We start from the raw sequence: 144,179 nt of genomic DNA, 5'->3' as shown, positions 1-144,179 counted from the left end.
GTACTTCTTTGTTTCTCAATCTCTTGACTGCTCTGTCCACTATTTGTGTAGGTCTGCTCTCATAACTAAGATCCTCTTGGATCTGCACTGACTGAGGCTGAATCACTTGGCTAGGGTCGTGGAGACACTTCTTTAGCATGGAGATATGAAATACATTATGTATTGCTGACATGTCCTGTGGTAAATCCAGCTTGTAAGCTACTTTCCCAATCCTTTCTGTGATCAGGTAAGGTCCAACATAACGAGGACTTAATTTGCCCTTCTTGCCAAATCTCATCACTCCCTTCATAGGAGCAACCTTGAGAAAAACTGAATCCCCTACTTGGAATTCAAGTGGCCTACGGCGTGTGTCAGCATAACTCTTCTGTCTACTCTGGGCAGTCTCAATTCTCTGTCTGATCTTCTGAATAGCCTGAGTAGTCTCATTTATCAGCTCTGTCTGAATGCCCAGTTCCACTTCCACCTCTCTTCTTTCACCTGCTTCTTGCCAGTAAATGGGTGATCTGCACTTCCTGCCATACAACACCTCATAAGGTGCCATCTTGATAGTGGCTTGATAGCTATTGTTGTGGGCAAATTCAACTAAGCACAGATACTTGCACCAACTTCCCTTGAAATCTAGTGCACAAGCCCTGAGTATATCTTCTAAGATCTGGTTTACTCGATCTGTCTATCCATCAGTCTGAGGATGGAAGGTTGTGCTGAACTTGAGTTTGGTGCCTAGTGCAGTCTGAACACATTCCCAGAAGTGAGAGGTGAAGCGCCCATCTCTATCAGAAACAATAGATTTAGGAACTCCGTGAAGTCTGATCACCTCTTTAACATACAACTGTGCCAACTGCTCTATGGAGTGGGACACCTTGATGGCTAGAAAATGAGCAGACTTGGTCAATCTGTCCACTATTACCCATATTGCATCATATCCATTTGTGGTTCTTGGAAGACCTGTTATAAAGTCCATGGATATGTCTTCCCACTTCTATTCTAGTATTGGAAGAGGTTGCAGGACTCTTCCTGATCTCTGGTGCTCTGCTTTGACTCTCTAACATGTCAGGCAGGTACTGACATATTTAGCAACATCTCTTTTGAGTTTAAACCACCAGAATCTCTGTTTCACGTCTCGATATATCTTGGTAGAACCAGGATGCATGAAATAAGGTGTACTATGAGCTTCTTCTAAAATTTTCTTTCTCAGTTCTTTATCATTGGGGACATAAAGGTGGCTCCCCTAATAAAGAATTCCACTATCTGATACTCGAAACTCCGAATTTTCTTCTTTCTGTATCCCTTGCTTGATCTTCTGGATATCTGGATCTTCACTTTGTTTTCTCTGTATATCCTCAAACAAGGTAGACTCTAAGGTCAATGCAGAGAGTTGCCCATAAATAATTTCAAGTCCAAAATCTGACAACTCCTTCTGCAGTGGCAGGGCTAATGATGACAAAGACATCAAGGATGCACTGGATTTTCTGCTTAGTGCATCTGCCACTTTATTAGCTTTGCCTAGGTGGTAGAGGATTTCCCAGTCATAGTCATTGACCAACTCTAGCCACCTGCGCTGTCTCATGTTTAAGTCCTTCTAAGTGAAGAAGTACTTAAGACTCGGATGGTCTGTGAAGATTCTGCATTGGACTCCATACAAATAGTGTCGCCAGAGTTTTAGTTCAAAGACCACAGCCGCCAGCTCAAGATCATGAGTGGGGTAGTTCTTCTCATAATCTTTGAGTTGTCTGAAAGCATAAATTATAACTTTTCCTTCTTGTATGAATACAGCTCCTAGGCCCATCTTGGAAGCATCACTGTAGATGTCAAAACTCTTGTCACTTTCTGGAACAGTCAGAATGGGAGCACTGGTCAGTCCCTTTTTCAGCTCTTGGAAACTCTGCTCACATTTCTCTGACCATTCAAACTTCTTGTTCTTTCTAGTCAGGGCTATAAGTGGAGAGGCTATCCTGGAAAAGTCCTCCACGAATTTTCTGTAATACCCGGCTAGACCAAGGGAGCTTCTGATCTCCCTGACGTTCTTGAGTCTATGCCGATCGTTGACTGCTTCTATCTTGGCAGGATCCACTTGGATACCCTCCTTAGAAATGATGTGGCCTAAAAAACGCCTCCTGACTTAACCAGAACTCGTACTTTGAGAATTTAGCATAAAGCTGTTTCTGCTGTAAGGTCTGCAGGACTATTCTCAAGTGCGTGTCATGCTCCTCTAGGGTTTTGGAATAGACTAGAATGTCGTCGATGAATACGATGACAAATTCGTCAAGATATTCTCTAAACACTCTGTTCATTAAGTCCATGAAAACCGCACGTGCATTAGTCACTCCAAAAGGCATGACCAAAACTCGTAGTGTCCATATCTGATCCTGAACGCCGTTCTGGGTATATCTCTTTCTTTCACCTTCAGCTGATGGTACCCAGAGCGCAGGTCTATCTTTGAGAACACTGTTGCCCCTCTCAGCTGATCAAATAAGTCATCGATACTGGGAAGGGGGTACTTGTTCTTGATGGTTACTTGATTCAGAGCTCTGTAATCTATGCACATTCGCATAGATCCATCTTTCTTCTTGACAAACAACACAGGAGCTCCCCAAGGTGAGTGACTAGGGCGAATGAAGCCTTTGTCAAGTAACTCTTGTAGTTGTACTTGTAACTCTTTCAGCTCTGCTAGAGACATGCGATACGGAGCTTTTGAAATTGGACCGGTACCAGAGACCAATTCAATCTCAAACTCCACTTCTTTGTTGGGAGGTAGTCCAGGTAGCCCTTCTGAAAATACCTCTGGATATTCACAGACTACCCGAACGTTTTCCTACTTGGGTCTTTCTTGTTATCTTTATCCTTCCAGTTCTGATTACTTGACTGGGGTCTCTGTTTCCCCACTGTCTTGTCTTCTATCTTGACTGGCTCGTGTTGCGTTTGTTGTGCCTTGTTGCTGTTCAGATAGTGCTCACTAATGCCCTGCTGGCTAGCTCTTCACCAATCTATGGTCGGTGAGTTTCACTACTCACATTAGGTGTTATTTCTGGTCTCAGCATTAGGAGCATCAGTCTGACTCGTTCTTTCACTGTACTTACTAACTCTAGGCAAAGGTGAGCTAGCCTGTTAAATCTTTTAACCGCTTCTTCTACTGGTAGGTCACCTGGTCTAAATTCTCTAAACTCCTCATAATGTTTATTGGTGATCCGTTGGCGGAAGAACTCTTAGTAAAACTCTATCTCAAAGTCAACCCAGCTCATCTAGTTGACTGCTCTCTTATTCTTAACTCGCTCCCCCTACATACAAGCATCTCCAGATAGGTAGAAAGAGGCACATTTAATGGTATCAACCTTCTCGACTTCTGGTCAGTCAAGAAGCTCCATTGTGCTCTCAAATGTCTTGAACCAAGCCTGGGCATCCCAGGGCTCAGTCGTGCCTGAGAATCTTTCTGGTTTCAGCTTCAGCCACTGGATGAGGTATGCTTCTTGTCTTCTAGGTATTGTGGCGACTTCTAGGACAACCGATAGGACTTCAGTCACCACTGGGGTCTCCACATTAATGGTTGGGGGAGTGGGAGGAGCTGGCTTCTGATTGGCCATTAGATTGGCGATCACTTGCTGCTGCTCGCTACTTGTCTCTGAAGTTGAGCCACAACTTCAGAGAGAATAGGCCCAGGGGTTCTGGGCTCTTCGTTCTCCTGAACTCGGTCCTCAGTACGAACGGTACGGGGACGTCCTCTTCTTGACATCTAATTATGCATCACACATCCATCCGCACCTCCTTGTCGCCTTCCTTTGCTATAACTTTTCCTTTCCTTTATCTGCAGTAAGAGGAAATGCAACTATAAGCAAAATTGTTTAGTAAGAGTTATCTAACTCACAAAACTCGAATATGCATGTAAACATACCGAAATCCAAGAACTGAAAACTCTAAAGAAAATACTACACATGCTCATCTAATAGCAAAAGAATAATGCATACTGGAATGCTAAACATGTAAAGCTAATCAGAATAACATGCTAGCATAAGGAAAACTAAAACTTGCTGAATTATAAACACTTTCTGAATCTTATTTCACTTGCTTAAAAACTTATTCTTTTATTTCACTTGTTTAAAATCTTATACTTATAATACTTCAAAATAGTAATCAACTTCTCTTGGGCCCAGGCTTAGTACCATCTTATGCGCGTTCCCTAATAGGTTGGGGTAGCGAGCCACCAATCCTAAAAGAGCAGACCTTGGTCTACCATGGCCAAGACCTTGGAATTGGACATCTAAATTTGTTTAACGACAACCTTGGAAGTCGGGTACTAGCCTCTTCAAAGTAAAATATCTTATTATCTTAATTACTTCTTCTTTAAATGCCTTGGCATTTTAATAAGCACCTTGTGTGTCAAAATCCCTAAAGTCTTAACTTTGGGATCTACTTAAGGCCTTGGCCTTTTTCTTTCTTTTCTTTATCTTTCTTATACTTGTTAATACTTCTAAAAGAATGCTTCTTTAAAAAGAAACTGAAATGTTTAAGCAAATTCTAACTTTGAAATGCTTAAACAAAAATCTGCATACTATGCTAATCAAAATTCTGCACACTATACTAATCAAGATTCTGCATTCTATGCTACACTATTTCTGTATACTATGCAAACATAAATTCTGCACTATAATACTTAACCAAACTTCACTATAATCTTTTTCTTTAAAAACTGCACTACAAGTTCCACAAAAAATCTGCACTACAAGTTCCACCAAAAATCTGCACTATAAATTCTACCAAAAATCTACACTATAAGTTCCACCAAAAATCTGCACTATAAACTTTAAAGAAATCTGCACCATAAGCTCTTTAAGAAATCTGCACTACAAGCTCTAAAGAAATCTGCTCTAAAGAAATATGCATTTTAAGCTCTAAGAAATCTGCACTACAAGCTTAATTAAAATCTGCACTATAAGCTTACATAAAAATCTGCACTATAAGCTTAATTAAAATATGCACTATAGGCTTAATTAAAATCTACACTATAAGCTTAATTAAAATCTGCACTATAGGCTTAATTAAAATCTGCACTATAAGCTTAATTAAAATCTGCACTATAAGATTAATTAAAATCTGCACTATAAGCTTACATAAAAATTCTGCATTATAAGCTTAATTAAAATCTGCACTATAAGCCTACATAAAAATCTGCACTATAAGATTAATTAAAATTTGCACTATAGGCTTAATTAAAAATCTGCACTACAAGCTTAATTAAAATCTGCACTATAAGCTTAATTAAAATCTGCACTATAGGCTTAATTAAAAATCTACACTACAAGCTTAATTAAAATCTGCACTATAAGCTTACATAAAAATCTACACTATAAGTTTAATTAAAATATGTACTATAGGCTTAATTAAAAATCTGCACTATAAGCGCTTCTCATGCTTCGAATTCAAGAAGAACAAAGGTCCGAAACTACTTCTACTGCAGGTGAGAAGCACTTACCTTTGCGTTCTTGGGCATACAACCAGAAAGAAAACTTCTAGGGTTTGCGGGAATTGCAAGCTTCGACCCCTCCTTCGGCTCACGGTTTCCCCTTGACGAGAGGATCACAACCATGTGAAGATCTCCTGGAAATCTCTCTTGGCCGGCCGCCGGAGAGGAACCCTAGATCCCCCCCTTTTTTTTTCCTTCGCCCAAACAGGAGACGCTGTTCTGTCGAGAGAGAAAAGGAGAGGAGAGGTTTAGGTTTTTGGAAAATAATCCCTAAGTTCTCCCTTTTTATAACTTAATATTTCTGTTAACTATCTTAAATAAATTCGCTACCTTTTCTAAACAGACAAATCCAACATCAACTTATCCCTTTTATAATCCAATATTCTGTTAACTATCTTAAATAAATTCGCTACCTTTTCTAAACAGACAAATCCAACATCAACTTATCCCTTTTATAATCCAATATTCTGTTAACTATCTTAAATAAATTCGCTACCTTTTCTAAACAGACAAATCCAACATCAACTTATCCCTTTTATAATCCAATATTCTGTTAACTATCTTAAATAAATTCGCTACCTTTTCTAAACAGACAAATCCAACATCAACTTATCCCTTTTATAATCCAATATTCTGTTAACTATCTTAAATAAATTCGCTACCTTTTTTAAACAGACAAATCCAACATCAACTTATCCCTTTTATAATCCAATATTCTGTTAACTCCTTAAATAAATTTTTCTAACTTTTCGAAACAGATTTGTCCGTTTGCACACCTGGTCAGTCGGGTTTTGACCGAGTCAAAGGTCGTGGGTTCAATTCTCGGCTTGGACATTTTTTTGTCGAAACTTCTTTCGTTTAGTAAAAATACCAAACGACCTCCAAAAATTACATAAAAATACTCTAAAAATTTCTAGAATATTTCTAAAGTATTTCTAAATATTTTTAACCACTATTAGGACTCGTAATGAGGAATTTTGGGTCATTATAATTCCCCATATCTTATAAAAAGTTCGTCCTCGAACTTAGAATAATTCTGGATATTTCTGTCTCATACTGTCCTCACGCTCCCAAGTAACTTCCTCGTGCTTCTGGTTCTGACAGATGACCTTCACTAGTGGTACTTCTTTGCTCCTTAGTCTCTTAACTTTCCTATCCACTATCACCCATAACTTCTCTATCCTTTTTGTTCTCCTGTACTTGGTCCTCAGTACAAGCGGTACGAGGATGTCCTCTTCTTGACATCTAGTTATGTAGAAAGAAACTAAACAGAATTCTTAACTTTATAAGCACTTCTAAACATCTCCCTATTCTGTACATATAATCTAATACTTCTAAGGATTTCTCTTTACTATAAAGAATAAAGAAAGCATACTAAAAAAAATTAAATACTTTCTTACTTGAAGACGACAAGGTTGGTGCTGATGTGTGATGCTGGAGAATAGGAACTGCTCTGATACCAACTTGTAACACCCCACCCTCCTCGCTACTGGACTGTGAGGGCGGAGCGCTACTGGACTACTAACTTTACTAAACTATCCTTGTTCACATGTTGATAGTAATTCCTAAAACTCTCGGAGAACTCAAAACTTACAATTAACTAGCAGCGGAAGACTAAATGACTCATCTAATACATTCTTAATAAATGACAATTTTAATAAATTCTTATGCTAGGTCCCAAGGCTTCTATAGTCTAGGCATCACACATCCATCCGCACCTCCTTGTCGCCTTCCTTTGCTATAACTTTTCCTTTCCTTTATCTGCAGTAAGAGGAAATGCAACTATAAGCAAACTTGCTTAGTAAGCGCTATCTAACTCACAAAACTCGAATATGTATGTAACTGGAAGAAATCTAAAACTGAATGCTCAGAAAGAAATATTACTCATGCTCATCAACAAGCAAAAGAAACATATTGAAATGCTAAACGTGTAAAGCAAATCTAAATAAACACGCTAGCATAAAAGAAAACTAAACTTGCAGGATTTTAAACTTATATGAAGCTTGTTTTACTTGTTTAAAAACTTATACTTTAATACTTCAAAATAATAATCAACTTCTCTTGGGCCCAGGCTTAGTACCATCTTATGCGCGTTCCCTAATAGGTTGGGGTAGCAAGCCACCAATCCTAAAAGAGCAGACCTTGGTCTACCAGGGCCAAGACCTTGGAATTGGACACCTGGATTTGTTTAACGACAACCTTGGAATTCGAGTACTAGCCTCTTCAAAGTGAAATATCTTATTATCTTAATTACTTCTTCTTTAAATGCCTTAGCATTTCAATAACCACCTTGTGTGCCAAAATCCCTAAAGTCTTGACTTTGGGATCTACTCAAGGCCTTGGCCTTTTTCTTTCTTTTCTTTATCTTTCTTATACTTGTTAATACTTCTAAAAGAATGCTTCTTTAAAAAGAAACTGAAATGTTTAAGCAAATTCTAACTTTGAAATGCTTAAACAAAAATCTACATACTATTCTAATCAAAATTCTGCATACTATACTAATCAAGATTCTGCATTCTATGCTACACTATTTCTGCATACTATGCAAACATAAATTCTGCACTATAATACTTAACCAAACTGCACTATAATCTTTTTCTTTAAAAACTGCACTATAAGTTCCACCAAAAATCTGCACTACAAGTTCCACCAAATATTTACACTATAAATTTCACCAAAAATCTGCACTATAAGTTCCACCAAAAAATCTGCACTATAAATTTTAAAGAAATATGCACCATAAGCTCTTTAAGAAATCTGCACTACAAGCTCTAAAGAAATCTGCTCTAAAAAAATCTGCATTTTAAGCTCTAAGAAATCTGTACTACAAGCTTAATTAAAATCTGCACTATAAGCTTACATAAAAATCTGCACTATAAGCTTAATTAAAATCTGCACTATAGGCTTCATTAAAATCTGCACTATAAGTTTAAATAAAAATCTGCACTATAAGCTTAATTAAAAATCTGCACTATAGGCTTAATTAAAATCTTCACTATAAGCTTAATTAAAATCTGCACTATAAGCTTACATAAAAATCTGCATTATAAGCTTAATTAAAATCTGCACTATAAGTCTACATAAAAATTTGCACTATAAGCTTAATTAAAATCTGCACTATAGGCTTAATTAAAAATCTGCACTACAAGCTTAATTAAAATCTGTACTATAAGCCTACATAAAAATCTGTACTATAAGCTTAATTAAAATCTGCACTATAAGATTAATTAAAATCTGCACTATAAGCTTACATAAAAAATTTGCATTATAAGCTTAATTAAAATCTGCACTATAAGCCTACATAAAAATCTGCACTATAAGCTTAATTAAAATCTGCACTATAGGCTTAATTAAAAATCTGCACTACAAGCTTAATTAAAATCTGCACTATAAGCCTACATAAAAATCTGCACTATAAGCTTAATTAAAATATACTCTATAGGCTTAATTAAAAATATGCACTACAAGCTTAATTAAAATCTGCACTATAAGCCTACATAAAAATCTGCACTATAAGCTTAATTAAAATCTTCACTATAGGCTTAATTAAAAATCTGCACTATAAGCGCTTCTCATACTTTGAATTCAAGAAGAACAAAGGTCCGAAACTACTCCTACTGCAGGTGAGAAGCACTTACCTTTGCGTTCTTGGGCTTACAACCGGAAAGAAAACTTCTAGGGTTTGCGGAAATTGCAAGCTTCGACCCCTCCTTCGTGCTCATGGTTTCCCCTTGACGAGAGGATCACAACCATGTGAAGATCTCCCGGAAATCTCCCTTGGCCGGCCGCTGGAGAGGAACCCTAGATCCCCACCTTTTTCCTTCGCCCAAAGAGGAGACACCGCGCCGTCGGGAGAGAAAAGGAGAGGAGAGGTTTAGGTTTTGGAAAATAATCCCTAAGTTCTCCCTTTTTATAACTTAATATTTCTATTAACTATCTTAAATAAATTCGCTATCTTTTCTAAACAGACAAATCCAACATCAATTTATCCCTTTTATAATCTAATATTCTATTAACTATCTTAAATAAATTCGCTACCTTTTCTAAACAGACAAATCCAACATCAATTTATCCCTTTTATAATCCAATATTCTATTAACTATCTTAAATAAATTCGCTACCTTTTCTAAACAGACAAATCCAACATCAACTTATCCCTTTTATAATCCAATATTCTGTTAACTATCTTAAATAAATTTGCTACCTTTTCTAAACAGATCTTTCCGTTTGAACACTTGGTTAGCCGGATTTGCTTAAGGTTTGGGTCGGGTTGGAGGTTGCGGGTTCGAATCTCGACTTATTTTCTTTATTTTTTGCAACTTGTTCCTTTTGGTAAAAATACCAAATGAACTCTAAAAATTGCATAAAAATACTTTAAAAATTTCTAAAAATCTTTAGAATTTTTCTAAAGCATTTCTAAATATTTTTACGTACTATTAGGACTCGTAACAAGGAATTTTGGGTGGTTACATGGGATCGGCAGACAAAATACTCTAAGCGACTCCATAATTATCTACCTGCTACCTGAGGAAATGACAATACATAAATGCAGTGGTGTGTGCGAGTCACTCAGTGGATAATAAATAAGATAGTGCATGGTCTAAATAAAATATAGAGATTAAAGTATATAGTATCAGTAGGATATAAGAACATGATCAAACTGACATAATCAATATATCTAAACACAACTGCATAATGAATACACATACTCAATCTATATCTAACACATAAGATCATGATCACCCATGACATAATAAACATACAATCCCAATCTGGATCTAACACATAAGGTCAAGATCGGAAATGACATAATAAATGCACATACCCAATCTGGAATCGATACATACGGTATAATGATTAGTAAACTCATCGGAGATTAGCAACAGATTTGCTCGTAATACTTGAGTAATATAACCAATAGTATATACATGTATAATAAATGACATGTATGAAGCATGACAACTATATGCAACAATCATAGCTCAAACAAGTGTAACATATCACAATCACATATAGTTAGTATCTACTAGACATGTATGCAAATATATCTCCACAGATGCACCGCGCATCATATGCAATTGCGCATGCATGCCGCATTGTCACCCCCACCACCCCTCAAGACACACGACCCCTGTATGGCCGAGAGTCTTGGGTCCTTGACAACTGTTCTGCCCTCCAGATACCACAATAGAGTGGTCGAGGTGGTCAGTTCGCTAAGTAGCTATCTAGCTACATAGCATTAGGGTTCCTGACTACTCACATCTCTAGCCTCCTAGCTGATGTACTCTCCAAACCCACTACTCTTGAGTGGCCGAGGCAGACAGAGTATAACACTAAGCAACCAAGTGAGCACGACAGGACTAGCTCCACTCCTAACTACCACTCTCCCACAGTGGCCAAATGGGCAGCTAACATGAATGACAACTAGCTCATACCGAAAAGGAGCAATGGTCGATGAAATAGCCCATACCACATGGGAGCAATGGTCGTCAGCATGCATATGTATATATGACTATCAACTAGCTCATACTACAAGGGAGCAATGGTAGTCAGCGTGCAGTGTAATGATGAACATGATGTAGTAATCATGATACCCTCATGATCATCATCAAAGTAACCTCTCAATCATCATAAATACCCCCAGTACACTGATCCATCTAACACCTATATCTATAAGTATGGGTAGATCCAATTGGTGTCTACTAAACAACAAACATAATAAGTAGCACCACCAAACACATACACACCATACATATATGCACCCTACAATGTAGGTATAATCAACATGATACCTCCAATATTACACCAAACACATATGATCATAAACATAGGTATTATCGACATGATATCTCCAATAGTCATACCTAACACGTATACACACAACCACATATGTATAATCAACAAGAAACCTCCAATAATCACACCAGACATATGTACATACAACGTAGGTACAATTTACATAGTTCCTCTAATAACACACATCAGACACGTGTACACACAAGGCATAGGTACACACCAATAGTAAGCACTGGACATGTATGCACACACATCTACAGATGGATAGTCAACCTGATAAACTCCTATAACATATACCAATCATGTGTACACTCAACATCATATACATAATCAACATATTAATTCATTCAACAAGACGTCCACCATGGTACACACTCTAAATGTGTATACATGACAGAGTAAAGATATTCAAAAGTAAAGACTATATATGAAATAAATAGATCATATCAAAGGTCAAGTACAAGTATCAAGCATGATAATAATACAAATGGATTTAAGGTAAAACAACCTAATTCACCAAATAATAACCATGCACTAAGTTCAAGGAATTATATAGAGGTCAAGGAAGAAATACCCACCTTTATCTATCGATCGTGCTAAACAATCCCACGTCAAGACGCTCATCTCGAATCAACGTCGTGCAAATCACATGATGTACATTTTAGCTAATTACACATGCAACAACTAGCTAAACCTAAACCCAACTAATTAGGGAAAACCTTAATTGAATGATCATTAATTATCTCAATTAATGATTAACTTTAATTACTCCCATCTATGAATACTTTAATCATTCCAATCATAATCCATAGTCCATTAATCAATCCAATAATCAATTATCCATCATTCAACCCCTAGTATCAATAACTAATCATCATGCATCAACCCTACATAATTCATTCACCCTAATTAACCAAATCCACAATTAATCACCACTAATCATCACACTAATCCAATCCAATGTAGAAATTAAATCAACTTAAAAAAAACTCACCCAAATCTGAAGCCTCAACCGATGATTCATAACCAGAGAAAACCACTGCCAGTATTGATGGTCGTAGAAGGTGAAACGGCTGCCCCTTCAATTCAAACAACCCAATTCACCATCACTTCATTCACTTCTGAGAATTAAACCCTAACATTTAATCCACAACCTTTAAACCAACAACTTACCCCAAATTAGAGATACCTTTGTTGACTCTCAATTGAAGAAGGTGTTGCTGGAGGTTACAACTGAAGTTAAACGAAGCTACTGGCCTCTTTGTCAAGTACCCTAAATCAACACTTGCTGGACGAAATTCAACAGGATTTTAGTTCTACAGATTGGATCGTAACCTCCTGTGGATGGAGAAAAGAGCCTAGTGGTTGCGATTCAAATCCAGTTAAGGAAAAATGGTGCGGTAGTGGACAGATTACTAGGGTTCAATCGAAGGGATGGGATCAGGTGTTCGACTCCGCTCTCGGGGAGTACTGGGTGTTCGCGGCCAAGAATAGGCAGCCGACGACCAGCATCGACAATTGGAAGGCGCAGTGGGGGCGGATCAGAAGAGGGACGACAGTCAGCATCGACGAATTGGGTGGCGACAGAGGACAAGAAACTCCATGGTTCTCGGGATGGCCACCAGCGATTGCATCACCGGCTGATCTCCAGGAGTGCTTAGACCATCGGCACTAGAGCAGTCAATGTTGGCTATCAGGTTGTGGCAGTGAGGCGAGATCGCAAGGAAGGGGGACGGAGGAGATTAGATCGAGAGAGATGGAGAGGAATTGGAGGTGAGGAGAGAATGAGAAGGAAATCAAGAATTTAGGGATTTAAATACTTAGGTTAGCTTAATTAAACTCTAAGTTAACTCCTTAATCAACTCTCACTCAATTGGTTTTTCCAAACAGGTTTTCTTCAAGTCTACTGACTCTATCCTCTTAAACGGGTCATACAGACTCTGTTTAAATTCTAAAAAAATTCTAAAAATTCCTAAAAAAATATAGTAAGATTATTTCTCCAATAACACTTATTATTAAATTTGTCATATCTTACAGGAATCATGGTATCATACATTGGAGATTCTACACGAGTAAGCTCAACAAAATCTTGAGATGGTAATAGAGGACCCATATTAGTGTCTTCACCTATAGCCATCTAAATAACAGATTCAGATATCAAACTTGGTACATAATTTAGTTCAACAAATTCATTAGAAGATACAAAATGAAACATTGATCTTGTAAATTTATTAAGAAGTGCAACGATGCTCATGCATTCGGTTGGTAATAATGCTTCCTACTGGATCGAACTTTCAGGATTTCTTCCATCTCAATATAGATGTCAGCTCAAAAATCTATAACTATCTAGGTCAAATGGAATATAATTCATAATGAGTTATCATTCATAATAAGGGTGGATTCAGATTTCCCATTTCGTTCATAATCCAAGATGATATTTAGCTTAAAATATTTTCTATCCAAAAAAATCGGAGGTTTGAAGGGATTTGAGTCCCTAGAATTGGAGGAATCCGATTGGAATATGGTGAATATATATCTATCGGATAAAGAAGTCAAGAAGCATGACCCTAGTGAATCAGGGGATCTGACCAGTATATGGTAGGAATTGCATGATTGGCAAAGCATGTTGGTTTGGAACATCCGTTAAGCTTAGGCTAATTTGATCAATTGATGGTCTCTCAACCTTGGTAGAATGGGGCACTGAGTCAAGGAAGCAATCCCTTGAGATTGAGATAATCTAGAATCTGATCGGGTATCCACAATCATAGTTGGTTCTGTCCGAAAATCGAGGAAATGAAAAGTTGGGGATGTGGCTACTGCATTGACTGGATGTAGACCATACTCCGCTCTATAAGCATGAGAATGAAGAAGAAGAAGATAGAACAATATTAGCACAAACATAAAACGTGAATAATGCGTACCTGCGCCGATACACGTGTTGGTGCATTTTGCACTAATAATCTAACTCAGATTTTGATAAATGACAAGTGAGTTAAATTAGGTGTAGTTGTTGTCTAACCATTTCACCCAGTGTGTAGGAGTAAATAGTCTAACGAAGTCCAGATATGTCAATGGGCCGATCGGATATCTGGCAAGAAGTCCAGATAGGTCGACGAGTTAACCGGATATCTGGTGAGAAGTCCAGATAGGTCGATAGGCCAACCAGATATCTGGCGAGAAGTCCAGATAGGTCGACGGGCTGACCGGATATCTAGCAGGAAGTCCAGTTGGGTCTGTGGATCAGACAACTGGCAAACTGGTAAGTAAAGGTAAGTCACTAGAGGAGAGTGATGTGATTAAGTGAGAACGTGTCACGATTGAGGGGACAGTAGGCGTTAGTCTAGTTTAGGACCATTTTGGATCCCTAAAATTGAGACCTTGACTAGTTATTGGTCCTGGGAAGACAGGAACTAATTACTATCACTTATTATAATTGTGCTAACTTTGTTTTATAGGTAAATGTTTTATTTATTAGACTAACACATTTTGCAGGGCAAAAGGAGAAAAAACCTTTGGATGAATAATGTTCGAAGGTGCCTTAAAGTAGTGGAAAACGCCTTCATACTATCCATCGAAGGCGCCTTCCAGCAACGGAAGGTGTCTTTCGCAGGATGAACTTTAGATGAAGTCGTGGATAGAAGCTGGGTTGTTTAGGATCAACTTTCTCAAGTTGGAGGCACCTTCAATGGTTATGGAAGGCGCCTTCCATGCCCTATATAAGGCAATCTCGAGAAGTCTTCAATATAGAACACATATACGAGCTACTATGCATCCATATGAGGTTCCGATTGCTCCGAGCTCCTGCTATGACTATGCTGAGAAGCCGCTGTGCCCAATGACTATTCCGAGGACTTCTAATTGTAGCTGGCAGACTGACATCGACGCACAAACAAGCTACTTCAATCCCTAAGTGTCGGTAACATTTTATTATTGTACTTAAATTCTGCAAATGAGAAGTGTAGTCTGTTACACTTCTCCGATCTTCCATGTATTCGATTTTCTCTTCCGGAGGTACCGGAAGAGACTTTTAGTGGATTACACATGGATAGGTTTGATGGTTGCTACTCGGAAAGCCTAGAGGTTCTACTGTACAAAAATTTTGTACAAAGGTCTGAACCTTTTCCTAGCTATCATGTGTTCTTTTAAATTAAATTTTGGATCGCCTGCGGAACTTAACACGTTTGATCCAAAACTTAATCTATTTGTTCTTTTAGGTTTTGACTTGGATCTCTTGCGCGGAACTTAACACGTTCGACTCAAATCACCTTAAGTTATTAATTCCATTAAATATTAATTTCCATAATTGGTTCCCAGTACTGACGTGGCGAGGCACATGGCCTTCTTGGATATGGGAGCAACCACCACCGACTAGACAAAACCTTTTATAGAAATCTAATATTTAATTTCCTAAAATAACTTTAGGTTAACCGAAAAGAGCAATCAAATCACAAGGAAAAATAAAACAAAAAAACACAACTTCGAAAAACATATTCGAAATACTAGAACGTAAGCCTCTTGTATTTGATATTATTTCCATAAATAACTAGTATGATGCGGAAAAGGAAAAACTACTAGTTATACCTTCTAGAAAGACCTCTTGATCTTCTACTGTATTCCTCTTCTAACCTCGGACGTTGTGTGGGCAACGATCTTCCGAGATAAGAAACCACCAACTACCTTCTTCTCCTCCTAGCTAGGTTCGGCCACAATAAGGAAGCTTCACCAAGGAAAAAGATCAAAACACCAACCAAGCTCCAAGAGATGCTAGCTTTCTCTCCTTCTTCTTCTTCTTCTCCAAATAGTATCCGGCCTCCACAAAAACTCCAAGCAATAGGGATGTTTCGGCCACCACAAGAGGAAGAGAGGGAGAGGATGATGACAGCCGGCCACAACAAGGAATAAAAGAGGGAGAGAAATAATAGAGGTTGTCTCTCATGAAGGCACCCCCACCCCTTCTTTTATATTCCTTGGCCTAGGCAAATTAGGAAATTTAATTACAATAAAATTTCCTTAATTTCCTTGACATGATTTAATTGAGAAAAATAAAATAAAATTTCCAATTAAAACAATATTGGCCGGCCACATCAAGAGAAATAAATTAGACAAGTTTTAATCAACAAATTAAAACTTCCTAATTTGTTTCCAGAAATTTTAAAAAATAAAATTTCTCTTCAAAAATCTCTTCATGGTTGATAAAAAGAAATTTCTATAATTTTAATTTAACAACATGTGAATAATTTTTAAAGAGAAAATAAAATATCTCACCAATCTACAAATAAGGAAAGAGATCTAATCTCTTTCTTTAATCTTTTGTAGATCTTTTACAAGAGAGATATTTTAATTTTAATTCTCTTTAATAAATTATATCTTCCACATAATAAAAATTAAAATTAAAATCCTTTTTAATTTAATATGCCCGACCCCTCTAGCTTGGTTCCCAAGCTAGCTTGGCCGGCCCCTATTAGGTGGGTATAGAAAGTGGGTATAGGTGGGTATAGTACTCTATAAATAAGAGGCTACGATAGGGACCGAGAGGAGGAATTGGTTTTGGTCTCCCGATAAAATTAAGCATCCCGTGTTCGCCCCGAACACACAACTTAATTTTATCAATAATAATTCATTCCACTAGGGAACTATTATTGAACTACCGCACCAATCCCAAATTACAATTTTGGGCTCCTTCTTATTATGAGTGTGTTAGTCTCCCTGTGTTTAAGATATCGAATGTCCACTAATTAAGTGAGTTACTGACAACTCATTTAATTAATATCTTAGTCCAAGAGTAGTATCACTCAACCTTATCATCATGTCGGACCACCTACAGGGTTTAACATGACAATCCTTATGAGCTCCTCTTGAGGACATTATCAACCTAGTATCTCTAGGACACGGTTTCCTTCTATAATCAACAACACACACTATAAGTGATACCATTTCCCAACTTATCGGGCTTATTGATTCATCGAACTAAATCTCACCCATTGATAAATTAAAGAAATAAATATCAAATATATGTGCTTGTTATTATATTAGGATTAAGAGCACACACTTCCATAATAACCAAGGTCTTTGTTTCTTTATAAAGTCAGTATAAAAGAAACGACCTCAAATGATCCTACTCATTACACTCTAAGTGTACTAGTGTAATTATACAGTCAAGATAAACTGATACCTAATTACACTACAACCTTCTAATGGTTTGTTCCTTTCCATTTTGGTCGTGAGCTACTGTTTATAATTTATAAGGTACTGATAACATTATCTTCTGCATGTGGCACCACATACTATGTTATCTACAGTATAAATTAATTGAACAACTACAACTAAATGTAGACAATTTGACCAAATGTGATTCTTTATTCATAATGAATGTTTACAAAGCTTAGGCTTTCAGTATACACTCCAACAATCTTCCACTAATACTAATGACTAAGCTGTCATATCTTCTACCATACATCTGATTCTCATTCCCTCCACATGCCGATCGAAAACTTTCGCCGGAAGGGCCTTAGTGAAAGGATCTGCCAGGTTATCCGCTGATGCAATCTTGGCGAAGACAACTTCTCCTCGCTTCACGATATCTCGTATCAGGTGGTATTTGCGCTCTATATATTTACTTGCCTTATGAGCTCGTGGTTCCTTCGAGTTTGCAACTGCACCGCTATTATCACAATAAATTTTGATGATTTTGGGCAAACCAGGAATCACATCTAAGTCCATTAGAAAGTTCCTGAGCCATACTGCTTCTTTAGCTGCCTCAGAGGCTGCTACATACTCTGCTTCCATGGTTGAGTCCGAAACGCATTTCTACTTAACACTCCTCCATGAAATGGCTCCACCTCCTAAAGTAAACACATAGCCTGATGTAGACTTACTGTTGTCCCTATCTGATTGGAAATCTGAATCCGTATAACCCACAGGGAGCAAATCATCTGCTTGGTAAACTAGCATATAATCTCTAGTCCTTCTTACGTACTTTAATATATGCTTTACCACAGTCCAATGTCCTTGTCCAGGGTTACTCTGATATCTGCTGACCATGCCCACGGCAAAACAAATATCAGGTCTCGTACATAGCATTGCATACATAAGGCTTCCTACAGCCGAGGCATAAGGAATTGCTTTCATGTCTTCTATCTCCTTTGATGTCTTAGGAGACATCTCTTTAGATAGAGCTATTCCATGCCTAAAGGGTAAGAAACCTTTCTTGGAATCCTGCATGCTAAAACGAGCAAGGATTGTATCTATATATGAAGCTTGGGACAGACACAACATTCTTTTCTTACGATCCCTTATTACTTTGATCCCAAGAATGTGTGCACACTCTCCTAAGTCCTTCATATCAAATTGTTTGGACAACCATACCCTTACGTCTGATAATACCTTGACATTGTTGCCAATTAACAAAATATCATCTACGTATAGTACAAGAAATACCACCACGTTTCCGTTACACTTCTTATATACACAAGACTCATTCGGACTTTGAATAAATCCATATGACTGGATTACTTCATTAAACAGGATGTTCCAAGATCTTGAAGCTTGCTTCAGTCCATAAATGGACTGATTGAGCTTGTACACTAGATGCTCTTTGCCTTTTTCAATGAACCCTTCTGGTTGCTTCATATGGATGTTCTCTTCAAGACTTCCATTAAGGAAAGTTGTCTTGACATCCATTTGCCAAATCTCATAATCCATATGAGCAGCAATGGATAAGAGTATCCGGATAGACTTAAGCATGACTACCGGTGAAAAGGTTTCCTCATAATCGATTCCCTCTTTCTGAGTGTACCCTTTCACAACAAGCCTAGCTTTGAAGGTTTCTACCTTCCCGTCTGTCCCTCTTTTCCTTTTGTAGATCCACTTACATCCAACGGCTTTTACACCATCAGGTGGTTCTACAAGCTCCCAGACCTTATTAGAGTACATAGACTCTATTTCAGAATTCATTGCCTTTTGCCAAGATGCTGCATCTATATCTTGGAGTGCTTCGTCATATGTCCGGGGATCAGGTTCATGTTTACCCGGGATCAAGTCCGAAGACTCTCCCAAAAACATGAATCTCTCAGGCTGCCTCACAACCCTCCCACTACGACGAGGCACTGTCTGTGGTTGTGTATCATGTGTGACACGTGTTGCAGTCTCTTGTGGTACTTCATCTTGTACTGTTGGTACTAAAGTAGACGTGTCCTCTCTTAGTTCTTCTAAAACAACTTTACTACTGGGCTTGTGATCCATTATATAGTCTTCTTCTAAAAACTGGGCATTGGTGCTAACAATGACCTTCTGGTCTTTAGGACTATAAAATAAACCACCTTTCGTTCCTTTGGGATATCCTACAAACACACGAACTTCTGTACGGGATTCTAACTTATCAGCATCTGGTTTCAGCACATGTGCTGGACTACCCCAAATCCGAATATGTCTTAGACTGGGTTTTCGCCCATTCCACAATTCTATGGGAGTAGAAGAAACTGATTTAGAAGGTACTAAGTTCAGAACATACACTGCTGTTTCCAGAGCATATCCCCAAAATGAATTTGGTAATTCTGAATAACTCATCATCGATCTAACCATCTCCATAAGAGTCATATTCCTTCGTTCTGCTACACCATTCTGTTGGGGTGTTCCAGGTGCAGACAATTGGGATTGAATCCCGGCCTCTGATAAGTAATTCCTAAACTCTCCTAAGAGGTATTCGCCACCACGATCAGATCGTAGTGTCTTGATACTTTTACCTAATCGTTTCTCTACATCAGCCTTGTATTCTTTGAACTTATCAAAGCACTCAGACTTGCGGCGCATTAGGTAAATATATCCGTATCTTGAATAATCATCTATAAAAGAGACAAAATATTCAAAACCACCTCTTGCCTGGACAGACATAGGACCACACAAATCAGAATGAACCAATTCCAACACTTCTTTGGCTCTATACCCCTTGGCGTTGAACGACCTCTTGGTCATTTTTCCTTCCAAGCAAGATTCACAAGTTGGAAAATTTTCCAACTCTACCGAACTCAAAAGTCCATCAGCTATAAGCCTCTGAATCCTACTTAAGTTAATATAACCAAGCCTTAGATGCCAAAGATATGCTTGGTTTATTTCCGAAGGTTCTTTTCTCTTATTAGAGTTAGAAGATGAGTTATAAATTTCCATGTTTTGCTTTGTGGAAGAAATTAGATTTAAAGTATACAAATTGCCAACTAATGCACCAGAACAGATAATCACTTTATTTCTTTTAATAACTACATCATTACTGAAAGAAACTGAATATCCATCTAAAAATAGTTTAGAAACTGAAATTAAATTCTTTCTAAAACTGGGTACATAAAGACAATTTCTTAAAACCAAATTTCTATTTCTACTAAAAGATAAGTAGACGTCTCCCACTGCAACAGCTGCCACCTTAGTAGCATTGCCCATGTAGACGGTAATTTCTCCTTCAGATAGTCGTCGGGTTTCCTGGAACCCCTGCAAGGAATTGCAGACATGATCAGTGGCTCCCGTATCTACACACCAGGTGCTGGTAGATAACACCGCTAAACATGTTTCAACAACTAGAGCATGAGATATACCTTTGTTTTGGTTCCTACGAGGACAGTCCGCCTTCCAATGTCCTGCCTGCTTGCAGATGAAGCACTTGCCCTTCGGCTTCTTCACTCCAGCTTTAAATCCCGTACTCTGAGACTTATTCACTTTCTTTGCTGAACCGACTTGTTTCTTCTTCTTCTTTCCTCTCGGTTTAGAAGTAGAACCATTTTCAGCATAGTGAATTTAAGCATTGTGACGAAATAATCCTTCTGCTGCTTGAAGTTCTGTTAGTAGTTTCGCTAATAAATAAATCCTCTTATTCATATTATAGTTCAGGCGAAACTACTCAAAACTTCTCGGTAGCGTTTGGAGGATCATATCGATCTGGGTTTCCCCATCAATTTCTCCTCCAAGGATCTGTATTTCATTCAGATAAGCCATCATCTTTAGGATATGATCCCTTACAGGAGTACCCTCTTGCATGGTGGCTGTCATTATCTTTCTCATGGCTTCTTGCCTAGAAGCCCTATCCTGATGACCAAAGAGTTCCTTGAGATTGTTCATAATATCATAAGTTGTTGGTAAATCTTGATGCTGATGTTGTAATACATTTGACATTGAAGCCAAAATGTAACACCACGCCATCTCATCAGCTTTTACCCATTTCCTATGATATTCAATCTCCTCTTGGGTAGATTCACCAGTAGGTGCTTCAGGGCAAGCCTCAGTCAGTACAAATTTATAGCCTTCAGCAGTAAGAACAATGTCCAGATTTCTTTTCCAATCTAAGTAATTTGGTCCAGTAAGTCTATTCTGTTGAAGTATGATGGACAGTGGGTTGAAAGTCATCCTAAAAATCACAAATAACTTTTGGTCAGAACTCTAAATTTAGAATAATATTGATTCCTCAAACAATACTATTTTAAATTAACTAACACCTCAAAACACCGTGAATTTTGTATGCCACGTTAGTGTGGACGTATACAAATTCAACATTTGTAAAAGGAGGGTTTTAACCCATTAATTTTATTATCTTGTCAACCTAACTTTTTGATAAATAAAATTAATAGTTGGTGTCTTTTGGTCACACAAATAATAGCAGTGACTCCGATGGGGAGGATACTATTAGATGTGTCTAAGTGTATACCATTACTTGACACTAAGTCCATTAATAAGATTATGTCCCTTCCGTTGGGGAAGATCATACACTCTTAATTAACTTCCTATAGTCATCCAAAAATGAAAGTCTGTTCTAGTGATCCACAAACAAGCTCATCCGTTATGGAGGAAGGCACTCAGAGCCAACACGTAAGCTTGTTTGCATCACTTACAAACCAGTAATGGAGATCATGAGATTTATTTAAAAATCCCTCTCCCACTTAGTTATTTATAAATGAGGAATTTTAACTATGCTAGCCTACTAGTCGTGTATAATAACATGCACACACAACACAATATAAAAGCAATAAATAGAAAATCTAATTTTCAACTATTATGGCTTTTATCTATAGTTGTCCTCCGTGTGTTGTCATCCCAAGCTGCTGCCATATTTGGCCACCACCACCGGGTCTAGCTGTCGCATCCATCTTGCTCCTAGTTCCACTGCGCCTCTGGTCCTTAGAAGGTTCCACGCTTTGCAAGATTTGATCCGCGACATAAATAGAATTTTACATTTTTGATCCTATATTCCATAAAAGGAATGCACATGTATCTAGATCAAAAATAAAATCCTAATTAAAACTAAATACAGCTCCTACTGTATTTTTAATACAATCATGCACACACATATAAATGCCCTTGACATGTCCAAGGGTCCAATCACACACATAAAACTATAAGCCATAATAGTTGGATCCTGCATCCACAAAGTTAGCACATCCTACTATTATCCTGCCTAAATTATGTATGACATGTGCATAATTAAATTAAAACCAAATACACAGAGGCAAAACCCTAGCTCTGATACCAATTGATGGTTGCTACTCGGAAAGCCTAGAGGTTCCACTGTACAAAAATTTTGTACAAAGGTCTGAACCTTTTCCTAGCTACCATGTGTTCTTTTAAATTAAATTTTGGATTGCCTGCGGAACTTAACACATTTGATCCAAAACTTAATCTATTTGTTCTTTTAGGTTTTGACTTGGATCTCTTGCGGAACTTAACACGTTCGACCCAAATCACCTTAAGTTATTAATTCCATTAAATATTAATTTCCATAATTGGTTCCCAGTACTGACGTGGCGAGGCACATGGCCTTCTTGGATATGGGAGCAACCACCACCGACTAGACAAAACCTTTTATAGAAATCTAATATTTAATTTCCTAAAATAACTTTAGGTTAACCGAAAAGAGCAATCAAATCACAAGGAAAAATAAAACAAAAAAAACACAACTTCGAAAAACATATTCGAAATACTAGAACGTAAGCCTCTTGCATTTGGTATTATTTCCATAAATAACTAGTATGATGCGGAAAAGGAAAAACTACTAGTTATACCTTCTAGAAAGACCTCTTGATCTTCTACCGTATTCCTCTTCTAACCTCGGACGTTGTGTGGGCAACGATCTTTCGAGATGAGAAACCACCAACCACCTTCTTCTCCTCCTAGCTAGGTTCGGCCACAACAAGGAAGCTTCACCAAGGAAAAAGATCAAAACACCAACCAAGCTCCAAGAGATGCTAGCTTTCTCTCCTTCTTCTTCTTCTTCTCCAAATAGTATCCAGCCTCCACAAAAACTCCAAGCAATAGGGATGTTTCGGCCACCACAAGAGGAAGAGAGGGAGAGGATGATGACGGCCGGCCACAACAAGGAACAAAAGAGGGAGAGAAATAATAGAGGTTGTCTCTCATGAAGGCACCCCCACCCCTTCTTTTATATTCCTTGGCCTAGGCAAATTAGGAAATTTAATTACAATAAAATTTCCTTAATTTCCTTGACATGATTTAATTGAGAAAAATAAAATAAAATTTCCAATTAAAACAATATTGGCCGGCCACATCAAGAGAAATAAATTAGACAAGTTTTAATCAACAAATTAAAACTTCCTAATTTGTTTCCGAAAATTTTAAAAAATAAAATTTCTCTTCAAAAATCTCTTCATGGTTGATAAAAAGAAATTTCTATAATTTTAATTTAACAACATGTGAATAATTTTTAAAGAGAAAATAAAATATCTCACCAATCTACAAATAAGGAAAGAGATCTAATCTCTTTCTTTAATCTTTTGTAGATCTTTTACAAGAGAGATATTTTAATTCTCTTTAATAAATTATATCTTCCACATAATAAAAATTAAAATTAAAATCCTTTTTAATTTAATATGGCCGGCCCCTCTAGCTTGGGTTCAAGCTAGGGCTGGCCACCCCAATTTATGCTTAGGCCGCCCCTAGCTTGGTTCCCAAGCTAGCTTGGCCGGCCCCTATTAGGTGGGTATAGAAAGTGGGTATAGGTGGGTATAGTACTCTATAAATAAGAGGCTACGATAGAGACCGAGAGGAGGAATTGGTTTTGGTCTCCCGATAAAATTAAGCATCCCGTGTTCGCCCCGAACACACAACTTAATTTTATCAATAATAATTCATTCCACTAGGGAACTATTATTGAACTACCGCACCAATCCCAAATTACAATTTTGGGCTCCTTCTTATTATGAGTGTGTTAGTCTCCCTGTGTTTAAGATATCGAATGTCCACTAATTAAGTGAGTTACTGACAACTCATTTAATTAATATCTTAGTCCAAGAGTAGTATCACTCAACCTTATCATCATGTCGGACTAAGTCCACCTGCAGGGTTTAACATGACAATCCTTATGAGCTCCTCTTGAGGACATTATCAACCTAGTATCTCTAGGACACGGTTTCCTTCTATAATCAACAACACACACTATAAGTGATATCATTTCCCAACTTATCGGGCTTATTGATTCATCGAACTAAATCTCACCCATTGATAAATTAAAGAAATAAATATCAAATATATGTGCTTGTTATTATATTAGGATTAAGAGCACACACTTCCATAATAACCAAGGTCTTTGTTTCTTTATAAAGTCAGTATAAAAGAAACGACCTCAAATGATCCTACTCATTACACTCTAAGTGTACTAGTGTAATTATACAGCCAAGATAAACTGATACCTAATTACACTACAACCTTCTAATGGTTTGTTCCTTTCCATTTTGGTCGTGAGCTACTGTTTATAATTTAGAAGGTACTGATAACATTATCTTCTGCATGTGGTACCACATACTATGTTATCTACAGTATAAATTAATTGAACAACTACAACTAAATGTAGACAATTTGACCAAATGTGATTCTTTATTCATAATGAATGTTTACAAAGCTTAGACTTTCAGTATACACTCCAACAAGGTTCGCGGGACCTGTGTCTTAGAGTAGGAGTCATCGAAGGCTTTGAACTAAGTAAACCGCCTGCGTTCTCATTATGATTTTCCCCTCGTCTCACGTACATGTTGATCCAACAAGTGGTATCAGAGCAGGTTTTGCTCTGAATTGGTGCAACCACCAATCAAGCCAAGGGGATTTGCTTTATTTTTTTCTTCGAATTTCAGTTTTTCGTATTCAATTTGAATTGGTAGAACTTACTGTTAGAGTGTATACTAAAAGCCTAGCTTTTGGTATAAACATTTATCTAGAAATAAGAATCACATTGGTCAAATGTCTACATTTATGATAAATGTAGTTGCTCAATTAATTTATATTATAGATAACATGGTGTGTGGTGTCATACACAGAAGATCATGTTATCAGTTCCTTATAAATTATAAACAGTAGCTCACGACCAAGATGGAAAGGAACAAACCATTGGAAGGTCGTAGTGTAATTAGGTATTACTTTATCTTAACTATATAATTACACTAGTACACTTAGAGTGTATTGAGTAGGACCATTTGAGGTCGTTCCTTTTATACTGACTTTATGAAGGAACAAAGACCTCAGTTATTATGGAAGTGTGTGCTCTTAATCCTAATATAATAACAAGCACATATATTTGATATTTATTTCTTTAATTTATCAATGGGTGAGATTTAGTTCGATAAATCAATAAGCCCGATAAGTTGGGAAATGATATCACTTATAGTGTGTGTTGTTGATTATAGAAGGAAACTGTGTCCTAGTGATCTAGGTTGAGAATGTCCCCAATAGGAGCTCATAAGGATTGTCATGTTAAACCCTGCAGGTGGACTTAGTCCGACATGACGATGAAGTTGAGTGGTACTACTCTTTGAGCTAGATATTAATTAAGTGAGTTGTCAGTAACTTACTTAATTAGTGGACATTTGTTATCTTAAACACAGGGAGACTAACACACTCATAATAAGAAGGAGCCCAAAATGTAATTTGGGATTGGTGCGGTAGTTCAATAATAGTTCTTTAGTGGAATGAATTATTATTGATGAAATTAAGTTGTGTGTTCGGGGCGAACACGGGATGCTTAATTTCATCGGGAGACCAAAACCAATTCCTCCTCTCGGTCCCTATCGTAGCCTCTAGTATATAGAGATTTATACCCACCGCATACCCACCTTCTTACCCATCCAATGGGGCCGGCCAAGCTAGCTTGGAACCCAAGCTAGGGCCGGCCAAGACCAAGTGGATGAGTCATGTAGGTGGCCGGCCAAAGCTTGGGTCCCAAGCTTAGGTGGCTGACCACTAGAATATTAAAAAGGATTTTTATTAAAATTATTTCTTATGTGGATATCATGATTTTAAAAGAGAGTTTAAAAATTAAAAATTTCCTTTTATAACTTTCTATAAAAGATTAAGAGAAGAGATTAATCTCTTTCCTTATTTGTAGTTTAAAAGGATGGTTTTAATTTTTGGTAAAAACTTTCCTTATTTGTAAATCATCTACATGTTTAAAAGAGAGTTTAAAATTTGAAATCTTTCCTTATTTGTTGATTAAAGGAGAATTTTAAATTTTAAGAAAACTTTCCTTTTTAACTATGTTCATGATTTAAAAGAGAGTTTAAAATTAAATATTCTCTTTTATAAGTTTCTACAAAAGATTAAGAAAAGATTTGATATCTTTCCTTATTTGTAGATTAAAAGAGATTTTTAATTTTTAGAGATAACTTTCTTTTTATCCACATGTTTAAAAGAAAGATTTTAATTTATTAAATTTCCTTTTTATAAACCAATCATGAAGGGATAAAAATTATTGGAGAAATTTTATAAATTTCCGGAAGCAAATAAGGAAGTTTTAATTTGTGTTTAAAATTTTATTTGCTTGGAAATTTTATGGTGTGGCCGGCCAAATAAATTGGAGAAGAAAATTTATTTTTAATTAAATAAAATTTTCCTTTTCATGACAAAAGAATTAAGGAAGTTTTTATTAAATTTTCCTTATTTGCCAAGACCAAGGATTATAAAAGAGGGGGTTGAGGAGGCTTCAAGGCGAAGGACTCTATTCTATTTTTCTCTCTCTTTTCCTTGGTGGTGTGGCCGGCCCTTTCTTCTTCTCTTCTCTTTGTGGCCGAACCTCTTCATGCTCATGGAGTTTTAATTGGTGGCCGGATCTAGCTTGAGGAAGAAGGAGAGAAAGCTTACATCCCTTGGAGCTTGGTTGGTGGAAAAGATCTTCATCTTTTGGAAGCTTTGTGCTTGGCCGAAATTTGAAAAAGGAAAAGAAGGTGCTTTGGTGGTTTCTCATCTCGGAAGATCGTTGCCCACACAACGTCCGAGGTTAGAAGAGGAATACGGTAGAAGATCAAGAGGTCTTTCTAAAAGGTATAACTAGTAATTTTTCTTTCCGCATCATACTAGTTATTTTTGGAAATAATACCAAATACAAGAGCCATGCGATTCTAGTATTTCGAATATGTTTTTCGATGTTGTGTTCTTTTGTTTTTTTTCCCCTTGTGATTTGATTGTTCTTTTCGGTTAACCTAAAGTTATTTTAGGAAATTAAATATTAGCTTTCCATAAAAGGTTTTGTCTAGTCGGTGGTGGTTGCTCCCATATCCAAGAAGGCCATGTGTCTCGCCACGTCAATACTGGGAACCAATTATGGAAATTAATATTTAATGGAATTAATAACTTAAGGTGATTTGGGTCGAACGTGTTAAGTTCCGTAGGAGACCCAAGTCAAAACCTAAAAGAACGAATAGATTAAGTTTTGGATCAAACGTGTTAAGTTCCGCAGGCGATCCAAAATTTAATTTAAAAGAATACATGGTAGCTAGGAAAAGGTTCAGACCTTTGTACAAAATTTTTGTACAGTGGAACCTCTAGGTTTTCCGAGTAGCAACCAACACTTACCCTTTTGAATAACGATTTCTCATTCGGTTTTAACTCGAAGGTGGTGCAACACCATTCAAGCTCTTTGATATTTTATTATTTCTCAAACTCTTCTAATCCAAGACCAAGTCTTGGTACTCTCTTTAGTCTTGTCTTTACAATACTTAAATGACCCAACTTGAAGGATACAACAACGCTTGTCCTCCCCTATTCAAAGGAGACAACTTCCCCTACTAGAAGAGGCGAATGGAGGTGTATCTAAAGACCGACTTCGACCAATAGTTCAGCATCACCAGAGGATACAAGGCGTCCATCGACAACGCTGGAATTCCAATGGACCCGAAAAATTAGAATCTGGAAATGAAGAAGAAGGTCCATATTGATTTCAAGGCCCTCAACACAGTCCAGTACGAATTAACCAAGGAGAACCGCGTCGGCTCACACAAAAACGCTAAAGAACTATGAGACAAACTCATAGAACTACACGAGGGAACCAATGACACAAAGGTAACAAAAAGAGATTTGTATTTAAATAGATTATTTAATATAAAAATACAGGAAGATGAGACTGTCAGTCAGCTGCACGTGAGGATAAAGGATATCCTCAACGGACTTCACACAATCAACCACCAGATGGAGAACCAAGATCTTATAAGGTACGCTCTAAACACATTTCCTCAAAATGCACTATGGGCATCCATCGTGGATGCCTATAAGATTTCAAGGAACTTGTCTACATTAAAATTAGATAAACTTTTTTGTGAATTAGAGCTACACGAATAGACTAACACCAAAATTGAGAAAGGTATTGCTCTTGTTGCAAAAATGTTGAAAGGGAAATCCAGAACTAAGTCGGAACCTGAAGTCGAGTCTGACCCAAACTCAGATGATAAAGAATACCTGGTGAACTTGGTAAGAAAAATGTTCAGTAGGAGAAAGAAGAACTTCACCAACAAGGACCTATAGAAGATCAACTCCACCTCCAACTCTAACAACAAGAATGTGACATGCTTTGGATGCAACAAGAAGGGACACTATAAGAACGACTGATCGAGTCTGAAGAAGAAGAAAGCCCTTAAGGTGACTTGGGATGAATCATCGACGGAGGAATCGGACGGCGAAGAGCCAAAGCACACCAACTTCCTTGCACTGATGGCGTATGGACCAGAATCGAAGAACGAATTGGAAGATGGGTCTAAACCCGAGTCGAGTCATGAGTCCGCACTCGTTTCTGAAGGTTCCAATGAGATATATTTTGGTTTAAGCAAAAAGTTTTATAAAATTATTACATGTTTAAATAAGAAACTAATTAACTATGAAAATAAAATAAATGAACTAATAAAAGAAAATAAAACACTTAATGAATAATTAAAATCAAATCTAACAGTTAAGCCAATTCAACCTGAAATCCCAACTCAAGTTGCAGAACTTGAGGAGGACAATTTCAGATTGAAAAGCGAAGTAGTCAAACTAAAAAAATTATTGGAGAAATTTACAACTAGATCCAAGTACCTTGACATGATACTTGGATCACAAAGAGTTGTGTACAACAAGTTCGGACTCGGATACAACTCCAACACAACCAATAAAACCTTTATATCTTTAGTTAACCAAAATAAAAATTAAATTAAAGCTTGGGTTCAGAAAGCATGCTTAACCATGAAAGTAGGAGTCAATCAATACTATATACCAAAAGATAAAATTCGTTACATAAGTCAAACCAAATCAAATGATTCTCCCTTAATTTCTAAAATTAAACCTTTAAAAATAAATACAAATAAAAAAAACTTAAATTAAATAAACCTAACTTAAATAAATACAATATAAACACAAGCTATAATCAAGTCCACTACAATTATAAAACAAAACGACACAAACCTAAAACTTAAAATCTGAGCTCAATAATTCAGGAGGAGACTTCAAATTAGTTGGCACCTCCAAAATAATAACTTACTAGATTGGGTAATTAAGACTAGGTTAAAAAATGACAATAATTTAACTTGACCAATGGTACTGGTGAAGTTTTGGATGATAGTAAGTTAGGAAAACTCTGTCTATGCATGTCTAGAAATATATGACTTCGACCTAGTGCATTTGACTTAGTGAAACTAACTGAAGCTACCCTTTACGAATCCTAACCAGTTAGACCAAAGTTTTGTACTAAGTTTAGTGGATAGGACTATTTGTAAAACCTTGAAGGCATGGTTATTCTAATGATGTCCAGGTGACTCACCATAGCTCAAAAGTTTATCCGAAGAATGCCTATTTGTTGAACCCAAAGTTAAACTTGAATTTAACACAAAGTTAAACTAAATACTAAAAATTGAACTTAATTCATTTGACAAAATTATAAGAACCCCTGATTGAAAACATAGATCCGGTGAGATTACTAAGGAAATTAAATTTAAATTAAATCAAATCAAGCTTAATTAAATTTAAATTAAATTAAATTAAATTAAAATGTAACCCTCACCTTAATTTAAAATTCAACTCAAAATTCAAATTAACTTTCTCAATTAGTTTTGTTAATAACTCCTACCTATTGTAGGAAACTAAGTGGATTTTGGATAGTAGTTGTTCCAGATACATGATTGGGGATCACACCAAGTTTACTCAATTAACATACAAACGCTTAGGAACCGTTGCCTTTAGAAACAACGAAAACACAAGGTAATTGGGATAGGTAATATCGAACTCAAAACTGACTTTATTGTTAAAAAGGTGTTACTTGTTGATAATTTCAAATACAATTTACTTAGCATTAGTTAGTTGTGTGATTCTGAGGTTAGATTCCTATATTTTGAATGCTTAATTAAGCACATAGATAACTCTAACATAAATCTAAAATGGTTTATAAAGGACAATATCTATGCAATTAACCTAACTATTTCCTCACTTAAGTTTCACTTGACACAAAACAAGAAATCTGGTTATGGCATAGAAAAATATCTCACACAAACTTTAGAAAGCTAACCAAATTAAATGGGTTAGTTAGAGGCTTACCAAAATTACCTAACTTAGACTCAACAATTTGTAATGTCTGTCAACAAGGAAAACAAATGCAATCAGCTCATAAATCAACTAATCAAATTTAAACAAATTCCATACTAGATCTGTTGCACTTGGATCTATTTGACTCCCATAGAATCAAATCGATAAATGGGAGTCTTTATTGCCTAGTAATAATAGATGATTACGCTAGATTTACATGGATAAAATTCTTAAAAAATAAAGATGAAATATTTGAAGTCTTTAGTAATTTTTACAAACAAACTGAAAATAAAAAAGGCCAAAAAAATTAAATGAATAAAAAGTGATAACGGAGGTGAATTTAAAAATAATAAATTTAATCTATTTTGCCTTGAAAATGGTTATCATCACGAATTTTCATGCCCTAAAACACCCCAATAGAATGGAATAATGGAAAAAAAATATAACTCTACCTAAAGCCTCCAGGACATTGCTAAATGAACACCACCAACTTCCAAAACATTTTTAGGCAGAAGCTGTTAGTACAGCCTGCTATGTATAAAATTGAACCACTATAAATAAAAATCATAATAAAACTTTATTTGAACTTTATTATAATAAAATACCCAATATCAAGTACTTCAAAGTATTCGGGTGCCCAGTGTATATATTAAACACAAGAGAACACTTAGGAAAATTTACCTCAAAAATAGAAAAGAGAATTTTTTATGTGTTATTCATTAAATAGTAGAAGTTACAGAGTATATAATAAAAATGCTCTAAGAATCGAGGAAACCACAAATGTAAAATTTGGAAAATCCAACCAAGACTTAGAATAAACCCCTATTTAAACAATTGATTTTGTTCAAGGTAACACTAGTCAAGGGGGAGCAAGTGAAATTCTAAGTCATGAATACAAAGAAGAACATTAACTTCAGGAGAATGAGCCTACTAGAACCATAAGAGCTAACCTAAACCATCCAATTGATCAAATAATTGATGACTCAGACCTAAGAGTCCAGACTAGATTAGCTTTTAGAAATCTAAGTCAAATTGCTTTAATCTCTAAAATTGAACCCAAAATGATAGAAGAATCTCTATTTGACCTAGACTGGATCATAGCCATACAAGAAGAACTGGCCCAATTTGAGAGAAATGAAGTTTGGGACTTAGTATCACTACCTCATAACAAAAAGGTAATAGAAATAAAATGGATATTCAGAAATAAACTAAGTGAAAGTGGGGAAATTGTTAGAAATAAGGCTAGACTAGTGGCTAAAGGGTTTAGTCAAGTAGAAGGACTTGACTATGATGAAACATATGCCCCAGTAGCCAGACTTAAGTCCATTAGAATGCTACTTAGCTATGCAGCCCATAAAGGATTTAAACTTTATCAAATGGATGTTAAGTTTGCCTTCTTAAATGGGTTAATAAAAGAAGAGATTTATGTAGGTCAACCACCCGGGTTTGAGAGCCTAGAGCATCCTGACCATGTTTTTAAACTTAAGAAAGTCTTGTATGGTCTTAAACAATCACCTAGGGCCTAGTATGAGAAGTTGACCTCCTACCTAATTTTCAAAGGATTCAACCAAGGACAAATTGATCCAACACTATTTTTAAAATCAATCAAACAAGATATCTTTATAGCACAAGTATATGTAGATGATATAATCTTTTGTTCAACCAATTCAAAATTTTTAAAAGAATTTATAACCTTAATGAAACAAGAATTTGAAATGAGCATAGTAGGTAAACTAACTTACTTTTTAGGGTTATAGATTAAACAAATTAGTGAGGAAATTATGTTTATCAACAAAAATATATCAAAGAATTACTTAAAAAATTTGGAATAAAAAATGCCAAAGAAATAAAAATACCAATGACAACTAACATAACCTTAGATAATGATCCAAATGAAAACTCCATAGACCTAAAATTCTATAGGAGTGCCATAGGCAGCCTCATATACTTAACTTCAAGTCGACTTGATATTTTATTTGCAGTTGGTATGTGTGCTATATACCAAACATGTGTTAAGGAATCCCACTTAGCTAATGTAAAAAAGAATTTTTAGATATCTAAAAGGAACACCCAATGTAGAAATTTGGTATTCGAGAACAACTAATTTTAAACTAATAGGTTACTCTGACTCAGACTATGTTGGTTGTAAACTAGATAGAAAAAGTACAAGTGGTGGATGTTAATTACTTAGACCATCACTTGTCAGCTGATTTAGTAGAAAGTGACACTGTGTTGCTTTATCTACTATTGAGGCAGAATATATAACAATAGGAGAATATGTTGCCCAGTTGTTATGGATGATTCACACCCTAAAAGATTTTAATTTAAACTTCAAAAATACAAAAGTACTCATTGACAATATTAGCTCAATTAACTTAACAAAAAATCCAGTGCATCATTCAAAAATCAACACATCAAAATTAGACACTACTTTATCAGGGATCATGTAGCTAAAGGTGACATTAAACTCAATTGCATTGAGTCCAAGTCCAACTTAGCTGACATATTTACCAAACCTCTCCCTGAAAGTGAATTTAGCAATTTACGTTAATAACTAGGAATGTGTTCTATAGAATAGGAGTGCTATATTTTTTTTCTTTAAAATGTTTTAAAAATTTTAAGGAAAAATATTTACTTTTATTTTCTTAAAATTCCTAATTTGTTAAATTTTCAAAATTGATTTTAGCCTTAGTTTAGATCAGATCCATAGAAAATATGTGTTGGTGCGGTTAGCACTAACGGTTTAACTCAGATTTTGATGAATGACAAATTAGGTTAAGTTAGGTTTGCTGTTATCTAACACTCTGACCGAGTGTGTAGGCGAAGTCCAGACAGGTCGAAGGGCTGACCGAATGTCTGGCACGAAGTCCAAATGGGTTGACAGGCTAACCGAACATTTAGCACGAAGTCCAACGGGTCGACGGGCTAACCGGACGCTTGGCACGAACTCCAGCTAGGTCGAAGGGCTGACCGGATAGCTGGCGAGAAGTCTAGACGGGTCGAAGGGCTGACCGGACGTCTAGCGGGTAAGTAAAGGTAAGTCACTGGAAGGGAGTGACTATGAGGACGCGTTCCCGGGAAGGGAACATTAGACGTCGATCTGGCTTAGATCCATTTTGGATATCTAAGTCGAGATCGTGACTAGATTCCGGTCTCGGAAAGACGGAATCTAAGTCATACTCTTTATATTGAATTTATAAACTATGCTAACACTTTATTTTGCAGGATACATATTATATATTTGCCTCGGACTAACCTTGTCTTGCAGGAGAAGAAATTTCTGGAGAAAGGAGGTCCGGGTGCCCGGAAGGGATTCGGGCGCCCGGAGGTCTGAGCGCCCGAAAGGGATCCGGGCGCCCGGAGGCAAATATTATCCATTTCATGGCATAGACACGTGGAGCTCGCTGGTTGGGCATGCCACGTCACACCAGGGCACCCGGAAGGGATCCGGGGTGCCCCGAGCCTCATATAAAAGAAGGATCAGGGGTGGAGCTTCAATAACAACTCAGAATTGAAGAATTGCTCTCTTGTGCTCCTACAATGCCACGAGGCCACTTCGACAAAGCGCTCTCTTCCATTTAATTCTTTTCATTTTGTCGGCATTTTCTTTTCTATCAATTCTTGTACTAAATTTGTAATTCTATTTTTTGAATTGATAGTGATTGCCCAACGAAAGCACTCAACGAGTACGGGCCTTGGAGTAGGAGTCGACACAGGCTTTGAACCAAGTAAAAAGGTTCTGTGCTAACATTGTTTTATTTTTCCGCTACGCTTACTCTTTTCAAAAGTTTTATAATCGATATTCACCCCCCCCCCCCTCTATCGAACGATCACGATCCAACAAGTGGTATCAGAGCAAGTACCGCTCTGATTTGGTGCAACCACCAATTAGGCAAAGGGGTGTTTTTTTTAAAGAAAAATTAGATATTGTTTGTCTTTCATTTTTTTCCCTCCAAAACTACTTTTGAAAAATACATCGTCATCTTTTCACTATTATTTAGTATTGACAAAATATTACATTTTCAAAAATTTGAGATAATATTTTTTTTAATATTATTTTATTATTTTTTTAAAAAAAATAGTGAAAAATTATATTTTTTCCCAACACTGCTAATCCAAGACCAAGTCTTGAGACTTTTTCTCTGTTTCCATGTGTGGAAGACCAATGCCTCTTCAAGAAGGATGGAACCCCAACGAACCACCACCGTACGATCAAGATTTCAACTACTGGAGGTGAAGAATGAAATGTTTCTTAGGAAGTCTAAACTTTGATTATTGGCTGATATTGAGAAAACCTTCTCAGAACTCAGAACTAAACACAAATATAAGTAAAATTATTTGTAATGTTTTACCTAACAATGTTTTATGCAGACTAGAAAAGTACAAAGATGCACATGAGCTTTGGACCCAGTTGATCAAACTTTATGAGGAACCGATGGAGCTCGAGGATCAAGTAAAAATCGAATTCGTACTCGGGTCAGATCCAATCGAAAAGCATACTGAATTAGGGGATGCGGTTAAGGTGAGTAATATTTACCAAAATACCCCTGCTAATAATAGTTTAAAGAATGTACATGTTAATTTGAATATTTCTGAAAATATCTGTGAAAATAGTGTAGCTGGCAATACTTGCAAAAATACCCCTAGGATATTTTCTGATAAAATAAATCTAATTAATTAAGAAAATTCAGAAAATCTGAAAATAATTAAAAACCCTAAAAATTCAAATTTAAACCTAAACAAATTTGAAAGTTCAAATAATAATGATGATAAGGTCAATATTAATCTAGACACAATTAATAAATTGTTTAATAATCTAGACAATATCAATTTGGAAAATCCTATCCAAACTCAAGATAATTTAATTAACAAAACATTAAATTTTAAAGATAAGACTTACTTAATAAATTCCACTAATTATATCAACTTAAAAGGTAAATAAAATATAAAGATAAAATCAAAAATAAATTTAACAAACTTTAAATTAAATGTTAAAGATAACATATTAAACAAATATAATCTAGAAAATTCAAAATTAATAGTTAATAAAAGGTTAAAAGATAAACCTTTAAAGAAATATAATTTAAACAATTTGATTAATTCAAACTCAAAAATTAATAAAAACTCAATTATTAACGATAATCTATTAAATAAAGATAATTCAATTAACTTAATAAAATTAAAATTGAAAGAAAATTCAAATATTAAATACACTCTCTTAAAGAAGGATAATTTAACCAATTTAATTAATTCAAAATTAAAAACTTAAATCTAAATTATAAATTAAACATTAAGACTAAATTGAATAAAAAATCATAAAAGAAAAATCAATAATTTAGGGGGAGACTCCAGAATATCTGGCACCTCCAAAAATAATGTACCCGATAGGGTAACCAAAACCAATCTACCTGGCAGGGTAATTAGGACTAGAGTAAAAGGACAAGATTTAACTTGACCTATGGTACTGGTGAAGTTTTGGATGATAGTACGTTAGGGAAACTTAGTCTATGCATGTCTAGGAAGATATGGATTCGACCTGGTGCATTTGGCTAAGTGAAACTAGCCGAAGCTACACCTTACGGATCCTAACTAGTTAGACCAAGGTTTTGTATTAAGTTCTGTGGATAAGACTATTCGGAAAACCTCGAAGGCTTGGTTACTCTAATGATGTCCAGGTAACTCACCATAGCCCAGAAGTTTATCCGAAGAATGTCTATTCGTTGAGCTCAAAGCTAAACCTGAATCTAACACAAAGTTAAACCAAATCCTATAATTGAATCTAACTCATCTCTCAAAATTATAGGATTCCCTGATTGATAATTTAGATCGGGTGAGATGAATAAGAAAATAAAATAATTTTTTAAAATTAAATTTCCAATTAATTAAATTAAATTCAAATTTGAATTGAATTAAATTGTTGTTTAAATTAAACTAAATTTTGAATTAAATTGAATAAATTTTTAATTAATTTAGAACTAAATTAAATTAAATAAAAATGAAAAAAAAATTAACTTAAAATTATTTTAAAAATATTTCTAACTTAAAATTATTTTAGAAATACTTCTAACATAAAATTCTCTTAAAAATCATTTTAACTTAAAATCATTTCGAATTTTTTTAACATAAAATAATCTTAAAAATCTTGTTAACCTAAAATTATTTAAAAATTATTTTAAAAATTCTTTTAAAACTATTTAAAAATTCTTTAAAAAATTACACTAAAAAATTATTTTAAAAATCCTTTAAAAATTATTTTAAAAATTCTTTAAAAAATTATTTTATAAATTTTTAAAAAAAATTATTTTAAAAATTACTTCAAAAAATTATTTTAAAAATTTTTCAAAAATTATTTAAAAAAAAATTATTTTAAAATATTACTTTAAAAAATTATTTTAAAAAATTAATTTAAAAAATTATTTTAAAAATTACTTTAAAAAATTATTTTAAACATTAATTTTAAAAATTATTTTTAAAAAATTATTTTAAAAATTATTTTAAAAATTCTTTAAAAATTATTTTTAAAACTTTTAAAAATAATTTTAAAAATTCTTTTAAAAATTATTTTAATAACTTTTAAAAATCATTTTAAAAATTATTTTAAAAATTATTTTCAAAATTCTTTTAAAAATCATTTTAAAAGTTATTTTAAAAATTATTTCAAAAACTCTTTTAAAAATCATTTTAATATTTCTTTTAAAAATTATTTTAAAAATTCTTTTAAAATTCATTTTAAAAATCCATTTAAAAATTATTTTAAAAATTCTTTGAAAAAGCATTTTAAAATTCCTTTCAAAAATTATTTTAAAAACTCTTTTAAAAATTATTTAAAAAATTCTTTTAAAAATTATTTTAAAAATTCCTTTAAAATTCATTTTAAAAATCCTTATAAAAATTATTTTAAAAATTCTTTTAAAATTCATTTTAAAAATTCTTTTAAAAATTCTTTTAAAATTCATTTTAAAAATTATTTCAAAAATTATTTTAAAAATTGTTTTTAAAATTATTTTAAAAATCATTTTAAAAATTCTTTTAAAAATTCTTTTAAAAAACTCTTTTAAAAATCACTTTAAAAATTATTTTACAAAATTATTTTAAAAACCTTTAAACTCATTTTAAAAATTATTTCAAAACTCTTTTAAAAATTGTTTTAAAAATTACTTAAAAACTCTTTTAAAAATCATTTTAAACATTCTTTCAATATTATTTTAAAAATTCTTTCAAAATTCTTTTAAAAATTATTTTAAAATCCTTTTAAAAATTATTTTAAAAATAATTTTTAAAATTCCTTTAAAAATCCTTTTAAAAAAACTATTTTAAAAATCATCTTAAAAACTATTTTAAAAAATTATGTAAAAAAAACATTAAATCATTTTGAAAAATTCTTTTAAATAACACTTTTCACTTTAATAAAATTTTGTTAACTTAAAAAATAATAATAATAAATTAGTTTTATAGATTATTTTCACTTTAAAAATTATTATTTAGACTTTAAACTTATTTTTAATCTCAGACATTATTTTAACCTTAAAATTACTTTTAAACTTAAATTAAAACTTAATATTGAAATTACAATTAAAATTAAAAATTTTTAACTTAAACTTAAAATTAAACTTAAACTTAAATTGACCACTAATATTAATTTAAATTTAAAATCAAAATTGAATCAAACGTATGTTAATTATCGTGAAACATATTATAAAAATCATTTTAAATTCCTTTTAAACACTGCTTTAGAAATCCTTTTAAAAATAAATAAATAAATAAAAATAATAATAATAATAATAATAATAATAAAAATAAAATCTTTTAAATTCATTTAAAACTTAGACACTTATCTTAAAAATTTAAATTCCATTAACTTAATCTTTAAACCTAATGATGTATAACTTAATTGTTTAAGTCTCACTTTAGTTGAGAACTAAAATCGACTTGAATTAAACCTTACTTAACTGTGTTTAATAACTTTAACTTCATGCTAACTTCAAACTAAATTAATCCTACTTAAAAGGAAGTAAAAAATAATAATAATAATAATTATAACTAACACTTTCATTGACCAACTCAATCAATTAATTCTAAATTTAAATTATTTCACTAAGTATTAAATTATTAAATCAAGTAAAAACTAATCAATAAATTATTGATAATGGTTAACTGTTATTGAATTAATAAAATCTTATCTTATTTAACCTTAAACTAAAGTTAAGCACCTGTATCTAAAATTAATTATTGATTAATCAAACTCAAATAAAAATTATACCAAGGATACCTAGATAATTATGTGTTACTAAATCCCCTAGAACACTTGGTAGAAAAATGTGTTAGGGCTTTAAAATTTAACACACTTAAACCTTAGCATTATATTAAGGGGGATAATTAAACAAGGAAGATTAATTAAGGGAGAGTAATAAATTAAAGGAGTATCAAATTCAGGGGGAGGTTTATTTTTTAATCTCCTTAAGTGATATTTTTTTCTTTAAAATATCTTTAGAAAATTCTACCTCAATTTATTTAAAAAAAATTACTTTGAAAATCTTATATTAAATATTCTTAGCAAGTATTTTCAAAAGCCTTATTTTAACGTCAGGTTCAGGGAGAGAAATTAATTTACTTATTTTTCAATTATTAAATTTTTTTTGTATTTGAAAAATGCTTTCTTAAACCTATTTTTGAAAACTAACTCATATAAAATTTTCTTTACTTTTTATTGAAAATTGATTTTGAAAATTAACTTTAACTTAGGTTTTAAAATTAAAATTGAAAATCTAGTTTTGAAATTTTGATTTTACTTAAGTTTGATTTGAATGTTAAATTTTACAAAAATTAGAACTTAAGTTCACAATCTAAGTTTTTCAAAATCATTGTCCTTAATTTTAAAAATTGAATCTAGCTTAAAAGTTGACCTCACTTGTGATGTTAAGACTTTACTTAATTCTGAAATTATGATTTTTCAAACTTAATGATGAAAATTAAGTTAAGCAAATACAAACTTAGTTTTGAAAATCAAATTTTACTAAGCTTTGAAAATTGGATTCGCAAAATGGATTTTACAAACCCAGTTTTTGAAAATCAAAATCTAATTAACATTGAAAATTTTGTTTTGAAAAGGGAATTTTACTTTGAAAATTACTACTACTTCGTTTTGAAAATTATTTTGGAAATTGAATGTTTCAAAATTGGACTTTACTTAAGTGAGTCTTTCAAACTTAAGTCTGGCAATTACAATTTACAAACCAAGTTTTTGAAAATTGTTCTACTCAACTTTGAAAACTGAGTTAGCCAACTCTAAATTTTACAAAGTTACTAAATTACTCTTTCTAACTTATCTTTCTAGAACTTATGTTTGAAAAATAGTTCAAGTTCAAGTTTATTTTGAAAAATTAAGTTTTGGGACTTATGGTTTAAAAAGTTTGATTTTTTTTGGTTGACTTTAAACTTATACTTGAAAATTTAGCTTTTTATGATTGCAAAAATTATCTTTTGAAAATTAACTCGCAAACTTACTACTAAGTTAGCCATCTTTCAAAACTTAGTGATCTTACAAAAGTTAAGAAATAATAGCACAATTGTCTATGTTTTAAATTTAAAAACTCCCCCAAGTTACATTGACATCATTTCTTACAACTTTTTCTGAATTCTGTATTGGTTACTTAACTTATGACCTTATTTGATGAATGTCAAAAGGGGAGGGATAGGTGGTTAAGTTAGAACAACAAAATGTCAAATTTAAGAACTAACTTAAATCTTAAAAAACCATGCTTGTTTTTCTTTTTGCATATATTTTCACCAACTTAACCAGGTTGTCATTCCATCAAAAAGGGGGAGATTATTGGTGCGGTTAGCACTAACGGTCTAACTCAGGTTTTGATGAATGACAAATTAGGTTAAGTTAGGTTTGTCGTTATCTAACACTCTGACCGAGTGTGCAGGTGAAGTCCAGACAGGTCGAAGGGCTGATTGGATGTCTGGCACGAAGTCCAAATGGGTTGACGGGCTGACCGAACATTTGGTATGAATTTCAAGCGGGTAGACGGGCTGACCGGATGCTTGGCACAAAGTCCAGCTAGGTCGACGAGCTGACCGGATAGCTGGCGAGAAGTCCAGACGGGTCGAAGGGCTGACCAGATGTCTGGCGGGTAAGTAAAGGTAAGTCACTGGAAGGGAGTGACTGTGAGGACGCGTTCCCGGGAAGGATGTAACAACCCAAATTTCCTCATTTCGAGTCTCAAAAGTAATTTAAAAATATTTAAAAATGTCATGGAAATATTCTAGAGATTTTTAAAAAAATTTAGAGTATTTTTATGTAATTTTTGGAGGTCGTTTGGTATTTTTACTAGACGAAAGAAGTTTCGACAAAAAAATATCCAAGCCGAGATTCGAACCCGTGACCTCCGGCCGAACCAATGCCTTAAACGAATCCGGCTGACCAAGTGTTCCAACGAGCATTGCTGATTAAAAGAGGAATGAAATTTATTTGAGTAATAGTTAAATAAGCAGGAAATTAATTGAAATAAAAAGGGGGTGGATGAGGGATCGAACCCACGATCAAGGGTTTCAACGAAAACGCAGCTAACCAAGTGTTCCGCAGGTATTTCGTGAAAGAGTAAGGCAGCGAATAATATTTAAGCAGTAGTTAGGAAATCAGAAATAAATTGAAATAAAAAAAGGGCGGCTGAGGAATCGAACCCGCGACCCTTGACTCGGTCAAAACCCGGCTGACCAAGTGTGCAGGTGGGCTATGCTAATTAAGAAAGGAGCGAAATATATTTATATGGTAATAGTTAATAGAATACCTAGTTATAAAAAGGAGAACTTAGGTATTATCCTGAAATCAAAATCCCTCGCCTCTCCTCTTCTCTTCCCGTGCGACGGCGCCGATTCTGCCCGAGCGAAGAAAAACGAAGCCTAGCTTCATCTCCGACGGCCGGCCAGGGTTTTCCGAGGGGTTTTCTTCACCTCCTTAAGGTCGTCTCGTCGAGGGGAGCACGCGGACACAGAAGAATCACCGAGAGCTCAAGTTTTCTCGAAGCCCTAGCTGCTTCTCTTTGGTTGTAAGTCCAAGAACATCTCGGTAAGTTGCTACTCACCTGCAGTAGGATAGCTCCGAGGTTTATTCCTTGTTCTTCTCCTTGTTCCCAAAGCTTTGCATAAAATTTAAAAGCAGCAATCATATCATTGTTTTCTTACATCATTAGGGTAGCTTGAAGTTTAAAGAGCAGCAAGTGTTTCATGGTTTTCTTGTTTCGAATTTCTTTTCTGTGAAGATTGATGTTTTAGGGCTTGTTGTCGTGGGTTTCCTTTGCATTTCGGTTGTAACATGCCTAAAGGTTTATGTGATTCTGTGAAGGTATAGTTGTAACGACCACCCTTCTTACTACTACTACTACTCTCTAAGAGTGACCGTTACTTATCTACTACTCTACTTAACCGGTTTATTAAAAATCTCTAGGAAAACCCTACCGAAAAATTTCGACAGAGTCTCCCCTGTACCGGTGACCATTTCCCATAATACAAGCATAATATACTCAGCCACAGGCGGCTGGAACATATATCTTCACAACCACGCAGTATAATATCACAAATAAAAGAAAGAAACTACCCTATCAATAGCAAACATCAATATCACTCCATCAATAGAACCCAACTACAAACGCGGAATAAACTTAAATACAATATTGACTCATAATAGCATTAAAAGAAAACTAAAGAACTCTAAACAGAAAAGTCTTAACAATTCCTTAACAAACTCTTGATCTCCCCATAGTCCAGCCATCACACACCTTCATCACCACCACCTTGTCGTCTTCCTTTCATACTTCAGCTTTTCCTTTATCTGCAGTAGGAGGAAGTGCAGTCTATAAGCATAAAGCTTAGTGAGCGCTATCTACTCACAAAAACTCGATATGCATGTATATAAATAAAAACATGCTAAAACTGAATGCCAACATATAAAATTACTCATGCTCGTAAATAGCAAAGGAAATCATGCTAACTGAAATGCTAATCATTGTATAGCTAATTATGCTCATAAACCAATAAGGGAAGCATACTAAACATGTAAAGCTACTAAACATGTAAAACTACTAAACATGTAAAGCTAAACATGCTCATAAGAATAAAACTATAACAGCATGCTGAAAAGCAAATAAAGCTAATCATGCTAAATAATCTAATAGCAAGAAATCAACTAAATGATAAGACATATAGTCATGCTAAAATAAACTCATAAGGAAGCAAATGAAAACTGATACTGCATGCTTCAAATAACAAGAAGCTAAACTTTATAATTCTAAACATATTTGATGTTTGTTTCATTTGTTTCCAAAAAACTTTTACTTTTATACTTCAAAATAATAATCAACTTCTCTTGGGCCCGGCATTGTACCACTTTGCGCGCATTCTTAATAAGAATCGAGGTAGCTAATCCCGAAACTACTAAGATACTTCTAGACCTTGTGCCTAGGGGCAACTTGGAGCCCATCCCTTGGACCTTGTGTCCGGTACATGCCCTTTAAAAGTAAAATACTTTTTATCTTTAAATACTTCTTATAATAAAATGCCTTGGCATTTATTTAAGCACCTTGTGTGTCAAAATCCCTAAAATCTCGACTTTAGGATCTACTTAAGGCCTTGGCCTTTTCTTTCTTTTCTTTAGCTTTCTTATACTTGTTAATACTTCTAAAAGAATACTTCTTTTAAAAGAAACTGAAATGTTTAAGCAAATTCTATCTTTGAAATGCTTAAACCAAAAAAACTGCCTACTATGCTAATAAAATTCTGCATATTAAGCTTAATAAAAATCTGTCCTAAAATTGAAGTTCTGCATGCAATACTTATCAAAATCTGCAAGCAATGCTTATGAAAATCTGCTTGTTAAAAATCTGCATACTATACTTATAAAAATCTGCATGCTATACTTATAAAAATCTGCTTATTAAAAGTCTGCATACTATACTCAACAAATCTGCTCATGCACATCTATTAGCAAAGGAAAAGAAATCTGCTCATGCTCGAATATTAGCAAAATGGTAAACTGATCATGCTTAGTTATTAGCAAATGGATAATTGCTCATGCTTTACTATCAGCAAGTGAAAACTAACTACATGCTCCAAAATTTAATCAAGCTATCTTATGTTCATGGCTTATAAAAATAGCAAATGAACCTAAGGATAAATCTACTCATGCTTCAACCAAAACTTGTTCAAAAACCCAACAGCAGTAACGTTAGCAAGAAAGAAGGAAATCCAATTGAAATTATTCTTAAGCCTGATCAATTGTATAACAACAGTAACCCACAAAATGGCAAACATACCTCATGCTCACTGTAAGCAACAGTGAGCAACAACCCGAACTGAAACCAAGCAATGACAATGAACCAAACTACATGCTTAAAAGAAATTTATCTAACCCATTCTATGTTCATTGCTTAGCACAAAAATCCGAACTTGCAGGGCACTGTATAAACCGAACATGCCAAACAAGGTGACAAACAGGAATTTTAGTCAAGAAAAACTGAATTACTACTTTCTTCCCTTGTTATTCATGGTAGCTAATTCAAAACACAAAATCCTTGCACTGTTTGAAACTAAAGAGATCTAAACCACATACTTAACCCATTCTATATTTTTTTTTCTTCCCTTCTTTGAAGTACACGGCAACAAGTAAAATCCCTAAACATGCTTCACAGTAAAACCCGAACAAACAAGGGAACACCAAACAAATCGCAAATCAAAACTCGCGGAACAACTCCTACTGCAGGTGAGAAGCAACTCACCGTGATTTGCTTGGACTTACAACCAATCGGGACAAACTCTAGGGCTTCGGAAAGATGAAGTTCTCGGCTTCCTCTTGTGATCACGCGTGCTCCTCTCTGTCGGGATGACCACCACGGATGAGGTTGGCCGGAAAACAGCTTCGCCGGCGCCGGAGGAAACCCTAGGAGACGCCGCGGTTTCGCCCGTGGATTTGTCGCCGTCACGCAGCCGAGAAGAGAAGAGATGTTTTTGAGAAAATGTTGATTTTCCGAAAAGAAACCTAAATCCCTTTTCTTATACTAGGTTTAAACAAAACTATACCTTAAGTCTATTGATTCCCATATCTGATTAACAAATCGAGCGCAGCTCGGTTGGTTGGCTGGGTTTTAACCGAGTCCAGGGTCTCGGCTTCAATCCCTCAGCCGCGCACTTTTTCCCAATTTATTCCCTAATCATTAACTATGCTATAAACTTAGTTCTCACCATATAAGGTTAACAAAACCGTTTAGCTCAGCTGGTTGGGGCCGGTTTTGCTTGGGTCAGTCCAACCCGAGATCGTGGGTTCGAATCTCACCTTCAACATTTTTTTTTTTAAAATTCTTTCTTTTTGTAACCCTACTAAACGACCTCCAAAAATTACGTAAAAATACTCTAAAAATTCCTAAAAATCTCTAGAATATTTTAAAAGTATTTCCAAATATTTTTATGGACTTTTAGAACTTGAAATAGGGAAAATTGGGTCGCTACAATTCCCCATACCTTATAAAAAGTTCGTCCTCGAACTTAGAATATCTCTGGATACTTCTGTCTCATACTGTCCTCCCGCTCCCAAGTGACTTCCTCGTGCTTCTGGTTCTGCCAGATAACCTTCACTAGTGGCACTTCTTTATTTCTTAGTCTCTTGACTGCTCTGTCCACTATCTGTGTAGGTCTACTCTCATAACTAAGATCCTCTTGGATCTGCACTGACTGAGGCTCAATCACTTGGCTAGGGTCGAGGAGGCACTTCTTTAACATGGAGACATGAAACACATTGTGTATTGCTGACATGTCTTGTGGTAAATCCAGCTTGTAAGCTACTTTCCAAATCCTTTCTGTGATCAGGTAAGGTCCTATATAACGAGGACTTAATTTGCCCTTCTTGCCAAATCTCATCACTCCCTTCATAGGAGCGACCTTAAGAAAGATTGAATCCCCTACTTGGTATTCAAGTGGCCTACGGCGTGTGTCAGCATAACTCTTTTGTCTACTCTGGGCAGTCTCAATTCTCTGTCTGATCTTCTGAATAGTCTCATCTATCAGCTCTGTCTGAATGCTCAGTTCTACTTCCATTTCTTTTCTCTCACCTGCTTCTTGCCAGCAAATGGGTGATCTGCACTTCCTGCCATACAACGCTTCATATGGTGCCATTTTGATGGTGGCCTGATAGCTATTGTTGTAGGCAAATTCAGCTAAGCACAGGTACTTGCACCAACTTCCCTTGAAATCTAGTGCACTAGATCTGAGCATATCTTCTAGAATCTGATTTACTCGCTCTGTCTGTCCATCAGTCTGTGGATGGAAAGCTGTGCTGAACTTGAGTTTGGTGCCTAGTGCATTCTGAACACACTCCCAAAAGTGAGAGGTGAAGCGCCCATCTCTATCAGAAACAATAGATTTAGGAACTCCGTGAAGTCTGATCACCTCTTTAACATACAGCTGTGCCAACTGCTCTATAGAGTGAGACACCCTGATGGCTAGAAAATGAGCAGACTTGGTCAATCTGTCCACTATCACCCATATCGCATCATATCCATTTGTGGTTCTTGGGAGACCTACTATAAAGTCCATGGATATGTCTTCCCACTTCCACTCTGGTATTGGAAGAGGTTGTAGAACTCCTCCTGGTCTCTGGTGTTCTGCTTTGACCCTCTGACATGTCAGGCAGGTACTGACATATTTAGCTACATCTCTTTTGAGTCCAGACCACCAGAACTTCTGCTTCACGTCTTGGTACATCTTGGTAGAACCAGAATGCATGGAGTATGGTGTACTATGGGCTTCTTCTAAAATTTTCTTTCTCAGCTCTTCATCATTGGGAACACAAAGGGACTCCCCTGATAAAGAATTCCACTGTCTGATACTCGAAACTCCGAATTTCCTTCTTCCTGTATCCCTTGCTTGATCTTTTGGATATCAGGATCTTCACTTTGCTTTCTTTGTATATCCTCAAGCAGGGTTGACTCTAAGGTCAATGCAGAGAGTTGCCCATATATAATTTCAAGTCTGAAACCTGACAACTCCTTCTGCAGTGGCAGGGCTAATGATGACAAGGACATCAAGGATGCACTGGACTTTCTGCTTAGTGCATCTGCCACTTTATTAGCTTTGCTTGGAAGCATAAGCTATAATTTTTCCTTCTTGCATGAGTACAGCTCTTAGACCCATCTTGGAAGCATCACTGTAGATGTCAAAACTCTTGTCACTTTCTGGGACTGTCAGAATGGGAGCACTGGTCAAACTCTGCTCACATTTATCTGACCATTCAAACTTCTTGTTCTTTCTGGTGAGGGCTGTAAGTGGAGAGGCTATTCTGGAAAAGTCTTCCATGAATTTCCTGTAGTACCCAGCTAAACCAAGGAAGCTTCTGATCTCCCTGGCATTCTTGGGTCTACTCCAGTTGTTGACTGCTTCTATTTTGGCTGGATCCACTTGGATACTTTCTTTAGAAATTATGTGGCCTAGAAATGCCACCTGATCTAACCAGAATCCACACTTTGAGAATTTAGCATAGAGCTGCTTTTGTTGAAGGGTCTGCAGAACTATTCTCAAGTGCGTGTCATGCTCCTCTAGGGTTTTGGAATAGACTAGAATGTCATCGATGAACACAATGACGAATTTGTCAAGGTATTCTCTGAACACTCTGTTCATCAGGTCCATGAAAATTGCAGGTGCATTAGTCACACCAAAAGGTATGACTACGAACTCGTAGTGTCCGTATCTGGTCCTGAAAGTCGTTCTGGGTATGTCTCTTTCTTTCACCTTCAGCTGATGATACCCAGAGCATAGGTCTATCTTTGAGAACACTGTTGCTCCTCTTTACTGATCAAATAAGTCATCGATCCTGGAAAGGGGTACTTGTCCTTAACTGCTACTTTGGTCAGTGTTCTGAAATCTATGCACATTAGCACAGATCCATCTTTCTTCTTAACGAACAACTCTTTTAGCTCTGCTAGAGAAATTTAGTACAGAGCTTTTGAAATTGGGCTGGCGTCAGGAACCAATTCAATTTCAAATTCCGCTTCTCTGTTGTGAGGTAGTCCAGGTAGCCCTTCTGGAAATACTTCTGGATACTCACAGACTACCCGAACATCTTCCTGCTTGGGTCTTTCTTGTTATCTTTGTCCTTCCAATTCTGATTACTTGTTTGGGTTCTCTGTTCCCCCCTGTCTTGTCTTCTATCTTGACTGGCTTGTGTTGCGTTTGTTGTGCCTTGTTGTTGTTCAGATAGTGCTCACTAATACCCTACTGACCAGCTCTTCACCAATCTATGGTTGGTGAGTTTCACTACTCACATTAGGTGTTATTTCTAGTCTCAGCGTTAGGAGCATCAGTCTGACTCGTTCTTTCACTATACTTACTAACTATAGGCAAAGGTGAGCTAGCCTGTTAAATCTTTTAACCGCTTCTTCTATTGGTAGGTCACCTTGTCTCGAAGTCAACCCAGCTCATCTGGTTGACTGCTCACTTACTCTTAACTCGCTCCCACTACATACAAGCATCTCCCGATAGGCAGAAAGAGGCACACTTAATGGTATCAACCTTCTCGACTTCTGGTCAGTCAAGAAGCTCCATTGTGCTCTCAAATGTCTTAAACCAAGCCTGGGCATCCCAGGGCTCAGTCGTTCCTGAGAAGCTTTCTGGTTTCAGCTTCAGCCACTGGATCAGATATGCTTCTTGTCTTCTAGGTGTTGTGGCGACTTCCAGGGCAACTGATAGGACTTTAGTCACCACTGGAGTCTCCACATTAATGGTTGGGGGAGTGGGAGGAGCTGGCTTCTGATTGGCCATTAGATTGACAATCACTTGCTGCTGCTCGCTACTTGTCTCTGAAGTTGAGTAACAACTTCAGGGAGAATAGGCCCAGGGATTCTGGGCTCTTCGTTCTCCTGAACTTGGTCCTCAGTATGAACGGTACGGGGACGTCCTCTTCTTGACATCTAATTATGCAGAGGAAAAGTCTTGATAGATTCTCTAACCCTTCTAATCATACTTATATATATGAATAGAGAAAAGGGAAACAAAATCTTCTATCTTACTTAAGCATTCAAAAATAAATACTCTATACTGCAATTACTAATAAGGAAAGCAGAATAAAGAAAGAATTTAAATACTTTCTTACTTGGAGACGGCAAGGATGATGCTGATGTGTGTGTGATGCTGGAGAATGGGAACTGCTCTGATACCAACTGTAACGACCACCCTTCTTACTACTACTACTACTCTCTAAGAGTGACCGTTACTTATCTACTACTCTACTTAACCGGTTTATTAAAAATCTCTAGGAAAACCCTACCGAAAAATTTCGACAGAGTCTCCCCTGTACCGGTGACCATTTCCCATAATACAAGCATAATATACTCAGCCACAGGCGGCTGGAACATATATCTTCACAACCACGCAGTATAATATCACAAATAAAAGAAAGAAACTACCCTATCAATAGCAAACATCAATATCACTCCATCAATAGAACCCAACTACAAATGCGGAATAAACTTAAATACAATATTGACTCATAATAGCATTAAAAGAAAACTAAAGAACTCTAAACAGAAAAGTCTTAACAATTCCTTAGCAAACTCTTGATCTCCCCATAGTCCAGCCATCACACACCTTCATCACCACCACCTTGTCGTCTTCCTTTCATACTTCAGCTTTTCCTTTATCTGCAGTAGGAGGAAGTGCAGTCTATAAGCATAAAGCTTAGTGAGCGCTATCTACTCACAAAAACTCGATATGCATGTATATAAATAAAAACATGCTAAAACTGAATGCCAACATATAAAATTACTCATGCTCGTAAATAGCAAAGGAAATCATGCTAACTGAAATGCTAATCATTGTATAGCTAATTATGCTCATAAACCAATAAGGGAAGCATACTAAACATGTAAAGCTACTAAACATGTAAAGCTACTAAACATGTAAAACTACTAAACATGTAAAGCTAAACATGCTCATAAGAATAAAACTATAACAGCATACTGAAAAGCAAATAAAGCTAATCATGCTAAATAATCTAATAGCAAGAAATCAACTAAATGATAAGACATATAGTCATGCTAAAATAAACTCATAAGGAAGCAAATGAAAACTGATACTGCATGCTTCAAATAACAAGAAGCTAAACTTTCTAATTCTAAACATATTTGATGTTTGTTTCATTTGTTTCCAAAAAACTTTTACTTTTATACTTCAAAATAATAATCAACTTCTCTTGGGCCCGGCATTGTACCACTTTGCGTGCATTCTTAATAAGAATCGAGGTAGCTAATCCCGAAACTACTAAGATACTTCTAGGCCTTGTGCCTAGGAGCAACTTGGAGCCCATCCCTTGGACCTTGTGTCCGGTACATGCCCTTTAAAAGTAAAATACTTTTTATCTTTAAATACTTCTTATAATAAAATGCCTTGGCATTTATTTAAGCACCTTGTGTGTCAAAATCCTTAAAATCTCGACTTTAGGATCTACTTAAGGCCTTGGCCTTTTCTTTCTTTTCTTTAGCTTTCTTATACTTGTTAATACTTCTAAAAGAATACTTCTTTTAAAAGAAACTGAAATGTTTAAGCAAATTCTATCTTTGAAATACTTAAACCAAAAAAAACTGCCTACTATGCTAATAAAATTCTGCATATTAAGCTTAATAAAAATCTGTCCTAAAATTGAAGTTCTGCATGCAATACTTATCAAAATCTGCAAGCAATGCTTATGAAAATCTGCTTGTTAAAAATCTGTATACTATACTTATAAAAATATGCATGCTATACTTATAAAAATCTGCTTATTAAAAGTCTGCATACTATACTCAACAAATCTGCTCATGCACATCTATTAGCAAAGGAAAAGAAATCTGCTCATGCTCGAATATTAGCAAAATGGTAAACTGATCATGCTTAGTTATTAGCAAATGGATAATTGCTCATGCTTTACTATCAGCAAGTGAAAACTAACTACATGCTCCAAAATTTAATCAAGCTATCTTATGTTCATGGCTTATAAAAGTAGCAAATGAACCTAAGGATAAATCTACTCATGCTTCAACCAAAACCTGTTCAAAAACCCAACAGCAGTAACGTTAGCAAGAAAGAAGGAAATCCAATTGAAATTATTCTTAAGCCTGATCAATTGTATAACAACAGTAACCCACAAAATGGCAAACATACCTCATGCTCACTGTAAGCAACAGTGAGCAACAACCCGAACTGAAACCAAGCAATGACAATGAACCAAACTACATGCTTAAAAGAAATTTATCTAACCCATTCTATGTTCATTGCTTAGCACAAAAATCCGAACTTGCAGGGCACTGTATAAACCGAACATGCCAAACAAGGTGACAAACAGGAATTTTAGTCAAGAAAAACTGAATTACTACTTTCTTCCCTTGTTATTCATGGTAGCTAATTCAAAACACAAAATCCTTGCTCTATTTGAAACTAAAGAGATCTAAACCACATACTTAACCCATTCTATATTTTTTTTTCTTCCCTTCTTTGAAGTACACGGCAGCAAGTAAAATCCCTAAACATGCTTCACAGTAAAACCCAAACAAACAAGGGAACACCAAACAAATCGCAAATCAAAACTCGCGGAACAACTCCTACTGCAAGTGAGAAGCAACTCACCGTGATTTGCTTGGACTTACAACCAATCGGGACAAACTCTAGGGCTTCGGAAAGATGAAGTTCTCGGCTTCCTCTTGTGATCACGCGTGCTCCTCTCTGTCGGGATGACCACCACGGATGAGGTTGGCCGGAAAACAGCTTCGCCGGCGCCGGAGGAAACCCTAGGAGACGCCGCGGTTTCGCCCGTGGATTTGTCGCCGTCACGCAGCCGAGAAGAGAAGAGATGTTTTTGAGAAAATGTTGATTTTCCGAAAAGAAACCTAAATCCCTTTTCTTATACTAGGTTTAAACAAAACTATACCTTAAGTCTATTGATTCCCATATCTGATTAACAAATCGAGCGCAGCTCGGTTGGTTGGCTGGGTTTTAACCGAGTCCAGGGTCTCGGCTTCAATCCCTCAGCCGCGCACTTTTTCCCAATTTATTCCCTAATCATTAACTATGCTATAAACTTAGTTCTCACCATATAAGGTTAACAAAACCGTTTAGCTCAGCTGGTTGGGGCCGGTTTTGCTTGGGTCAGTCCAACCCGAGATCGTGGGTTCGAATCTCACCTTCAACATTTTTTTTTTAAAATTCTTTCTTTTTGTAACCCTACTAAACGACCTCCAAAAATTACGTAAAAATACTCTAAAAATTCCTAAAAATCTCTAGAATATTTTAAAAGTATTTCCAAATATTTTTATGGACTTTTAGAACTTGAAATAGGGAAAATTGGGTCGCTACAATAGTTTTGAATAAGTTACATGGGTTTGTTTTGTAAAATTTCAGCAAGTAGAATTGTGCTAGGAGAGGGGCACGATCAGCCTTACTACTTGGTTCCAATGTGTGTATCCATGGGATATGAACAGCCTTGGAAGTATACTGTGTATTCAGATTTGTGCTAAAAGAAAATAATAAATAAAAGGGGCAAGAACAGCCCACAAATTCATAACAGCCTTGGACTTTTACGGATTTAGTAAGCCTGTGCCGTTTCCTTTTCTTTCCTGTTAATATGCAGTTTTAAACCCTTTTGTTGCCAGTAAACAACAATGAACAGATTTAGTTAGGGGAGTTTCATGTTGGATCCTTAGTAGCAATTATCCTTACTAGTGCCCTTTTGTTCCTTATTGTTTCCTTGTCGTGGAACAGAACAGGGGGAAAGATTTTGGTTTCGGGTTGTTTCTTTTAAGCAATAAAATTGTCACAGACTAAGGTTTGTAGCGATTATGACATATTCTTCAGCAACCCAAACTGAGATGCTTTAGATTTAGATTAAGATTTGGACAGTAGCAAATCTGAACTTCCGAAGTTGATGAAACTATAATTTCCATTTCAGATTACTTGTATTAACAATTGATCCGAAGTTTGTTAATTGTAATATTTTCTTTAAGCACTATTAGATGATATCTGTTGTCTTTGAGTTTAAGATAGCGCTACTCACCTGCATATTGTGACATGCCGTATTGTGTTGCAAGTTGTTGATTATGAGGAATAAACGACAATTAAGAAAGAGATGAATTGTTTAGTTAGGCATATGGTTTGGATTTCTTCAGGCTTTGTAGTAGAAATTCGGAATCTTTTTGAAGTAGATCTTCTTGTTTGGGATCTTAATGGGCATGATCAGTTCATATGGAGTTTTACAGGTTCCTTTGGACAGAACTGAAGAAAATGGAGGAATGCATGTGATGAGTAGTTGTGGTCCATTGTTTCCTTAGGATAATTTCAATGTTGATGCATAGTTGAAGTTCTAAAAAGGATACATTGCTTACTTATGATAAATTGACAATTTAGATGAGATGTGTGATATGGTTAAATTTACAGTTATGGACAACCTTAGTTTGTATTTAGTTAGATCTTCCAGCAGTTTATTTAGACTTGCATATTTTTGGTTTATTTTGCAATTAACCGGACATGAATAGTTTAGTCTTAGGAGAATTCGGCCGAAAGTTGTTTAGCTTGAATGTAGCATCTAGATTTTTATTAAGAAGAGCAGTGCAGATTTTTATTAAGAAGAGTAGTGCAGATTTTTATTAAGTAGAGAAGATTTTATTAAGCATTTCAAGTGCAGATTTTAGTTAACATTCAAGTGCAGTTCGTTAAGCTTATAATGCAGTTTTGTTAGCACAGTATGCAGATTTCTGTTAGCTAAATATGTAAAATTTTGATTAGCATAGTATGCAGTTTTATTGAGCATTTCAGTACAGTTTTATTAAGTATTTTCATGCAATTCTGTTAAGCATTTTAGTGCAATGTTAATAAGCATTTTAGTGCAGTTTTGTATGAGACATCCTTTTAATAGACGTATTAACAAGTATAAGAAAGATAAAGTATAAGAAAAAAAAAAGGTCAAAGCCTTAAGTAGATCCCAAAGTCAAGACTTTAGGGATTTTGGCACACAAGGTGCTTATTAAAATGTCAAGACATTTAAAGAAGAAGTAATTAAGATATTTTACTTTGAAGAGACTAGTACCCGACTTCCGAGGTTGTCGTTAAACAAATCCAGGTGTCCAATTCCGAGGTCTGCTCTTTTAGGATTGGTGGCTCGCTACCCCAACCTATTAGGGAACGCGCATAAGATGGTACTACGCCTGGTGCCAAGAAGAAAGTTGATTATTATTTTGAAGTATTATAAGTATAAGCTTTTGAACAAGTAAAATAGGTTTCACATAAGTATAAAAGTATTAAAGTATAAGTTTTAAACAAGTGAAATAAAAGAATAAGTTTTTTTAAGCAAGTGAAATAAGATTCAGAAAGTGTTTAAAACTCAGCAAGTTTTAGTTTTCCTTATGCTAGCATGTTATTCTGATTAGCTTTACATGTTTAGCATTTCAGTTTGTTATGATTCTTTTACAATTAGAAGAGCATGAGTAGCTTTACATGTTTAGCATTTTCAGTTTGTTATGATTCTTTTACTAATAGAAGAGCATGAGTAGCTTTACATGTTTAACATTTCAACCTATTTGATTCCTTTACTATTAGATGAGCATGAGTAGTTTTCAGTAAGCATTCAGTTAGTTTATGTTATAGATATATGTACATGCATATCGAGATTTTGTGAGTTAGATAGCACTTACTAAGCAATTTTACTTATAGATTGCATTTCCTCTTACTGCAGATAAAGGAAAGGAAAAGATATAGCAAAGGAAGGCGACAAGGAGGTGTTCGATGATGTGTGATGCCAGGACTATGGGAGAGATCTGGGGATTTGCCAAGAATTTATTAAGACTGTTTTCGTCAAATTGTTAAAAGAATTTAGAACTTGTACATGCTATTCTATGGATCGTTTTATCGTGCTTTGCGAGAGTTGATTATTTTGGTTATATATGAACTGCGTGGTTGTTTGATATATGTTCTAGCCGCCTGTAGCTGAAGTATACTATGTATGTATCTCATTTTATGGTCACCGGTACAGGGGAGATGCTGCCGAAATTTTTCGGTAGAGACTCCTCATGGTTTCTATCATACCGGTTAAGTAGAGTTAGTAGTTAAGTAACGGTCACCCTTAGAGAGTAATAGTAGTAAGAAGGGTGGTCTTTACAAAGGGAACATTAGGCGTCGATCCGGCTTAGATCCATTTTGGATATCTAAGTTGAGATCATGACTAGATTCCGGTCTCGGAAAGATGGAATCTAAGTCATACTCTTTATATTGAATTTATAAACTATGCTAACACTTTGTTTTTCAGGATACATATTATATATTTGCCTCGGACTAACCTTGTCTTGCAGGAGAAGAAATTTCTAGAGAAAGGAGGTCCGGGCGCCCGAAAGGGATTCAGGCGCCCGGAGGTCTGGGCGCCCGGAGGCAAATATTATCCATTTCGCGGCGTAGACACGTGGAGCTCACTGGTTGGGCCTGTCACGTCACACCAGGGCGCCCGGAAGGGATCCGGGGCGCCCCGAGCCTCATATAAAAGAAGGGTCAGGGGTGGAGCTTCAATAACAACTCAGAACTAAAGAACTGCGCTCTTGTGCTCCTGCAACGCCGCGAGGCCACTCCGACAAAGCGCTCTCTTCCATTTAATTCTTTTCATTTTGTCAGTATTTTCTTTTCTATCAATTCTTGTACTAAATTTGTAATTCCATTTTTCAAATTGATAGTGATTGCCCAACGAAAGTACTCAATGAGTACGGGCCTTGGAATAGGAGTCGACACAGGCTCCGAACCAAGTAAAAAGATTCTGTGTTAGCATTGTTTTATTTTTCCGCTGCGCTTACTCTTTTTGAAATTTTTATAATCGATATTCACCCCCCCCTCTATCGAACGATCACGATCCAACAATATGTTCCTATAGATCTAGGACTTGAGCATCTCAAAAACACACTAAGACTCCCTTGATTGTGTATTCCAAAACTTAGAATGGCGTGAGATGCGCCCTTTACCTGGACTTAAGATGCTTATATTAGTGCATCAACACAAGTCTGAGCGTAAAATACCAAACAGAACAGTGATCAGGTTAAGTCAAACACTAACTGGATAAACTTTCTTAATTTGACTAACCAAGTGAACACCACTATCTTCTGATAGTTAGTTAATAACTACCGGTTAGACACTTAAGGAAAATTTCTAGATGATTAAATTATTTTTAAATAATGTCAGGTTTAGGGGGAGGACATTTTTCAAAATATTTTTAACACTAACTTTTAAAATTATTCTTAACACTTTTTAAAAAATCACATGTGTTGAAAAATTTTGATACTTTCTCAAATCATATGTTTTGAAAACTGTCCCAACTTTTGAAAACTGCTTTAAATCAACCTTGAAAGATGTTTTTTTAGGTTTTGAAAAAGTTTCATTCTTACAAAACCTAGTATTTTCAAAGTTTCATTCTTGGAAAAGTTTAGAAAAGTATTTTCTATGTTCAAAATTCTTGTATAACGTATTTTAAAAAGTAAGTAGAGCTTGAAATTTGTTTTGAAAGTATCGTAACAACTATCTAAACTTTACTGTTAGCTTTGAAAAAATTAGCCTTCAAAACCTAGTATAAATCTTCTAAAACTTTCCATTGCAAAAAATCTGATATAAGATACAAGTGTTTTGAAAACTATTTTAAGTATCCATTGAAAGTGGTTTTTGAATGCACTGTGGAAAGTTTTTGAAAAGGTTTATTAAATTCTTTGTCTCCTGTCCCCATTAATCCAAAAAGTTTTTTTTATATTGCCAAAATATTATTATTTTCAATGATTGCTTTACTTAGCACATTTTTTTTTTATCTATTGACTCATTTATCTACTCATATTTTTTTGATGAATGCCAAAGAGGAAGGGTTAGTGGTAAGTTAGAAAACAAAAGAAACTTAACCCTGAAAATAATCAAGAGAACAAAACTAATTGTCTCAAACATTTTTTTATGCTTATTTTGCATTCTTTTTTTCCTAATTTAACCCAAGTTGTCATTGCATCAAAAAAGGAGAGATTGTTGGTCCATTGTGCACTAACGGTCTAACTCAGGTTTTGATGAATGATAAGTGAGTTAAGTTAGGTGTTGTTATTGTCTAACCATTTCACCTAGTGTGCAGGAGTTAACAACCTGACAAAGTCTAGATAGGTTAACGGGCCGATCAGATATCTGGCGAGAAGTCCAGATAGATTGACGGGTCGACCAAATATTTGACGAGAAGTCTAGATAGGTCGACGGGCTGACTGGATATCTGGCAGGAAATCCAGTTGGGTATGTAGACCAGACAACTAGCAAATTGGTAAATAAGGTAAGTCACTAGAGGAGAGTAACTAAGTGAGGACGCGTCCTGATTGATGGGACAGTAGGCATCGGTCTAGTTTAGGACAATTTTAGATCCCTAAAACTGAGACTTTGACTAGTTCTTAGTCCTGGAAGGACAAGAACTAATTACTACCACTTATTATAATTGTGCTAACTTTATTTTGTAGGGTAAATATTTTAGTTATTAGACTAACATATTTTGTAGGGAAAAAGGAGCAAAAACCTTCGGATGAATAGTGTCCGAAGGCGCCTTCAAGCAGTGGAAGGCACCTTCGTACTGTTTATCGAAGGCGCCTTCCATGGCAATGGAAGGCGCCTTCCACAGGATGAACTTTGGACAAAGTCACGGATAGAAGCCGGATTGTTCGGGATCAACTTTCTCAAGTTGGAGGCACCTTCAATGGCTATAGAAGTGCCTTCCATGCCCTATATAAGGCAATCTCGAGAAGGCTTCAATATAAAACACATATACGAGCTACTATGCATCCATTTGAGATTTCGATTGTTCTGAGCTCCTGTTATGACTCTGCTGAGAAGCCACTGTGCCCAACGACTATTCTGAGGACTTTCGATTGTAGTCGGCAGATCGACATCGACACACGAACATGCTACTGTCGGTAACATTTTATTATTGTACTTAAATTCTGCAAACGGGAAGTGTAGTCTGTTACGCTTCTTCGATCTTCCTTGTATTCGATTTTCTCTTCTGGAGGTCTGGAAGAAACTTTTAGTGGATTACCCATCGATAGGTCCACAGGACCTAGGTCTTGAAGTAGGAGTCATCGAAGGTTCCGAACCAAGTAAACCATCTGTGCTCTCATTCTGATTTTCTATTTTTTTATCTCTTTTTTCCATTGCGTAAACTTTGTTTTCAAAACAGAAAACTAGTTTTTAAAAGATGCGTGATTCACACCCCCCCCCCCTCTCACATGCATCTCGATCCAATAGTACGGACCCCCTTTATATAATGTCCTGGTGGATGACATATGTGCTTTTCGAGGCATGGGCATGTTCTCCCATTGATTATGGACACTTTCACCAATTGGCCCTGGACACATGGTCATGGACACATTCTCCAATTAGTCGTGGGCACGTCCTACAATTTATCCATCATACAATTCTCCTGTTGACCATGCCTCATGTCAACGACACCATCTCCCACAAGTATATCCAAAGACACGTCAGCATTCTCGCTAATCGGCCAAGCAAGGTAGCCGCTCGGCTAAGTACTCCTCTGATCAGCCAAGTACTCCTCCGCTCAGAAGGAGTCGGCTACTCTTCCATACGGTGAGGAGTTTCGATAGTACATTCTTACTCGACTGGAATAACATTTCGATCATCTCCAGGCTCCTTTGCTCCGCGATGAACTTCTTGTGACCTTGGTTGCATGAGCACTTCTCTTGGCCCACCTCTTTGCCGGTCGAGCAACATATGTCGGTCGACCTCTAATGTAGGGCTCCATTCAACCACCCTTTGGTGGGTCCGTCGATCCTCTAGCGTTGACCTCCTTGACTTTAACCTCCACGTGGATTCCTATCTTCCTCCTTTAACCCACACTTAGTGGGCCTCCTTTATCACCGCATCACAAGCCTTCCACTCAAGTCTAGTTGAAGGAGGCTGCAAATTTGACTGATTGGACAAGTAGTGCCTCGGGTGACCTCCGCTGATCAGACACTCTCTGTTCTCTGGATGCTGGTCGGCTGATATCTACTAATCATCGTTTGGGCATAATGAGCGGCAAAAGTTTGGTCGTTGATTTGGAGAGCTAACTCTCCGACCGACATTTCACTTCTTTGTTTTTGAGTTCTAGATCGGCTCATATAAACTTTGACGTTCTGCTTCATTTGTTGACCTAGGTGTGTGACTAATTCTTAGATTATACTGATAAGACTGGTGGTGGATCGGTCGTTCAGCGGTGTGATATTCAGATATCTGTGTCACTTGGGAAGGTCGATGACAACACTTAGCGAATTTTCTCCTTTCCCTGCTCTCTTTCGGGTGAGTGCCTTGTGATTGTGGTTGACGTTCTTCAAATTTCTAAAAGACCGTGCAAATCTTTGATCATTATGCCCGAGCACACCACTCATGCCATTTAATTAAGCCTCATTAATGCTCCGCTATAACCTACTAACACGTGTTAGACTTTCAACCGCCGCATGCTCGACGTGACATGCAAATATCCACTGGTGATGTGACAGATGCCTTTTCAAATTCTATGGTCAGATTTTCTCCTAGTTTTTCTCAACCCTTGATCGGACGGCTGTGGGCAATCAACCACGAAGTTTATAAACCTCTCTTTGCTCGCCGTTGTCTTCACCATGTCTTGCATCTTCTTCTTTGAGTAACCTTTGTGACGTTTCTTCTCCCCTTCTTCTCTGACAACCTTTCTCAGTAAGGCTTTTCTCTTTTCCTTTGTTGAATCCGCGTGTTGTTTATTCTTGATTCCTTCATTTTCGATGGCCAGTTCTTCGCAACCCCCTGTCCCCGTCCCTGGGCTCTGGTATACTTCCACTGAGTCCAGGTTTGATGGGGACAATATAGAAAAGATGAAATCCACCTACCACTTTCCATTCGATTATCAAGTCGATATTCCCTCCGCTTACGACCGGCTATACGAACCACCAGCTAATTTTCTGTCTTTCATTAAGACCCAGTTTAGTGCAAGTCTCCAATTTCCCGTTCATCCCTTCTTTTTTGCCATCTGTAAATATTTCTATATCTTCCTTCATCAATTAGTGTCGAACTCCTTTTGGTTATTGTACGAGGTAGTAGTCCTCTTCCACCTACACGACCTTCTCTTAACACCTCGATTTTTTCATTATTTTTATTATCCTAAATTATCCAAGACGAAGATCTTCTTGTTCTAAGCCGAAGTGGGCTCGATCTTCTTTGATAAAATGTTATCCTCCAATAAGCATTGTGTAGGATTGTAAGGAATTTAGATATCTCCACAATTGCACGATATTGTCTACTTTGGGCCTAAGTGTTGGTGCAGCGGGGCCGATAAGAGGGGAGAGATGAATTGCTTGCAAAATAAGAACTACCGTCCTCTGCTTTCAACTCTAAAATAGCAACAATAAAATAAAGACAAAATAAAAGAAAGGAAAGAAAGATAACTCAGGGATTTGACTTGGTTACAACCTAGGTGGTTGTTAATCCAAGGCGGTTGAACAGCTCTACTAGAAACACCTCCTTCACTATAAGCGGAGAAGCCTTTTTACACACTAAGAAAGCTCAGATATTGCTAGAAATTGAATACAGAGTTGAATGAATAATTCCTAGCTCCAGAGGCCTTTATATAGCTCCTAGAAATTCTATCTCGAGTCTTGAAGACATCTCCAATGAGGTTAAGGGTGCCTCCAAGAGGATATGTGGATAAACTTTATCCGATTACAAATGGCCAAATTGACCAAGTGATGTGCGTAGATTGCATACACTTGTTTAGAATATTTTAACGCACATTCACATATTTTGTGTATGCTGTATCTATGCATTTTTGTACTTCCAACTTTGCTTTTAGCATATTTACTCTTTTTGTTCGGAGATCTACTTTTGTGCATTTTCTGTACGCAGGAGTCGTATTTGGAGAAGAATTTATGATCGAGGCCAAATCTGTAAGCTAATGAAAGGAGGAAAACACCATCTTGGAGTGCCACATGGCCATGTCTAGGAGAGTGACCTAGGCCGTGTGGTGATGCTCACCCATGTAGCATTGGCAAAGCAGGGCAATGTCAAGGCCGTGTGGTGATGATCACCCATGTAGTTTCTGCAGAAAAGGAGAAGGTCACGACCGTGTGTGCATCACACGGTCGTGCCAATTTTGAAGCCAAGAGATCCATGGCCGTGTATATCTACACAGCTATGCAAGCCTTCCAGAGCCAAAGTAGTACATGACCGTGTAGATCTACACGGCCGTGTAATTTTCCCATAAGCCAAACAAGCCATGGCTGTGTCCCAGACACGGCCGTGCATGAGTTCCAGAACTGGAGGCGGCATAGGCCGTGTAGATCTACATGACCGTGCAAGGATGGCAGTGGCAGAACATGTCACGACCATGTGCATCACACGGCCGTGTGAGATGGGCAGTGAAGAGAATGACCTAGGTCGTGTCTCACACACGACCGGGTCTTGGGGCCATGCGGCGCCCAAAATCTCTGCTCTATATAAGGGTTTCTTTCATCATTTGAAAAGGGGGTACTCCCTTTTGGAGGAAAAAATAAGATTTGGGTGATTTCCCCACCTTCTTGGAGGGATTTTCTGACGATCTAAGGGCAGATGTTCAACGAATCGACTCCGAGAACGAGGATTGGATCCGAAGACTATTCTTCATCGTAGATATGCTTTTCTTCCCTTTCTCTTCTTGGATTTTGGGATCAAAATGCTTGTGATCTTCTTGTCTTTGGGTTTCTTTTCTTGTTCTATGGATTAGATCTCCTTGTTCTAGGATGGAGGGAGTATTTGTAATATGATTTGATGTAAACTCTTGTGGATTTGTCAATTTCCTATTTATATGATTTTGTCTTGTTTGTATCTATTTGATCTTGTGTGGATTGTTGCAATTGGACTTAATTAACATACTTGATTAAATGTTTGAGTATCTTGTGGATCTTGTAGAGGTAATTCCTCATTCGATTATCCGAGGGACGTACGTGGCAAACAAGCCCGTGTAAGGACGATTGAGGGATAATCTTGAAGGTGAAATAAGGTCATTCAAGGGGATAGGATAGATTGTATGCATTAATCTTTTATATCTTGATATGGTTGAGAAGTAATGAATTTCTATGTTGATTATCCGAGGGGTGCACGTGATAGACAAGCCCGTGTAAGGACATCATAGGAATCATTCCTAATTGATCACATTTAGATATAGATTTTAGTCCTAGGTCGGTTGTCTATTACAAGAGAGAATCGGTAACCTTCTACAAATGATGAACAATTGAGAATAAGATTTGATAGATCATTTACATTAAATAATATTACAAAGAAACCAAAATTCCTAGAACATGCTTTTATCATAGCCCTTATTCTTGTTTCTACGCTTTTATTTCTATGCTTACTTTTCATAGTTGCACTTAGATTTTATAAATCAATTGATTTGTTGTTTAGCTAATTCATGTTGAGATATCTTTAGTGGTTATAACCAGCCTCTGTGGATACGATATCTTTCTTTATTACTGATGACGAATCCGTACACTTCCGGACCGTTAACACCAAGTTGAAGGCACCTCCAAAGGCATTGAGGGCACCTCCAGGGTTATTGAGGGCACCCTCAATGTTATTGAGGGCGCCTTTATTAGCTTGATGTTGGAGGCGCCTCCAACGACTGTTGAGGGCGCCTCCAACTATTTTTCCAGCTTCTTTCTTCTTCTTTTCAGCTTCCAAAGTTTCAATTACTTGGATGATTGCGGCTAACCGAAATAGGGCTCATCAAAATCCAATTTCCGGCCTTCTCCTCGAGCAAGCTTTCATCCCGACTTCTCATCCCTCGAACATCGCGCATGTTCTTCTCATCTACCGGAGTACTCTTCTGCAGCTCTTTCGTTCTTCGGACGCACCGAGCCTGTCGGCTTCCTTCTCGTGTCGTCCTTCTCGCTAGCTGCGTCTTCCGCTCGACTTCCTGTGCTCCTAAGCTCCTGCACACTTAGACACAGAGATCAAAACCAAACAGGACCTAACCTAACTTGGTTGATCACATCAAAATAACCACGGGGTCCAACAATCTCTCCCTTTTTGATGTGCATCAACCCAAGTTCAAGTTAGGAGAAAAAACAGACAAGTAGTAATTTAAAGAAATTACTAAACTAACATTTTAAGTATAAAGGTTGCAATAATAGAATTTGCAAAATAAATTTAAATATTAACTCCCCCTAAACTTGTGTTCCCTATCTCTCCCCCTTTGATCACAGCAAAAACGGGGTAGGAATGTTAAAAAAAAAAATTCTAAGTTAACAAAGAACTCTAATATTTAAACGAAGTAGGAATTTTGAAAATATTTTTGAGAAATTTCCAAAAATGTTTTAAAAAAACTTGTTTAAAGCATTATTTAATTTCTATTTTCATGCTTTATTAGTAAGTTAATTAAACATTTTATTTCAGTATTTTGGCTTCCAGGCAGTGGCGAAGTACTAGGCCTTCTTGGTTATTGGATCAACAACCACTTTCTTAGACAAAGCCTTATAAAGAAATTATCTGTTTAATTTTTTTTTTGCTGAAAGCGCTAACTCAAAAATTTAATCTAGAAAAGATTTTGGAGCCCAATAGAGGTTTCTTCCTACTGGGTTAGTTAAAAATTTAGTGGGTATATATCCTTTAGGTATTTTTCTAAGTTGACCTTGGTGATATTTGATATATCATTTTAATTTACCATAGATTCTAAGTTTTGATTTTTGAAATTTATTCAAGCATGCATGATCATTTTTCAATTTTTCAATTTCAATTCTCAATTTTTCATTATCTAATTTTAGATTATCGTACATTTCTAGAGGATATGCCTTTGCTAAGTTTAATTTTAACTCATTATTTTTCTTTTCTAATTTAACTAAATCTTTAGTGAGCACTTTAATAAACTGAAAGGACTGCTTGGGAGTTAGAGTACGTACTTTACTTACCTCATTTTCTTATGCTCCCCCTTCATCGCAGCTTTCTTCTTCTGATGATCCTCCCCCTTCATCTATGCTCATTTCTGAGCTGGTCTCATCTTCTTCGACTTGATGGTTGGCCATCAGTGCTAATCCTAAGAAGACTTCGACTTCAGATTCGGAGGATGATGATTCACCCCATGTAGCTTTCAGACTCTTGCGTTTAGAGGATGTCGGTCTTTGGGACTTCTCCTTGTCCCTTTTTTTCAATTTTGGACAGTCATCCTTGATGTGCCCTTCCTCGTTGCAGTTGTAGCATCGGACCATCATTCTATTGCATTGATATTTTCTCGACTGTGATCTAAATTTATTAGTCTTAATAAACTTATTTAATTTCCTTACCAATAGCGTCGCTTCATTTTCATCGATCGGTGCTTCAGAGTCGGGATCGCCCATCTCGGCTTGTAAGGCAATATTGAGATTTGACTTCTCTATTTGTTTAGGCTCTGCAATTCGAGACTCGTGAAGTTCAAAAGTTGAAAACAAATTTTCTGGCATACTTACCTCAAAGTCCTTAGAGATGTAGTAGGCATCTACTAAGGACACTCATTCTGGGGTTCTTCGGAAGACGTTGAGCACATACCGTATCGAGTCTCACTTTGTTACCGTTTCTCCGAGATTGCTTAGTTGAGTTATCAGCTCCTTAGTTCTCGCTTGTAATTGCGCTACCTTTTCGCCGTTGTTCATCCGGAGATTTGTCAGCTGAGTCCGGAGGATGTCATGCTTTGCTAACTTCACTTCTGAGGTGCCTTCGTGGAGCTCCATGAATTTTTCCTAGAGGTCTTTGGCGGAGTCGTAGCTTCCGATCTGACTTACCTCCTGGGGTGGCAGAACGCTAAGCAGATGGAACTCTGTCTTTCCGTTGGCCACGAAATCAGCTTGCTCCTTTTTTGTCCAATTGTATTCTTCCTTGTCTTTAGGGGCTGCAAAACCGTATTTCATAATTAAAAGAATATCAAACTCTGTTTTGAAGAATACCTGCATTCGGCGTTTCCATGTTGAGAAGTCTCCGTCGAATTTCGGGGGATGAATACTTGCATCGGCCATCGTCTTGATCTTGATGCTTCAGTTGGCGGTCAGTCCTTCTGAGGTGGTCTGGCTCTGATACCACTTGTTGGTGTAGCGGGGTCGGCAAGAGGGGAGGGGTGAATTACTTGTAAAATAAGAAGTACCCTCCTCTCCTTTCAACTCAAAAATAGCAACAATAAAATAAAAACAAAATAAAAGAAAGGAAAGAAAGATGACTCTGGGATTTGACTTGGTTACAACCTAGGTGGTTATTAATCCAAGGCGGTTGAACAACTTCACTAGAAATGTCTCCTTCACTGTAGGCGGAGAAGCCTTTTTACACACTAAGAAAGCTCAAATATTGCTAGAAATTGAATACATAGTTGAATGAATAATTCCTAGCTGCAGGGGCCTTTATATAGTTCCTGGAAATTCTATCTCCAGTCTTGAAGGTGCCTCCAATGAGGTTGAGGGCGCCTCCAAGAGGATATGTGGATAAAACTTTATCCGATTACAAATGACCAAATTGACCAAGTTGAAGGCGTCTCCAAAGGCATTGAGGGCGCCTCCAGGGTTGTTGAGGGCGCCCTCAATGCTATTGAGGGTGCCTTCATCAGCTTGATGTTGGAGGTGCCTCCAACGACTGTTGAGGGCGCCTCTAGCTATTTTTCCAGCTTCTTTCTTCTTCTTTTCAGCTTCTGAAGTTTCGATTACTTGGGTGATTGAGACCAATCGAAATAGAGCTCATCCGAACCTAATTTTCGACCTTCTCCTCAAGCAGGCTTCTGTCTTGGCTTCTCATCCCTCGAACGTCGTGCACGTTCTTCTCATCCACCGGAGTACTATTCCGCAGCTCTTTCGTCCTTCGGACGCACCGAGTCTGTCGGCTCCCTTCCCGTGTCGTCCTTCTCGTTGACTACGTCTTCCGCTCGACTTCCTATGCTCCTAAGCTCCTGCACACTTAGACACAGGGATCAAAATCAAATAGGACCTAACCTAACTTAGTTGATCACATCCAAATAACCACGGGGTCCAACACTAAGCCCTCATGATTTTGCTATTGGGCTCTTCCCAAAAAGCCTCATGTCAATGGAGATATCTTTCTCTTATAAACTCATAATCTTTCCCATGTGTTTTCAATGTGAAACTATATTTACAACCTTACAACCCCAACAATCCCTCCCCCCCCCCCAAACAAAGGACCACAGGCTTCCCACGTCCAATCCTCGACCCACCCGGTCTTCCTACCCCTCGATCCATGGTGTTAGCCTTTTTCATATGTCACTAGCTGCTCCAAATTAATCAAGATTGGGAACTCAACTAAACTAAAGAAAAGTGATGTAGCAATGAGTCCCGAGTCATATTTTTCCAAGGATAATTAGTAAATGTGTGAGTATTCTAGAATTGATTCAAATGGAATTCTTACATGATCAAGCTCAATTAATACTCTTCCATTGATTCACAATGCAAATTAAATTCATCCTCAATCAAAAATAAGATCAAAGAAGATTTATTCTCACCTAAACATGATTAAACTCCACCTCATCAAGTTAACAACAATTTAGTACAATTGGTTCAAATTCTTAAGCTTACTAATTAACCAATCTTATACATGATTAACAAATTTCACTGAGGCAACCAATCAATAGCTCAAATTAAACATCCGACATTTAAAGTTCATCACTATTACGACAAATCTAATGAATAGAACTAAAAGTTCTTCTAATCTCGGAATTGAACCTAAGCACAAAAGTTCAAACAAAGTGATATTAAACAGAGGATGCATTCAAAAGCTCGAGATAGCATTCAACATTGAAACTTCATTTCAGTTACCACAAATCTAATGCAAAGAACAAACCAAATCATTTAATTTCCATATCTTCAATTACCAATCACAGCAACAAGGAAACTCATAAGTTCTAGCAACTTGTAGGTACACGAGTAACATCCAATTCACAATGTCAATCTAATCCAAAAAATTAAACTCAAAAGCACATTCACGATTATATTGAACAGAAATTAACAATCAAATTCACAAGTTAAGCATTCAACAATTCCATTCAATCTTAGCAACAATAGATGCAATGCAGTGAACAAGATTAGCTAACTAAATAACCAACACTAAACAACTTGTATTAATCAGAACTTCTAAACTAAAACAGAATAAATTGCTAACACCTTAAGTAGCTGAACATGGGTTTGAAATTGCAGAAATTCAAAAGAAATCAAATAGCAAGCTAAGTAACCAAAACGGAATTGCAATCTAAAAATCAGATCATAAGATCTAAGAAAATTTAAGTAATGTAAAGAAAAGAAAACAAATCAAATGCATTCCACAACCAAATCCCTAAACAAAACCTCTCTTCCCTGCCATGTCACTGATCTACTTCTGGGAACGCCCTCGAGCGAATAACAACGACATAATGAACCTCCAGCTCATTCAAGAGATGCCCAAAGCTACTAGGAATGCCCTAATTAGCTCGTAACCGCTTGAATTCGCCAACCACCGAAGAACAGAGGATTCCTTTTCAGATTCGCCTGCTTCCAGAAACGCAAGGTGAAATTGATGATGGTATGGAATCGGAAGTGCTGGGGAACGCCCTCGGGCACCTCTGTCAGATGATGGCCAAACCAGATCGAGGAACGCCTCGAATCTTGGCTCGAATGGAATCACTGGAATCATAACCACGATCAGGGAACGCCCTTAATTCGTGCTCTACTCTTGGCTTGCTGGTCGTCGGATCGATGTAAGCTCACTTGAGATGAAAAGATCTCGTTCTCAGATCTGGAGGTGGAATAGGAGCTTCGAGACGAAGATGAACAGTGTCGTGTTGTGAGGAAACCGAGCTCAGGGAACACTGTAGCTTCTCACGCGATTTAAATCAACCTCACATCTGATCGGACGGTCCAGATTGCGGTCCAGATTGCTTCGAGTCTTGATCAATGATGAGAGCTTCTCAGATCTAGATCAAAAGCATCTGGGTCTTCATCAACGGTTGTGATGTGCTTCCTCTTGGCTTGGATGAACTAGATTTGTGACAGATGGCTCAGATCTCCTCGATCTTCAATGGATGGTCCAAATCACTCTAAGGCTTGATCATCTTGTTTAGCCTTGGATTTGAGCCCAAATGTGGTCCGATCTGATCGGGTCCATGACCCTTTTGATGCCTACAAAATAATAATCAAAATATTAGCTTCAAATACCATGAAAATAAACTAATTTACAATTAAGTCCAAGATTAAATATAATTATGAAATGTGATGTAGATATGAGTTAAATCTATGAGAAAATCATTAAAAACTTGTATTATGAATCAAGATAATATAGACAAAATCATGGTTATCAGTCCACCCGATCTACTAGGACTTCCTTGCCTAGTCGCAACTAGGACTCCCTACCTGGTGTCTGATTCTCTTGATCCGAACATAGGAGCCCTCACTTTCTTTTTTCGAGGTCAATATTGTACCCACATGGCTCAATCAGACCATAGCTCTTGTGCACAGTCGGCGGTTAAACCTTCTGGCAGTCCGAGCTCTGATACCAATTGTAGGATCGTAAGGAATTTAAATATCTCCAAAATTACATGATATTATCCACTTTGGGCCTAAGCCCTCATGGTTTTGCTCTTGGGCTCTACCCAAAAGGCCTCATGCCAATGGAGATATCTTTCTCTTATAAACCCATGATCTTTCCCATGTGTTTTCAATGTTGGGCTATGTTTGCAACCTTTCAACCCCAACACATTGGATGGAACACTATTTCTTCATTCATTTTCCCAAGTGGCTCGACTTTCCGACCGGCTGGCAGATTGAGGTGATGAAGCAACCGTTGCTTGGGAGATACCGAAGTCGATTGGATTATCTCTAAGAAGCCTCAAGCTTGGTCGGTCAGAAGTATCACATTCTCCGACTTCTATTAGAAGGCATCCTTTATGTGTTTGGCTTGAGCCCGATCTGAACGCAGCTTCCGTCCAGCCTAGGTATGCTCTTTCTTCTCTTCATCTTTGAATCTAACTGATTTTGCTTTATTTTTTGCAGCCCACATCATGTTGAGGGCACGTCTTGCCTGCAAGAGTAGACTCGTGGATGCCGAGATCAATGCCACAGGGGTGGTCGAACCGGAGAGTCGCGGCCTGCGGCCGGTCGGCGACAGCGGGGCGACCGAGACTCCTACGTCGGTCAGTGAGGGTGGAGTGAGTTAGATGGCGGCTAGTGGGGCAACGACCGCTACAGCTAACATTCCTTTAGAACAACCATCGATGCTGCCAATCACAGTGACTTCGGAATCGACCACTTCCGATGAACCCCTGCAATATCGCAAGAGGCGTCGTGGGGAAGCTTCCTCTTGCTTCGCCACATCTACCCTGCAAACACCTGCCCGAGCCAGCTCACGCCCTGCTTCCGAGTGGGGTGAGACATTAGCGCCTGCAAGGAGTCGTAGTGCTCCATACTTCCCTATCCTCCAACCAAATGCCATCGCTGTCCAGCCTACCATCGAGAATGATCTATGTGTCATTGATCTCCTTCATGCCACTACCATCCTCGCCGACCGCACAAGTATCCATCATCCGATCATCCCCTGTGTCCAAGTCCATGGGGAGAGAGACCTCTGACCCATCCTGTCCAAACGACCAAAGCCAAATAATGGTAATCATCCATTTGCCAACTGAAGAATGGTGTAGCCTGGATGATGTCGCATCCCGCACCCCTGAGCATCAGATTCAGATCCAAGGGCCGCTAGCACAAATATGGGTTGATGTCAGGGCCCGTGCAACGATTATCTCTCTAGGGGAACTAGCAAACAGTTATACCTAGATGGCCACTGGGTATGTTTATTGCCTTTATATTTACTTGTTTTCTCCCGCTCGGCCCTTACGATCTCCTTTTCACTGCAGTATCAGGTCAAGAGATTGGCCATGTGCCAGAGGCTAGCATTTCTGGAGCATGAAGTCCAATAGATGCGCGCCTCGAGCGGTCAGTCGGAGGCTTCTCAGGCATGCTTGGAGCAGCTGACTGCCGAGGGGGCCCAACTGAGAGCCGATCTACACCAGAGCTCCGAGTTGCTGGAGGCAGAGAGGAGTAAGAGCGTCGAGTAGGCTTTGGAGCTGGCGAGGCTCAATAAGCAGACTAGTTCCTTTGAGGCAAAGATCAATTCCGCCAACACCCGAAAGCTCCAAGCCATCGAGGACCTAGATATCAAGAATAAGGAGGCTCGGGTTTTGGCTCAGAGTCTTAAGGAGGCTGAGGCCACACTGAGTGCCGAGTGGGAGAGTCGATCAACAGAGCAAGCTGCGATGAAGGTCCAGTCATCGCCAAGAATGCTAAATTGGAATCGTTGAAGGCTGAATTGGAGGCATCCCGATCGGCCCTCTAAATTTATCAAGAGGTTGAGCCTGGTCGGTTTGAAGTTTTGAAGCGAGATTACCTCCGCTCGGACCCGTTCAATGACTGACTCACCGACCGGGCGCTATGCCTCTTCAGCCTCGCCATTAATGGGGTGCTCGACTGGTTGAAGGATGGCGGCTATATCCCAACCGCATTGACCAATAAGGTCATCAGTCATGACAAGTTGACCGAGTAACTGCCTGATGATGTGCTGGATTATCTTGAGTGACCTCCGCCCACTGGGAAGCTCACCTCCTTTTGTACTGCCTCTAGCTATTTTGTAAAAATTTTCCAAGTGTTAATGGATGATCATCTATTCGGTGAATCTTTGTTTAGTTGGTTCTCACAGCATTCCATCAAGCATTGTAGTTCGGCGATTCTTCCGTTTGTTTGGTTTTGCCCTTGTTAATGAATGCATTACCGCTCGGTTTGAGTAGGACTATGAACCACTTATCACTTTACAAAAATTCTCTAAGTATGGTTCCCTGTACTCCCAATCGTCAATGTAACTAGTCTTAGAGATATCCGAATGCTAATTCCAACATAAGCTGAACAACCATATAATAGCGATGCGTCTCTGCTTTGGTTGCTAGTCGGCCTTTTAACTTAATTTAGGGCTTTATGTAAGCCACTCGGCCTCATTCATCATCGACTTGGTTTTAGAGCTGTCGCTCGGCTAGTATTCATTGTAGACTCAAGTTTATAGCTGTCGCTCGGCTGTTAAAGGCATCAACGAGGGTTTATAGTTGCCGCTCGACTGTTGGTGATGACTAGGGTTTATAGTCGTCACTCGACTGTTGGTGAAGACTAAGGTTTATACTCGTCTCTCGACTGTTGACGTAGACTAGGGTTCAAAGTCGTCGCTCGATTGTTGGTGGAGACTAAGGTTTATAGTCGCTGCTCAACTGTTGGAGAAGACTAGGATTTATAATCGCCGCTCGACTGTTGACGTAGACTAGGGTTTAAAGTCGTCACTCAATTGTTGATGTAGACTAGGGTTTAAAGTCACCACTCGACTGTTGGTGAAGACTAGGGTTTATAGTCGTTGCTTGACTGTTGGTGAAGACTAGAATTTATAGTTCCCGCTTAATTGTTGGCGCGGACTAGGGTTTAAAGTCGCCACTCGACTTTTAACTTGGCCAAACAGCACAAAAGTCTAGAACACTTATGATTTTTATTCATTGTCTCCTTGCATCCATAAGACCTACACTTACGTAAGTACATTCAGATTTAACCACACACCTCTCACCCGACCCTATATAGTTGGAGATGGTTCGCACTCCAAGGCCACTCGAGCTTTCGCCCATCCTCATCCTGTAAGTAGTAGGCTCCCGAGCGGAGCTTCTGAATGACTTTAAAAGGTCCTCCTCATGGAGCCTCCAATTTGGTGACGTCGCTGACCGGCTTCACTCTTTTCCAAACCAGGTCGTCGGCCTGAAATGACCTTGGGATCACCTCTGATTTTAGTTCTGCTTCATGAGTTTTCTGTATGCCATCAGTCGGACAGCGGCCTTATCTCGCGCTTCGTCCACAAGGTCGAGCTCCATGAGTCTCTGCACAGCGTTTCCATCATCGTAGAGCTACATCCAATCAGTACTCTGACTTCCATTGGAACCACCGCCTCACCACCGTACACTAGGTGAAATGATGTGGCGTCGACCGCCTCTCTAGGTGTGGTATGATGAGCCCACAAGACGTTGGGGAGCTCATCAACCCAGCTTCCTCCAGCATGGTCGAGCCGAGCCTATAACCCTCTAAGGATCTTCCGGTTGGTGACTTCTGCCTGGTTGTTGCTCTAAGGGTAGACCACTGAGGTGAAAGCTTGCACAATGTCATAGCCCTCACACCACTCCTTAAGTCGTCGTCCGACGAACTGCCTCCCATTATCTGAGACGAGTCAGTGAGGGATGCCGGACCAACATAGGATATTCTGCCATATGAATTTGATGACCATGTGTTCGGTTATCTTGGCTATTGGCTTAATCTCCACCCACTTTGAAAAGTAGTCTATTGCGATGAGTAGAAATCTTCGTTGAATGATCACCATTGGAAATGGTCCAATGATATCCATGCCCTATTAGTCAAACGGACAAGACACAGTGGATGCCTTCGTCTCCTCAGTTAGTCAGTGTTGGATATTGTGATATTTTTGACATGACAGGTAGGTGGCCATTATCCGAGCGGCATCCTCTTCCAATGTGGGCTAAAAATATCCCGCCAACAGGATCTTTCGGGCTAGCGATCTACCTCCCAAGTGACTTCCGCAAGAGCCCTGATGCACTTCTTGAATGATGTACTCAACGCCCTCCGATCCGACATACTTGAGCAACGATCTTGAGAAACCACTTTTATATAGTTGGTCTCTGATCAGAGTGAACCGTCCTACCCTCTTTTTCAACAGACAAGCTTCTTCCTGATCGGCTGAAATGCTACCCGATCGAAAGAACTCTATCAACGAGCTTCTCTAGTCGCTCGAGAAGTTTATTCCATCCATCATGTCGTTGTGTGCCATCAGTGAGACTTGCTCGATCAGTTGCTCTATCACGATCGGTGACAATGAACTGGCTAACTTAGCCAACTCATCTACGATCTGATTGTCCGAGCGGACGATCTTCTGTATAACAACTTCTTGGAAATTTGCCTTTAACTTCTCAAAAGCTTCTGCATATAGTCTAAGTCGAGAGCTGCTTATTTCGAACGTCCCTAATGTTGGTGCAACCTTAGGTCAAGGTTGACCTGGTTGACCCGACTCGAGTTGACCTGACTCGAGTTGTATTTTGATGTTTGACGAGAACAGAAGAGCTGTATTTTGATGGGAGATTGTTGGTGCAACCTTAGGTCAAGATTGACCTGGTTGATCTGACTCGAGTTGACCTGACTCAAGTTGTATCTTGATGTTTGACAAGAATAGAAACTTGGGAGGTTGTGAGTGCAACCCTTGGTCAAAGTTGACCTAGTTGACCCGAGGTGAGTTGACTTGGCACGGAAAAGTCCAAGCAGGGAGCTTGGCACGGGAAAAGTCCAAGCAGGGAGCTTAGCACGGGAGAAAGTCCAAGTATGGAGACTTGGCACGGAGAAGTCCAAGTATGGGAACTTGGCATGTGGAAGTCGGAGAGGGCTCGGTAGCTCGTTCTCCGGACTATGGTCAGAGAGGGCTCGGTAGCTCGTTCTCTGGACCGGATGTGGAAGTCGGAGAGGGCTCGGTAGCTCGTTCTCCGGACTAGGTCAGAGAGGGTTTGGTAGCTCGTTCTCTGGACCGGACGAAGTCGGAGAGGGCTCGGTAGCTCGTTCTCCGGACTAGGTCAGAGAGGGCTCGGTAGCTCGTTCTCTAGACCAGGAAGGCAGATAGAAAGTCCTGGTGAGTGAAGCCAGGCAGACAGAAAAGTCCTGGTGAGTGAAGCCAGACAGATTGGAAATCCTGGTGAGTGAAGCCAGGTGAAAACCCTAGTGAGTGAAGCTAGGTGAAAGTGAAAGTCCTGGTGAGTGAAGCCAGGCAATTGGGAAAAGTCCTGGTGAGTGAAGCCAGGCAGTTGGGAAGTCCTGGTGAGTAAAGTCGGGCAAGGAAAAATCCAGATGGATCAAGGCTGATTGGACATCTGGTGTTGTGAAGGTCAAGTAGGTCAAGGGAGTAACCGGATACTTGGCACGAAGAGAAAAGTCTAAGTGGGTCAAAGGGATTGACCGGACACTTGGTAGGGAGTCTTAGCAGGTCAAGGGAGTGACCAGATGCTAAGAATGAGATACCAATAGGTCAAGGTTGACCGGATATTGGTTTGGAAGGCGTAGGACTTGGTTTGGGCAAAAACCAATAGCTGGATCGATCAGTGGATCGATCCAGTGATACACTGAGTTATCTGATCGGTCTGGTGACCGATCAATAACCAAACAGTATGCTACTGTATGTTATCTGATCGGTCTGCAGACCGATCAGAAAGCGAACAGAAGGCAAAGAGAAAAGGAGGGGATCGGTCTGTGGACCGATCCACATGCACCCTGATCGGTCCACAGACCGATCAGGAGACGATCAGAGAGTTGGGCGAGTTCTCTGTGAAGAGTGCTGATCGGTCTGGGGACCGATCAGCATAGGTCCTGATCGGTCCTCAAGACCGATCAGGGAGGTCTCGGACCGATCAGGGTGGAGCCTGATCGGTCCAGGTATATCCGTTGAGATTCAACGGGTATCTCCGTCTTCTTCGCTGTCTGCTTTGCTGCAGTTGCAGGTTCAGGCTATATAAAGGAGATCGAGGGCTGCTACAATATACTTTTCTTCTGGTTCGAAGCTTCTGCTTCTTCTTCTTCGCTGCTGTGATTTGAGCTTTGCTGAGCTCGCTTCTGCTTGAAGCTTCGTTTGAGCTTCGTCGGCTGGTTCCTGCTGTTGTAGGCATCTTGTGAAGCTGCTGCTTCATCCAGTCGAAGAGAAGAAGGCAAGCTAGTGTTGTTATATTTATGTTCTTAGCTTCTTGCTGTACTTGTACTTCTGCTTGTTGTTGCAAAGTTTGTGGCGAGGTTTCTCCACCCAGAAGGAGTGTTCATTAGCCAGTTCTCCGGGGTCTCATCCATCGACGGATTGGTAGGCTTCGTCCACCTTACGGACACGCCGAGGAGTAGGAGTTTATCTCCGAACCTCGTTACATCGCTGCGTGTTGAGGTTTGATCTTCTTGTCTTTGTTTCTTTGTTTTATTTTCCGCTGCGCTAACGTCAACTTGTAGAAAGAAACGAAAATTTGGGGTCGGCTATTCACACCCCCCTCTCTAGCCGCGACCATCGATCCTAACAAGTGGTATCAGAGCAAGGTTGCTCTTCGTCGGATTAACACCCAAGGGAGCACAAGCTAGAGAATGGATGGACTTGGAGAAGACGTCACGATTCCACCTTTCTACGATCGCGACGACTTCGCGTTTTGGAAGGTAAGAATGAAGTACTTTATTATGACTAACTTAGTTAATTGGAATTGTGTACAAGTAGGTTTTGTTCCTCCAAGGGATGAAGAAGGAGAAATTCTTGAGAAGAAGAGGTGGACGAAGGAACAAATCCACCAATCCGTAATCAACGACGAGGTAATGAAAATTTTTGAATTCTCATTACCTAACGATATCTTGTGTAAGATAGGTGGTTACAACAATGCCAAGGAATTGTGGAACAACTTGGGCAAGTTCCATGAGGGAAGCTCCAATTCAAGTCATGAAGAGGAGTCAAGTGAGTCAAGTAGCTCACTTCATGGAGGTAAGGAATTAGAAGTTGAGGGCTACTCAACATCTAAGGAAGAAGAGGAGGAGAGTTCTTCTTCAAGATTGGAGCAAGAAGAAGAAGCTTCTACCTCCAAAAGGGATGAAGGAGAAAGCTCATATCCACCCTCAACCCTAGGTAACTCAAGCAATTTACTTTCAAGTAAATTACATATAATATGCTTTGAGTGTAGGAAATTTGGGCATTACAAGAGTAAATGTCCAAAGAGGATTAGGAAAACTCCACCGGCGCCAAAGGTCAAGGAAGCCGAAGTCCCGATACGCAAGGGCAAGGAGCACGTGGTGTGTTTCCAATGCAAGCAAAGGGGACACTATAGGAGCCAGTGTCCGAGGGGGAGACAACCTCACAAGGACAAGAGACCGAGCACATCGATAGGGGGAGCTAAAGCAAACCCTAAGGTAACCTTTAAGGCACATTCTTGCAATTTGAATAAGACACATGTTAATAGTAGTTTTGTTGTAATTGTCAATAAAGATAAGCATGATAACTATAGTAACCGATACACGTGCTTAGGTGCCAAACATGTTAGCCTAGATAAGGACAATACTAGAAAAACCAACCCTAGAATTAACTCATCTAAGGTTAAGGAAAACCTAGGTAGGAGTCCCAAAACAACTAGACATATGCCTAGGTATACCTCAAAGAAAAATGACAAATTAAAACTTGAGGTATTAGAAAAGGAAAATCAAGTCTTGAGGTCAAGACTTGACAATTTAGAAAAGGCCCTTAAGAATTTAGAGAAGTCAACTTAAGGGTCTAAGGGTCAAAAATCAAAGCCCACTTATCATAATGTTCCATTCGATTATGGAACAAGACCTAGGGCTAGAAAGACCATCACCAAGGTCACAAGGGGAGTCACCCCTAGAGTTGATCTTGATGAGTCCCAAATGACCAAGGCTTTAAAGCCTAGGAGGGTCATTAGGAGGGTTTCTAGGGAAGTCATCCCTAGTGAATATTTAGTGAACCCAATGAGCTCAAATAGGTATTGGGTTCCTAAGAGCATGATTCCATCACGCTAGATGGTTTAGGGTGTGCCAACCTTACTTGAATAGGTAGTTAACCTAATCATGGCAAAAGGTGGCACTTTAGGAATTTTCAAGTTGTAATCAAGCCTTGAAAATGAGATTAAAAATTATTCCTAAGGTGATTAGCATATGCCAACCATATTCGAGGAATTCTCTAGGGTCAATCTAATTGGCACATAGTGATCTAAAAATCTTTAGTATATGATTTTAGGTCTATTACACTTAGGAATATGGAATTTATGGCAAAATGATCAAAATTATCAAAAATGGCAACTAAGGCTAGAATTAGGTATCTTCTATACCTTTATATATTATTTGCCATGTATTGTTTGTCATATGCCATGTCATGACATCATATTTAATTTATTATCATTTGAAATGTCATGATAATGCTTAGGTTAGTTATATGTCATGCTTTAGTTAAGTTTCATACTTTATGACATGACATCATGACATTGGCACATGTTTTTACTTATGATATTATTTTATGCCATGTCATCATCTCTTGCATTTATAATCAATTAAATTGGTTTAAGGACAAAAACATAATTTGATAGGGAGATCAAATTGTTGTTTAGAAAATGCATGAGAACCTAGCCTAAGACGACCTAAACTCATATCTCACATCAAAATTGACTTGGATGTGTTTGATACACCTTAGATGTGTGTGAGATATTAGGATGATGAGTTAGGATCAAGGTGCATAGTTCTTGTACCTAGATGAGCCTAATTCTAATTGGAGGATCATAGGGAAAACTTATGTACAAGTCATGTACATATAGTCCTGAGATTATGGTCCTAAATTAAAGGGTTTAAAATCATTTTAAAATTGATTTGAAAAACCTTGATGAAGCTTTTCTAGTGATAGCATTCATCATTGAGCAAGTTGAAACAAAGTTGAGTTAAACTTGAACTATTTCAAAGTTTTTCGAACTTTGTATCAAGTTTTGAACATGGAAGTTATTTTCATCGAAAATTATTTTTCCGTGATAATATATGTTATGAGGAATGTATCCTCAAAATTTTACAATTTTTAAAATTTTATGTGATTTTTGAGAGGTTTCTGAATTTCGAAAGTAGAAAAATCAGAAACTTCTGATATCAGAGTTGGGGACCAATCAGAGGGGATTCTGATCGGTCCAGGGCACTCTGGATGTCTGATCGGTCAGGTGACCGATCAGCGCGTGCCAACTTGCTGATTTTCGACTGTTTTGTCTGAAATTTCAGCTGGGAGTTGGTGTTTTGGATTTCTAAAGGCTTGAAACTCTCCAAGACATTGTTGGTGCAATGGTCAAGGGGGAGTTGACCTTTAGAGGGAGTTTTACCTATTAGTCAAGGGGGAGTTGACTTTTAGGGGGAGTTTTTACTCCTAAAGACTTGAGTGATATGGGATTATCACTAAGTTAATTGTTGACCTTAGTATCAAGGGGGAAATTAAGGGTTTCAATGAAAGGTATGAGACCTTTATTAGAAAGAAACTCTTGACCTTGATTCACTCTTTTTGATGTGTGTCAAAAAGGGGGAGAGTGTAGGTTTGGGGAGAATGTTCAAGGAAGAACATTAGAAAACCTAAGTTAGGTTATGGTTTTGTCAAACATCAAAAAGGGGGAGATTGTTGGTGCAACCTTAGGTCAAGGTTGACCTGGTTGACCCGACTCGAGTTGACCTGACTCGAGTTGTATTTTGATGTTTGACGAGAACAGAAGAGTTGTATTTTGATGGGAGATTGTTGGTGCAACCTTAGGTCAAGGTTGACTTGGTTGATCTGACTCGAGTTGACCTGACTCAAGTTGTATCTTGATGTTTGACAAGAACAGAAACTTGGGAGGTTGTGGGTGCAACCCTTGGTCAAAGTTGACCTGGTTGACCCGAGGTGAGTTGACTTGGCACGGAAAAGTCCAAGCAGGGAGCTTGGCACGGGAAAAGTCCAAGCAGGGAGCTTGGCACGGGAAAAAGTCCAAGTATGGAGACTTGGCACGGAGAAGTCCAAGTATGGGAACTTGGCATGTGGAAGTCGGAGAGGGCTCGGTAGCTCGTTCTCCGGACTATGGTCAGAGAGGGCTCGGTAGCTCGTTCTCTGGACCGGATGTGGAAGTCGGAGAGGGCTCGGTAGCTCGTTCTCCGGACTAGGTCAGAGAGGGCTTGGTAGCTCGTTCTCTGGACCGGACGAAGTCGGAGAGGGCTCGGTAGCTCGTTCTCCGGACTAGGTCAGAGAGGGCTCGGTAGCTCGTTCTCTAGACCAGGAAGGCAGATAGAAAGTCCTGGTGAGTGAAGCCAGGCAGACGGAAAAGTCCTGGTGAGTGAAGCCAGACAGATTGGAAATCCTGGTGAGTGAAGTCAGGTGAAAACCCTAGTGAGTGAAGCTAGGTGAAAGTGAAAGTCCTGGTGAGTGAAGCCAGGTAGTTGGGGAAAGTCCTGGTGAGTGAAGCCAGGCAGTTGGGAAGTCCTGGTGAGTAAAGTCGGGCAAGGAAAAATCCAGATGGATCAAGGCTGATCGGACATCTAGTGTTGTGAAGGTCAAGTAGGTCAAGGGAGTAACCGGATACTTGGCACGAAGAGAAAAGTCTAAGTGGGTCAAAGGGATTGACCGGACACTTGGTAGGGAGTCTTAGCAGGTCAAGGGAGTGACCAGATGCTAAGAATGAGATACCAATAGGTCAAGGTTGACCGGATATTGATTTGGAAGGCGTGGGACTTGGTTTGGGCAAAAACCAATAACTGGATCAATCAGTGGATCGATCCAGTGATACACTGAGTTATCTGATCGGTCTGGTGACCGATCAGTAACCAAACAGTATGCTACTGTATGTTATCTGATCGGTCTGCAGACCGATCAGAAAGCGAACAGAAGGCAAAGAGAAAAGGAGGGGATCGGTCTGTGGACCGATCCACATGCACCCTGATCGGTCCACAGACCGATCAGGAGACGATCAGAGAGTTGGGCGAGTTCTCTGTGAAGAGTGCTGATCGGTCTGGGGACCGATCAGCATAGGTCCTGATCGGTCCTCAAGACCGATCAGGGAGGTCTCGGACCGATCAGGGTGGAGCCTGATCGGTCCAGGTATATCCGTTGAGATTCAACGGGTATCTCCGTCTTCTTCGCTGTCTGCTTTGCTGCAGTTGCAGGTTCAGGCTATATAAAGGAGATCAAGGGCTGCTACAATATACTTTTCTTCTGGTTCGAAGCTTCTGCTTCTTCTTCTTCGCTGCTGTGATTTGAGCTTTGCTGAGCTCGCTTCTGCTTGAAGCTTCGTGTGAGCTTCATCGACAGGCAAGCTAGTGTTGTTATATTTATGTTCTTAGCTTCTTGCTGTACTTGTACTTCTGCTTGCTGTTGCAAAGTTTGTGGCGAGGTTTCTCCACCCAGAAGGAGTGTTCATTAGCCGGTTCTCCGGGGTCTCATCCACCGACGGATTGGTAAGCTTCGTCCACCTTATGGACACGCCGAGGAGTAGGAGTTTATCTCCGAACCTCGTTACATCGCTGCGTGTTGAGGTTTGATCTTCTTGTCTTTGTTTCTTTGTTTTATTTTCCGCTGCGCTAACGTCAACTTGTAGAAAGAAACGAAGATTTGGGGTCGGCTATTCACACCCCCCTCTCTAGCCGCGACCATCGATCCTAACACCTACTAGCTGCTGAGCGGTTAGTTGGGAATCTGAATGGATGATGACCTTTGTAGCTCCGACATTCCGAGCCACCTACAAGCCGACTATTAAGGCTTCATATTCGACTTCATTGTTTGTAGCCCGATAGTCTAGCCGCATGGACAGTTGCATCCTGTCCTCTTGAGCGAAATCAAGAGAATGTCAATTGTACTACCTTGCCGAGTGAATGCTCCGTCTATGTATATTTTCCAAGTCACGTTTGGCTCGACGATTTGGATCTCAGTGACAAAATATGCTAAGGCCTGAGCTGTGATCACTGTCCTGGGCTGAATCATATGTCGAACTCACTCAATTCAACTGTCCATTTGACCAATCATCCAGATGCCTCTGGGTTAAGAAGGGCTCTCCTTAAGGTACGGTTGGTCATCACAACGATCGGATGTGATAGGAAGTACAGACGGAGTCTCCAAGTAGTGAGTATTAGCGCGTAGGCCAATATTTGGAGACAGGTGTAGTAGGAGTCTGCATCTTTTAATATATGACTCAGAAAATATACAGGTTGTTGCTCAGAGCCGTTATAGTGCACCAACGCCAAGCCAACTACATACTCGATGGATGATAAGTAAATCATTAGCGGCTTGCTAGTGATGGGCTTAGCCAATATAGGCAAGGAGGTAAGGTACTCATTGAGCTCTTCTAGCGCCTTGTCGCATTCCGCATCCCACTGGAACTTAGTCGCTCAGCGTAGTATCTTGAAGAATTGGTGACTCCGGTCGGATGACTTGGAGATGAACCTTGATAGTGCGGTGATCCATCCGGTCAACCGTTGGGCCTCCTTCAAGTTACGAGGCAAGGGCATATCCTGTAGCGCCTTCACCTTGCTCGGATTCACCTCAATCCCCCATTAAGTGATGATGTATCCGAGGAAGCGGCCACTCCTTGCTCCGAACAGGCACTTGTTCGGGTTCAGCTTTATCCTGTACGCCCTCAAATTATTGCAAGTTTCTTCAATGTCTGCACAAAGGTCAGCAGCTCAGAGGGATTTTATTAATATGTCATTGACATATATCTCCATGTTACGGTCGATCTACCGTCGGAACACCTTGTTCATCAGTCTCTGGTAGGTGGCGCCGACATTCTTCAATCCAAACAGCATGACATTGTAGTAATAAGTTTCTTTGGCATTGATAAATCTGACCTTCTCTTGATCCTCCCGAGCGAGCGACACTTGGTGGTAACCTTGATATGCCTTGAGCATGCAGATCAGTTCGTAACCCGCCGTGGAGTCGACCATCTGGTCTATCCTAGGCAGGGGATAGAAGTCCTTCGGTTAAGCCTTGTTCAGATCACGAAAGTCGATGCAGACTCGTCATTTGTTGCCCGACTTGGAGACCAATATGACGTTGGCGAGCCAGCTAGGAAACTGAACCTCTCGGATGTGACTGGCATCAAGCAATTTTTCTATCTCCACCTAGATGACTTGGTTCTGCTTTGCACTGAAGTCCCTCTTCTTCTATTTCATAGGCCGAGCGTCCGGTCGGATGTGAAGCTCGTGCCAAGCTACATTTGGCGAGATGCCTGGGAGCTCATGGGCCGACTAGGTGAACACATCATGATTTCGCCTAAGGTAGGTGACCCGCTCTCCCTTCTTCTCTTCTATTAGATCAACAGCGATGAAGGTGGTGGCCTCCGATCAGCTGGAGTGAATCTGGACTTCCTCCTTTTCCTCAAAGACCAATGTGGGAGCTTCTTCCCTGATGGCGTTCATTTCCAAGCGATGGGCCTTCCGCGCAGCTCTGGCTTCAGACTTGACAATCTCAACATATCATCGTCAAGCGACCAGCTGATTGCCTTTTACTTCGTCCACCTTGTTGTCCACAGGAAACTCAATCTTCTGGCAGAAAGTGGACACCACCGCTCGGAACTCGTTAAGGGTCGGTCGACCTAATATAACATTGTAGGCATATGATGCGTCTACCATAATAAAGTTTATAGTCCTTGTCCTCTTGAGTGGCTCCTCTCTGAGTGATATGGCCAGCCGAATCTGGCAGATCGACAATACTTCATTGCTTGTGAACCCGTAGAGTGGGGTCATCATTGGCTGCAACTCACTCCGGTCAATTTGCAACTGGTTGAACGCCTTCTTAAATCTAATATTCATCGAGCTTCCTGTATCAACAAAGGTCCTGTGAATATTATAATTAGCTATTACCGCTTAGATGATCAAGGCGTCGTCGTGAGGGATCTCCACTCCCTCTAAGTCTCAGGGGACAAAACTGATCTCAGGCCCCTTGGCTTTTTCCTTGCTACATCTGACAACATGTATTTCTAGGCGTCGGGCATGACACTTCCTCGCCAAGTTTGAGTCTCCGCCGATCGGCCCACCTGCGATCATTCCAATGTCTCCCCGATCGGTGTTGTTTTGGTTCTCCTCCTCCCGAGCCGAGGTCCTAGTTCGCTTAACAGAAGCTCGGGCGGGACTTGTGTTGTTTCTCCTTTGAGGCTGATGATGACGTCACTCAAATGTCACTCGATCGCCGCTTCGCTGATCGGCAACTCTTATGTTGATTGGGTGATGGTGATCGACGGCAATATCCTAGAGGAGTCGATCAGCTTGAAATTGGCGTCAGATTGTAGCAATCGCATGTATTGTGCGTTGCCGACTAATGGAAAGAACAAAACATTGGCATCTATACCTTTCCCTTCGCTGCCTTTGGGCGACTGGCTGCCACATGTTGTACGGCATGCGTTCTGGACTCCTGGTGTTGCTGTGCACCTCCCGCTCGGGGCCTCTTTGGTGGCTGATGGCTACTAGGTGATCGTCATTCAAGCGCTCCTGCGAGCTTGGACGGCGCCTCCTTTTTTCTTGTTGCTTGGCCTCTTCCACATTTATGTACTTCATGACCCTCCTGAGCAGGTAGTCGAAATCCTTCGACGACCTCCGAATGAGTGATTAGAAGAACTTTCCTTCGGTGAGCCCCTGGGCGAAGGCGTTCACCAATATTTCTAAGGAGACCGATGGAATATCCATGGCCACCAGGTTGAAGCGCTTGATGTAGCCCCTCAGTACCTCCTTAGGCCCTTGTTTCAAAGAAAATAGGTTGACCCTCATCTTGTGGTAGCAGTGGCTGCTGGCGAAGTGGTGTAAGAATGTCGCTCGAAAATTTTTGAAGCTATGAATCGAACCGATAGGCATTTGTCTGAACCAGCCCTGTGCTGATCCAGAAAGTGTAGTGAGGAAGACCCGACACTTCACCCTGTCGGTGTACTAATGAAGTGTGGTCACGTTATCAAATTGGGGCATGTGGTCGTCCAGATCGATCATTCCATTATACTCAGCAATCGTCAACGGGGTGTAGTGCTTTGGCAGAGGGTCATCCAAGATTCCCTGAGAAAACTGTTGATTGATCCGCTTGGGCGAATAATCATTTCTTAGTGCTTTCCCTTTACATGCATCCCAAATGGGTGCATCATCCGAGGAGGATCCTCGTTCCTTATCCATTCAGCCTAGCTCCTCTGTTGGGGTATGGAACAGGGCTCGATGGAAGAGAATCGGTGCATGAGGCGCGTCTATGTATGTGATGGCCGGCTTCTTACTCTGTCCTCGAACAAATACATATTCCGCTCGGTCTCTATATCTGGCTAGATGACTTGCTATTAAGGCCACAGGCTCTTGCACATGACGATCGGCCAGTGTCTATTGCTGCTGTTGTTCCACTATTTTTGTCGGTCGGACTTGTATCAGCGCATCCAGCTTCTCCTTTGTTAAAGTAACTGTGGTGATTCGTCCAGCTTTCTCCATCTTCACATTTCGGATTCAGGCTACGTTCCCACAGATGGCGCCAATATGATCCTGTCCGAAAATCGTGGAGACGGAAAGCTAGGGATGTGGTTGCTGCGTTGACTGGATGTAGACCACGCTCCGATCTGCAAGCATGAGAAACGTCAGTGCCAGGCCAGGGAAGGTCCCCAACGTTGGCCCTCCGACACTTAAGTTAGTCACCGACACAAAGAAGAAGATAGAACAACAATAGCACAAGCGTAAAACGTGAATAATACGTACTCGTGTTGGTGTACGGACCTTTATATAATGCCTTGGTGGTAACGTGTGCACTTTTCGAGGCATGGACACATTCTCCCATTAATTACTGACACTTCCCTCAATTGGCCCTGGACACGTGATCATGGACACATTCTCTAATTGGTTGTGGGCACGCCCTCCGATTTGTCCTTCATACGATTCGCCTATTGACCATGCCTCTTGTCGACGGCACCATCTTCCACAAGTATATCCAAAGACACGTCAGCATTCTCGCTGATCAGTGAGCGAGGTAGCCGCTCGACTAAGTACTCCTCTAATCGGTCAAATACTCGTCCGTTCGGAAGTAGTCGGTTGCTCTTCCATACAGCGATGAATTTTGATAATATGTTCTTACCCGACTGGAATAACGTTTCAGTCATCTCTAGACTCCTTTGATCCGTGACAAACTTCTGGTGACCTTAGCTGCACGGGCGCTTCGCTTGGCCAACCTCTTTGCTGGTCGAGCAACATATGTCGGTCGGCCTCTGATGTAGGGCTCCGTTCGGGCTCCCTTTGATGAGCCTATCGGTCCTCTGGTATTTACCTCTTTGACTTTGACTTCCACATAGATTGTTATCTTCCTCTTTTGAACCATACTTAGTGGGTCTCCTTTATCATCTCATCAATAGTCATGTTGACTAGACTGGATTTTGACCATCTCGTCAATAAAAGGGTTGACTTTAAATATCATCCGCGTTAGAGTATCCATAAAACTGTAAATACTTGAAGCGTTAATACCAGCATGCACCAATGTGGATATTTATTGTTGTTATTATTGTTGTTGTTGTTGTTGTTGTTGTTGTTGTTGTTGTTGTATAACATTAACACATTCAATTTTTGAACACGTTAATATCTATAGATTAAGTAATAACAATAATAACATATTGGTATTAACGCGTGAATGCCATTGGGATGCTCTGATCATCTTTACATTGTCTTTCATAATTATAAGATTGTAGAAGAAGTAATTTTGATGGCATTCTTCACCATCTTCTAGCAATGAACAAGAACAACAATCGTGCTACTGGACAGTAAGATTTTCGATCTGCCCATGCCAAATCATCACGATCTGTTCTCTGCTAAACATGAACACATCTTCTTTGCCTTTGACATGAGGAATTACACAGTGATCAAAGTAAGAACACATCTTCTCCTGCAGATGTCTTCAAAAGCGCAGCATTCAATTGCAGATGCCGATGATTCAACTCGCGGCGACCGATCCGACGACCTGAAGATCAAGACAGAATCGAATCCCAGTCGATCTCCAGCGAAGGGTACTTGAATAGCTTAAAGCACTCTGATTCCTCCCACGGAGCGTCGGCAAACTTCAGGTCCTGCATCTGCGAGGCTGCTAATGCGTCTACGGGCTTCTTCTCCTTCTCCTCCTCCTCCTCCTCCTCCGGCGACGACGAACACTCTGAGGCAATGACTTCAGCTTTTGCGCCGCCGTCTTCGTTAGCGGCGGCGCTGGCCTTTTCCTTTCCCGGCGAAGCCGCCGTGCTTTTGCAGATGGCGTCGATCTTGGCGTCGACGGTGGAGAGGAGCGGGGAGGGAAAGTGAATCACGTTTCTCCAGGGCGCCGGGAAGTTAAGCCGCGCGGCCTCTCCGCGGAGCTTGAAGGCGGCGCGGTCGTAGGCCATGGCGGCATCCTCCGCGGTGTCGAAGGTGCCGAGCCAGAGACGCGTTCGCTTCCGGGGGAGTCGAATCTCGGCCACCCACTTCCCCCAGTGCCGCTGCCGCACGCCGCGGTAGAGCTTGCTGGCTCGCTTCATGCCCTGCAGAACTGGCTTGTGGAACAGAGCGTGGTGGCTTCGAGCAGGGGAGAGGAGCCCGTCAACTACCGCCTGCTGGTTCACCTGACCCAACAAACTCGCCGGAACGAGGCCGACCGCCGGTAACGAAGAGGAAGAGCAATTCAAAACAGAATTTTGATGAAAAGAAGAGGAGAAAGAATAGGTTGAAAGATCAGGGACGTCATGGCCCGAAGCTTCTTCTTCATCAGCAAAACTGTCAGACAAAGCAAACAAAGCTTGCATAGCATTGCGCTGATCCACTACTGCAGCCATGAGACTAGCTAGAACCAATCCACCTCCAAACTCAGAAAAGATGGAGGATGAGAAGAGAACAAATCAAAGATCACTGTTCTTCCTCCTCCTCCTCAAACTGCATCGCTGGAGTTGAATCTCCTGGTGATGAATAGAGACTTAATATAGCCACAGTGCACTATTTATTCTTTTCCTTATTATCATAATCAGTAATTAACAATTGTGTGGCTATGAATCGACTCCACTCAGTGGTGACATCAAAGGCCTTTAGTTTAGGAGATTGCCAAGGCAAGCATGGAAGGATTGCACTGAAAGATAAGTTTATTTATGAGCAGGACAAGAAAATTAGACAAGTATTAGATGCCTTAAGCTCTATTAGGTGCTTAATGTCCTCTTCTAATGATGGTGATGTTGGTGGTTGGGAATTTAAGTGCATTATTCTTTTTGGCATTGAGCTTGAGGAAAGTTTAGGTAGTTTTGCCAGGATGAGGAGGTTAGGGGATAAAATAGTTTTGGAGGCATTATAAAAATTTATCATCATAATCATCCTTATCACTTTGTATAATTTAATAGACCCATTTAGTTCATTTGTGAAGGAGTAAGAAGGGGGTGTCTAGTGTCAAGCGCCTAACCTTTCAAAAAACTTAGCCAATAGATTTGATGGATAGATCAGGATTTGCCAAAAATGTATTTTGGCATGTATCCATTAATTTGCCATTTATGGTGTTAAAAGATTTAGTTTTAGATTTGTTTTTAGGATTTAGTTTGTATCGATTTAGGATTTTGCCAAACAAGGAGTCATTCCATTTGAACCGGAGATGAAAATATTCTAAATCTCTTGTGATCAGGTTCATTAAGTGCCCAAAGAAATCCAAGAGCTTTGCCAAGAATTGAAGGCTTCAAGCCTCAAGTTTTGTTTTCATCTTCAAGGGAAGGTGAGATTAATGAACTATTTTGAAATATTTATTAGTCAACACGCATGGTAGGGGAAGCTTGTTGTTGACAAAACAAAAAATAATGATGATGTTCTATGTTATATTGTTTTGACTTTCTATGAGCCTCAACTTTTATTAAAGATTTGAGGGGACTTCATGATGCCATAAGTTAATCTCTCCAAGGGACCTTTGACTTTTGCAATATTTGTTTATTGAAAACAAAGTCAACAAGAAAATCAGCACTAAGAAATATAAAATAAGAAGATATGAAACAAATGCGAACGAGTGTGCTCAGTTTTGTGTAAAGGAAGGATTGTGGCAGTAGGTGTCCAAGAAGAATGATGATTGTTGTAGCTCAAGTTAAGCTTCAGAAATTGTAGTAGTGATGGGTGTCAATCAAACTATGAATTATAATGCAGCACAAACCCATCGAGCTTGAGTTACGTCCTTGACCTATGTGGTCTCTAGTCAGCTATCTAAATCAATCAAAAAAAAAAAAAAATTTGTGGATGAAAGAAAATGAATTAAGTAAAAAGAGTCGGGTGGAAATTGATTTTGAAAAGAACTTATAGGACTTCGTTTTTCATCACAATGATCACTGACACCTTAATTATTATTCATTTTTTTTATCTAAGTTCGATAATTATAGAGGTGATATATCCCGAGGTACCCGATATAGATTTTTAGAATAATATCAATATGTCTATCCAAACGTAGCACATACTTTTTAAGATAACCTTGTTAAATTAATGACTCTCTAAGGAAAACTTTTGTCACAATGTCCCAAAGTCCTCTAAGTGTTAGCCCTTATTTAGTGACATCAAATTGAGGTAAATTCATTAAGCTCAATGGTAGACAGTAGTCCTCTCATGAGATTTTGAATTATTTTCATGAGCAACCCCTCAAGTCTTGAACATTAGGGGTCGGAGAATTAGATTTACCTCTGAGTACTTTCTCGTATCCCGTGAAATATGAAAATGCATGATAATATCATAGTACATACTAAAGTCAGATCATAAATCAAACACATCATGTAATAAAAAAAGATAAATAAACATGAAACAAGTGTCAACAATTTATAGAACTACTCTCTCATCCTAGAATTAACTATTCTATGGAAATAGAGTTACAACCAAAAGACGAGAAAGAAAATATTTTACAACTCAAAATCAAGAAGAAAAAGAAAAGTGAATACTTAATTATGTGTCAATCGTCGTTTTCGAAAAGATTTTCAAGCACGACGGTGGATGAAATCTCTGATAACTCCTTGAAGTAGTGATCTTATAGGGTTCCTTGTCATAAAAAAAATCCCCTTCATAGGGAACGGGTTTTGAACCCCTTAATCTCTAGCTACCTTAAACAAGTGTCTTTAGTTCCTTTATAACTCTCAAAGATAGCAAAATTTAAAAAAAAATTCTAAAAGTTGATGGCATTTTCTTAAAATACAAAAAAAAAATTTGAAAAGAGAGACAGACCATCATATATCCACAAAAATTAAATAGAGACAGACCATCATATATCCACAAAAATAATAATTTTGGAGCCTGAAAATGGGCAATTAATCCGAATTAAAAATTATGACCTTTAAAAATTTGCTCAGCGAACAGTCATGTTTCATTCTAGAAGCTTCAATTGTCGCTCTGTTTCATACCTAACTCTTCAAATGATGCACGGCCTTATCAGGAGGTACAACCAGACCGTGCATCATGTTGAAAAATCACATTCCAAGGCTCTTTGACTCTATTTAAACTGAATTCTCAAATAAAACACATACAAAATAATACTAAACTATATATGAAACAAATGTTGCAATACAGTCTGACCACGGCGATTGTCAAACAAAGAGTGCTTAGACCAAGTACATTGTTGAGTCCATGAACTATCTCTCGACCGGAGCAAATGTACACCTATTCAAACTCATACAGACTTGAGCATCATGTAAGACCTCTAAATGTTGGTTTTGCAGGTCAGTGCTGTCCAACTTTATCAAATCAAACTCAACCATTTTAGCTTCAACATTTCACAAGAGTGCGCACTGAATGATTATCTAACACTTAAAACCTATCGACTGACTGGCAGAAACTTTGTTTTGAGTAGATTTTGCAAGATCTACTCAATAAGAATTAACTGAATCAAAGCCAACTAAAACAATATTTGTCCGTACACCAAAATTATCTCGAACTGGGAAAAGTTTGTCGTTGACTCGGGAACCTAGTCATCTGCAAAATCAGCTCTCTGTTACAATTGCTTAAGTCTAGCAACTACATGTTTTGGAGTTCATTTCTTATGCTCCAAAGCCATTGTAAAATTATTCCACCAGGAACACGGTACAATTGCCACGATAAATACTAATCAAATAAATAATACAAAAACAGTCAACCAGTATTAGAAGTCCCAGTTGACCATCCTAAATGAACTTGTGATGTTATAGTTTAATCATCATTAACTTTAAAGAAGGTATATGAAAGAATCATGTTGTTGATGCCATTCATCTTAGGATCAGTCTCAAACTCTGGATCAATGTAGAAAAATACCTGCGGAAAATTTTCAATATTGTCATAAGAAATAAGATGCATAAATCTGAACTTATAGCATGAGTTTTTCTTCTCACCGGCATGTCAATTTGCTCTCCGGGAAGAAGTCGCTGCTCCTCGAAACAGAAACATTGAATTTTGTTGAAATCAACTGCAGCCTATCAAAAGTTAATCACAAAGGTGTTACACCTCTCCCAACTTTTGAAAAAGAAAAAAAAAAGTGCAAAACCAAATCTAAGAAGTGTTATTATGGGATTTTTACTTATGGACAAATGGGAGAAAAAAATAGATGATATTTTAATTTACATATCCTGCCTATTATTCTTCCATTTTCAAAGTAAATGGGCCAAGAAGAGTAGTAGATTCAGGCCAAATGTTGACAAGTTGAAAGTGTCAAAGCATACACTAAATCCATATCAAAGAATGCAACCATTATGCACCCTTTACAAAATATAGTGCCTCCTGATACTACATAGCAAAATAGCAACCTAACTTGCATTTTATCAATAAATATTTCAATTACAGAAATGCCATTTTATCTTGTGTGACAAATAATATGAAGAAAAAAATGTGTTTAGAAGCATGCACTACAATTTTGGGATTCATACCTTCATAGGAGTAACATTGTATGTAGAAACACCAGTAATGGGAGCCGAGCTACGATTTTCAGCAGTAAAAAATGCAAGAGCACTTTCCCCAGGTTTAACTCTTACCTAAGAGATACAAAACAACTATAGAAAGTTATGAGCACAATAAAACCAGCTCTTATATAATCTTTTAATGACAACAACCTCTCTTTGTGTTGGAGTAAATTTCCAAGGCATTCCATCAGCAACATCAGCATTAAACTGAACAATCACATCCCTGCAGAAAGAGATATCAAACTAATATCGAATGACCTATATGGCCAAATATGTCTGCCTTAACTGCAGGTAACGGACAACAACAATCATTCATTAACAATCAAGTTGTTCATAGTTAGGTTGATGACCTGTTACAAATTTCTTCCTCTAATGTCAACCAAATTATCGAAATCTGAAGGAAAACCACTATTGCCAAAGTTCAAACTGGAAAAATTATTTACATGCGAGGGGATTTCGTATCAAGAGAGAATGATGAAAGGGAGATGCTTTAACATCAGTTCACTTGATACATCAACTAGAGAAACATACTAATCTAGGTGCTTAGAAAATAATTGTTGTACTTTACAAGGATTGAGTACTCTGCAAGGAGCACGTAGAGTTCTGATTAGGCCTTGTTATTTAAACAATTAAAAAGTAAACGGAACATAGGGTGGAAATATATGCTTAACTTTTTAAGTGTGGTTAAATCATCTTTTTAATTGTGAAGTGTGATTATTATGTTGAGTAAAATCCCTTAGATTAGTTAACTGTTTGAGACTTGAGATAATGGACTTAATGTTAATCACCACACCATCTTGGCAATTGAACTATATAACTTCAATCATGTGTTGCAATTCTATCAATCGTAACCTTAATTATCTAGCACATAATTAGACTCAACTAGTCAAATCCATCCACCCATGCTATAAATTATGTTAAGATTATTTGTGCATATACTTTCTTCTTCTTCTTTTTTTTTTTTTTTTGAAAAGTACACTCATGAATGAATCTCCATTAGAACCAAAAATTAAGAATAAAGGGCCCAATTGAACATTCTTGAATAAACTTGAAGTTTAACTTAACTATTTGTAAAAAAAAAAATAGATCCAAATAATCGCTCGCTTAATTGTGTTCTTTATATTGGGCAATTTTATCTACATCCACATACCAATATTTGTAGGACTGAATTTGTACATCATCCAAACAAACATTTTTTTTAATGAAACAAAAAAAAATGCCTTGAGAGAGCATCACTAATGATAATCGTCCATAGAGCTTGATGGAAGGATAGGATACTAGCTGCCATACATAACTAGGTAGCAAAAATGGGTTGATGATAATGATGATTCAACTACTAAAATAAACTAGTATAGTGATGTGGACGCCGACGTCTTTGTTGAAGATCGCTATAGTTGGAAGCAAATTAATTACTACCTAATTAGCTATTAGAAATAAATTAACTACTGCCTAATTCGTAGAAAATAAATAATGACCTAATTTAACTACTGCTATAGTGGAAAACAAATAATGACCTAATTAGCTTTTCTATTTTTGATTCCTTGTTTTCCTTTATGGTTGGTCTTTCCTAATCTTGTCATGTTTCCCTCCTTATACAAGGAGTGTCATTATTAATAAAGGAGGAGAAAAAAATTGAACAATTAGGACTCTGTCTGGGACGAGTCTTTCCCCTTGAGTGATTTGGACTTTGTCTAGGACGAGTCTTTTTTCCTCCTCCCTTCCCCCCTTACGTGTTGCATGACCAAGTACGGATCTGGATCTCGACCTGTGACTCGATCCTATACTTGGGACCATATCAACTTGGTATCAGAGCCGGTCATGGGTGACACAGATCCTATCACATCCAAACTCGAGGCCTTCATGGAAAGATTGATGTCACAACAACAAGTTTTCATGGAGCAGATCACTTGCCGCCAGCAAATACTAGAGGAGCAGATTGCCGAGATTTCCCGTACTGTTCAAGATGCTAGACGACCACCTTTGCACACTGCAGACAACCCTACCAGCGCAGAGTATGGCCCTTCTAAAGGCTCAGAGGTCAGACCTGAATTGCCAACCAGCGGTACCATGGCTCCGCAATACTCAAAGATGGAGTTCTCCACCTATTCTGGAGAAGGGGATCCGCTGAGCTGGGTTAAAAGGTGTGAAAAATTCTTTACCAACCAAAGGACCACAGAGACTGACAAGGTTGGCCTTGCTGCCTTCCACTTGGTAGGGGAAACCCAACTTTGGTTTGATCAGGTAGAGCAAGAAGAGTCAGAGATGACTTGGAAGCAGTTCAGAGACCACTGCCAAATCCTCTTTGGCCCGTCCCTAAGCAACAACCCTTTGGGAGAGCTAACAAATCTGTAGAGACTACCAGCGCCAATTTCAATCTCACCTCGCTCGGACCTCGGACCTCCGACCACAACAACAAGTTGACTTATTCACTGCAGGGCTAATCGAAGTCTCCGTATCGACATCGAACTGCAGAAGCCTGAAAACCTAAGCATTGCAATGAATATGGCCAGGGCACTAGAACGGAAGTAGTGCTTCCATTAAGGTGGGGGGCTGCTACGCACGAATTGGGGCGGGACCATAACCAAGCTCAACACCAGCAGTGGAGGCCTTCCTTTGGCGAAGACCAAGACCCAGACATCAGCAAGGAGACTCCGCCTGTTTCATTTTTCAAGCGTCTGACTCGGACCGAAATGGCAAAACGGAAAGCCAAGGACCTTTGTTTTAACTGTGATGAATCCTACTCCACGGGTCACAAGTGCACCAGCAGTGGAGGCCCTCCTTTGGCGAAGACCAGACCCCGGACATCAGCAAGGAGACTCCACCTGTTTCATTTTTCAAGCGTCTGACTCGAGCAGAGATGGTAGAACGGAGAGCCAAGGAACTGTGATGAATCCTACTCCACGGGTCACAAGTGTAAACGCCTGTTTTGAATTGAAGTGCCTGATAATGACAAGGAAGGTGAGGAAGAGGGGGAAGTGAATTCAGAAATTTCCCTTCATGCTATTAGTGGCGTTATACCCCACTTTCAAACTTGAGGACAAGCTCAATACCGAAGAGTGGAGTGATGATGTGGACGCAGAGGTGGACACCTTTGTTGAACATTGCTATAGTTGGAAGCAAATTAATTACTACCTAATTAGCTATTAGAAATAAATTAGCTATTGCCTAATTAGTAGAAAATAAATAATGACCTAATTGAACTACTGCTATAGTAGAAAACAAATAATGGCCTAATTAGTTTTTCTATTTTTGATTCCTTGTTTTCCTTTATGGTTGGTCTTTCCTAATCTTGTCATGTTTGACTCCTTATATAAGGAGTGTCATTATTAATAAAGGAGGAGAAAAAAATTGAGCAATTAGGACTCTGTCTAGAACGAATCTTCCCCCTTGAGTGATTTGGACTCTGTCTAGGACGAGTCTTTTTTCCTCCTCCCTTCCCCCCTTACGTGTTGCATGACCAAGTACGGATTCGGATCTCGACCTGTAACTCGATCCTATACTCAGGACCATATCATATAGATAAGTTCAAGTTGGCATAAAGTTTTAACATCTAACTTGTTTTAGGTTAATATAATCTACTCTAACATAACCACCTATCAGCCTATCTTTGTAAGATTTTATTCAATCTCTCCTCATTCTTAAATAAAATAGCCATCCTACCTTATTGAGATTTTATTCAATCTATCCTCATTCTTAAATAATAGATCAGAGACATTTAAGCTTTCATTTACAACACTGTTGCATGTCCAACTTAACTATTTCTTTTTTTTATCATTAATGTTTGACTAAATAAATTCTCATTCTAATTAACTTAAAATCTTTAATTTCCTATGGTCTGAGTTTACTTCAACTAAATTCACCAATTAGCAAAATATGCTTAGCAGATGATACACATCAAGGGGTTTAACATCAACAATATAGTAAGTCTGCTTAGTACTAATGTAAAGAACTAAAAGAAAAATGACACAAGCATACAGTTGTAAGCACTCAACAATTCACTTTTTTTTTTTGAAGTTTTAACACCAGTAACATATTCACATCAATAAAATTACTAGATATTCCTTTACTCCGATCCAACACAAATAAATTCTTTGTAAACAAAACAAACCATGTGCAAATATCCAAATACTATTATTTTCTTGGCATTTCTTGATGAGTTACCAAATTAAATAAATAGCATATCTGGTTAATTCTCTATTATAAAATCTTAATTGATTTCAGAAATCTTTGTTCCCCTGCTTATACTCCTCTCAAATTAACTCTTGAATTTTGATAATGAATCATTCATTTGATCTATTATTAAACAATTTGTGTATTTTATTCATATAATAAGAATTTCTTCCAATCATTAGACATTTTATTAATCACCAAAATTTTGAAAAAAACAAAATTGATTAACAAAACTAACTTGATCTACTATGCTTTCCAAACTTATTCGGAACCAAGGAGAACTGTTCTATAGGAAAACAAATAGTTTTCTTATTTAATTCTTCTAAAACCGATCTATCAATGAACAACAACTGCCTCAATTGCAGTTTTCCAAAGATAAGGAAAGAATGATCACCTCGAATTCTTGGTTCCGTCTAGGGAATGGCGAGCAATCTTCTCCTCTACAGTCTGCAGGGAGTTATTCCTTGTTATAAACCATAAATGAAAGCACTTTAAAACTCGGTTCAGGCAGGAAAAAAAAATGCACAGATATGTTTTTTTCCTTAAAAGGAATTGCAAGAATGGAGACCTGTGCACGCGAGTAAAACCCATCCACACAGTAGACCCCATGGAAAACACAAGAAGCAAATCGAGTCAAAAATCCCAAGAGGAGAAAAATCAAAAGAGGAAAGAGAAAGCTCACCTCTCGGCGTTGCACTGTGCCTCCGTAGCCGGTGGCCTGACAAAACCGGCGGTAGAGAGGAACTGCAGCGTAGGTGGCACCGACCATCGCCCCTGCTAACCCAAGGAGGTAAACGAGCGTTTTGCGCGAGCTGTGGTCGCGGACAGGATCTGAGAGGCCACCGCCGGAGGCGCATCGGTACTGACCGAAAGCGTTGGGAAGAGTGCCGACGGCGTTGGGTCTAGGGCAGCGAAAGGGAGACCGGGAGGAGAGATTTCGGAGGTGGGAGATGAAGGGCCGCATTAGAGAGTAGGCTTCGAGGAAGAATAGGTTTTGTTGCCGTTCTTATGTTTGCTGTGGAAATGTCTCATTTTAATTTCGGTTATTTTTTATTTTTTATCTTAGCATTTATTATTTATTTATAACTATATATATATATTTAACAATTAAATTATAAATTTAGAGTTTTATAAAATTGTTTTGAAAATTTTTAGTTTTCAGAAATAGTTTAATTTTTTAATAGTAATTTACAATTTGATTAAATTAATATTCATCGTATTATAATTAATTTAATTAAATAAGTAAAATGTCCATTTTTTTTATTTTATATTAAAAATTATAGGTGTGAATGTGATACTATTATAATAATTTTTAGAAGTAAATTTAGTATTTGATAAAAAAGGGCGCTCGTTTCATTTTGTGCCAAGATAAATTATTTATATAATAAAAATATTACTTTCATTAATATTTTCTCACCCAAATAACGCTACCTAAGTGTTTACCCTCTCAACTAGGGCTCCTGCTCCTGCGTCTTCCCTTCCCCGTCGCCTATAAACTCATCCTCGCCCTCAAATTCTCCTTCAATCCCTTTCAGATCCGCTCGCTCTTCAATTCGAACCCTAATTCATGGCTGCTTCGCAGCCCTTTGACGGTGGCTACCGCCTCAGATCCGCCTCCAATTCCGCCGCCGCAGGCCCCTCCTATTCGAGATTCGCTTTCTCCTATGCCATATTCCACCCTGCTGCTCCACAGAACACCTTCACGAATCTCTCCTTTTCCACAAATCAACGGGATCATGCGTTATCCGACTTTTATGCTGCCTCGGGTGGTCCGCCCCCGACGAAGAAAAGGAGGTTCTTGCCCGACCGACCTGCGTGGGACTCCGGCGCCAACGGCGGTACGGTGTCGTCTAGTTGTCGGTCCGTCATGCGCCCCCCGAGGCCAGAAGACGAAAACGCGCGACGCCGTGACCTGAACGAGGCGCAGCCACACGAACAGCGGGAACCCATACGTTCGGAAGCCGAGGGCGCACCATTTGTTACGAGGAGCGAGATCGAGATGTGCTCTCCTTCGAGGAAGGATGGCATTGATTGCCTGCTTGAAACGGAGTTGCGGTTCTCCTACTGCTCGTACCTCCAGCATCTCGGGCTCAGGCTTGACCTGTAACTTCGCTTCCGTTATCTTCTCTTTGATTTTGAGTAGATTTTCTTAATTTTTAGATTTCAATTGATAGTATTCGTAGATTATGGTGAGGATGTCAGATGGACAGATTTCCGTTAAAAGTTGGTGGTACATTTTTTTTTTATATTGATTTTATTTTTAATTTGCAGGCCACAAACTACGATTGGGGCAGCAATGGTCCTTTGCCACCGTTTCTTTTTTCGGAGATCTCATGCCTGCAATGATAGATTTGTGAGTAACCGACATCCCATGATTGTGCCTAACAAGCCTGATGGTATTTGTATTGGACCTATTGGTTAGCTTATAATTGTAAGAATAGAGGAATACGATCATACATCTCTTACTGCCTGATGAATTCAAAGTTGCTACTTTTTTTTTTTTGTCAAAATAACTACTTTTTTTTATGTTACATTTTGGCCTTCAATTGAACAATAATCTTAACTAAACCCAATTAGTTACCAATGTGAATCGTAAAGTTAAAATCTTAAAAACAGATTTGTTTAGCCAAGAAGAAGAGATTTGCCTTCACCTTATTGTGAATAAAAATATATTACTACATTTCTTTTAAGTCATAAGCTACTGCATAGTAACATGCTTTCTACTTTTGCACTACATTTTTTATGTAGAGAGAAGGGTAAGGTTGTTTGCCAAAATGGAAAAATAGCCTTGTGTTGATTGAAAATCTTATCTTGCCTTCTAAGTTGACAATCTTTATAGGGCACAACGTTAACATTTCAAAGATGATCCATATCTTTTTTAGAGGAAATTATTATCAACAAAAGCTCCCAAACATTGTTATTTTTTCCCTTTTTTATGCAACGTAGTATGGTTTTTGTAAATGACAGCTGAGACTGTACAAGCATTGAAATTTGGATTCAATGAAATATGTTTTCTCCTAAAGGATCATGAGTGATTTATCTACACCAGTGGGTTTTGAGGGCAACCTCATTTAAAAGGGTGTTTCAGGATAATGTCCATTTAAATGGGTTTTGGTGATATTGATCAAGTTCAACACATCTTCTATGTTTCATCGGTTTCTATTCTTCTCTACTCTTGTAATTTCAATTTTTCCATTCATAAAATTTCAAGCATACTTATGGTCCTATACTTCTCTTACACGTTTCACAGGCTTATCAACTTATCTCACCCTGCATGAGTACATGAAGGACAAATCATATTTTAGATGATGTGGAGACAAGTCAGAATTTTAGGAAGAGATTGTTTATTAGTAAATCCTATACACTTTTATATGCCTTGAAACACTGTTTAATATTTTACTTTACTGCTAACTTTAAAGTTTTCAACGGTTCTCCTTCCTCCATCCTTTACTTTTGGCATTATTTTTCTTACCTTTTATCACTCTTGTTTTATATTTGAAAGATGAAAAAAAGGGTAAACTATTAGGTTGTGCAACATCAGTTTATTTCATTTTTATGTGTCGCACCAGCTTGTAGTAAGCAACTGGTTTTTTTTTTTTATTCTGGTTGTATGTCTAGGTTTTGTTTTTTTTTAAAAAAAAAGCTTATTACCTTCTAATACTCTTAATATTTATTGCATCAGTTGATTGCGACTGCTGCTCTGTTCCTGGCGACTAAGTCTGAAGATACACCATGCTTATTGAATTCAGTGCTCAGGGTATCATGTGAAGTTTCAGAACTCCTCGGAATTCCTTATTATCCGTATCTACATCATAATAAAGTAATTGTTTGATCTATCTTTTGCCTTTCTGAAATTATACTCAAGATCTTTATTTAGTTTCTTCCCATTTTTATTTTGATGCAATGAAACCTTGTAATCTATCATGCAGGAATGGTTTGAACAGTACCGTGAACGGGTTATTGAAACTGAACAAAAGATACTGACTACTCTGGATTTTGAACTTCAAGTGGAGCATCCTTTTGTTCCTTTGGCATCAGTTCTGGGGAAACTTGGACTCTCACAATCTGTGCTTCATAGTCTAGCTTGGAGTATGGTCAGTAAAGGGTATGCTTGTTAGGAGCATAATTAAATTTTTTGTTCTCAACATGCTTATTAATATCTTTATTTTGTTATAAAATATGTCTAGCATCTTCAGTCTTATTAATTTTTTTTTTTATATAAAAAAAAATATCTACATCCCATTCCCTTTCATTCATTTGAAGGGTTCGATATATGATACCAATTGGCATGTTTGTTCAATACGTATATCTCACTATCAACCAAAATTGTCTTCTCTTCAGCTCTTCAGCAATGTTAATAAATGAGTTTTATATTTACAGGCTTAATAAATCTAGCTTCCTGGGTAGTGGATGTTGCTTTATAAAATTAGTGTTCTAGCTTCCTGGCCTTTACAATAATGAAAGGTTGTTTGCAGTGTCTTTACTTCTGAAAATGTTGTTTCTTCTAGTAAAGGTACATTTTTATACAGGTGAAATAATCCATATCCTAGTTCCGAGATGTCTTTAATTTTCTAGTTCAGGTATAGCATGGTCATCTCCAGGTGTGTTCAGGATTGAGGGTGGTTGCTAATTGAAGTTCTCTATAGATGTCTTGGTTGGCTTTCAACAATTGCATGGTGATCTCCAGTTAATTTTTGAAGTGACATCTCGCCTGCATACATTAGTCTGGTCCTTTTTACAAACTTAAGGACTGTCTGATAAGTTAAGTTACAGACTAATTGTTTTATCCAAAAGAGGTAAACCATTCCATTCAGTGTACTCATGTTTCTTGGGCATTTATTAACTATCCAAAAGGAGCATATGCACCTATATTTTTGCATAATGCAGGATATCTGATTAGATCATCTTTGATATACACTGTAAGCAGAAGCTTCAAGCATCAAGGAGAGAATTGTTCTCTTCTTTGTTTCCCAAATTTATACTACTTTCCTGATTGAATAATGGATTATGGGAGGGGAATATTGGAGTATTCCTGGTTTCGGGAATTGATGTATGGTTGGTTCCCAAAGACATGCTATAGTTTAGCACTAAAACAGAATTTCAACTGAAGATTCTCAGACTGTATGTATCAGATGGACTGCTGCTTTGATTTTGGTAAGGAGTCTTTGTATGTAGGATTGTATGTTTTTGCTCTAGTCCTGATTTGCTTGTATCTTTCTATTTGCCAACAAATCTGATATGTTTATTTTAATTCACCGAGCACCTCATGTAGCGTTGCCACTTTTCTGCTTGCGACAAAATGGTTTGGCTGATGGCTTTTCCTAGTTTTCATTCTATGATGCTTTGATTACACCAGCTTAACTATCAAATATACAGCTCACTGACTGTTTTTTGATCTGCAGTTATAGAACTTCACTTTGCCTTCAGTTTAAATCTCGTCATATCGCTGCTGGAGCTGCATTTCTTGCTGCCAGGACCCTAAATTTTGAGACAGCATTACATCCAAACATTTTGCACCAGTTTCATACGACACCATCTATCCTCCAAGGTATCTAGTTAACTAACTTTCAGTTGTCGCATGATTGCTTATGATGTTTATCTTATGTTCTATACTTTTTGTTGGAGCTGCAGAAGTTGTCCAACAGTTGATGGAGCTTTCTTGACTCGAGGGAAGACTTCATTCTGCTTTTATAGTAGCAACTACTTACTGTCTCAGGAAAAGTTGGCTGCCCTAATGTCTATCAAGTTTGCGTTTGTAATTGCCCTTGTGAACCTTATACTTGCTAAGAAAAAAAATCTAACTTCCCAATGTTGCCACTTTTTGTGTCAATACGATATCCCTTCGATAAATTGCTAAATAAAATCTGAAATTTTATTTTATTAGCAAAATAGTGTATGCTTTGAACTTCTAATTTCACAATCAGTAAAATTCCAACTTCTAATTTATCATAATTTATTATTGTTTCAAAAACTCGGAATGCTTTGAATGTTCACACATGATTAAATATACTTAATTGAATTGTGAACTCTGATAATGAATTGCCTTTTAATGGTGTAGACTAGGACAATTATGTTCACACAATAATCTCCTTAGGCTTTACTTGAATTCATTCGGTTGCATTCATTTTATCCTCGGAAACTCGGAACTCTTCGCTTTTGCTTGTGCTTTCAAATTGAAATAGGCATGCATTGCATTTAAAATAGATGATATCATTTCTTTGATCTTTGATGCTTTTCTGTATTCCAAGTGATATATGACGCTCTTTTGTATTCTAGGTGATGTAAGATAGGAATTATTAAAGACTTAATGCTTAACTTTGTATTGTTCACAACCTTCTCTTAAGCTTTTAGTTTATGTTCATTAATCTTCAAATGGTTCCTTCTCTTAAGGTGGAAATGAAAAGCGAAATCTTGGGGATATTTAACAAAAGAATGATTCATTTATGTATTTGAGAGAGAACACTAATAGGTTTTATTCCACCATTTAATTTAATATTTAAGGGAAGTCTCTCGTTGAAGAATCAGCAGAGAGTCGGCCGGCATCAGTTGGTGTAGTTGGTAGTGTTTATTTTAATAGCTCAGGATCAATTCTTAGCGGTCTAAAATATTTTATTAGATGTTTAATCTCTTTCGTATAAAAAGTCGGTAAAATATCTTACATGATTTAATCAACAAGATTAGATAGGATGAAGTAAATCATATCACCTTTTTTGCTCTAATAGGATAAAGAGCCAGTTACATGTAATTTTTTGCTCCTAGGGTGGTTGCAAATATCTGGGCAATTTTTACAAATGGCGAGGTTCAATTCCAAGCAAGAGTAGCTATGGCCAACTAATTTTTTATGTCGAGAAATGATATCATGCACATCTTTAGATGAGCGATCGTGGATGATATCTGATGTGAGTAATTTGACACGGTATTATGGTAAATCTTATTTTTTCCCCTCTCATCTGTATGCAACAAAATACAACATTATGACAAATCTCATATATTTCATTTCTCATCTCCATTTAACAAAAAAAAAATTCTCTCTACCAATAATTATTGTGATGTGATTTTTAAAAATCAACACCACATATTAAATACATCAGCTGACACCACCTTAGTGTTCTCTCTATGCATCATTGGTTGTGTTTTTTAAAAAAAAAACACCACAATAACTGATGTATTTAAGTTGTCGTGTTGCTTTTTAAAAATCAGTATTAAGGTGATATTATTTTTTTGTTGTTTAAAAAAATAGCACCATAATGATAGCTTGTGTATTTAAACTGTGGTGATAGTATTTAAAAATCAGTACCGATTATTACATGCAATCAAAGGAGAGAAGAGATAATTTTATTTTGTTATAGGCACTTGAGTGGAAAGAAATAAGACTAGTCACAAAGATATATTTTGTTGCATACAGATGAAAGAAGAAAGAGATAAGATTTATCATAATACCATTTCAAATCGTCCACAATTACTCGTTCAGAATATCATTTATATTTTGACTAGAGCCGTCAATTTGGGTTGGGCCCGTCGGGTTGGCCCGTCCCGCCAAACAATTTAAGTGGATTGGGTTGGAATTTTATCAACCCAAGTTCGTCGTGGGCCGACCCGCCTAGGCCCGCGACCCGCGCGGGTCGGCCCGCTTGGGCTTGGGTTGGCCCGCGGATTGAAAAACATATGTAAGTTAAGTTTTAGACCAATTTATTATATTTCTTTGTTATAATTTTGATATAAAAATAATACTTTTCATCCAACATAAGTACTCGTTTGTGTTCATTTATATTTAAAATACATGTTTATGTATACATTTAATTGTAGAAAACTTTTTCGAAGTAAAATGTTAAAGATATGAAATGTTTTTTTTAAAAAAAAAATTAATGGGCCCACGGGTTGGCCCGCCAAACCCGCAACCCGCCTTAGAATGGGTTGGGTTGGAAATTTCCCAACCCATCAAGTTGGCGGATTGGCCCATCCCGCCCCGCCAAATGGTTAGCCCGCCACAGGCCGACCCGCCCCGTCACAGGTTGATTCGTCTGACAACTCTAATTTTGACATGTATGATTATCATGTTAGTTGGCACGTTTTATTGGATTTACAAGCTACGTGGAACATGGAATCATACCATCTACTTTAAGATTAATCGGATTATAGATATATAATAAAAATACTCAGAGCATTTTTTTCGAATTAAATTTGGATCATCCGTATAACCACTTATACTTTCCGATTAATTAGGGCTATGGATAAATTACCTATGAAATTAGATTTAGTCGGAACATTAGATTTAATTTTTTTTGGGAGAGTCTGATGACTAACACATAAAATCTTACCATCGTAAGATGTGAAATTCGAATTTTAATATAGCCGATATCTAAAGGCTATTAGCCTCTCCGGCTGGGGGCGGCTGACGGAGGCGACTCAGAGGATGGCGTCGCCCTGCGCGTTGTCGAACGACCCCTGCAGGATCGCCGACCATGACCCGGGGAACACTTGCACCGCGTGCCTGCTCACGGAGTCCATCATGTTGAAATTCTTCCGACATTTCTCCGTCCACTTCCCCAGTCGCATCCCGGTGGTTGTCGAAATGCGCACGCAAGGTGTTCGTCAAATTCCCGATCGAACTGAAAAAAAAAAAAGAATAACAAAATTGTGATGGAAACAGAGCGGTGATTAACCCCACGAGGAAGAAGCCGTAGCCGTCCAAGTTCTCTGGATTCTCCAGGCTGATCTCCACAAAGGCCCTGTGCTCCACCTCTCAATCACGTTGGGAGCGAGGGTGGCAGGTCTCCCCTGTGTCGGGGGCACGTCGCCGATCAAGTTGTACTTGAACACGTCATCGGCGACGCCGAAGGACTCTGCCAGCTTCAGCTGGGTTGCCGGGTCGACATGCGACGCGCCGTTGAGCTGGCGAGATGGATGGCGCGGCTGTTGTCGATGTTGCCCTAGTGGTATGAGCCCAGTGGGTTGGGGCGGGCGGCGCTGGCCGTGAGGTTCACCGGAAGGATCGCCACTGGTTGAGGCGACGACGCCCAGCCGACGGGGGCCTTGGGGAGCACCGGCGATGGCGGATTACGGCCGTAGTAAATTCGATAGTCGATCTTAAGAGATTGTGAAAGATTGTAATCTTGAATTTGTTTAATATTTTCAGTCGAATGAATAGTTGAGGCAATCGTAAGCGTTTCGCTTTGCTCAGGAATAGAAAAGAGGCTTCTTTTCTAATAAAAACGGATATAAATTAGGCAGCAATCTCAAGTAAATTCCTAAACTCGCTGAAACTAATCCTGCCATCCCCGTCCTGATCGAAGACGCCGATCATCCTCCGGCAATCATCCAAACTCACCTCCTCCCTCAACCCCAGCCTTCTCATCACACTCCACACCTCCTCCGCACTTATGAAACCGTCCTCCTTCCTGTTGAACACGTAGAACGCCTCCTCCAACTCCGCCAAGCTCGCCGTCTTCTCCTCCAGCAGCTCCTGCGCCACCTCCACCCTCTCCCCGCTGCCGGAGCCTGCCTCCCACTCCGCCACCAACCCCAGCCCCTGCAGCACCAGCTTGAGGTCGTCGCCGCTGACCGCAGCCTCGCAGCGCGGAACAGCCGGCCGGGGAGACCCCCGATCTCTCAGGCTTTCCGTCGAACAGCTGCCGGGCTGGAGCAGGAGGCTGAGGAAGCGGACGGAGAACTGGACGAACGCGATGAGGAAAGGGAAGAGGAGAGAGGTGGTGGCGTAGAACTGGTGGGCGGGGCCTTCCGCTTCCTTCATCATCTCCATCGACGGTCGCTCGCTCGCTCGCATGCGTGATGCAATGTGCTGTCGGTCTCGGTCCAACACAGCGACAGCGATGGGTTGCGAGGGAGGGAGAGAGGGAGGGGGAGATTGAATTATAGGCATGGTCGACGCCGACCTTGGAGCAACTTCACGGAAGGTGAAGGGAAAGTATGGAGAGCAATTCGATCGCCCAGTTGTCCACGCCATGCGCTGTGGATGACTTTGTCCAGCAAGAAACATGGAGTTGCCATGAAGTTTCGGAGGAAGGAGGGCCATTCCTAATTTATTGGAGCGTAGTCATCCTAGTGGTCCAGTGGCCTCTCATTCTAAACGGGTAAATTAGGTAAATTAGGGAGACATTTGTGTTAGGCGGTAGTTTGTATCAAAGAGCTCTGACATCTAATGAATTACTTTGTATTCGTTATAAATTGATCGCGAGATCTATTGGTCTAGCATGGTTAATTCATACGACTGTCTTGTTGTCAATAGGTTTGGCCAACTGAATACCAGTTCAAATCTTATGTCCCTAAATTTTTCTGTCCCCGTGTACCCTGTCGGTCGGACAAATCAGATTATATCTCAAAATATCATGACATCCTTAAAATGTATACAGTATTCTCATGATGTATAAGACATCCTTAAAATATAATCTGATTTGTCTGATTGACAAGAAAACACGAGGCCAGAAAAATTTATGAACAGATGATTTAAACTCACTGTTGTTTCAATCCGAATTGTTGTTGGAAGAAGCTAATTTAAGAAGAGTTGTCAAGATGACGATTTCAGATTTTTGTTGTCTAAAAAAACAAATGTATAAGACAGATGTCAACGGTTGATGGGATGTGATTTATAATTTTAATAATCTTAGATGTTCAAACCTACCCGACTAATTTGGATGGTGTTTGGAAACCTAACCGACTAATTCTGATGGTGTTTGCCATTCAATTTTGTATGATTAATTTGGAAGGTAGTTGAATGTGTATAAGGAGGTGTGTTAATTTGGATGGAGTAGATAGGTTCGAATTCGGTTAAAGATCCATTAAAAAAAAATCTCAATGCGAATTCAAATTTGAAATCAATTTGGAAATCCTAAGGATTATCAGATAAATGCATAACTAAGATTATGAAAAATAAAATAATGTAATAAAAACTTATTTATTTAAAGAGTATAATGTATAATATTGATCTTATCTTAAAACGATGTACACAGCGACTAGAGATGAGGTTCTGTAGTTGAATGTGTGAAGACTCCAATTCGTCTTACAAAACCAAGAACATCAGTGTCGGACCAGGGAAGGGATCCCCAACATTGCCCCTGTAACGCTCAAGTTAGTCATCGAAATTGTAGAAGAATAATATAAACTATAGCAACGAGAGCGTGATCACAAATAACACATACCTCCTCCTGTGTATGGATTCCCCTTTATATAGTGTCCTATACCGTACGTGCATGTTTCTCAAAGCATGTGAACATTTACCAATTGTCTTATGAAAAAGATAAGTCAGAAAATTATCTCTGACACCTTTCTTTAATAGGATGTGTAAATCCCTGACATGAAAGCTTCCGTCGTATGATTTGCTTGTTGACCATGTCTTGCTGTCAACGACACCAATCTCAGAAGGATACAACGGGCTAAGCAAAGGGTCTCACTGTTGGGTCGAGCGGGAGAGCCGCTCGGTTAGGATCCCCGGCCCGATCTCTCTAGGTTGTTGTTCTCCAAAATTGCTAAGCTAATAGGTTGTTCCTAGTATGGTCGGACAGGCAGCCCGATTGGACTAACCCTTATAGGGTCGTCACAGTTGCGAACATATGTTCTTCTCTTTTTAGTCGTCCGACAATCGGGTCGCTGCCTATCGCCCGATAGGATGAACGATCTGATCGAACGAGCCTCCTGGTGGCACCATGATATTGGGCCCTACTTTCGTTGAGTGGACGGCTACGCTCGATCGAACTCTTTAGGCCCGATTGGCTCATTGTCACCCGCTCAGCCAACTTTGCATATAAGATTTTCTGATCCACAAAATACGGACCAGAGAATGATTTCTTTGCTGGATTGATGAGAATTGATGGCTCCTACCTGTAAAATAGATGGGGACCATCAATCCCGTAAATATATATAAGCGGACCATCCTCTGATCCGTAAAATACGGATAAGAGAATCTAACCTTCCAACTTTAATGATTTGACGATTCCATATTTTTGACCATTTTAACTTTGATGGTAGAATTATTTTTTCCACATTTAACTCATCCTTAATGGACTGCTTTTACCAACACATCAAATGTAGTTTTATATTTTATTTTATTATCCTCAATTACCGAACTAATAATACATATTATTATATTTTTCTTTTTAAATTTTACGTTTTTGTTTACTTAGATGTTTTTTTACGTACGTTTTTTTTACTTTCCTATATATATATATATCATATTTTCAGAAATACAAATTTATTTTTTAAATAAAATATCACATATTTTTATTTTTTATTTAGTTTTTATAATTTAAAATAAATTTCGTTATAAAAATTTTAGGATGTTTTTATCCCAAAGTATAAATATCAAAAAAAATATTTTTGTAAATTTTTTTAATAATTTCAAAATTAAAAAAAAATCATACTTTTTTGAGGTTTTTTGATTTCGAGTTGTATACCCTTTTTGCTAAGGTACCGAGCATGGATCATTACTTAGAAATCAACGATTATCTAAATCAAACAAATTTTCATTGATAATCTTGGATAGATAATCAAAGTTATCTATGATAATTCTCTACCAAATGCACCCTAAATCTGAAATCGAATAACTCAAATAATCCACCCAATCCAAAAAAATAATTTTCTATAATTTTTTATTTTTATCTTAATATTTCATCGATATTATACTACATTATATTATTTATTATTTATGTATGTAAAACATCTTATTTTTTAAAATAAAATTTAATTTAACCTTAAAAAACTCTTAAATCCTAAATTTACATCAACCTTAGTCAACCTGAATATGATCCGAAACTAATCCAACCCAAAACTCTTGAGCCCAAATTCAACCTGAACTCGAATCTGACCCAAACCTGAAAACTTTCAATCCGAAATTGATTTTTTTTTTCTGATCGACTCCGTTCGAATTGACAAGTCATTTTTGACATCCTTATATATAATTTGTGTCTCATATATAAATAAAATTTATTATTTAACATAGTATAATAAAAAATAATCAAACTTTCAAATAAATTTAATAAAAATTTATTTATATTCATTCAATACACATAAAATTAATTAAATAAAAAGTTTAAATAACCCATTAAATTACATAATCAAATTTAAACACATATATATTCAATTAGAAAACAATAAATATTTATAAATGATATTCATTATACACTTCTATAAAAATGAATAAATAAGTTTCTAATATCACACCAAAGATTTTAAACAAAATGAAGAGCTTTTTTAATCTAAACGAGCAAGCTTAAGTTTTATTAAACATTTACTTGGCTCATTTAATAACAATAAACACTCGATTAATTCAATTCCTAAATTAATTAAATTAATCAAAAATTAATTTAATATTAATTAATCAAATTGAATTAAAATTTTATTAAAATTAAATTAATCAAATTAAATTAAAAATTAATTATTTTAATTAATTCTAAATTAACTGAATTTATTTTAAAAAATAATAAAAAAATTTATACAATAAATTAATCGAATAAGCAATGCTTATGGTCGAGGTCAGTTCCCAACCTTCGCCGTCGAGCGCTCCGTCAGCGAAGATGACGGCGCCGTCACCATGGCTCGTTGTTTATTGCCTGGTTAGTAGCGGGACCTCATGTGCCCGCCTAGAGCTTGCCCCGTCGGAAACGACTTGTCGCGCAAAGAACAAGTGTGAGGCTTGTTCTGCTCCGGTGGTCACAGCTGCGGACGCGGCGGCGCTGTTTTCGGGATGGCGCTTCCGGTGGCTAGTTTTGTGGCCCCCCAAGAGAACGCTTTGCCAAACTCAAGACATTCATAGCGCGGCTGGTTCTGTTGTGTCGGCGCCGGAGGCACAAGCGAAGACGGTTGGACTGGCGGCAGAGGAGGTCGATGACACCGTATTGGCAGCGGGCACAAAACCAGAGACAATGCTTGCTTTGGTGGCGGCGTAAGTGGTTGGTTCTGCTGCGGTGGAAGAGTTAAGTCTCCCTAGGCCGGAGGAGGCGGTGGAAGCGGCTGGTCCTGCTACGAGAGTGAGGGCGGTGAAACTGGAGACACCTCTTGCTGCTGTTTCGGCGATTGGCGAAGACAATGGCGACGGAAGCGACTGGCTCTGTTGCTCCAGCGCCAGCCGAGAAAGCAGGGACCTTTCTTCCTCCGCTGGAGCCATCTCCTTCCCGGGAACCCAGGAATGACCGGAGCGTGTGAAAGACCAAGAACGCAAGGACATACTCGTTCTCGTCTTCGGTGAGCACAGAATCCAACAATCGTGACCAGAGGTGAAGCTCCGTTCGCCTGCGCTAAGGCAACCTCAAGGCCAGCAGTGGACATTGGCAATCGTCCATCACCATTACTCTGTCAACCCTCTATGATTTTTGCTGTGGAACACGAGAACAAAGAGGCAGTAAGAGCAAGTGTGTGAATTAAGCACAGTTTAGTTGTATTATTTATAGCCAAAAGTGGAGAATTTGCAGGAAAACGAAGCAGCAGAATAGTAATTTTTTCCACCATTCTCATCTTCTCTCTTCTCTCTTCTCTCTTCTCTCTTCTCTCTTCTCTCTACAACACATGGAATTTGTAGCTGATTAAACAGTATCAAATCAGTTTTTCAAGCCAATGTTCACCAACTGAAACTTCAGTAATGTTGATAAAAAAGAAGAAAAGAAAAGTTTCTTAAACCAAAGTTACTAAGAATAGATGTGCATATGGACTTACTTTTATATGCCTGTGGACTCGATATAGCTATAAGCAGGTTGTTTTTTGGCAACCTCCTTGCATCTCATGTAACTTCTCACTTCCTCAACACTGTCCCAATCCCCAATCATGGCATACAAGTTTGACTTCAAAATGAGATTTCCACTATCCACAGGTTCAGAATCAGTTATGTAATCCACAGCTTGTCTTGCTAGATTGATATTTCCTTGATCTCTACATGCTCCAATTAAGGTGCGCCAGATGATGATGTCTGGTTTCAAGGGCATACTCACTACAAAGGCAAATGCTTCATTTACCAGCTCTGCTCTGCACAGAAGATCCACCATGCTTCCATAGTGTTCCATCCAAGGCCTCATTCCTTGTTCCTCTACCATCCACCTAAAGAAATGCTTTCCTTCTTCCACCAGCCCAAAGTGGCTGCATGCATTGATCATGCTCAGGAGGCACACTTCATCTGGCCTAAATCCTTCCGTCTGCATCTGTGAGAAATAAGCCAGCGCTGCCTGACCATGCCCGTGCATCGCTAAGGCCTGTATCATTGCAGTCCATGTTATCAGATTCCTCCTTGCCATTTTGCTAAATACTTTGCAAGACTTGTCTATATTCCCACATCTGCTGTGCATGTGGATAAGGGCATTGGAAATGTGCATTTTCCTATGAAACCCATAGCTCTTTATGTGCCCATCAATCCATTCTCCTAAATCAAGTCTTCCAAACTTAGCACAAATAGAAACCATAGATAACATTGTTACTTCGTCAGCTTCCTCTCCTAGTGCTTCCATTTTCCTGAACAAAGTTATAGCCTCATTCAGGTAGCCATTATCACCATACGCATTGATCATTGAAGCCCAGGAAACTTCATTCCTGTTTCTCAGATTCTGAAAAACCATTTGAGCATCGGATACACACCCACAATTTGCATACATATTGATCAGTGCATTGTGCACAAATGTGTCGAGGATTGCAAGACTTTTTATCACATAACAATGCAGCTGCTTACCCTCAGCTAAAGCCTTCAGTCGTGAACAGGAACTGACAATGCTGACAACAGTGACTTCATTAGGACGCACACCCTCACTTATCATCCGTCTCACAGCCTTAATTGTTATCCATGGTCGATTGCTCTGCAAGTGCAAAGCAAGGAGAGCATTCCATTGAACAATATCTCTGTGAGGAGTTTCGTTGAACAACTTATCTGCAGCGTCAATATCTCCAAACTTGCCATACATTTGAAGGAGAGAAGTCTGGATCACCAGCTCTGCTTGAAAGCCGAGTTTGGTGGCATGAGCATGCACCTGCTTGCCTACAAGGATATTATGCATGAAGAGGCCACAGGCCTTAATGACAAAGAGGAGAGTGAAGCCATCTACCTTCACTCTTCTCCTCCTCATGAGAGCATATGCCACAAGTGCCTTCTTTGGGACATTGCTATCCAAGAAGCCTCTGAGGACAAGGTTCCACTTGTATGGATTAACTTCAATTCTCTTCATTTCGATAGCTTTACAATTGATACAAGAAATAGAAGCAGATAAGGATGATACTATTTCGTTGAAAAGAAATAGTAATTGCAAACTTAAGAAAAGAAGATTAAAAAAAAATGGTTTTAGAAAAAGATTTCTGTAGAAGCTACAAAGAAGTTTAGAATAAATATAAAAAAGAATCAGAGTTGCGATCAGAATCGAAGTTTAGAATGCAGGCGTACCACTTGGATAGCTTGCCTTCTTCCTCGTGGGGTTAGTCACCGCTCTGTTTCCATTGCAATTGTGTTATTCTCTTTTTTCGGTTCGGGAATTTTACGAACACCTTGCGTGCTCATTTCGACGACCACCAGTATGGGACCGGGAAAGTGGACGGAAAAGGCAGGAAGAACTACAACCTTATGGAAGCCGTGCAGGTGTTCTTCCCGGGGTCGTAGTTGGCGATCCTGGCGTCGTTCGACAACGTAGGGATGTGGAACCTACGGTAGGAGGTGTGGGAAAGGCGCTACCTGGGGCAGCAGCTCTACATCAGCATCGGCAACCTGGAGGAGTCGCTGAGTGACGAGACCAACGTGCCGGACGACGCCATCCTTTGCGGCGCCTCCGTCGCCCGCCCCATGCCGGCTCTCTAGTCTCCGCTCCTGATTCTTCACTTAAATTGCGTACGGTCGGAGGAAGAGAGCGGCTCTATTTTCTAAAAAAATTTGCTTTTTACAATTTTCTAAAAAAATTATTCTTTTTTACAATTTATCAAAAGATAGAAATTTAAATTTACTAAAAACATACTATTTGATATTTATCAAAAATATATATATATATATTTTTAAGTACATTTTCTATTTATAAACACTTTTTTTATTGTCATTTCTTACTCTCTCTTCTATGCATGTAACCAATTTAATTTTTCCTCTCCGCTTTTCTCTTTTTTTTTTTCTTTTTTTTTTTCCATGTGTGCATGTATAACATAGGTCTGATATGTAAATCATATCAGACCCATAAAATTTAAAGTTTAGTTGATTTTTTGATAATATTAGAATACATTTGGAGAAGTCGGAACTAATCAGACATATTTGAATTCTTTGCAACCCTATAAATCAATAGACACTGATCCATTATTAATTTCAGCTTCTACGAAAGTGTAAATTTGTAATAATAATGAATTGGTAAAAATACTCATGCGTGGGCCTGATATGGAATCATATCAAACCCAACATATGGGGATTGTTTTGCTGATTCTTTTTAATTATATTTTAACATATTTTAGAAGTTGAAATAAATAATAGATAACATATTTGAACTCCTTGCAACATTAGAAATCCACAGAAACTGAAAATGAGTGCAATTGAAGCTCTCTAGGTCCATCAGTGGATTTTGACCTAAACTCACTTATTGACCTAGAGATCTCAGATTACAACTATTTCAGGTTCTGTGAATTTCTAAAATTGCAAGGAGTCTAAATATGCTCTCCATTGTTATTTTTGGCATTCCTAGTGATGCACTAGAGGTTTTAAAAAACTTAAATCTCTTTATTTTTTATGTTGTTATGCCTGATATAGGGAGATATCAGACCCAATGACAAAAAAAAAGAAAAAAGGGAAAAAAAATATTTAGATTTTTCAAAACCTCTGGTCTACCACTAGAAATGTCGAAAATAACAATGGAGAGCATATTTGGACTTTTTACAATTTTAGAAATCCACATGACCTGAAATGACTACAATCTGAGCTCTCTAGGTCCATCAATGAGTTTCGGTAAAAACCCACTAATGGACCTAAAGAGCTCTGATTGCACCCATTTCAGTTCTTGTGAATTTTTGATATTGCAAGGAGTTTAAATATGTTCTCCATTGTTATTTTCGACATTCCTAGTGATGGACCAAAGGTTTTGAAAAACCTAAAACGTTGGGGATTATTTTGTTGATTCTTTCTTATTATATTTTAACATCCTTTAGAAGTTGAAATAAATAATAGATAGCATATTTAAACTCCTTGCAACATCATAAATCTACAGAAATAGAAATCTACAAAAATTGAAATGGGTGCATCGGAGCTCTCTAGGTCCATTATTGGATTTTGACCAAAACTCACTGATCGACCTAGAGACCTCAAATTACAGTCATTTTAGGTCCTGTGGATTTCTAAAATTGTAAGGAGTCCAAATATACTTTCCATTGTTATTTTCGGCATTCCTAGTGGTAGACCAGAGGTTTTGAAACACTTAAATCTCTCTCTTTCTTGTTTTTTTTTTTGTTGTTAAGTCTGATATCTCCCCATATCAGGCTCACATTGGGCTTGATATGAAGATGTTGGAGTGTATACTGAAAGCCTAAGCTTTGTAAACATTCATTATGAATAAAGAATCACATTTGGTCTAATTATCTACATTTGTTTGTAGTTGTTCATTTAATTTATATTGTAGATTATATAGTATGTGGTGTCACATACAGAAGATGATGTTATCAGTGCCTTATAAATTATAAACAGTAGCTCACGACCAGAATGGAAAGGAACAAACCATTAGAAGGTCGTAGTGTAATTAGGTATTAGTTTATCTTGACTATATAATTACACTAGTACACTCAGAGTGTATTGAGTAGGACCATTTGAGGTCGTTCCTTTTATACTGACTTTATAAAGGAACAAAGACCTTAGTTATTATGGAAGTGTGTGCTCTTAATCCTAATATAATAACAAGCACATATGTTTGATATTTATTTCTTTGATTTATCAATGGGTGAGATTTAGTTCGATGAATCAATAAACCCGATAAATTGGGAAATGGTATCACTCATAGTGTGTGTTGTTGATTATAGAAGGAAACTGTGTCCTAGTGATACTAGGTTGATAATGTCCTCAAGAGGAGCTCATAAAGATTGTCATGTTAAACCCTGCAGGTGGACTTAGTCCGACATGATGATGAAGTTGAGTGGTACTACTCTTGGACTTAGATATTAATTAAATGAGTTGTCAGTAACTCACTTAATTAGTGGACATTCGATATCTTAAACACAGGGAGACTAACACACTCATAATAAGAAGGAGCCCAAAAATGTAATTTGGGATTAGTGCGGTAGTTCAATGATAGTTCTCTAGTGGAATGAATTATCATTGATAAAATTAAGTTGTGTGTTCGGGGCGAACATGGGATGCTTAATTTTATCGGGAGACCAAAACCAATTCCTCCTCTCGGTCCCTATCGTAGCCTCTTATTTATAGAGTACTATACCCACATATACCCACCTTCTATACCCACCTAAAGGGGGCCGACCAAGCTAGCTTGGGAACCAAGCTAGGGCCGACCTAGGTTTAAATTGGGTGGCCGTAGCTTGAACCCAAGCTAGTAGGGCCGGCCATAATTAATTAAAAGAAAATTTAATTTTAATGTTTATTATTATGTGGAAGATTTAATTTAAAGAGAATTAAAATTAAAATATCTCTCTTGTAAAAGATTTACAAAGATTAAAGAAAGAGATTAGATCTCTTTCCTTATTTGTAGATTGGAGAGATGTTTTATTTTCTCTTTAAAATTATTCACATGTTAATAAAATTAAAATTATAGATATTTCCTTTTATTAACCATGAAGAGATTTTAAAGAGAATTTTTATTTTTAAAATTTCCGGAGACAAATAAGGAAAGTTTTAATTGTTGATTGAAACTTGTCCAAGTTGCTTCCTATTGATTTGGCCGGCCATCATTGTTTAATTGGGAAATATTATTTTATTTTTCTCAATTAAATCATGTCAAGGAAATTAAGGAAAATTTATAGTAATTAAATTTCCTAATTTACCTAGGCCAAGGAATATAAAAGAATGGGTGAGTGTGCCTTAACAAGACACAACATCTATTATTCCTCTCCCTCTTTTGTTCCCTGGTGTGGCCGGCCATCATCTTCTCTTCCTCTTGTGGTGGCGAACCTCTCTCTCTCCCTTGGAGTTCTTGTGGTGGCGGATACTACTCGGAGAAGAAGAAGAAGAAGGAGAAAGCTAGCATCTCTTGGAGCTTGGTTAGTATTTTGGTTTTCTCCTTGGTAAAGCTTTTCTTTTGTGGCCGAACCTTGCTTGGAGGAGAAGAAGGTGGTTGGTGGTTTCTCATCTTGGAAGATCGTTGCCCACACAACGTCTGAGGTTAGAAGAGGAATACGGTAGAAGATCAAGAGGTTTTTCTACAAGGTATAACTAGTAATTTCTATTTCCGCATCATGCTAGTTATTTATGGAAATAATACCAAATACAAGAGGCTTACGTTCTAGTATTTCGAATATGTTTTTTCGAAGTTGTGTTCTTTTGTTTCTTTCTTTTCCTTGTGATTTGATTGTTCTCTTTGGTTAACCTAAAGTTATTTTAGGAAATTAAATATTAGCTTTCTATTAAAGGTTTTGTCTAGTCGGTGGTGGTTGCTCCCATATCCAAGAAGGCCATGTGCCTCGCCACGTCAGTACTGGGAACCTTTTATGGAAATTAATATTTAATGGAATTAATAACTTAAGGAGACTTGGGTCGAACGTGTTAAGTTCCGCAGGAGATCCAAGTCAAAACCTAAAAGAACAAATAGATTAAGTTTTGGATCAAACGTGTTAAGTTCCGCAGGCGATCCAAAATTTAATTTAAAAGAACACATGGTAGCTAGGAAAAGGTTCAGACCTTTGTACAAAATTTTTGTACAGTGGAACCTATAGGTTTTCCGAGTAGCAACCAACAGAAGAGATATCAGGCCCAATAATAAAAAAAAAAGGGAAAAAAAGAGGATTTAGGTTTTTCAAAACCTCTAGTCCACCACTAGGAATGCCGAAAATAACAATGGAGAGCATATTTAGACTCATTGCAATTTTAGAAATCCACAGGACCTGAAATGGCTGCAATCTGAGCTCTTTAGGTTGATCAGTGGGTTTCGGTCAAAACCCACTGATGAACCTAGAGAGCTTCGATTGCAATCATTTCAGGTCTTGTGGATTTCTAAAATTACAAGGAATCCAAATATGCTCTCATTGTTATTTTCGACATTCTTAGTGGTAGACCAGAGGTTTTGAAAAACCTAAAACGTATGAGGATTATTTTGCTGATTCTTTTTATTATATTTTAACATCTTTTAGAAGTTGAAATAAATAATAGATAGCATATTTGAACTCTTTGCAAAATCAGAAATCCACAGAAACTGAAATCGGTGCAATCGGAGCTCTCTAGGTCCATCAGTGGGTTTTGACCGAAACCCACTAATCGACCTAGAGACCTCAGATTGCAGCCATTTTAGGTCTTGTGGATTTTTAAAATTACAAGGAGTCCAAATATGCTCTCCATTGTTATTTTTGACATTCCTAGTGGTGGACCAGAGGTTTTGAAAAATCTAAATCTCTCCTTTTTTTCTGTTGTTAGGCTTGATATCTCCTCATATCAAGCCCACATTGGGTATGTATGGAGAGATATCAGGCCCAACGTGGTTCCGATCTCTTATAACATGTTTGAGAAAAAAATTAAAAAAAATGAAAAAAATGAAAATAAAAAAGATGACAGGAAAGAGAAGATAGTAGGAAAGAGACGAGAGAGAAATGACAAAGAAAAGAAAAAGGAAATAGTTAAATTTATTAGGAGGGTAGAATAGGAGACCACTGTAAAAAGGTACACTCTTTGGTAAATACTAAAGTAGTATGCACATTTTGGAAAATTCAAAAATCTAAGTACGCCTTTTGGTAAATTACCATTTTATTTTTATAAAGTATTGATGATGTAATTTTTTAATAATTTTTTTCTTCCTTTCTCTTTTCCATAATATTTAACCTCTTCTTAGACCTGACCACGGTTCGGAACCGATGGGTCCACGGTTCGGAACCGATGGGTCCACGGTTCGGAATCGACGATTCCACGGTTCGGAACCATAGGTTCGACGGTTCCAGATAGGTCAACCCTTAACCTTAACCGTCCAAGACGATTACGATTCATGGTTCAGAACCACTGGTTTACGGTTCACCGCGGTTTAAGATTATTATGTTATGAAAATTAAAAAATAAACATTAAAAATTACAAATTACAAATTAGAAATTAAAATTTATTGAAAAAAGTGCTTTCACTTATTTAAGTTGCCTACACATCCCCTTAGGAGAATCAAAGCTCACGTAGTTCTTTTACATTTTTATTCTTTTACATTGTCACTCACTTCCATTTCTTGTCCTATCGTATTTGTTCCTTCAGTATTAAAATCTTCAACTTCGTCATCTGAAAGTTGCATTCCTTGGATTCTTTTCTACGCTCTGGTCCAATCGTCCAGTAATGCTTGGGCTTCAAATGAGTCGGGAGACAAAGTTGATCATCGTTCATCTAATATGTTACCGTTGGCATTGAACATCTGCTCCACAGCAACAGTTGATACTGAACAAGCTAAAATTTCTTTGGCAATCACAGAGAGGACAGGAAAGCTTTGAGCCTTCTGTGACCACCACTTTAAGATATCAAAATTTTCGCTATCTGCTTCATTAAAATCAAAAGAAGTCATAAAATAATTCTCAAGTTTCTGTGTGGAACTTGAGGATCCTCATGGACGTTTTGTTCGTTCTTTTAATAAAAGTTATGCTTTTGTAAGTTTTAAATTATTACTAATAGTTTGTTGTATTCCAGAAATATTAATTTGTATTCCATATTTTACATAATATTGATTATAAATATCATATAAATAAATTCTAATATTATATATAATATTAACTAGATCAGGAGAAGAAGAATTTTTAATTGGAATTAAAGCGTCATAATATAAAGTTAACATTTCTTATAAAACTTCTAATTTAAATCTAGGATCTAAAGCAAATGCAATTAAATAAATTTCAGAAATAAAATAAAAATATTTTCCCCATTTAATTTTCATAGCTAAGATCTAAGGAGATAAAGATTCATTATTAATATATTCATTTAAAACTAATATTATATTAGACAAAATTTCTAAAACTAATTGAGCAGTAAGATAATAAACACCGAAAAGTACTTCAGTTGCATCATTAAATACTTTTAAAATTTCACATATACTATTACAAATATTCCATTGTTGTGAAAATAAATATATATTAGTATTAGTATTTTGTGCAAAAAATGGACATAATAATTCTTCATATTCAAATGAATCTTGTAATAATTGGTATGTTGAATTTCAACGTGTTGGTACATCACGTGGTAATTTTTTAGGTCTCATTCCATTAGTTTTACAAAACCTACCTCATTGTTTCATTATAGATGGATGAGACCATAAATAAGAAATTACAATTCTAATTGATTTAATATAACTTTCTAAAATTTTTAATCAACACATAAATCTAAAACATGGCATACACAACGAATATAAAATAAACCGCCAATAATAGGTTGACAAATAAATTTTAGATCATCTATACAAGCGGTATTAGAACTAGCATTATCTAATGATATTGAAAATATTTTATGAGTTAAACCATATTCTTCTAAAACTAAACATAATAATTGTGTGATGTTATGAGCATTATGTGATTCATCAAAAACTCTATAAGCTAACAATCTTTTTTGGAGGTTTCAAGAGTTATCGATCCAATGGCAAGTCACACCCTTATACGAATGTGTTTGCCAATGATCACTCCAAATATCAGAACATAAAGAAACTTTATGATCTAATTTACTAAATTAATCAATTAAATTCTTTTTTCCTTGTTTTCTTAATTTTTTAATTGTACGAGTAAGTGTAGTTCCGCATTTAGATCTAAAACTAAACGAAAGATGTTCTAGGGAAACAAATTTAGTTAATGATTCTCTTAATTTATTATCTGAATATAAAAATAAACAAGAATCGGTACTACCGCTAGTTGAAGAAAATATTGATCATTGTGTTTGAGAACGGTCGAGTCCATATTCCGTCGGGTGCTTTGTTTCTACATGTCGTTTCAACGACCCATAGCTTCCGCCGTCTTGGAATTTGTAGGAAGCATTACAGTGCTTACATTTTGCACTCATTTCTCCCGATGGAAGAGTGACCTTCTCAAAATATTTAGTGAAAATAGAAGACTTTAGAGGAGGAAATTCCCGAACCTTAGAAGTTATTGCATCGGTACTTTCTTATGTTTCGGGTGTCGGATTCGGAAGATGCTCGATCTCATCATCGGTGGATTGACTGTTGGGGTCCTCCTCTTGCGGATTCATTATTTCCTTTCCCTTCCGAGCTTGAGATGATGCACCTTCGCTGCCTCCTTCCATTGTAATTGAAAATTGGAAACGAAAGCGTATAGAGAATACGAAATTGAGATTAAGAGTAGAGAAGATGTTTGTGAAAATGATGAAATGAGCTCTCTATTTATAGAGTTTTGATAGTAACAGACACTAAATCATAGTCATTGATCAAAAAACGGTCAAATGATTCTAATCGTTGAAAAAAATACCCCCAAAAACCCCCCACCCTCCCCCAATGGCTAGGAATCGCCGGTTAAGCGGCGGTTCAAGCCGTTAAAAAAAACAAAATGGTTGAACCGGTGGTTAATCAACGGTCCACCGATTTTGCACCAAAAGAACCAGAACCTGCCCGGCTGGTTCCGGTTCAACCTGGTGAACCAGGTCAATGGACAACCGCCCCGTTGACCCAGTTATGGGCCCGGGCTGGGTCCGGGCCAGACCCGGCCTAGGGTCGGGTCTACCTCTTCTCTTCTTCTTTAAGGGTGTCAATTCGGATAGGTCAGGTCGGATTATGTCGGATTGAGTTTTTTTTTTAACCCAACTCGAACCCGACCCAAACCCGAGTTCAACCCAAAATCCCTAAACCCGAACCCGAACTCGACCAACCCGATCAACCTGAACCTAACCTGGATAACCCGAACATCCAATACAAAACAACTTTTTAAAAAAAAACTATTTTCCCTATAATTCTTCACTTTTATCTCAATACTCCATCATTATCATACAAACATGATATTAATATACATAAAAATATCTTAATTTTTAAAATAAAAATCAATTTAACCCAAAAAACCCACTAAACTGTATATTTAGGTCAACTCGAACCCGACCCGAATCCGAAAATGTCCAACCCGAACCTAATTTTTTTGGGTCGACTCAGATTGGGTCGTCGGATCGGATTCATTTTTGATACCCCTAATCTTCTCCTTCTTCTGAAATTAATTTAAACTTTAATATATATTCTAAATTTGTTTTTTTTTATTTTTAAAACTTTAATAAAAAAATATAAAAATTTAATAAAACATTAAAAATATTTTTTCTATTTTTTAATATCTTCTATTTAATATCTAATTATAAAGAATAATAAAATAAATAAACTATTTTTATTAATAAAAAATAAAATAAAAATTTCTTTCGTGCTAGTCTTAAGAAACCAGCATCACAACTTAAATATTAGCATCGCTGTGGTGCTGGTTTCCGAAGACTAGCACCACAGTATCATAAAGTTTCAAATCATTTTGAACACTATTGATAGGGTCTTAAACTAATAAACAAGGGTTTTTGAGACTCGGGTTCACTTAATAAATATATAGGAGTTGGAAGAAGTTCAATCAGAACTCTCTAGGTCCATAAAAGAGTTTTGACCAAAACCTATTAATAGACCTAGGGGACTCGAATTTCTAAAAATTTGAAATGAAATGAAAGAGATAAGTGTGTCACTACAAAAATTCTTGGATTTATCGACGAATATTTTCTTCGGAAATCCATCGATAAACCCTTGTACCGATAAATTTCTGACGGGAAAACATCTGTTGCGAGAATATTCGTCGAAACCTTGTTTTCTGACAAAATTCAAATTCCGTCGGTATATTTCCCGACTGAATAAAATATTCCGCTGGGAACACTGTTAGCCGCAGTCAATTTCGCTGATGGAAATTATTTTTCAATCCGTAATCACCGACGGAAGGCGTATTTCTGTCGGAGATTAGTTTCAGGGATTACCGACATAAATGGTCATTCCGTCGGTGAATATTGACAATTACCGACGGAATTACTTTTTCCGTCCATAATTACCGATGGAATTTCCATTTTCATCGATAATTACCGACGGAATTGTCATTTCTGTCGACAATTATCGGAACACAATACCGATGGAATACTTATTCCGTCAGTATTCCGTCAGAAAAAAAATTAAAAGAGACCATTTGTATTCAGAATCAACCCTGTTTACAATTTGCATATCCATATAAAATTATCACAATCGATAATATTTCATACATATAAACATCATTTTGTACAATTCATACATGCAAATCATATTTTACACATACTAACAATTCATACAATCACAGTCTACAAATTCTAACAATCCATACATGCAAAAAAAATTAACACAATTGAGGTAATTCATATATCACAAACAAACAAATAGTATTATGAATAGAAAACATGTAGAAACAAACACAATATAAGCAAAACATAATCTAAACAAAATACAAACACAATAATACAAATCTATTATCCATATATAAATCTAAATGTTTCCATGCTCAAATATATAAATCCATACCATGATAACAAATACTCTAAAAATAACTAATAGTATAAAATCCTATGGAAAGTAAAATACAATAGATTATGATTAGATTGATTTATAATTCAAAATATTGCATATATATATATATATATATATATATATATATATATATATATATATATATATATATATATATATATATATATATATATATATATATATATATATATATATATATATATATATATATATATATATATATATATATATAAAATGAATTTTACATGTAAAAAAATACCTAGATAGAAAGAAGAAGAAGAAGATGATGATTGCGATGAATATGTACATCCTAACGCCTAAAACATATAGTAATATAATATTTAGAAATGAACAGATTAGAATAAAACAATCAAATATATTTTGCATTTAACTTGTATGATAAATAAAAATTTAAATTTTAGTTGAACAAACCACAAAACAAGCTAATCACCACAGTCTGGTGGGCCTTGAGTCTCCTGTGACTCAAAACTATGTGGTGTCTGGTGTGGGCAAAATTAGCTACGATCGCTCGCATATGAGCAAAGAGAGCATCATTATCCGCGTCATGTGCAGCTCTAATGCGATCCTCCTCGGCTCTTCTCTGCTCCTCAACAGTCCTCCTCTTCTCCTCAGCAGCTCTCCACTGGTCCATAGAGGTCATCCTCTTATCCATTGACTTCAGTTAAGTGCGTAGTTCTTCATTTTCGCATCTTAAAGATTACATCTCACTAAAAGAAGAGGAACTAGCACAGTCCCTAGGAGTCCTCAAATGATCAAATGTCACTTTGGCCTGGGAGCCAAGGTCACATAGGGTGGAGTTTTTTTGTCCTTCCACCGATAATATCATAATATATCTCATTTCGTTGGTGGATAGAGACTATGACCTCTTATGATGGTGGCTGAGGACCCTGAGCCATTCTTTCTGACATTTGCTCCTATGTAAAAAATTGTAATATAGTTCAATATCTAATTTGATAACAATTACTAAAGTTAATCAAAATAGAAACGAATAAATACAATAAAGTTAATAATCTTATGTGTAGGGCCTGAGATTGAGAATCAATAAATGACCAATTTTTCTTCTTGTGGGTCTTTAGAAAGGCCTCCATGCATGTGGGTTGCCGAGCAAAATTATGCTCCTGCATACACAAATAATTTGGGACATGATTATACATACAAGTGTGATAATAAATTCAAAATTTGTTAGAAAGTATAACTTTACATTAAGCTCACCAAATTCATAGCATGCTTAACAATATATTTCTATCCTGACGTATGCTGAGCGGTTCTAGTGCTTGAGCCACCTACCTTTATATTTCTATTAGATCGAGCCTTTTCAGCATTTTCTTGCCATCTTTTTGCAGCCCAAGTGGTCATCCATACACTCCATGTCGTCTCGAAAACATACATCGGCCTAGTGCCCTTTTCCTTATATAGTACACGAGGTCACTGTAAAGTTTAGCACAATAACTATTCTATGTAACTTTGAATTGTTCTTCTTGGTCATCTTCCCACATATATCTTTTCTTCAATTATAAGTTGAGAATTTAGTATATGAAAGGATAAATATATTATGGAATACCAAATATATTAATTTTACTTACTGCGAATTTATTATAATAAAATGTCTTCATCTCCTGGTCTACATGCTTCCATGTAGTACCAGAAGTGCATACTCGCTCTTTAAATTTTCCAGTGATATAAGAGGTTACCTGGTGGCCATCAAGAGCAAATCTGCAAGAAAAAATATGTATGAAAATTATTGAAGAATTATATGAACTTGTATTACTAATAAAAAAAATACATACATATATCCGATAACTCTAATAACCTTGTAGCCACGAGGTGCTACTGCTCAGCTATAATAATATATCTATAAAATAGCATTGCAATACAATATACTAAAGTTTATAAACATGCATAATATTAACATTAACATCACAATATAAAATAGTATAGAAATTAACAGTTTCGACATCACATTAGCACATGTTTAATCAACATTAACAGTTTCAAAATCTTCATCGCTAGACTCTGTTAGTACAAATTCATCCTCACTGTTGGACATCTCTCCATCATCTATCTTCTCGTAAGTGACATTAACATCTACAAGTAATTGAGATGTTGATTCGAGTTGTGTATCAACTAAATGTCTCTTCACTTCATCATTCTGAAATGCATCTTGGAATTTGAGTAGTAATGGTGTTCAACATTTCTATAATCGAGCGAGGCTTCATTCGACAAATAGACAACAATTCACTATGTCTTCTTCTTTTTGTAGGGTATTTAAGATAGAAAACCTAACCCGCTTGTACCTCAAAAATAAAAGGTTCAAACTTGTTGAACCTTTTGTTTGCATTAACCTCAACTAAATTATAGTTTGGATGTATTCTGATACTTGTTCTTGGGGCAGGATCATACCATGAACATTGAAATAACACACACCTTTTTATAGGTAATGCAGAATATTCAACTTCTATGATTTTCTCAAGTCTACCATAGTAATCAAACTGAGTGTTATTGTTGTTCATATATCCTTTGACACAAATACCAAAATTATAGGTCAATCTCCATGAATCTCATTGTACCACGTGGAATTTGAGGTCATTAACATAGTAACCAGAGTATACCTTTATTTTACGGAGGGGTCTTGATGCAAGATTCATTATCCTATCATCTGTCACATTTGATATTCTACGGTCTTTAACCTATACAATTAGTAGACATTAGAACACTACTTAATACATATGAATTTAAATATTTGATAAAATCTCCAACTTACATATATTTCAAACCATAATGCAAATTCAAACTCTAACTTTTCACCTACGCCACTTACACCCATTGATGAATTTTGTAGATATAGTTATTGTTCATACAAATTGGGAAAGAAGGTAATTTTAAGATAATTGAGATATCAAGCAACAAATTAAATGGGGGATAATTTTTTAATTAAAGAAGTCAACTTACTTTATGTATGGTTTGACCTCATCACAATTTAAGAATATGTATATTCTTACAACATGATATTTTTCTAGAGTTAAGAATCTAGAAATAGATGCATCCATTGACTTGCCAGAAAACTTAAAAATAGAAAGCATCGAATGGTTTATTGTCTGAGCATCATCTTAATTTCTAGGACACTTACGATGTCTGGTTTTCACATTATCAGCAAAATAATAGGAGCAGAAATAAGATGCTTCTTCAACTAGATAAGCATTATATATTGAGCCATCAACTCTTGCTTTGTAATGAACATTATGTTAGGACCTTGACGTCCGCTAGAGGGGGGGTGAATAGCGTCTCACCCAAAACTTTACTTCCTATAATGTTAGTGCACAGCGGAATACAAAAACAAACTAACAAATATGAAAGTTAACCTAAAACAAGAAAGAAGAAGACAACAAACCAAACACAAACCCTAACACAAGGTGTTTACGTGGTTCGGAGATAACTTGCTCCTACTCCACGGCGTGTCCGTAAGGTGGACGATCCCTCAATCCGTCGGTGGATTAGTCCCCGGCAAACTCCGGCTAGCTCAACCTCCTTGTGGGTGGAGAAACCTCACCACAACTCCAACCAAGATCACTTGGACACAAGAGATCCTTGAGCACTTTGGTGACTACTAATTAGGCTTTAACTAAGTCTAATTTCGTCACCTTGGCCGGCCATCCCAAGCTCCTTCTTATAGAGCTTGGAACAAATCAGTAAGCTGATTTGCCTGTTACCAGTCGACTGGTCCTTGCACTAATCGACTGGTGTCAGCCCAACGGCTCTCTCAACGGCTATCTACAGTGCACCAGTCGACTGCTATAGTCACCAGTCGACTGCTACAGTAACGCTACAGTACTGTTACAGTAACGCTACAGTGAACCCTACTTCTAGGATTTTACCTCGAGTACATTCACTCAACACTCGTTCTCGCCCGACCAACCTAGACCTATCCTTCTAACCTCCTCCACCAGCCTTGCGTCCCTCGGATGCCTCCCCATCCTTCACGTCTTGCCTTCTGGAGCTTCCATCGGCCTTGTCATTGTTGTCGGGTCTTCCTTTGCCAAGAGATCGCGCCTCCGGGACTTCATCCATTGCCAAGTCACACTTGGACTTACGTTGCCAAGACTACATGCTTGGACTTACACCGCCAAGACTCATCCTTGGACTTTCCTCCTTTGCCAAGATCACACTTGGATTTACGTTGCCAAGACTACATGCTTGGACTTACACCGCCAAGACTCACCCTTGGACTTTCCTTGTTGTACCTGTATCCTGCACACTCACAATGCATATCAAATACAACAATAAACCTAACTTAAACCTTTGCCCAAACATCAAAACTTAGGGCACATAGATTGCTCCAACAATCTCCCCCTTTTTGATGTTTGGTAACCTGTTTAAGTTAGGGAAACATAAATGCAATACATATGCAAATAAATATGCAAATCAACTCATGCATAAATAATGGAACCTAAATCTCTAGGCTCCCCCTTCACCTAAGCTCCCCCTTGAGTTAGGATTTCCCGCAAAGGTAAACTTCTCCCCCTTTGCCTAAACAATCGCTCCCCCTTCATCTAAGCTCTCCCTCGAGTTAGGATTTCTTGCAAAGGTGTATAGGTTTCCCACTTAAACCTAGACTTCTCCCCCTTTGCCATACATCAAAAAGAGCTCCAACAATATCCCAATTGTTGAAAACATGTCATCCAAATTGACCCTAAACTCATGTATTTATCCCCCATGAATCTCATACATTTAAACGAGTTGACACGGTCAAGAACAACGTTAAAAAATATTTTTAGGCTGGTATCAGTCGACTGAACTAGGTACCAGTCGACTGCCCCCTTCGACAGAACCTTACAGAAGCATTCTGTGGTCGAAATCTACTGTTACCAGTCGACTGGTATCATCACCAGTCGACTGGTATAGAAAAAATGAGCTTACAGAGACATTCTGTGCTCAAAAACACTGTTACCAGTCGACTGGTATCTGCACCAGTCGACTGGCACCCTATTTATGCAAAAATCAACCTTTTCAGGCCAACTTCAGAAATGCACCAGAAATTCTCTAGACCTCCAAAAATCCCCAAATTTTGTGGAGAGGTCTATTATACCCTTGTCTACTTGGGAAAAAAATATATATAAATATATTTATCACAGATCCCAAGATTGACACAAAATTCAAAACTAGCTAAATAGTTCAATTGAACATTGACCTAAAGTCCTAATTTTGGCTTCCTCTTGATGTATCTGCCCATACTAAATCACAATACTTCCCTAGCATGGGTTTATATGACATCTATACATCAAAAACTAATTTTTATGCAATATGACCCCTAATGTCATATTTTCATGCATGAAACACATCCCAATTGTGCCAACCCATTAGGTTAGAGACTTAAGTCTGTCTCCTAACCACTTGGCACATTTGATAACCCATATATCATGGGTCCCAAAAGCTCTTCCTATCCTTAGGAATCTTAGCCTTAGTCACCTCCCTTGGTGACTCATCCACTATGGCTAGGCCACTTCGATGCATCTCGGGTGACACTTGGACTACTAAACTCACATTCTTAACCTTAGACACCTTGTCTTTGATTAATTTCTTCTTGTCTTTAATCTTAGACACCTCATCCTTGCTATAATTATATGCTACCCTAGCATATTCCTTCTTATTGACCTTGGATGACTCTCCCTTGTCCTTGGTAACACCTCTCCTACCAATGTCATGTGCTACCTTAACACTTAACCTCCTTTTGGTCTTGGAAAAGATTTTTATGTTTTCAAATAGTAACTCCCTCTAAAAATATGGTCAAACTTCTATCATTGCACCAACAATGACTTGGGGTTCTTAAATAATTAAGAAAACCAAAACTTGAAGTTTTGAGGTTCAAAGTTCAATAATGAAACTAAACTTCAACCGAAACTTCACTCTAGTTTTTCTTAACCAATTCATACTTGTTTTCATTATGAAACTCATGTAGACATTATTTAGGGTATACTTTATCAGGGAAAATTAGTTTTCTATGAAAATACTTTCTATTTTCAAAGACTGACACAAATTTGAAAACTCTTGAAAACTTCAATGTTTTCTCCTAATTTGTGTCTAACTTTTCAATGATGATTACTATCAAAAGATAGTGTTCACAAAGGTTTTTCAAAAGTATTTTGAAATCATTTTCAAAACCAATATCCAACCACGTTCTTTGGGCTCAATGCACATGACTTGTACATTAGCTTTCCCAATGATTGGAAGACACATAACTATGTGTTTTGATGAACCTAAAACTCAACAAGATGCACTAGATCAACATCTTGAGTTTTGTTCACCATCTTAACATCTCACTTGTATCTAACGTGTATTAAAACACATACAAGTCACCTTATAGTTCTTCGTGAGATGTATATTTGGTCTTGCCCTAAACTAAGGGATCATGCATCTCTATCTAGGCATTGTAAAAATCATGATCATCCATCTAGGATGTCACTTGATATGATCCCTCTTGTTGGAACACTTCCATACATAATAAATGCCTTTTGTCCTTAATCACAAGGAAATTGACATACTGCATGATGATTAATGACATACATCAAAATAAGCAATTTTCAAAAGCAAAGCATGTTATAGCTACATGATGTATGTATGACATGACATGGTATTTTTGTATTTTTCATAATAAAATGTGAATGCTAAATATGATGTCATGACATATGACGGGCAAACAATCATGGCAAGTTAGCATAAATAAAATTTACTTAGATTACCTATCTAAGTATTCTTAACCCTAGCTAACTCAAAATTTAACCCTAGATTGCCTAATTTTATCAAGAAAATGTCAAACCCCAACTTGACATTTCTTTAATTTCTTTCTAAATTTGTGTCATTTTAAGTTAAACAAATTCCTCAAAGTATGGCACATTTTACTCTTTCCAAGAGTAAATGAAATCAAATTAAAACTTAGATTCGCCTTTAACCTTCTAAGAAAATGTCAAAACTCCAACTTGGCATTTCTTATCCTTTTCTAAATGTGTCAATTTAAATTAAGTTCAAAACCTCAAAGTTTGACACATTTTACTCTTCCAAAGAGTAAACATCTTACATTAGGACCTAGATTTTCCTTTAATTACCCTAAGAAGATACCAAACCCTCAATTTGGTATTTCTTATGTTTTTCCACATTGTGCCAATTTAATTCAAACATAATTCCTTAAGATTTGGCACATGTTACTCTTTCCAAGAGTGACAATTTGGATTAAGGTTTGCATTTCCCTTAATTCCATAAGAAAATGTCGAATTCCAAATTTGGCATTACTTTTGCTTCTCTCTAGTGTGTCAATTTAAATTATATTTAACTCTTCAAATTTTGACACATATGTTACTCTTTCAAAGAGTAACCCAATAACCTTTTTCTTTTTCAAAGGTTAACAATAACCTTGAAAATGCTCTCAAGTGTCAACTTTACAAAGGTTGGGTTAACTACCTTTCCAATTGGAGTTGACACTCTCTGACCTATCTAGGGTGTAGAGAATATGCTCCTAGGAACCCAAAACCTATTGGTGCTCCTTGGATGCTCTAGGTACTCACTAGGGATGACTTCCATAGATACCTTCCTAAGGACCTTTTTAGGCTTCTTAGAAACCTTGGTCACTTCCACTAGGTCACTTCTAGGGCTAACTCCCCTTGTAACCTTATTTGTGACTTTGTTTAGCCTTTTTGGAGCCTTAGTCACCTTTACTAAGTCAACTCTAGGGATGACCTCCCTTGTGACCTTCTTTGTGACATTATTAGACTTCTTAGAAGTCTTAGTCACATTGGTCTTTGCAAAAGTACTCTTAGGGACAACTTCCCTTGTACTTTTAGCTTGACCACTAAACCTAGGGTTGGTCCCATAACTATATGGAACCCTATGAAAGGAAGTCACATCCTTCTTGGCTTTAGGTTTGCATCCCAAACCTATATAGCCATTGGATGGCTCTTGTCTAGCTTTTCCTAGGTTATGCTCATTTTGACCCCTAAGAATATTTTCCATTCTTGCTAGGGTTCTTTCTAAATTATCAAGTCTTGACCTCAAGACTTGGTTTTCCGTCATTGAATCCATAGACTTGGATTTTTCTTGACCCCTATGAGTATTTCTATATCTAGGCATATATCTATAATCCTTAGAGTTATTGCCTAAATTATTATTTACCTTCCTAGCCTTAGGTGTGATAAATCTAGCATGAGGAGAGATATATTTATCCTTAGATTTATCATGCATTCTATTTTCATGATAAATATCATTATAATGATTTAAATTTGAACTAGCATTCAAGTTAGGGTTTACCTCCCTTACCCTTGAAGCTCTCTTCTTCTCCCACTTCTTCAAGTGCACCAATTTCTTGAGCTCTCCTCTCCTTGGGCACTTTGTGTGGTAGTGACCCCACTCACCACATGTAAAGCACCTAATGTGCTTCTTCTCCTTCTTCTTCTTCTTCCTACAACTCACATTAGTTTCTAAATTAACTTTAGTGAGTTTAGGGTTTACCTCCTTTACCTTCTTGAGTGAAGGACACCTACTCTTGTAGTGCCCCATCTTACCACACTCAAAGCATTTGATGTGGTCCTTTGTGCTCTTCTTGGTAGTTGAGGTGGAGGGTTGAGCTTCCAAGATCTCCTCTTCCTTGGATTGCTCTTCTTCCTCTTCACTTGAAGATGTCGATGATTCCACTTCTTCCTCCCTTGAAGATGTGAATGATACCTCCTCATCTTCCTTCTCCTCCTCGGATGTTGACCTTATGTCAACATCGGATTGGTCATTCTCTTCTTGGACCAATGAACCCTTCTCCTTGGACTCCTTTACTCCTTGGAATTGTGACGGGTCTTCATGATAGGCAATGAACTTTTTTCAAAGATCACATGCACTTGTGCATTCACCTACACTCACAATGATATTAGAAGGTAGTAAATTATGCAAAATTCTCGTTACCTCCTTGTCCGCCTCCGATTGCTCTCGTTGCTCTTCGGTCCAATGCCGAGGTCGGAGGCGTTTACCCTTCTTGTCCGTAGGAGCTTCAAATGGGTCACTCAAGACAACCCATTGATTCTAATCCATTTGGAACCATGTCTCCAACCGCTTCCTCCAATAATTGAAGTCTTCTTTGTCATACGGAGGTGGAATTCGGATATCCCATCTGAGCGGTCCTTCGGACTCCATCTTCTTCTTCCTCTAGCTTCTTGCTCTCTTGGCGGTTAGTCCGTAGAAGAGCGACCTCGCTCTGATACCACTTGTTAGGACCTTGACGTCCGCTAGAGGGGGGGTGAATAGCGTCTCACCCAAAACTTTACTTCCTATAATGTTAGTGCACAGCGGAATACAAAAACAAACTAACAAATACGAAAGTTAACCTAAAACAAGAAAGAAGAAGACAACAAACCAAACACAAACCCTAACACAAGGTGTTTACGTGGTTCGGAGATAACTTGCTCCTACTCCACGGCGTGTCCGTAAGGTGGACGATCCCTCAATCCGTCGGTGGATTAGTCCCCGGCAAACTCCAGCTAGCTCAACCTCCTTGTGGGTGGAGAAACCTCACCACAACTCCAACCAAGATCACTTGGACACAAGAGATCCTTGAGCACTTTGGTGACTACTAATTAGGCTTTAACCAAGTCTAATTTCGTCACCTTGGCCGGCCATCCCAAGCTCCTTCTTATAGAGCTTGGAACAAATCAGTAAGCTGATTTGCCCGTTACCTCAACGGCTATCTACAGTGCACCAGTCGACTGCTACAGTCACCAGTCGACTGCTACAGTAACGCTACAGTACTGCTACAGTACCGCTACAGTGAACCCTAATTCTAGGATTTTACCTCGAGTACATTCACTCAACACTCGTTCTCGCCCGACCAACCTAGACCTAGCCTTCTAACCTCCTCCACCAGCCTTGCGTCCCTCGGATGCCTCCCCATCCTTCACGTCTTGCCTTTTGGAGCTTCCATCGGCCTTGTCATTATTGTCGGGTCTTCCTTTGCCAAGAGATCGCGCCTCCGGGACTTCATCCATTGCCAAGTCACACTTGGACTTACGTTGCCAAGACTACATGCTTGGACTTACACCGCCAAGACTCATCCTTGGACTTTCCTCCTTTGCCAAGATCACACTTGGATTTACGTTGCCAAGACTACATGCTTGGACTTACACCGCCAAGACTCACCCTTGGACTTTCCTTGTTGTACCCGTATCCTGCACACTCACAATGCATATCAAATACAACAATAAACCTAACTTAAACCTTTGCCCAAACATCAAAACTTAGGGCACCTAGATTGCTCCAACACATTATTCTTTAATTTCCTCAAAAATCGTTCGAATAGCTACATCCATCTATATTGCACAGGACTAGTTATTTGTGCTCGTTTGGCAAATGTACTGATAGGTGTTCCATTGAGTCAAAAAAATTGGGTGAAAATATACGCTCGAGCTTACTATTAGATTGGGATCATTCGATATGGGGGGTGGGGAGGGGGGTGAATATCGATTATAAAAATTTCGATAAGAGTAAGTGTAGTGGAAAAATAAAGCAATGCTAACACAGAACCTTTTTACTTGGTTCGGAGCCTGTGTCGACTCCTACTCCAAGGCCCGTACTCGTTGAGTACTTTCGTTGGGCAATCACTATCAATTCGAAAAATGGAATTACAAATTTAGTACAAGAATTGATAGAAAAGAAAATACCGACAAAATGAAAAGAATTAAATTGAAGAGAGCGCTTTTGTCGGAGTGGCCTCGCGGCGTTGCAGGAGCACAGTAGAGCAGTCTGAGAATTTTTTGTTGTTGTTGAAGCTCCACCCCTGACCCTTCTTTTATATGAGGCTCGTGGCGCCCCGGATCCCTTCCGGGCGCCCTGGTGTGATGTGGCAGGTCCAACCAGCGAGCTCCACGTGTATACGCCGCAAAATGGATAATATTTACCTCCGGGCACCCGGATCCCTTCCGGACGCCTGGATCCCTTCCGGACGCCCGGACCTCCCTTCTCCAGAATGTCCTTCTCCTGCAAGACAAGGTTAGTCCGAGGTAAATATATAATGTGTATCATGCAAAACAATGTGTAACACAGTTTATAAGTTCGACATGAAGAGTATGACTTAGATTCCGTCTTTCCGAGACCGGAATCTAGTCACGATCTCGACTTAGATATCCGAAATGGATCTAAGCCAGATCGACGTCTAATGTTCCCTTCCCGGGAACGCGTCCTCACAGTCACTCCCTTCCAGTGACTTACCTTTACTCACCTGCTAGACGTCCGGTCAGCCCTTCGACCCGTTTGGACTTCTCGCCAGCTATCCGGTCAGCTCTTCGACCTAGCTAGACTTCGTGCCAAGTGTCTGATTAGCCCGTCGACTCGCTTGGACTTCATGCCAAATGTCCGGTCAGCCCGTCGACCCATTTGGACTTCGTGCCAAGCGTCCGGTCAGCCCGTCGACCCGCTTGGACTTCGTGCCAGACATCCGGTCAGCCCGTCGACCTGTCTGGACTTCACCTGCACACTCGGTCAGAGTGTTAGATAACGACAAACCTAACTTAACCTAATTTGTCATTCATCAAAACCTGAGTTATACCGTTAGTGCTAACCGCACCAACACTTACATAGTATGAGAAGAATGTCTATTTCTAGCCGAAGCATATCATCCATCATAATACATCTCGTTGTCAAATCTCTAAAAAATAGACTCAATTCTATGAGTGCTTGCCAAACATTATGAGGAAGTAAATCATGGAAAGCTACTAGAATAAGTCTTTGCATGAATACATGTCAGTCATGACTCTTCATCCCAAACATCTTTAACCGAGCCTGTTGACTCTCTCCCGTGTCATCCTTCTCGGTAACTGCATCTTTTGCTCGAATTCTTGTGCTCCTAAGTTTCTGCACACTTAGACACAAGATTAAACACAACAGGACCTAACTTAACTTGTTTGATCACATCAAAACTACCTTTGGGTACCAACAATATAGTTGCTGATATTTAAGTGTTGGTATTTCGTTGATATAAGAATAATCAACTACAACATTTATTGCATCATGAGTCATTGATTGCATTCTAATATCATAAGTTGATGAGTCAAACACAGTAAAAGTTGTGCCAAATGAAGAACCACCAGAAGGGAAAATTGGTTCAAATAAATAAGTCTCTCCGTGACAATACCAATTGTAGCAATTTAGCACAAAACTATTTCTACATATATGTACTTTCACGATATTCTTATCACGAAAAGCTCTATTTTGACATTTTTTTTTTATGATTGCACGGACACCGTAATCGGCACCATTCATACATTCTTGATGACTCTTAGCAAAGTTCACGAATTGTTCTACTTCATCAATAAAATCATCTCTAATAAATCTTTTTTCTAATCAATTGTACATTCATGCTTTGTTCATAGACATTGTCACTTAATGGGAATACAATTTAAAACACTATTAAATTTATACAATTTAATTTAACCTTAACTAAAGTTATCAAACATAATATAGTACGAGTAGATTCCATTTAACAACATAATAGGTTAGATCATAGCTTACACTAATCATATCATGTTATATATCAAAATATTAACTTAATTTACATCTAAATTCAACCATGTAAATTATACCTGAATATGTATAGTGCAACTGGACAAGAGAAGCAAATGCAGTATACTGCAATAGAAATAAAATTTAGCTAAAATCAATTTAAAAAAATGGCATGTTATGATAAATTCAATAGGAACAAGCCACTGGCTACCCAACCTATGCACTGACAACTAGCAAAGAAGTCAATCGCATGCTGATGGCCGCTAGTGGTGCAATAAGACCCACCAGCAGCATGTCGGCAGCTACGTACTAGCGGCTGACACAACCGCCAACCCGTGCGCACTAGCACAGCCTGCGGCAACCGCCACAGCCTCCAGCCACGGTTTGCCCTGCCAGTCACTGCCGACGTCTAGAAGAGGGAGAAAGAGGGAAACGTACCGAATCACTGGAGCTCAAGAGATCGGAGGAGAAGGAAGGTCGCGTGAGTGAAGGCAAAAAGGATTGGCTACATAACCTAGGTATTTTAGTCAGGATTACCGACGGAATGATTTTTTTTGTTGGTAATCTTTAGGTTACCGACGGAATTTATTTTCCGTCGGTAAACCCTAATTTTAGCCCCAATAAAATTTTGCCCATTACCGACGAAAAAACCTCATTTCATCGGGAATCCAAAATATACCAATGGAAAAATCTAATTCCGTCGGAATTCCTAAATATACTGGCGAAAAAATATTTCTGTCAAAAATCACCGACGGAAAAAAATTTTCGTCGGTATTTCCCGCTGCTTTTTCTTGTGGTGTGTAGAAGGGAGATATGGTAAGAAATTCTGGTCCTGTGTCTCCTATACGAAGTTATAGATCCACGTCAATTGATACAAAGTTTGAAATTTTCTAAACCTTCTAAGCAATACTGAAAATCTTTTACAATGATAACGGAGGACACCCGTAGACTCTAGGGCACTGCATAAACCTACATGAGTTAGAATGAGTCCGATCGAATCTCTCTTGGTCTATTAATATGTTTGAGTCAAAACTCATTAATAGACCTAGATGACTTGAATTTTTGAATTTTTGAATTTTTGTAATGAGATGGAAGTATGGAGTCTATATAAGGTAGATATGGTAAGAAATTTTTATTTTGAGTCTCCTACATGGAGTTATAGACTCGTGTCAGTTGATATGAAGTCTGAAATTTTCTAAACCTTGAGTATTATTGAAAATCTATTATGATAACAGAAATCATTCTTGGATTCTAGGGAACTGTAGAAATCTACAGGAGTTATAATAAGTCCGATCAAAGCTCTCTAAGTTTGAAATTCATTGAACGACTTGGATTTCTGAAATTTTACAGTAAGATGAAAATATATAGTGTATAGAAGATATATATGATGTATAATCTTGGTCCCAATACATGTAGAAGAAATTATAATCATGTGTCAATTAGCATAGACTAGGGTACTAATATCCGAAGACCAATTGGTCTTCCGAAACTAACATGTTGGTCACTCTCGACTCAATATTTTGACAAAATAGCATCTTCTTAGTTTCTAGTTTAATATAATAATTTTCTTTTCATTATTATTCTGATTTTCAATACGAAAAGATTAAGGTAATGACAAATCCACGGTGAAACCGCATATGAGTGCAAGTTACAAGTATTCCTTTTTTCTGTTGGCTGTTTTTAAGAAATAGATATACCACTCATATTTTTTTAAAAACTTGAGAATTGGACTACATTTCTCCGTCTCTTGTCGGATTTAATGCAAATATTTTTCATTTTTTTTGGGGTGCTTTAACGGCTTCTCCAAATCTTTAAGTCTCACATAAACACTTTAAAAATTCAACACAATATATTGTCATTACCAATAATTATTGTGGTCAAATTTAGAAAGAAATGAGTGTCTAATACTTATATCAATGTAATACTTGACATACATTATAATATAATTTCTTGTACTAGAACTATTTAATATTTAGACCAAATGTATTTTCTGCATCAATTGTTATCTCTAAGTCCATACATTTTTATATTGATACTAGATTAACTTGTCATATTCAAATAAAACTTTACATTATACGCTACTTCTTGTTCATATTATGCTAGTCAATTGATTGATTATATTGTCTTAATTAATGAGAGTTTAGTGAAAATAAATAAAACTTTGAATTCTGAATTGAAAGTTTCATAAATTAAGGTGATGTTTGATTTTTTCCTAAGAATCCGAATGATAATAGAAATTATAATATTGTGGAATAAGAATGAACATGAATATCACTCTTAAAAATAATGTTTAGTTAATTTAATATTTTCTATCAGAATAAATCAAAATTTTCTTTTTTACCATTAGAGGAAAATAAAAAAAAAATAGATGTGAGAGAAAAATATGATGAGAGAGAAAGTGTGATGAGCGAAAAAATATGATGGAAAGAATGAAGAAAGGAAAAGTATGATGAAAGAAAATGGAAAAAAAGAGTGGATGAGAAAGAGCATAATGAAAGAGAATGAGGAGAGAGAAAATATGATGAAAGAGAATAAAGAAAGAGAAAGTGTGATGAAAGAAAATGAGAAGAGAGCGTGCGATGAGAGAAATTAAGGAGAGAGAAAGCATGATGAGAGAGAGTGTGATGAGGAAAAATAAGAAAAGAGAGAAAACATGATGAGAGATGATGAGAAGAGAAAGTATGATGGAAGAGAATAAAGAGAGAAAACAGTGTGATGAGAAAAAATGAAAAAAGAGTGTAATGGTAGAAAAAGCATGATGAGAGAGGATGAAGAGAGAGAAAGTACGATGAGCGAGAATGTATAATGAGAGAGAATGAAGAGAGAGAAAATGTAATGAGAGAAAATTAGGAGAGAGAGAGTGTATGATAAAAGAGATGGAGGAAAGAGAAAATATGATGAGAGAGAATAAGGAGAGAGAAAGTGATATGAAAGAAAATTTGAACAAATATATTAAGGATATTTTCATCTAAAACTTAACTCTCATTCTCATTCTCATTATAACCCAAGGGAGGAGGTGAGCTTCATCAATACCCAAATTTTTAGGTTTCATTCCAAAATTTTAATTTCATTCCCATCAATCAAATACAAGGTTTGGGAATGAATCCATTCTCTCATTCCCAAACTCCTAAACCAAACATCACCTAAGATATTGACTAACACTATGGTTCTTGTTTCTGAAGACCAGTACCATAGCTGGTCTTTGAAGACCATAACCACAATCTATGCTGGTTAAGACACGATTATAATTTCCCTATGTGTATTAGGATCAAGATTGGACACCATATATACTTTCTACACACTCCATACTTCTATCTTGTTATAAAATTTCAAAAATTCAAATCGTCTAGATCCATCAATGAATTTTGGTCAAAATTCATTGATGGATTTAAAAAGCTCTGATCAGGCTCATTTTAACTCTTGTAGGTTTCTACAGTTTCTTGGAATCCAAGGATGACTTTTGTTATCATCATAAAAAATTCTTAGTATTACTCAAAAGGTTTAGAAAGTTCCAGACTTTGTGTTAATTGATACAGGCCTATAACTTCATATAGAAAACTCATAACTAAGATTTCTCACCAAATTTACATTCTACACACTTCACATTTCCATCTCATTACAAAAATTTAAAAATCTAAGACATTTAGGTCTAGAGAATTTTGATCAGACACATTCCAACTTCTGTAGGTTTCTATAGTGCCCTAGAATCCAAGGGTGCCCTCTATTATAATTTTAAATGATTTCTGATATTACTTAGAAGGTTTAGAAAGTTTTAGACATTGTGTTAATTGGCACGGGTCTATAACTTCGTGTATGAGACTCAAGACCAGGATTTATGACCATATCTCACTTCTACACACTCATCTCTTCCATCTCATTTTAAGTTTTTAGAAATTTGAATCTCCTAGGTCCATTAATAGATTTTGGTCAAAACCCATTGATGATGATCGAACTCATTCCAACTCCTTTATATTTATTAGGTGAACCTAAGTCTAAAAAAGTTCTCGTTTACTGTTTTAAAACCCTCCTAAAAGTGCTTAAGATGATTTGAAATTTTCATGATACTTTTATCTTAGTCTTCGGAACCAATATCATATCGATGTTGTTATTTAAATTGAGGTGGCCAGACTAAAGTAGTTTTTATTTTTTTATTTTATTAATAAAATCAACTTTATTAATTTTATTTTATTATTTTTTATAATTATATTTTAAAATAGAAGATATTAAAAAAAAAATATTTTTGATATTTTATTTTTTTTGATATTTTATTATTTTTATTAAAGTTTTAAATTAAAATTAAAAATTAAAAATAAACAAGTTTAGAGTGTTTATTAAAATTTAGATTAATTTTAGAGGAAAGAGAAGATAAGAAATTAAATATTATATGTAAATATGTAATAGGTGTCTAACATAGAGAAGGTAAATTATGGATGATTACTAGTTTTGATCCGAAGTAATATGATAACATCCTATATCTTAACTTCTTAAGGGATAAATATTACATGTAAATGAGAAAAAATACAAAGAAGAGGAAAAGTCATTAATGGTAAGAGGTAAAATTGAAATCAAGTGTGAAATAAAACTGGGATCTTTGGACAAAACTTGAAATGTGCCTCTTGGGAATTTGTGGTAAAAGATGCCCTATTTCTTTTATTTTAAATAGGAAAGATATATTATTTTAAAGAGAAAAGATATAGATTATTGTTATGTAAAATCTAACAAAACCCTATTTTATTTATAAACATGTATATTATTGATGTGGTAATGATGAATGGTCACATCCTGTTACCACAGTAGAGGTCAAAGGAAGTCAAAGTCAAGGCGGTCAACGCATAGATGACATCGGTCGGTCGGGCGAAGTATGCCCCAACCGAGGAGAAGGTTGTGACCCAACGTCGCCTTCGACACGGAGAGCAATCAAACAACCGACGCTCAAGGAAGACAATGTGCAAAAGTCGAGCTAAATGGCTACTCCGCTCGGCTTGGCAACAGGAAACAACCGTGCTCAGAGACAATGGGTCAAAGCTGAGCTAAGCGGCTACCCCGCTCGGCCAAACAGCAGAGTTTAATACGTAAAATTCAACTTTGGTCGAGTGGCTAACCCGCTCGGCCTGGTATCAGCTTCAACAATAACACAGTGGATCTTCGGTCGGTCGGGCGAAGTATGCCCCAACCGAGGAGAAGGTTGCGACCCAACGTCGCCTTCGACACGGAGAGCAATCAAACAACCGACGCTCAAGGAAGACAATGTGCAAAAGTCGAGCTAAATGGCTACTCCGCTCGGCTTGGCAACAGGAAACAACCGTGCTCAGAGACAATGGGTCAAAGCTGAGCTAAGCGGCTACCCCGCTCGGCCAAACAGCAGAGTTTAATACGTAAAATTCAACTTTGGTCGAGTGGCTAACCCGCTCGGCCTGGTATCAGCTTCAACAATAACACAGTGGATCTTCGGTCGAGCATACACACACGGAGGAACAGCAAGGTTATGGCCGACCAGACGAGGCACCAGGGCGGCGGAATTCCGACTGAGCGGCCAACCCGCTCGACCTAGCAGTACACTTCTGATGATATCTACTTCAGAGATATGCTCGACCCGTTAACGTACTGGGTCAGAGACACTTTACTGACACGTCTTTTTTCATGGAAAACTTTGATAAGTGTGCTCGACTTGGGAAGCGTACATGTGTGCTACCGAAGCTCTATATAAATGGGGATCCAAGCATCAACAGATGTATGCGATATTCACTGTTTGCGCTACAGTAGTTTTCTTGTTGCTCTATTTTCCACTTCATCGTCGGTGACTGACTTGAGTGTCGCAGGGCCAACGCTAGGGACCCCTTCCCTGGCTCGTCACTAACGTAGTATGTGTTGCAGGTCCACGCGGAGTTCATAGGAGGTCAGCGTGAGCGCCACATCCCTAGTTTTCCGTCTCTTCGACTTTCGGACAAGATCAATTATAATTAATAAAATTTTATTAGCTCTAATAATGAATCTATTTCAAGGAAAATGATTCAAGTTGATGGAGCCATGTGGCTTGCTGAAGGTAGGGTGGAATGACCACAGCGCCCCCACCACGACGTCGCCCATTTGCTTGCCGCCATTGAAGCTCATGGCATCCGGCTGCAGCTGCTCGTAGCTCCTCCTCATCGCCATTTCCTGCTCCATTTGCTGGTGGTGATGGTGGTGGTGGTGGTGGTGGCGCATCGAGATGTACGTCTGCTGCGTCGCTTCGGTAACGACGAGGTCGTGTTCCATGCCGAAGGACGACAGAGCTAGGGTATGTAGGAGCAGATGCGGGAAGGCGGCGATGACCTTGCGCTTGGCGTTGTGGAGCTTGATCTGTACCTGGCGGAGGGTGTGCTAGAGGGAGGTGATGTAGCGGACGCAGCCATAGACGGGCGCATGCCTCATAGACCAGCGACTCTGATACGAACTCGACCAATAAATATAATAGAACTCGAGACAATAATGTATAGAACCCCAAGAACTAGAAGACAAGAGTGTGAGTCTTGACCCGTAACCAAGAATTGACATGAACCAAGTCTACGAAAGAAAAGGAAACGCAACACTAGGGGTGATAAGTTTCGATGGGTTGAACGTCACGAGAGTTAACTCGATAAATTCAGAAGTCCTTTCAAGTGGCAAAAGGCGATTTGCTCGCCCCCAGCGCCCCCGCCAACCCGTCCCTAGGCCAACACGGAGGAGGTAAATCACGGGTGGCTACTAGCCATTAGTGCAAATGTCCAAGACATGGGAGAGGTCATGCTCGGTCACGCCGAGTTTCGACCCCAAGACCTCATGTGGCAACACCCCATGTCTTAACCATCATTTCAAGAACTAAGAGAGAATTGATAAGCCCAAAATTAAGTGTCATGAATGAACTACAAATTAATTAAGTATTTGAAACCCCACAACTTCACTCAAGAAATGATGTAGTTTAGGGTCCAAGTCGAATCTATCGAGGAACTAATAATTGAATGCTTAATTTAGATTCAAAACTTTTTTTTGGGTTTTCTCAATGGAATTTGGGGAATTGTCGGGTTTCTTTTTGATTTAGGTCCTAAATTACAGAAGAAATTGCAAACTAACAAAGACAATTACAATTAAATGAAATTTAATTAAATGCAGAAATTGAACCTAAATGAATAACCTTAACAATTCACCACTATCTTAAGCCATTCCCTTACAAGATCTAAGCTAATTGGCACTTTCAATAAAACTGGTTGCTATATAATAAGGCTGAAACTTAACAAAGCAATGCTAGATTATAAAATAAACTAATGGAACTTAACACAAATTTGCAGAAACTAAATAAGAACACAAATGCAAAAAATTGCAGAAACAAAATTGTTGAATTAAAGAGCAGAACAAGAATTCCAAATTCGATTCCTAAACACGAAAGTTACTAAATCAATTTACTGGACTTAAATGTAGAAATTAATAGTGCAGAAATAGAAATTCAAGAGCAAGATCTAAAGAAACAAGTTGCAAAACATAATAGAACAGAATCGAGTCAATCCATGATTAGACACAACCAATTCTCAACACCACACTTCTTGGCGTCACACAAGAGGTCAAAACTGAAATCCTCAGCTTCGGAAATCAGAGAAGAAGAGAAAACAGCTGCTAACTGGATTCTAAGCTGAGGTTGAAGTCTTAATTGAAGAAACTCTCTCAAACGTTGACTCCAATCGTAAATCTGGGCTGTAAATGCAGAGAAAAAAATCTGGGAATCATAGATCTGAACCCAACAAAGCAATGGGGAGTTGTTGATGGGCGGATGAACGTCAGGAACCACTGGAGAACCCCTCCGGTGATCGTTGATGAAGGATGGATGGAAAGTTTGCTCCCTCCGCCGTTTCCAGCCGCGGCAGCAGGAAGAACTTCAGACACAAAGAACTTGCCGGAGAAACCTCTCAGCGAGATTTCAGATCACCAGAGAGTGCCCAGAAGATTCCTTGAGCTTCCACACCAAGATTGGCCCTTGAGAAGTTGATCGGAAGAAGGATGGGGGATACGATGGAGAGGAAAACGTGAATGCAGAATTCTGGCACGATGAACAAAAGCGTAGCAACTGTTCATCCGCGATTTCTTCGGGTTTTATACCATTGGTTTGAACCGGATTTATTTGGGGATTTAGGTCTAGTTCAATGGAGAAATTAGGGATTCAGTGTAGGGGTTTGACTTGGGTTGAACACAATGGATTTGCTCCTTTAGACGAGTTGCTTCTATTTGGTGGAACTTCTCTTGGAATTGGGTTACTCCCTCTTGAATTGGCTTGACTCAATTCAAGTCATGTATCAATTTCAACCTCCTACAAGTTCAAATTATGAGGACTAAATCATGAATTAAGATAAACAAATCATCATTAACCTCATATCGAACCTTGCTTTGTAAACATGACAAAAATTGTAATTTAAAACATATAAATGTATGAAAACACCAAATAACAACCCCAAAATAATATGTCTGATCATTCATTATTAAGCACACAAATCTCACCAAAACTAAGTTACTTCATATGAAGATGTCCCTCCCTTATATAATGGGAGTGAACAAGAAAGAGTACAAAATGAATATATGCATAATTAGAGTCTCAATATCTCATGCCTTATGAAAGCTATCTAGGAACCCAAAACAAAATAAATGCATGTACAATTAGAGTCGCAATGTCATATACCTCATGAAAGCTATCTAGAAACCCAAAACAAAATAAATGCATGCACAATTAGAGTCTCAATGTCGCATGCCTCATGTAAACAATCTAAAATACTTAAGTCTTCATGCATGAACGAGTTCCGATGCTTATTAGCATTCTTCCATTAAGCGCAGCCGAGTCATGGATGGATACGCCCGATATGTGGATTAGGCCATGATTAGCGATTGGGATTATCTTAGTCTCTCCTTGCTCATAGTTACCCCAATGTTCTTTGATTAGCCCGTTTAGCGCTTCCTTGAAACACTTTGCTCGAAGTCTTGTAATTAGGCCTTCTGAAAGTGATAAATGATCTCTCGTTGCTTCATCCCTTGGGCATACATCATTCTCCCCTTCTTGAAAAGGATTTACCCTCAAATCATCACCTGCATCAAATGGGGACAAATCAATAATATTAAAAGTAGAATGTACGCCATACTCACATTGTAGTTCAAGTTTGTAGGCATTATCATTGATGCACTTCAATACATGAAATGGGTCATCCCCTCAAGGTAGAAGTTTAGAACGATGTTTGTCTGGAAGTCGCTCCTTTCGGAGGTACAACCAAATCCATTCTCCCGGTTTAAACACAATTTTCTTGCGCCCCTTGTTAGCTTGTTGTATTTATTACTAGGTTCTTCCCCTAATATTCAAACATGCTTGGTCATGAATCTTTATTACGAATTCGGCCTTCTGCTTACCATCTAAGTTTATATGGTCACTTACAGCCAAAGGACTCAAATATAATCGTGACAAGGAATTGAAATCATAAATAATTTCAAATGGAGAAAATTGAGTCGCAGAATGTATGCTCTTATTGTAAGCAAATCCAATATGAGGTAAACAATCTTTCTATATTCTCAAATTCTTGTTAATGACCGAACAGAGTAAAAAGGACAAAGTTCGATTGAATACTTCAGTTTGCCCATCAATTTGGGGGTAACAAGTAGTAGAGAACAATAATTTAGTTCATAATTTAATCCACATAGTCTTCCAAAAATAACTCAAAAACTTTGCATCCCGATCTGAGGCAATGGTCCTAGGCATGCCATACAACCTAATAGCCTCTTTAAAGAACAATTCAAATATATGCAATGCATCATCGGTTTTATGACATGGAATGAAATGCACTATTTTGGAAAACCTATCTACTATAACAAAAATTGAATTTCTCCCCCTCTTGGTCTAGGGTAATCCTAAAATAAAGTCTATTGAAATATCAATCCAAGGTTCACTAGGTATAGGCAAAGGAGTATACAGGCCATGGAGTTTTAATTTAGATTTAGCTTGTTTGTAAGTGATGCACTTCTCACAAATTCTCTCCATGTCACATTTCATATGAGGCCAAAAGAAATGATCCTGTAAAACCCCTAAAGTCTTAGTAATACCAAAATGACCCATCAAGCCACCACCATGGCCTTCCCTAGTAAATAATTCACGCAACGAACACATAGACATACACAATCTATTTTCACGAAATAAAAACCCATCATGGCTATAGTACTTACCAAATGCAACCTTGCCGCATGCTTTGAACATATTAGAAAAATCAGCATCGTTAGTATATAAATCCTTGATATATTCAAATTCAAGTAATTTCATATCTAAAATGGAAAGTAAAGCATGTTG

The 144,179-nt window shown here is 37.9% G+C and overlaps 4 protein-coding genes across 13 annotated transcripts; 1 reads left to right on the top strand and 3 right to left on the bottom strand.

Moving 5' to 3' along the window:
- Window positions 1-85,244: 85,244 nt before the first annotated feature.
- Window positions 85,245-86,450, bottom strand: LOC122010980 (ethylene-responsive transcription factor RAP2-4-like). Its single transcript, XM_042567434.1, has one exon. It carries the CDS (start codon window positions 86,448-86,450, stop codon window positions 85,620-85,622), a length of 831 nt encoding a protein of 276 aa, XP_042423368.1. The 3' UTR covers window positions 85,245-85,619.
- A 3,198-nt stretch (window positions 86,451-89,648) lies between these two features.
- LOC122009592 (cytochrome c oxidase assembly protein COX11, mitochondrial-like) lies at window positions 89,649-95,722 on the bottom strand. Its single transcript, XM_042565802.1, has 6 exons — window positions 95,392-95,722; window positions 95,104-95,156; window positions 90,690-90,762; window positions 90,507-90,611; window positions 89,976-90,056; window positions 89,649-89,898 (listed from the first exon to the last, which is right to left on the bottom strand). The coding sequence occupies exons 1-6, from the start codon at window positions 95,671-95,673 to the stop codon at window positions 89,797-89,799; spliced, it is 696 nt and encodes a 231-aa protein (XP_042421736.1). The 5' UTR covers window positions 95,674-95,722; the 3' UTR covers window positions 89,649-89,796.
- A 435-nt stretch (window positions 95,723-96,157) lies between these two features.
- LOC122009590 (cyclin-T1-5-like) lies at window positions 96,158-100,526 on the top strand. Of its 9 annotated transcripts, none has more exons than XR_006119596.1 (6): window positions 96,158-96,812; window positions 96,981-97,062; window positions 98,392-98,529; window positions 98,639-98,814; window positions 99,090-99,222; window positions 99,290-100,251. XR_006119596.1 is itself a non-coding variant. In XM_042565796.1 (6 exons), the coding sequence occupies exons 1-6, from the start codon at window positions 96,277-96,279 to the stop codon at window positions 100,370-100,372; spliced, it is 1,110 nt and encodes a 369-aa protein (XP_042421730.1). In that variant the 5' UTR covers window positions 96,158-96,276; the 3' UTR covers window positions 100,373-100,526. The 9 variants fall into 9 exon arrangements, 6 of the variants coding, with proteins under 6 accessions (XP_042421730.1, XP_042421732.1, XP_042421733.1 ...); XM_042565796.1 differs by lacking the exon at window positions 99,090-99,222 and adding an exon at window positions 100,341-100,526 and having other exon boundaries at window positions 100,112-100,257; XM_042565798.1 differs by having other exon boundaries at window positions 99,090-99,173.
- An 8,844-nt stretch (window positions 100,527-109,370) lies between these two features.
- On the bottom strand, window positions 109,371-111,531 carry LOC122009589 (pentatricopeptide repeat-containing protein At5g48910-like). 2 transcript variants are annotated; one of them, XM_042565795.1, is made up of 3 exons: window positions 111,073-111,531; window positions 110,741-110,868; window positions 109,371-110,673 (listed from the first exon to the last, which is right to left on the bottom strand). In XM_042565795.1, the coding sequence occupies exon 3, from the start codon at window positions 110,597-110,599 to the stop codon at window positions 109,373-109,375; it is 1,227 nt and encodes a 408-aa protein (XP_042421729.1). In that variant the 5' UTR covers window positions 110,600-110,673; window positions 110,741-110,868; window positions 111,073-111,531; the 3' UTR covers window positions 109,371-109,372. The 2 variants fall into 2 exon arrangements, with proteins under 2 accessions (XP_042421729.1, XP_042421728.1); XM_042565794.1 differs by having other exon boundaries at window positions 109,371-110,868.
- Window positions 111,532-144,179: the final 32,648 nt, after the last annotated feature.

Source organism: Zingiber officinale, chromosome 8A (assembly GCF_018446385.1).
Source record: "Zingiber officinale cultivar Zhangliang chromosome 8A, Zo_v1.1, whole genome shotgun sequence".
Classification (NCBI taxonomy): domain Eukaryota; kingdom Viridiplantae; phylum Streptophyta; class Magnoliopsida; order Zingiberales; family Zingiberaceae; genus Zingiber; species Zingiber officinale.
The sequence above is the reverse complement of the archived record's forward strand: the minus strand, read 5'-3'. Positions and strand labels throughout refer to the sequence as shown.

What these genes read in the sequence shown, in the direction of transcription:
- LOC122010980 (XM_042567434.1), bottom strand. Translation starts at nt 86,450, where the DNA reads ATGGCTGCAGTAGTGGATCAGCGCAATGCTATGCAAGCTTTGTTTGCT.
- LOC122009590 (XM_042565796.1), top strand. Translation starts at nt 96,277, where the DNA reads ATGGCTGCTTCGCAGCCCTTTGACGGTGGCTACCGCCTCAGATCCGCC. An exon ending in CTCGGGCTCAGGCTTGACCT is followed by an intron (nt 96,813 to 96,980) that starts GTAACTTCGCTT and finishes TTTAATTTGCAG; the next exon opens with GCCACAAACTACGATTGGGG. An exon ending in CGTATCTACATCATAATAAA is followed by an intron (nt 98,530 to 98,638) that starts GTAATTGTTTGA and finishes TCTATCATGCAG; the next exon opens with GAATGGTTTGAACAGTACCG.
- LOC122009589 (XM_042565794.1), bottom strand. Translation starts at nt 110,860, where the DNA reads ATGAAGAGAATTGAAGTTAATCCATACAAGTGGAACCTTGTCCTCAGA.
- LOC122009592 (XM_042565802.1), bottom strand. Translation starts at nt 95,673, where the DNA reads ATGCGGCCCTTCATCTCCCACCTCCGAAATCTCTCCTCCCGGTCTCCC. An exon ending in GCACAGTGCAACGCCGAGAG is followed by an intron (nt 95,157 to 95,391) that starts GTGAGCTTTCTC and finishes AACTCCCTGCAG; the next exon opens with ACTGTAGAGGAGAAGATTGC. An exon ending in GACGGAACCAAGAATTCGAG is followed by an intron (nt 90,763 to 95,103) that starts GTGATCATTCTT and finishes CTCTTTCTGCAG; the next exon opens with GGATGTGATTGTTCAGTTTA.